At 53.3% G+C, this 129588-nt stretch overlaps 3 protein-coding genes and 2 long non-coding RNA genes across 9 annotated transcripts; 2 read left to right on the forward strand and 3 right to left on the reverse strand.

Moving 5' to 3' along the window:
• Positions 1 to 2086: 2086 nt before the first annotated feature.
• On the reverse strand, positions 2087 to 7140 carry LOC116576994. Of its 3 annotated transcripts, none has more exons than XR_004280359.1 (3): positions 6820 to 7140; positions 5886 to 6692; positions 2087 to 2811 (listed from the first exon to the last, which is right to left on the reverse strand). It is a non-coding gene; the product is annotated as an uncharacterized LOC116576994 (long non-coding RNA). The 3 variants fall into 3 exon arrangements; XR_004280361.1 differs by lacking the exon at positions 2087 to 2811 and adding an exon at positions 5083 to 5571; XR_004280360.1 differs by lacking the exon at positions 2087 to 2811 and having other exon boundaries at positions 5083 to 6039; positions 6249 to 6692; positions 6820 to 7138.
• On the forward strand, positions 4979 to 63562 carry SLC5A10 (solute carrier family 5 member 10). 2 transcript variants are annotated; one of them, XM_032319583.1, is made up of 16 exons: positions 4979 to 5215; positions 10002 to 10073; positions 10286 to 10390; positions 10759 to 10818; positions 11316 to 11420; positions 11532 to 11576; positions 17094 to 17199; positions 17416 to 17496; positions 18988 to 19193; positions 22880 to 23015; positions 56085 to 56192; positions 58554 to 58704; positions 62499 to 62667; positions 62844 to 63059; positions 63278 to 63335; positions 63456 to 63562. In XM_032319583.1, exons 1-16 carry the CDS (start codon positions 5102 to 5104, stop codon positions 63560 to 63562), a joined length of 1839 nt encoding a protein of 612 aa, XP_032175474.1. In that variant the 5' UTR covers positions 4979 to 5101. The 2 variants fall into 2 exon arrangements, with proteins under 2 accessions (XP_032175474.1, XP_032175475.1); XM_032319584.1 differs by lacking the exon at positions 11532 to 11576 and having other exon boundaries at positions 5102 to 5215.
• Positions 19188 to 47934, reverse strand: FAM83G (family with sequence similarity 83 member G). The gene is made up of 6 exons (XM_032319582.1): positions 47845 to 47934; positions 46747 to 47396; positions 33441 to 33608; positions 25614 to 25738; positions 23609 to 24851; positions 19188 to 19765 (listed from the first exon to the last, which is right to left on the reverse strand). Exons 2-6 carry the CDS (start codon positions 47266 to 47268, stop codon positions 19358 to 19360), a joined length of 2466 nt encoding a protein of 821 aa, XP_032175473.1. The 5' UTR covers positions 47269 to 47396; positions 47845 to 47934; the 3' UTR covers positions 19188 to 19357.
• A 248-nt stretch (positions 63563 to 63810) lies between the features above and the next one.
• On the reverse strand, positions 63811 to 90035 carry GRAP (GRB2 related adaptor protein). 2 transcript variants are annotated; one of them, XM_032319590.1, is made up of 6 exons: positions 89926 to 90035; positions 87889 to 88094; positions 80255 to 80352; positions 75730 to 75852; positions 66986 to 67154; positions 63811 to 65274 (listed from the first exon to the last, which is right to left on the reverse strand). In XM_032319590.1, exons 2-6 carry the CDS (start codon positions 87964 to 87966, stop codon positions 65089 to 65091), a joined length of 654 nt encoding a protein of 217 aa, XP_032175481.1. In that variant the 5' UTR covers positions 87967 to 88094; positions 89926 to 90035; the 3' UTR covers positions 63811 to 65088. The 2 variants fall into 2 exon arrangements, with proteins under 2 accessions (XP_032175481.1, XP_032175480.1); XM_032319589.1 differs by lacking the exon at positions 89926 to 90035 and having other exon boundaries at positions 87889 to 88641.
• Positions 88099 to 88812, forward strand: LOC116576995. The gene is made up of 2 exons (XR_004280362.1): positions 88099 to 88184; positions 88573 to 88812. It is a non-coding gene; the product is annotated as an uncharacterized LOC116576995 (long non-coding RNA).
• Positions 90036 to 129588: the final 39553 nt, after the last annotated feature.

A 129588-nucleotide genomic window follows, 5' to 3' on the forward strand; every position in this document is an offset into this window, starting at 1 on the left:
CAGCAAGAAGACATAATAATGATAAATATTTACATGCCTAATAACAGACTATCAAAATAAATGAAGCAAAAATGTACACAATTAAAAGAAATAGTTTTACAGTAATAATTAGATACTTCCATTCTCCACTTGTGGATATTAAACCAACACACTCTTAAACAGCCAATTAATCAAAGAAGAAATCACAAGGGGAGTTAGAAAATACTTAAAGCTGAATAGAAATGAAAACATAACATACCAAATGTTAGGGATACAGTAAAATCAGTGTTAATGGAGATATTTATAGCTATCAACTCTTACATGGAAAGGAAGGGAGGGAGGGAAAGAAGGAGGAAGGGGGAAAGATCTCAAATCAACAATCTCACTTTACAACTTCAGGTACCAGAAAAAGGACAAACTAAACCCAAAGCTAGCAGAAGGATAGAAATAATAAAGATTAGAGGAGAGATCGGCAAAACAGAAAATAAAAAATTATAGGGAAAAGTCAGTAAAACAAAAGCTGGCTCTTTGAAAAGATCAAAATTGACAAACCTTTAATAGACAAAGAAAAAAAAGAGAAGCCTCAAATTATTAAAAACAGAAAAGAAAGTGGGGACATTATTACTGATTTGAAGTAAATAGGAAGGATTATGAGTGTACTATGAGGAATTGTACACAATCAAATTGGATGATTTAGATGAAATTGACAAATTCCTAGAAACACAAAACCTACTAAGACTAAATCACAAATACAAAATCAGAATAGACCTATAACTAATAGAATTATATCAGTTATTGAAAAAAACAAAAAACAAACAAAAAAACAACTTCCAACAGAGAAGAGTCCAGGATCTGATGGTTTCACTGGTGAATTCTCCGCAACATTCAAAGAAGTAAGGCACCTGGCTGGCTCAGTCAGCGGAGCATGCAACTCTTGATCTTGGAGTTTTAAGTTCGAGCCCCATGTTGGGTGCAGAGATTACTCAAAAAATAATAAAAAAACGGTAACACCAGTATTTTTCCAACTTTCCCCAAAAAACGTAAGAGGAAAGAATAATTTCTAACTCATTCTATGAGGTGGACTTACCCTGATAACAAAGCCAAAGACACTATAAGAAAACTATAAATCGGGACGCCTGGGCGGCTCAGTGGGCTAAAGCCTCTGCCTTCGGCTCAGGTCATGATCTCAGGGTCCTGGGATCAAACCCCGCATCGGGCTCTCTGCTCAGCGGGGAGCCTGCTTCCCCCTCTCTCTCTGCCTGCCTCTCTGCTTACTTGTGATCTCTGTCTGTCAAATAAATAAAATCTTAAAAAAAAACTATAAATCAATATCCCTTATGAATATTGATACTAAAACATCAACAAAATGCTAGAAAACCATTTTCAGGAATATATTAAAAAGATTATAGGCTTTAACCAAGTCAGATTTATTTCTGGAATGCAAGACGATTAGACGTATGAAAACTGGTCAGTGTAATACACCATATTAACAGAATGAAGAGGAATAACTACATGATTGTCTCATCGCAGAAAATGTGTTTCAAGAAATTGTAACTTTTTATGATAAAAACACTCAGAAAATTAGGAATACTAGAAGGAAACTACCATAACATAATTGAAAGCCATGGATGAAAAATCCACAGTGACCATCATACTCAACGGTGAAAGAGAGAAAGCTTTTTTTCTGAGATTAATGCCAAGGCAAGGATGCCTTCCTTCATGACTTCTGTTCAATGTAGTGCTGGAAAGTCTAACCAGAGCAAGAAAATGAATGAATGAATGAATGAATGAATGAATGAATGAATGACATTGAAACTGGAAAGGAAGAAATAAAATTATCTGTTTACAGCTGATGTGATCTTAGAAAAACCCTGAAGATTACACACACACACACATACACAAACACACACACCATCTGTTAGAACTAAGAAATGAATTTAGGAAAACAGCAGGATACAAAGTCAACATGGAATCATCAGTTGCATTTCTAAGCACTAACAATGGACAACCTGAAGGGGAAATGGAAAAAATGATCCCATTTACAATAGCATCAAAAAGAATAAAATACTTAGGAATTAACCAAGGAGATGAAAGACTTTATCACTGATCCAAGTCCACTTTCAAATAAAAGTGCACTGTCACAAATACTGTGATTACCTTTTAAAAAAATAATCACACTTCTTTCCTGTCCTTATATCATTGCTATTATTCGTTTCATTTATACACAAGCATACACATACCAAATATGTTGTTGCTATTACTATTTTGAACACATTGTTATCAGATCAATGAAAAACTAAGTTTTTGTTTTACTTTCTTTTATTTCTTTTTTGATCCTCTGGCTGTTCATCTGTATCCTGTACAACAATCTGTATCATATACTGATACTGATCAGTTTCCCTGAGTTCTGGGAGCCATCTGGCAAATTATGAATCTGAGAAGGGGATCATGGGAACTTCCAGCACCTCTAGATGGTCAGTCCAAAGTACAAGGAGGCCTAAGATTGCACCTGCTGTGTAAAGGGGGGCAGTTTGGTCAGACTAAGTGTTTAAACTATGGGATCTGTGCTAACTCAGGTCGTTAGTGACAGAATTGAGTCAGATGGGAGGACACCCAGTTGGCCTCTAGAGAGATGGAGAGTTCATTGGTGTGTGTGGGAGAAACCCCACACATTTGGCGTCAGCAGTGGTGTTGGGAAACATGACATGGGGGCCTCCCTCTTGGGATAGATGCAGCTTGTGAGGTGTGATTTGGCTGGCTTCCTGGCTGGGCAGGTCCTGTCACTCCTGTCCTGGGTGCGCTGGGCCATCAGAGTTTGATCCGAGTATGGTCCTGTTGGATAGCAGAGGGTGGGAATATGGAAAGTGATTGGGCTTAAGTGTGGAATTTCTCACACCCTTCACTGCCACCCTCTCCCTGTCCCACCTGCCCACTCCTCCTGACTTCTTTTCCCCAGAATTTGTATCAGAAGTCGGGGTGGGGGCATTTATCCCTAATGGTTTGTTTTCTTCTGAGATGTGAGGGGACCACTTTATCCCTAGGAGACTGGATTAATAAACTCTGATCGTCTCCAGCTGGGTCTTTCCAACTTGTATAAAATGATTTTTTTTTAAGATTTTATTTGTTTATTTGACAGACAGAGATCACAAGTAGGCAGAGAGGCAGGCAGAGAGAGAGAGAGGGAAGCAGGCTCCCCGCCGAGCAGAAAGCCCAATTCGGGACTTGATCCCAGGACCCTGAGATCATGACCTGAGCCGAAGGCAGAGGCTTAACCCACTGAGCCACCCAGGCACCCTATTAAATGATTTTTTAAAGATTTTATTATTTATTAGAAAATTGGAGTGAGACCACAAGTAGGCAGAGCAGCAGGCAGAGGGAGAGGGAGAAGCAGGCTCTCTGCTGAGCAGGGAGCCTGATGTGGGGCTCGATCCCAGGACCCTGGGATCTTGACCTGAGCCGAAGGCAGTCGCTCAACCGACTGAGCCACCCAGGCACCCCTCAAATGATCTTTTGTTTCACGACATGCTTCTAGCAATGGCTTGGAAAGTGAGCACCTTCAGCGAGGCTAGTTGTCCGGAGATGAGTGTAGTTGGGGAGGGGGCGGTCTGAGCCTGCCTGAATTGACTAGAAACTGACTTAATTGTTCTTCTCTGTCTCGTTTTGCATGTAATCTTTAAACAGCCTACCTTGGGTTACCGAGTAACAGGCACAGTTGGGTTTTGCGGGTCAGTGTGTTCCCAGAGGTGCTGCTCACTCATTAACACCTTCTGGAAAAGCGGCGTGACCCGGTTAAACTCCAAACGCTGTGCAAAGCCACGGGCCACATGGGAGACATCCACCAGGCTCTGCAGAATGGTTTCCTTAGTGAGGACGCATCTAAGACTCTCTGGCTTCCATTGGAACCAGGGCCATCACTGTCACCAACGGGGACATCCGGGGTCAAATCTGGATCTGATTCCCAGCTCTGCCCCTCCCATGGCCAGACGACAGACAGCTGAGCCTCCTGGCCTCCATTCCTCGGCCATGATACGCTACCACCCACCCTGAGGGAGCCCCAAATGGGACAGCAGGCAGAAAGCCTAAGCATCGTCCTCGGTTCCTGGCAGGCACCTGCTAGACTTGTCCCTCTGCGGACGTCCTGAGGAGATCACGGGGACCTGAACAGAGGGTCAAATGAGGGGGTTGGGATAGTTTCAGCTGGGCTAGAAAAAGGAAGCAGAGGGGCGCCTGGGTGGCTCAGTGGATTAAAGCCTCTGCCTTCGGCTCGGGTCATGATCCCGGGATCCTGGGATCGAGCCCCGCAATGGGCTCTCTGCTGGGCAGGGAGCCTGCTTCCTCCTCTCTCTCTGCCTGCCTCTCTGCCTTCTTGTGATCTCTGTCTGTCAATTAAATAAATAAAATCTTAAAAAAAAAAAAAAAAGAAAAAGGAAGCAAAACATTTGGCAACATGTTCTGGGGCTGGACTGTTGTGGTGGGAAGTAAGCCACATGATTCAAGAGTCACCATTCCAAGTCCCCCTCGGTCCTCTCATGGCCCAGTGGCCATAGGATATGGTTCCGCACCACCATGGTGTCCCCAGAGGTGAGGCATCTGTCCCCAACCCTTCGTGCTTTTTATATAAGTGAAATACGGGGCGAGCCACACCTCAGGTAACAGCGCTTTCTGGGACTAATCTGGTTGCCTGTGGATGCACTGATCTCCCTTTATTTATGATTATTTATTTATTTATTTATTTATTTAAAGCAGGCTCTGCCCTCAACTTGGGGATCAAGCTCGTGACCCTGAGATCAGGAGTTGCATGCTTCAGCGACTGAACCCAGCCAGGCACCCCCTAAAGTCCCTTTACTTTTCCCAAACCTCCTCTGAGTTTGGGGAGGCTGCCCTCCTCCAAGCCCCTTCCAGCCCCTACACTCACGGTCGGACTTGGCTTCCCACTGGCGGGGGGGTTGGGGGACACCCACGCTGCACTTGGAAAGCCGTTTCCCGGCACGCAGTCATCTTGTGGGCTGGAGACGCCACCATCGCGCTCGGTTTAATGTTCAATTAATTGTCTGCCAGGAAGCCCTTTCTGACCTGGCTCGGCCCTCAGTTCCTCCTGCTCAGAGCCGGTGCTTGCCACAGGATGGTGGCGGACAACTCCACCGGCGACCCCCACGCTCCCGGGCCGCAGCTGAGCGTGACCGACATCATCATCATCACCTTGTATTTCGCCCTGAACGTGGCCGTGGGCATATGGGTGAGAAGCCTGGGGTGGGCGGCTGGCCAGGATGGCACTGGGGTGTGGGAGCCAGGCTGAGTTGAGGCACACCTGGAGTCCGCTGGGGTCCTCCTCCCAGCCCTGGGGTGGATTTGTCCAAGACCTTGACCAAGCCACTTTGCCTTTGGGCAGTGGCTGCTCAGGCTACAAGCGGTGGAAGAGGAAGTCCTCTCTAACGTGCAGGCCTAGGGAGAAGCTCCCTGGGCTTTCGTGCGGCTGACAAGCTGGGGGCCCAGCGTAGCATGTCCTCTTCCTGGCCGCCATCCCTCCTCCGTGTCAGACGGGCTTGAGGGGCGAACATCTGTCCAGTTGTTCCCCGCACCTGCTGGGTCAGGCTCCAAAGAAGGAGAGGCGCACACAGAGCCTGAGGATCTTTATTTGGAAAATCTTGTTGTCCGCCCTCCTCGCCTAGTTCCTAAGCCAGTTTCTTTCACTTTCAATGAGAAAGAGACATGATTTAGGCCCTCACAGACTGCAGCGGTAGTGAGACCCCTCCTAGGCGGGTCCTCTGCTTATCACCCAGCCCCCACAGCCGCAGGGCAAAGGCCAGCCCCATTTATGGATGAACCCCACTGCTTTGGGATCTGGGACTTACCCAGTGACCCCCATGTCCCTGCACATAGGGGAGGGGTTCCTCCCGTCTACTCACAATGCAGACCTTGGAGGCCTTCCTGGTGAGGGAGGTGAGCACCAAAGCCAGCTTTGGCTTTGCAGAGGTCAGACTCCTCCTCCTTGTCCCCAGAGGTCCCCAGAGGTCCCCAGGCCAGCATCCCTGAGCCGTGATACACGATGGCCTCCATCTACTGGGGGAGAATGAGAATCCCTTCTTATCTTCCCTGGCCCTGGTTTAAGACTGGGAATGTGACCAGGCAGAAGACTGGTCACATTCCCAGCTCTGACCTCCTAGGAAGTCGCTCAGTATTCTGGGCCTTGGGGGTCTCGATCTAAAAGACAGACACACCACCTACTTCATCCCAAGCCCCGAGTACCTGAGTCAGAGGCGTTCTCCCACCTGAGGTGCCTACAGGGGCACAGACCTTGCCACCGCTCTTGGTTGAATAGTAGGAAGGGTGTGAGTGGTCCTGGTGTTGCAGGGGTGCTGGGGGTGCTGATACTGGGGGGGGCAGTGCTAGGGGTGCTGGGGCGGGCAGCAGCAGTAATTGCAATTGATTCTTCAGTGGTGGAATCGTAGACCACAAGCCGCTCAGGGCTGGCCCCCCCTCTGCGTCCTTGGAGTCAGTCCCTTGCCCGCTCTGGGCACGCCTCCTCAAACACACCATGCGATGCAGGCAGCCCACTGCTCCTGGCGGTTCCAAGGAGCACAGGAGGCCTGTGGATGTAGAACTCTGCTGTCAGCCATCCTGTTTCTGGGAGAGTTGCTGGCTGGGAGTTCAGAGGAGGGGGCGCCTGCAATGGAGGCTTTCGGGATGAGCCAGGGGCTGGAGGTCAGCAGGATCTGAAGAGGGAAGAGGAGTGGGGTGGGGAATTTAGCTGGAAGCTGCATCTAAGGGACCGTTTGGGGCCCCTGATACTCTTTGCCATCTGGTGACTGGGGCCCATCTGCCTCGCTGCCTGGAACTCACCTCTCCCAGCTTCGCCTTCGCTTGCAGGCTGGTGCCGTGGCCATGGAGCTGTGGAAGTTCTGGCCTGGCCCTCAAGCAGGCCATGCGGGCCCAGCCTGGTGCTGCTGGCCAGACGGCTGTGAGTGTCGGCAGCAAAGAATAGAGCTAGACGAGGAGTGAGTGTGCTGGAGCTGGATCGCACAGTGATCAGATGCAGGCGCTCATCACCCAAATGCAGACAGGACAAGCTGGGTTGGACAGGTGCACCTGCAGAGGTGCTCTGACAGTGGGGTTAGGAGAGCCCGGGGAGGGCCTTTAAAGAAATGTTCCTGGACAAAGGACCTTGCGCTGAGCCTTTGCACCTATTAGGGTATCTGTTAACCAGTGACAGAAAACCTAGATCAGAAGAGCTTGAACAATGAAGGAAATGTAAGGATATCCGTCCTGGAAAGTCCGACGATAGATAAGGCTTCAGGCACAGTTGGATCCAGGGGCTCACAGTATCAACAAGGCTATGGTGCATTTCACGTTGACTTTCTCAGCTTCCACCCGCGTGTGGCATTGTCCTGAGCCCAGTGTCCCACATGGAGGAGAGATGCCCAGCCTCTGCTCAGCCTGGGTTCAAATCACTTACTAGCCACTTTTAGCTGTGGAAGCCTTGGTTTCCTCATTGGTAATATGGGGATGATCATAGTTCCTACTTCATGGGACTAAACACTTCATACAGGTTAAGCACTGGGAACCAACTCTATGGCTGTGGGGCCCTCGGTGAATATTAACTAGGTACACATGGCTGCCAGTGTCCCCAGAGCTCCAGCTTCCTCCTCCACCTCCTGGGAGGCCAGGAGCAGTCCACAGCTGCCCTGAATCAGGTGTGACAGCTGAAGAATGTGATAGGGTCTGTGGCTTTAGGTGAGTCAGGACTCCTGGAGTGGGAGACTGGGTTGGGACCACTCAAGCCAATTGCTTAGAAAAATGAGACCCCTTAAGGAAAGAGAAAGGCAAGAAGGAGGCAACTGAAATGCCCACCATATCCTTGAAAGATGAGAAAACATGTTAGGAAAAATCACAGGGCAAGAACAGAGCTGCTCTGGAAGTTGCACAGTGCACAGCCTACACTGCTGGATGTGGCCATCCTGGCCAAAGCCATGAGAGCCTTTAGATAGTACTGCATTCAATGGGGCCAGGTCACAGCTCAAAGAAATTAATGGGAGCTCAGGCAGGAGAGGCAAGCAGGACCCATATCAAAAGCTTTGGGTGACAGATCCAGACAATTCAGACAAATCATCTTAAATATGACGGTGTGTATGTTTGTGTGTGTATGAGGTTAAAATCAGGTAGAAGGAGGCCTGTGTATTGATTGAGATCATGTGATCCAGTCTTCCATTAGGATATGTATGTTGTGAAAAAGGAATGCAAAATAACAGATCTAAATACAGCTGCTGGGTCCTTCTTTTCACACTTCTCCTTTTCTCGAGTTCACATCTTTTCATTTTCTCCTGTCCAGACAGCACTAAGTGAGGCCTTGAAAAATCCATAAAACCACTCATCAGACACTTACTAGGTACCAGGCACCATCGTCAGAGTGTTACTCCTATTAATTCATTAAACCCCATAGAAGCCTGTGAGGGAAGAACTTTTATTAGGGCCCACATTGTGGGTGAGGAAACCGAGGCCCATCAGTGAAGTAACTTGCCCAAGGTCACACGGCCAGGAGGCAGAGGAGCCAGGATTCGTTCCCAAGCATTCTGATTTCAGGTTTTTTCAAAAAAAGATTTTATTTATTTATCTGACAGAGAGACACAGCGAGAGAGGGAACACAAGCAGGGGGAGTGGGAGAGGGAGAAGCAGGCTTCCTGCCTAGCAGGGAGCCTGATGCAGAGCTTGATCCCAGGACCCTGGAATCATGAGCTGAGCTGAAGGCAGACGCTTAACGACTGAGCCACTCAGCTGCCCTGATTTCAGATATTTAAAATTATATTACAGAGCACAAAATTCCATGCTCCAAACAAAAGGTATGCAAGAATCCTTGACTGATAATTCTTGGAAATGTATCAGAGATGAAAATACTAGAAGTAAGAGGGGTGCTTGGGTGGCTCAGTTGGTTAAGAGCCTGGCTCTTGATTTTGGCTCGGGTCGTGATCTCAGGGTCGTGGACTCAAACCCTGAGTCGGGCTGCATGCTCAGCAGGGAGTCTGCTTGGGATTCTCTCTCTCCCTCTGCCTCTGCCCCTCTCCCCACACCATTCTCGCAAATAAAAAAAAAAAATCTTGGGGCGCCTGGGTGGCTCAGTGGGTTAAAGCCTCTGCCTTTGGCTCAGGTCATGATCCCAGGGTCCTGGGGTCCAGAGTCTGCTTCCCCCTCTCTCTCTGCCTGCCTCTCTGCCTACTGGTGATCCTTCTCTGTCAAATAAATAAATAAAATCTTTAAAAGATTAGAAGAAATCAAGGGCCAAAGGGTTCTCAGAATCCTGGGCTCAAAGTCCTTACCAAGACGCAAAAATCTCTGCTTGGGGCGCCCGGCTGGCTCAGTCAGTAGAACATGCAACTCTCGATCTCAGGGTCATGAGTTCAAGCCCCACGTTGGATACAGAGGCGACGTAAACCATGTTAAAATATATAATTCGCTGGCATTTTGTACAATCACAGTGCTGTGTAGCCATTACCTTTATGTGGTTCCAAGACTTTTTCATCACCCCAAAAGAAACCCCATACCTATTAGTTATCATTCCGCAGCCCTGGAAACCCCTGCTGTGCCCTTTGCCTTTAAGGATTCACCTGTTCTGGACGTTTCCTACCTGTGGAATCCTACCGTGTGTGGCCTTTTGTGTCTGAATCCTTTTACTTAGCAGAAAGTTCCCGAGGGCCGTCCATGTCATAGCAGGTGTCAGAAGCTCATTCCACCTTGTGGCTGGGGAATATTTCATTGTGCGGCTAGACCCCATTTTGCGGGGGCATCTGGGCCTATCCCCCTTTGGGCTGTCGGCTACTCTGAACATCCAGGGACCAGTTTTGTGTGAACCCAGTTTCCAGTTCTCTCAGATGTCGGAGTGCAATGCTGGGTCATCGCGCTAAGGAGGTGAATGTTGAACGTGAACGTGGAAGTCCTTGGGAGGGCCCACAGGCTGTTTTCTGCCACGACGGCCCCATTTTACATCCTCTCCAGTGTGTGCCAGGCTCCAATGTCCGCCTCTGTTCTTACAGTCCTCATGCCGGGCCAGCAGGAACACGGTGAGAGGCTACTTCCTAGCGGGCCGGGACATGACCTGGTGGCCGGTGAGTGCACTCCGACGCCCCCAGCCCCTTTTTTCAGGGTGTGGGGGATGAGGGATGCCCCAGGCAGGCACTGAGGGGACAGGTTGAGGCTGGCAGGGAGACCCCAAGCTGGGAGTGTCGGGATGTGGTGCTGGGAATTGTGCAAAGTGTGGGGGTTTTGGAGGCTTGTAGAGAGGGCCCGAAGCTGATTCCTTTTCCTTTCTGTCCTCCAGATTGGAGCCTCTCTCTTCGCCAGCAGCGAGGGCTCAGGCCTCTTTATCGGACTGGCGGGCTCGGGGGCGGCTGGGGGCCTGGCTGTGGCGGGCTTCGAGTGGAATGTGAGCTGCCGATGGGCAGGGCTGGGGGGCGTGGGGAGAGGGATTGGCACCCTAAAATGCGGTGGATAGGCCTCCACTGGAGTTTGCCTTTGGCCCAGAGGGCAGCTCCCAGGAACTCCGGGCGGCCAATGTCTAGACGGGTGGAGTTCCAGGGAAAGGTTGGTCTTCAGAATGCCAACTGGATAGGAGGGGAGCTGTTAGTCTTGGCCTGGGGCCATCAGTGTACAGGCACACAGAGAGGGAACGAGGCCATATCAGGTTCTCCTGGCAAGCCAGGCCTCCAGACTGCTGGTCCTGGCTACGTCTCTAGAGCAGGACTCGGGGGAGAGTTGCACCTGCTGTCCTCACCCTGCCTCTGTCCCCCTCAGGCCACGTATGTGCTGCTGGCTCTGGCGTGGGTATTCGTGCCCATCTACATCTCCTCGGAGGTGAGTCCACTCTCCGCTCTCAGGGCTGGGCTGTTAGTTCAAATGACGTGCCTACCAACTCATGCAGACAGGTCCCTGAGGACCTCAGCCTGGGGGGCTTTGCCTGCCGGTTTCTACTCCCCAGCTTGCTGTATCTGGGCAAGGAAGCTCTGACTACTTGAGCACATGGGCGAGACACCGCTGGGCCGCACAGCTGGGCGACAGCGCTGGGCGACACCATCCCCGACTGCCCACTCCCGCAGCCCCAACTGGGTGGTCCCTGCCTCCGTGGCTACCACTTGCTGACTCTCTCTCCGTCCGTCACGGCCGCCTTCCCCACCCAGCTGTGCCAATAGTTCATTCAGATGCATCGCCACAGCCCCTCCAAGCTTGTCTCTCTGTCCCTAGTCCCAGTCCCAGGTGCTGGGGCGGTAATGAGTGGGCCTGGACTTGTCCTTGAGCAGCTCTGGGTGGGATCTCGGAGGAGTACCTAGCCCCTGCCCCCGTGTCTCCGCCAGATTGTCACCATGCCGGAATACATTCAGAAGCGCTACGGAGGCCAGCGGATTCGCATGTACCTGTCTGTCCTGTCCCTGATGCTCTCCGTCTTCACCAAGATATCGGTGAGCTGCACCCCCACTTCTGGCGTCCAGCCAGCACAGCCTGGAATCATCCCTGCTCCAGGGGCCCCTCAAACAGACCTGACATCCTCTCATCTGTCTCTTGTTCAACAGCTGGGGAAACTGAGGCCCAGAGAGGGACAAGGACTTGCCCACAAAGTAAGCCTGGAATAGCTGGACTAGGGCTTCCAGAATGTTGGTTGGGGGAGCTGGCAGTGATGGGGGCAAAGCAGGCCTCCTGATTCCTGCTCTGCTCCAGGCAGAGATAGGAGGGTGGTCACGGGTGGGGGCGGGGGTCAGCAAGGAGATGAGCCAGGACTGACCACTAGGGGGCGCTGAGAGCCCCTGTGGTCTCTGGTTCAGAAGCTGCAGGGAGCCCTCCTGCGGCTGGTCAGCTCCTCAGGTTGTGGAGCTGCCCTTGTGGGCACTCCTGGCCGCTTTCCCTTGGGAGCCTGGACTTGGTCCCCCCGGTAGGGTAAGAGCAGAACACACCCCTCAAATGTCCATCCAGGCTCACTTACTAGGGCTCCCCTTCTCTGAGCCCCTGATTTCACAGAAAGGGAAACTGAGGCCCAGGGCGGGGAACTAACTTGTCCCAAGCTTCCTGGTGACTTCATGGTAATGCCATGTCTTCTGGCTCTCACTCCTGAGTCCAGGGGCACTCTGCCCTTGACCCCCGTAGCCATACAGCCTCCTTCAGCCCGTTTCTGGAAGGACTGGGGAAGTGGGGACCAGGGCCCGAGTCCTACGTCAGTCTGCTTCTGGCTGGAGGCAACCAGACAAGAACACGAGCCTCCGTTTGCTTGTTCCTAAAGAGGGCTGGCTGTGCCTGCCTCTCACGGCGTCTGTGAGGGGGATGGGGCTGGCAGGTGGGGTAGAGGAAAGTGGTCAGGGAGGCCCCCCAGCTCCTGCTCCGTCCCAGCCGCCTCCTGGAAGCCAGAGCCACAGAAATCAGGCAGACCTGGCCTGGGCCCTCCAGGCTCTCGGTACGGCAGGAGGCAGGTGAATACACAGGGAATCACACACACACCCAAGCAGGGGCTGTTAGGTTGGGCTCTAACGGGGAAAGGGACACTGACGGGGGAGGGGAACAGAGGCCAAGGAGAGAGATGGGTGGACGGTGGAGGATGTGTCCAGGAGACAGTCCGGCTCCAGAGGCCTGCATTCTAGGTGTCTCTAAGTCAGACGCTTCTGGGACCAGAGAGGAGGCAGTGTGAAGACCCGGGGAGTGGTGGGGACTGGGCAAACCAGAGACGGTCATGCTCCCGGATTCACACAGAGCAGACCTGGTGCCGCATTTGGCTCTTGGGCTGCTAGCTTCCCAGTCCCGACCTCAAGGGCTGCAGTGGGAGATTGCCAGGAGCCAAAGGACCCAAGGACCCTGGGGGCTCGAAGCCGGGGACCGACAAAGTCAGCTTTGCACCACTGGCTCTGACGCCTACCAGTGGGTGGACTGGAGGGGGGAGGAGCGAGAAGGGGGAGTGCCTAGTGGGGCCCTGTGGGGCTAACCTGTGGACACGGGTGGTCTCTTACCGCACCCCCCCATCCAGCTTCGTGCTGTTACTGATCGGCAGTGAGGTCGCATGTCGCTCAGGGCAAGCTTCAAGGGGGTGGCCTGGGTGGGACTCCACAAGGGCTGAGTGTTAGGAGGGGACGTCCTAACAGAGATCTCACCCTGCAAGCCGAGTTTACAGATGAGACGATTGAGACCTAGAGAGTGACCTTGACTTGCTCAAGGTCATGGTGAATCAGGCGGAGAGCAGGGTTAGAACCCAGGCCTCTGCCTCCCAACCTGGGGCCCCAACCTCTGCTCTACAATGCTGAAGCCGGCCTGGACTGGACGCGTGATGGGGATCAACTGACCCTCCTATAAAATGGAAAGCAGTCCACCAACGTCAAGGCCAGGGCCTTAGCGCCAAGGCCAGGTGGCCAGATGAAGCCGAGAGGGGAAGCAGAAGGAATGCTAACTGCCTTGGCTTGGTTTGGGCGGGATGGGCCACCCTGGCTGATGACTTTGGGCTGAAACTGTTTGATGTGCACGTGCCCAGGTGGCTTCCAGAGGCCCTTATTGCGCCGGGCCGAGCCCTGGGAATGCCCCAGTTGTCTGCACGTTCAGCACCCGCCCCAGCTGCAGTCTGTCTGGACAGAGACCACAGGGCTCACTTGCTCCCATCCCTCAGACCACCACCCTGACTCTCAGATGGGGTCAGGGGCCACAGAACCCATCACTGTGTGGCTCTGGACTAGTCATTCAACCTCTGGCCAATAGAGAAACATGGCACAATACTCTAGGCCAGCGGGAGTGAAGGCCGGCAGTGGCCTCCAAGATCCCCCAAGATGGGGCCCCTGCTGCCTCATGCACCTGTCCTGTCCCTCTCCTGTCACACTACATCATTCCAACCACCCTGGCCTCCTTGCCCATCCATGAACACACCAGGCGTGATCCTGCCCCCGGGCCTTTGCATTTGCCGTGTTCTCTGCCTGGAACCTTCTTCCTCTGGATATCTACATGGCTCGCATCTTCATCTCTGTTGACTCTTTTCATTTCACCTTCTCAGTGATGCCTGCCCCTACCTGCTTTCCCTCTTTTTCATAGTCGGACTGTCTTCCGGTATGCTGAATAATTTACTTAGAATGTCTATTGTCTGTCTCCCCCGTTTCTTCTCTCTGCTCATTCCTGATTCTCTGGCGCTTCTAGGTGCCTGGCATACCTCATGGGACTGAAGGAAGGGATATGCCAGGGGCCAGCTAATTCTTTCCGTGAAGACCCAGAAAGTGAGTCTTTTGGGCTTTGCAGGACATATACCTGTCCCTCACCTTTGCTGCTGGAAACACAGTACCGAGGCCTGTGACTGGATTTGGTCTGGGGACTCTGCTGTGCCCACCACCCGTGCACATATGTAAATGTAGCTATTTGAGCCCCTACTGTGCGCTAGGCCCTGTGTGAGCCCTGGGTGATGGACACATTCCTTACAAGGGGCTTAATGTTCTCCACAGATCAGTACACAGGCCAATATACTCGTAACAGCGAAGTGTGGTTAAGACACAAAGGCGGGGCCAAATTCTAGAACAAGGAGAGCAGGAGCAGAGGTCAGGTTCCCTTTGGAGAGAGGGGTCTGCGTTGAAAATGCCAGGTCTGCAGCGGCAGAAGGAAGGGGTGAGGCTGGAGGGCAGGGAGCTGCTGAGCCCGGGGAGGGATGAGTGAGGAAGGGGACTGGACGGGGCTGCCTGACGGGTGGCACAGGGCCTCTGGGGCTGGCTGGCTGGATTTTTGGTACTATGTGCTGTGGAAATGCAGAGAACTTGATTTGTCTCTGGGCAAGCTGAGTGTGGGAGGGGCCCATGAGGGGCTTCCAGAGGGAGGGGGCAGAGGGTGGGGACAGTGCACGCGGGAGTAATTTGGAGAGAGCACTGGCCAGTGGGTCGGGTGCAGGGAATGTGGCAAAGGTGAGAACTTTCTGGAGCCCTGAAGGGACGATGATAGCCTAGAGGGAGATGGGCAAGGTTTGGGGCAGGGCATGCTCCCTTGGAGGTCCTGCCTGCCCTTCCCCTAACTTCCCTGAGGGCTCGTCTCTGCGGAGGGATGGAGGAAGCTGGGCCTGCAGCTGTGCCCTGTCTCCTGCTTCCCCATTTTCCAGATAAGGGCCACCGAGGCTCCGGAGGCTCCATGACCTGCTCAAAGCCACATGGCCAGGACCCAGACGAACAGGGAGGGACACAGACCCAGCCCATGCGGCTCTGGGTTTAGGGCTCTTAGCTTGTACCCGGGTGTGGCTCTCTTGGGCCCACAGAAGACGGAGCTCCGGCTGCAGGAGAGGTCAGACTGGGCTGGGTGCCATGGAAAGTTCCTCGCTGCGACTCCCCGGGAGCCTACAGACAATCTGATAGGCACTGCAGCAGCAAATCTTGACTTCTCGCTCTGTGGGGTCCCGGAGGGAGGACAGCAGCCAAGTCCCAGGTCCACACCTCTGCCTGTTGCTGCTCCGGACACTGGTCCAAGTAGGCCTTGGGGCCTACTGCCATGGAAGCAAGTCCCTGGGGAGAGGTTAGGGGAGCAGTACCCGGGAAGACAGTTCTGGAACATGGGGCATGTACATGGGGCTGCCCAGCGCACAGGGACCTGGTCAGCCAAGGCCCAGGGGCAGCAAAGTGTGTGGTATGATGTCCAGGCCGGGGTGACCAGAGTCACCTGGGCTGGGAGAGATAGATGCTTGGGGCCTGAAGGCCAGAGCTCGGGGCTCTTCTCTGACGACAGCCTGGGTCCAGAGAGGGGTCCTGAGTGCTGGCTGGAGGACTGAGCAGGCACAAGGAGGTGCTGCTGCTTTCTAGAGATTTCCTGTCCCTCTTCTCCTGAGAACTCCAATATCGGATACCTGTCAGGGCCTGGCCTCAGGAAGTCCCTCCCTTCCCCAGGCCTCAGTTTCTCCTCTGGTCTGATGGGGCAGAGGGCTTGAGGAGTCCTTCCTGCTCTGACGTTCACAACCCTGGGCTTCTCTGCCTGGGCTGGAAGTAGACACACTCTGCCCAACACGCACGCACGCACACACACACGCACACACTCACACTTTCACACCAACACCAGCAGCCAGAGTGGGGTCCACTGTTCTCCTGAAAGCACCGTGTCAGAGTCCGCACTGGCTGATCTCTCTAAGAGAGAGTAGAAGTGCAGGGAACCCAGGCTTTGGAGTAAGACCCAACTTCTGCAGGCTCTGTGTCCTTAGGGCTCAGGGTCTGGGGGAATAAGAGGGTTCACAAGCCAACTGGGCAGTGCTGGTCAGACCTATGGTGGGCCAGGCACTGCGGTAGTTTGAAGGGGCCTGTGCCCCCTGGGCCTCGTGCTGAGTGGTCCCCCCCACATACGGGCTCTGCTGACCCACTGCCTTGCCCAGCCTTAGTCAGGAGCCCGTTGGACCCAAAGACTGTATTTCAGGTCATGTGCTCTCTACTGATTAGGCCCAGAATGGCAGGTCGGGAAATTCAGCATGGTGGAGCCCCTTGTCAGGCCCCTGGGTCCCACAGGACGGAGTCCTGTCCCACAGGACAGGCGGGGCTGGGGGATGGAATGAGGGTTGTAAGGCTTACCCCAGGAAGAGGACTCTGGCCCCCCATGCCGCCTGGGGTCCGGGATAATAGCAGCTGGGTCCAGTCCAGCCCCTGGGGACCAGCCTCGGCCTGACACATGGCCCTGGCCTTGGGTCCAATCCCACCGGAGGGCAGTAAGCAAGACTGCCAGCCTGTTCCCCAGCCTGCCCCCCAGAACACATCTGGTCTTTTTCCAGGGCTCCCTGGCTAATGGGGAGCAGAGATTAGGGGCCACACACAGATGGATACTGGCCTGGAGACCCATTTCCTGAGGCCCATTCGTCTTCTTGCGCCTCCCTCAGGAAGCCCTCCTGGATTCCTCCTCCACATCCCATGGCAGGGGGGCCAGACTCAATGACAACACTGCTCCTCGGTGGACAGGGGCCACTTAGGACTTTATTAACATTAGCAACATTCCCTGCACACCGCTGGTCCACACCCAGGACCTCGCCCCACCTCATGGGGGTGCAGGAGTGGGGGTGGGGTGTCTCTCCCACCTTGTTCACGGGGCACCAGGGCCACACGTCACGCAAGCAGTGCCCAGGCTCCCGCGGTCCCCTCGAGCGTCCGCACAGTTCCTTTCCTATTCCCCAGATTGACCTGTATGCAGGGGCGCTCTTTGTGCACATCTGTCTGGGCTGGAACTTCTACCTCTCCACCATCCTCATGCTTGCCATCACGGCCCTGTACACCATCGCAGGTACGGCGCCCCGGCCGGGAGTGGGGGCGTGGGGAGGGCCTGGAGACAGGGGACTCAACCACCAGCCAGACCACCAGCCAGCCGGGGCACGAGCACGAGGCAGGGCCCCCCTCTCCACCAAGAGCTGGCTCTGCGGGCCCACCTGTGAAGGGCGGGGGACACATATCGTGGAGCAGCCATCCCTCCTCCCTTGAGCTCCCCCATTTCTACCCGCAGGAGGTCTGGCTGCTGTGATCTACACAGATGCCCTGCAAACACTCATCATGGTGGTGGGGGCTATCATCCTGACTGTCAAAGGTGAGAGGCTGCGGGCTGGGGGCTGAGTGGGGAGGGCTGTGGCAGCAGACGGTGCTCTGGGGCTGCCGTGCTGGGACCCAGGTGCCAGCGCTGGGGGGGCGGGGTGCTCATGAGCTCAAGCCCCCCGGGCAGTCGGCACCCTTCCCCCAACCTCCGCCCCTGCGGCAACCTCCCCTGGGTGACCCTGGCTGCCCGCCCCCTTCCCACCTCCACTGCCTAGCTCAGAGTGTCACCCACCCTGGGCTGGCTTGGGGCTTGATGGTGAGCAGGGGGCCGAGGGCAGCCATGCACACCATCAGGAAACCACAAAGCAGCCTGGGCCTCTGTGCCAAATGTTCATACCATCACGTGCGTAATCCCGAGAAGCGCAGCTACCGCCGCTGCCCGGGGCAGGGGAGGAAGGAAGAGGGTGCAGACAGGTCAGGGATCCTGTCTGAGAATGTGGACGAAGCTTGCAGGTCTGCCCTGTTAGGTAGTGACCTCCCTGTACCTCTGCAATCCAAGCCAGAAGGATTACCCACAGGGGCAAACAGAGGTCTTTCAAGCCTCGTCCAGACTTGGACTGGAGGATCCCGTGGCCCGGCAATTTCCGACGTTAGGATAGCGCTTGTGCATCTGCTCTGAGGACCCGCCCGTGCCTGGGCTCCAGGCGGCAGTGAGCCGGGGGCCAAGGTCCAGGCAGCAGGCTTCCAGCTTGGGAAAGGCAGGGGGAGAGGGACATAGAGCAGGTGGATGAGACAGTCTTGTGTTTAGACTTCTGTGTGTCTGCCTCCTTCCAGGCCAGGGGCCCACGTCCCTGGAACCCCTGCGGGAGAGGGAGCCTGGCGGCCAGGCCCAGGCTGAAAATGGGGGGAGTGACTGCAGACACAGCAGAAGCCACAGATGGGCTGGGGTGTGGCCACATGGGGCCCTTGACCCTGAGGTAGACGGGAACAGTGGGGGAGTGAAAGTGGTCTGGTCTCCAGGAAATGACTTGTGGCCCGAGACCCAGCTGGCTGGCCACAGGGCCCTGGTCAGTCCCCTGTCCCCTCTGGGACTCGTTCTGTTCTCAGTGCTACATGACTGCCGGGCCTCCTCAGCTCTGCAAAATCATATCCTTCAGAAGCCCCAGGTCAGGACTTTAACACTTCAGACTCCTTGGGAAGGTCCTCGAATGCCAAGAAAAAATACTTTCGTTCCCTTGAGTCCACAGTCTGAAGCTTGGCAGAGAACCCCTCGCCCGAGGCCAACGAGCATCCAGGGGCCAAGAGGACACTGGGGTGTCCACGTGCAAAATGCTTATTTAATAATCTTACATTAAATACAAATAAAACAGTCATTTGAATTCCCCTGTTTTTTGTTTTTGTTTTTTAAACCCTCTACCGTCCATAACTTTCCAGACACCGGGAAAGGTGAATGGGAAAAAGTCAAGTTTGATGCCTTGGGAAGTGGGGGCCTGGAGTCAGGGCCACCAGCCACCAACCCATCCCTGTCCTGCCCTGATCCCTCTAGCTTTTGACCAGATCGGCGGGTATGAGCAGCTGGAGGCAGCCTACGCCCAGGCCATCCCATCCCAGACCATCGCCAACACCACCTGCCACCTGCCACGGGCAGACGCCATGCACATGTTCCGAGACCCCTACACGGGGGACCTCCCATGGACGGGAATGACCTTTGGTCTGACCATCATGGCCACCTGGTACTGGTGCACAGATCAGGTGAGTGTCAATCCAGTCCACCCTCCTGCCTTCTGGGCTGGTCTCTGGAGGGTCCAGGCGGCCCAGCAGCCTGGCCCTGGCAAAGCCCCACGGATACCTGCTTGGTGAGTCTGGGCTGGGGCAGAGGCCTTGGACCGCACAGCTCCAGGCCCAGGGACCAGGTGCTAGGGGTCCTTGCGGTCCCGCGGGGCCTGAGCCCTCCGTTTGGAATCAGAGGAGCCCCACTGGCCACTGCCCGTCCTGGCCTTCAGGTGCTTGGACTGGGACAGTTTGGAGTACGAGATTCCAAAAGGGCTTGGCTGCTCCTCAGGGACCCTGCCATCAGCCTGGGAGCTGGCATTTCGGGCCGGCCTTGGGGTCCCGGGATCGGCCAGGGTGCGGGGCATGGGGCCCCCCTTGATCTGCCAGGAGTACGGGCTTGTTGTGGCCGGGCCCGCTTTCCTGGTAGAGCTCTGGGCGCCATCAGCAGCAGGGCGGTACCGCAGGGATCCCGAGGTCCTCATCGGCCGCAGGAAGCCATCTTTCTCTCTGGTCCCTGAGGCAGGGACCCTATAGTGGGGGATGGGTTGGCCCTAGGAGAAAAAGAGCAGAGATAGTGAGGAGACCCCTAGGGCTGGGGGCACGACGCAGACAGCACACCTGGGTTTGCCTCCTGGCCTTGCCACTCACCCACTGTGGCCTGAGACAAATCTGTTTCACTACTTTGTGCTTCAGTTTCCCCATATCCTATGGGAATATTCCCACCTTTTGTGGTTACAATAAGGCAAGTTCCTGCTGTGCCCGGCCCAGCTTCCTCCATCCACAAAGGGGGCTGGATGGGTTTGTTGGAAGGAGCACCTCAATCCTGGCCAGGAAAGTTCTGTTGAGCGCGGGGGGCTGGGTCTTCTTGAGTCTGACTCTTGCTCTCTCTGGGCTGTGAACACACCAAGGGCCCATGGGCAGTTCCAGGCAGCCCCTGGGGGCGAAATTCTTGTGGAGCAAGAGACAACCATCTCGCCTCTAGACCTGGAGTCCCAAAGGCCCCGCCATGGGACTGAGGCCAGCCGGCTACTACGGATGAGTGAGGGGAGGCTTCCCTACAAGGGAGGCCTGGCCAACCCCATCCCCAGGCCACAACCCCGAGGCCCAGATGGCAGACCTGGATCTGGACCCACAGTAGAGTGACCTCCCCTGTGGCCATGGCTCCCGTGGCCATGGCTCCCGCCCCAGCATGGGGAGTATTCAAGCGGGCTCAGCCCTGGCTCTCCCTCTCTGAGGGAGAGGTCGATAAAGGACCGTCTCTGGGCTGTGTCAGCGGGAAGTAATCCAGGACAGGAAGCTTCAGGAACCTTGGGAGGCTGGGCCTCAGTTTCCCCAGGTGTAACATATTCCCGTCTCACATGTGGGCCACCGGCACATGCACTGACCTGACAGCAGGTGTTTGCCCAGCATCTCAGGAGAGCGGAGGGCCCGCCTGTGCTCCTTTCCCCAGGACACCTGTCATCTCCCGACTCAGCACGGGCCTGGCCGGACACTGCCATTTCTGGGCACAACCTCAGTCAGATTTTGCCTTCCCCTGCCTGGCCTCATGGTCAGCGCTGGATGAGTCTTAATGCCTGGATAACAAGGTCACACCAGGGGGCTGAGGCATACGCTACTGACCCCAAGGCGGTCGCGAGTACCACTGACACTGGGGCCTCACAGCCCGGCCTTACTTCCCTGTCATCCTCCCACTCGGGCTGGGTCTGCTTGGGGGACGGCCAGGCCTTGGCCCAGAACCCTCACAACATAGGTACCTTTGCCCCAGACCCCATGTGTCTGGTCCTACTCTGCCATGACCCTCAGCAGCAAGCAAGGGCTTTGCAGGACGCCATCCCACCACCGGGCCAGGATAGCCCTCCGAGACGCCCAGTCTGGTCGGCACCAGGAGGTGGCTCTGTGTGCTGGGACCCCAGGGCTTGTCACTGGCTTTAGACTTTCTGCTACCTCCTTGTTCGTCCACAGTGTGTAGCTGACGCTCTCAAACTCAGGAACAAGCAAACCCAGGCCCAGGAGGCAAAAGGCCCCATGGGCACCGAGCTCAGCCGCACTCCTCCCTGACCTCGGTAGCCCTGTCTGAGCACCCTTTGTCAACAACCAGGCCGGCTTAAGACCTTCCCAGAGAGTGGTGCCAGGGTCCCAATGCTCCCCTGTGCTGCGGCTGACCTTGAAGTTGCCCCCCAAGGAAGTCTGAACTCAAGGAACCCGTGAGCAGCCAGGCACAGGCTCGTCCATCACTCAGTCCTGGCAGCAGCCCTGTGGGTCAGCGGTGGTGTCCCATCCTACAAACAAAGTCCCAGGGGCTCGGGGACTTCAGTGGCCAAGCGGGGGGGAGTGAGAGCTGGCTTTGGGCCGAGCCTGTGCTGAGACGTACTGGGGAGGCAGTAGCCCGCTGACCCCCCAGGAAAGGTCCTCCTGGTCTTGCTGCTCAATGCTCACTCTGCCGGAGTGGTGAGCCTCAGCTTTTCCAGCTGCAGAGTGGGGTTACGGCAGCTGCCCTCCCTGCCTCCCAGGGCTGGCCACCATGAGCACAGAACAAAATGATGGGATTTGATGTGCGGGGGTTTTAGGGAAATGCCTTCTCCCACGAGGAGTGCAGCCATAAGACATCAGAGGGGAAGAGTCTACAGAGAGCTGCATCTAACCCCCTCCTTGTCCAGAAAGGGAAACTGAGGCCCAAAGTGAGACAAGAACTTGACCCAAGTCAGAGGCAGCTGTTGGAGAAGCAGGACTGAAGTCAGCCTGACACACTCGGGGTCACCACTCCAGCGCCCCATAATGACTGTCCTACCAAGAACCGTGTCTTAGAGGGAAATGCGGGCAGCTCTGCATTCAGCCAGCATGTTTGGAAAATAAGTTCAAAACCACAGACCCTTATTTCTGAACTGCGGGTGGTGACTTCAGCTGCAAAACATACACACTTACAAGCTGCAGACTGTCCAACCCTGTGAACATACTAAAAAGCACTGAATTGTACCATGTATGTGGTGAGTTATATGTGAATTCTAGCTCTGTGAAGCGGTTTAAAGTTACACTTAAAAAAAAATACAAAAGAAAATCATGTCAGAGCTAGGAGAGATCTCAGCTGCCAGGGGTTCTGATGACCTGTCTCTCCTCCCGTTCTGCAGATCTGGAAACTGAGGCCCAGTTAGGCTATGTCTAGGGCTCCCTGAGGAGCCACACTGAGGCGGCATCTAGCATCCCTCCACTGCCTGACCGCAGGCTTCCCCGAAGCCCAGGGTTCGAAGCTCCAGCTCCTGGGCCAGTGGTGTCAAACTGTCATTGTCAGCATCTGCTCCCGGCACGTGCAAGACTGTGGCCGCTCTCGTGAGGGCGTGGGAGATGGGGTTGTGGGGAGGCGTCCCCCAGATACCATCCCACCCAGGGTGTCCTCCAGCCCTGACAGCTGCCACTGTGGCTGGCCAAGTGGGATTCAACCCTTCCCCACTTGATAGATGAGTGAGGAGACCAAGCAGGAGTCCCGGGAACAGGATGGGCTTGCTTCTGGTGGGAATGCCATCGGGGGTCAGGCTCAGTTGTCTCAGAAGCTCTAGGGCTAGAGGGACAGCATCCTATTTCCTACCGCTCCCTCAGACACAGCAAGAGGAAAGCCCCCCCACCAGGCTCCCCTGAGGGGAGCTGGACTCACCCCCTCCTCGTGCCCCCAGGTCATCGTGCAGCGGTCGCTGTCCGCCCGGGACCTGAACCATGCCAAGGCCGGCTCCATCCTGGCCAGCTACCTCAAGATGCTGCCCATGGGCCTGATGGTCATGCCAGGCATGATCAGCCGCGCACTGTTCCCAGGTAGGACAGGCACGGGGGGGCTGGGCCGGGGCTGCATAGGGCCCGCGCTTCTGGGTCCTGGACCTGCAGTGGTCACCAGGAGGGGAGGCAATGGACGAATGTGAGCTGTTTCTTGGCCTAGGGGAGAGTGGAGGGGAGCAGTCCCTGGGGCCATCACCAAAGGGACGGACATGGAGGTGGCTTGACATGAGCTTTAGACAGGAACCGCTTACTGCTGTGTGACCTTGGGGGTGTAAAGGACGTCTCTGTGCTGTCACCAAGTAAGGGAGTGGACGACCCACATGGCTGGGAAGAGTCAACTCCCTATAATTCGTGTCTGAAATCTCCGGGTACTTTAAGCACCTTCTGGCTCCCAGTAGCTGGCTTTGGTTGTCTTGATGGGGCACGGGGGCTCTGGGTCCCCAGTGTCGGAAAAACCAGCCACATGTGTAGTCCTGGGTTGTTGCTACCTACCCCCACCCACCCCGTTCATCAGTTTCCCCACTGTAGCAGGCAAAGCCATCTGATCTGGGGACCTGGTACCCCGGCAGACAACCACTCCGGCTGCTCAGACCTGGAGGAGGGATCCCTCCTGGGCAGGAACCCCGACTCACCTGTGTCTCCTTCTCCGTGGAATGCGGGGCCTGTGTCCTCCTTGGAGTACCCGCCTCTTCTCTCTCCTGACCTGGGGCCCACAGCGAGCCACCCAGGGGTCCACCAAAGGTCCCGTGGGTCACATGGGGGGCACTCAGCTGCCGGCGGGGGGGCTGGGCCGGCCCATTGGCTACCTGCTCTGAGTGGCGCCTCTGGAGAGGGGCCGAGCGCCCCCTCACCTCAAAATACTCATCTGACACAGAAGAGGAGGCCACGGAGGGCCGCCGGGGGCCAGGGCCGTGGCCAGAGCTGCCCGAGAGGCTGTCCTGGTCACTTAGGGTCACGTAGTCGTCGTCATCTTCCTCGTCCTCCCCATCTAGTCCATTGGGGATCACTGCTCCCTGGCTGTCAGGGTCGTCCTGGGTCACAGACAGCTGCCGCAGCAGTGGGGCGTGGCCAGGACCCGGGGTCCTGGGTGGTGTGCCGTCTGTCCCATTCTGGGGAGTCTCCTCTTCTGGGGTCCCCAGGGCCCAGACAACACCACCGCTGTCCTGGGCAATCACCTCTGCCACAGGGACCGTCCGGGGCTTGGGCACGGGGGGCTGTGGCTTGGGGTCCTCCTGGGGAAGACCATTCTCTGCTGGGCCCCCATCCTGGGGGGCACTGGGCCCGGGGGCGGGGTTGCAATCCTGGCTTTGCCTCCACAGCTGGGTGCCGGCTTGGGAGGTGTCTCGGATCTTGATGCGGTTCATCTGGCTGGGCTGGGGGTTCCAGATGTTGGGGTCGATGATGTTGATGTAGCCCAGGATGTCGCTGCCGGGCTCGGGGTCCGGCTCCACCCACGTGGGCAGGTACTCGAACATGTTGGCCCGCTCCAGGTTGAGCAGGCCGGGGTGGATGGGTGGGGGCGCCTCTAGGACGTCTCCAGGCCGTTCTGCCAGGGTGGCACCCCGCAGCCCTGGGGGCTTCTTGACCTCCTGCTTCTCTGAGGTCTTGGCGATCTCATCGGCGCTCTTGGCCTTGACCAGTGCGTACTTGGGGTTGACGAGCTTCTTGGCTACAGTGCCCGAGGGCACCAGTGGCACCACGGAAGGCAGCACGATGGGCTCAGGCTCGGGCTCCTTCTCCATGGTGATGCCCTTGAGGCTGACACCGTGGGACATGAGGTACAGCTCCTGGAACTGCCGGTCAAACATCTCCACCACCTGTCCCGACAGCACGGAGATCACGTTCCGGTCCGTCCTTGCGGCCGACCACGTGAAGCTGCAGTACAGGGAGACAAGGCAGCCGAGTCAAGCACTGGGGGGCCGGCCTCCTCCCTCCAGCCATGGGTCCCCAGTCTAGGGAGTCCTACCCAGCCCCCGCAGTGGGCGTCTGAGCAAGCCCTCGTGCACCCAGAGGCCGACGCTCCTCAGACTGGCCACGGGGGCCTGGATGGAACCGAGAAGTGAGCACAGGCCTCAGGCTCAGACCTGAGTCTGGGACAGGTCATGTGCACCAGGCTGCTCCCACCTGTGTAAGACAGCACAGTGGGGCACTCCTTGGGGTATTAGAGCGCCCCCGTGAGACTGCTCACGGGATGCACAGTACAGCCCGGGTGTGGTCCAGCACACGGGGGCAGGTGCTATCCTCGGGGGCTTGGCTGCATGGATGACGTGGCTGGGGACCCACCCCCCACTGTCCCCTGCACGGCAGGGTTTGCAGAGCTGCGCCAGGGCCATCCTTGTCCTGGCCCATCCTAAGGTGGCTCTCCAAGGGACCTCCCTGTGTGCTCGGCCCACACCCACCTCCAGGCGGGTAACAGCTCTGGCTGGCACAACAGACTTGAGGACAGGAGTCCTCCCCTGCCTGCTTCCGGAGACAGGTGGGCGGCGTGCGGGCGTGCCCCAGCCCCGCTCACACCTCAGCAGTTTGGGGACCCATGAACCGGAATAACCAGGGTGTCATAAGGCAGGATTAAGGGCAGAAACCAGCTGGGAACAGGAGCCACCTCTGTCCCCAGGCCCCAGAAAGCTGGAGAGTCACCTGTAGGAGCCACAGATGGCCCGGTCTCCATCCACGAACATGAACTTCTGGGCCAGGGCACCCTTGAACTTGGTGGCTGACCGTGTGAAGAACTCTGTTCCCCCGCTGCTCCGCACCCTGAGATTCTGTGTTGGGGGACAAGAGACAGAATTACATGACCATGGCACTGACCACGCTGGTGGGGGGCAGACTTTGTGCAGGGGGGTGGGTGTATGTGAGGACCACAAGGTCGGGGGTCCAAGGCAGGAAGTGATGGGAAGACAGAAAGGAGGGTGGGGCTAGTGAAAAGGGGCCTGGCATAGGATGGTCTGGGCGTGGCCTGAAGGGTGTCCGCAGTGCAGACGTGGGCAGGATGAGACCTGCGGGGCGAGGCCAGCATGGGACAAGCTGCTGCAGGGGTGGGAGGCTGTTGCAGGGTCTTGAGCAGGAGGGGCGTTAAGAAAAGTAACATGGGGGCTGTGCAGCTGGGGAGGAGGGAGGACTGCCTTCAGGGATGGGCGTATTGCTGTCAGGCAAACCTGTGGCCTTTCCCAGGAGAGTGACTGGCCAGGTCTCTCTCCCTGTCTTCCCCACTCGGCCGTCTCAGTGTCCCTGCTGAGCCCCGCTCACTGAGGACGGGGCTCAAAGCAGACTCTCCTACCTCCTCATGGGCCACCTCACGGCCTGCCTCCCAGCAGCCGATCAGTAAATGGCCGAACCCACAGGGCAAGCTGGAAAGCCCCTGGGAACTAAGACCCAGAGGGAGGACACGGGGTTTCCTTGGTGTCACGAGCAGACACTACTGCCTGTGTCTGAGCCAGGCTGCTCCTGCCTTTCTCTGGACTCTGGCCAAGGAAGGGCCCTTCCTCCCTCCCTGATGTGCCGTCTATGGGGCGCTGTGGGGCTCCAACTGCTGGCTGCCCTTCCCCCAGCAGGAGGTTCTTCCTCTGAGAGAGGGATGGGTGCGGGGGGAGGGGAGGGGAGGGCGTGGGGGGTGCATGGGAGGCGCCAGGAAGGGCAGAGAGCCTTGGCTGAGACCCAGGAGTGGAGGGGACCCCAAAGTAAAGCTTCAGGATAGGAAAGACCCTTGGGCTCACTGGCACGAGTGTGGCCCCAGCAGGGTGTTGGAAACCCCGGCTCCTGGAGTGGGGGGGCCTGCAGAGGTGCCCCTGGACAGGTCAGGCTGGGAGTTTCAGGTTTAACGTAAGCCCCACGGAATCTGACCCCTGCCCAGGGCAACAACTCCTTGGCAGCATTCTGACACGTCTGTCTGCCAGTCCGAGATGGGAGTCACTCCCTCCAGAGGGATCTGTGCCGATTTCACTCACTCCCTGACCAATGCCCAGGCCCCCAGCTGCAGACCAAGGGGAAGGTGACGAGCTCCCACACGGGAGGTGGGGGTGGAGGCAGAGGAGTCAGAACTCCAGCTCTGGGTTGGGGGGGTGGTGCTGGGGCCGGCTCCTGGGAGGCTGACATCCGGAAGTCAGGGATGAGTGGATCAGGTGGGAAGAAGGTGCAGCATTCCAAACGTGGGAACACAAAGACTGGGCAACGGGAGCAGCATCTAACCTGCGAGGACTTTGCGGGAGGAGGGTGGGCGATGGAGCCTGCACAGCGGGCTCAGCCACATGCCGATGAAAGACCCTAACCCCCGTTCCGGGGCCAGCTCTGCCCTGGGGGCAGTGGGGAGCCACTAAAGATTCAGAGCAGGGAGTGACAGGGTTGGAACTGCCCCTCCAAACCCAGTCCCGGCATCCAGTGGGAGGGTGCACGAAGTGAACGGGGCCAGGGGCAGGGGAGAGGGGGGAGGAGAGGGCTTCTGTTGGGCAGGGGATACACGGCCTGTCAAGGCAGGGGTGACGGGGAGAAAGGAATGGGTCTAAGAGAGCTGGAATCTGTCCTACCGTCGGACCCCCAGCCCAAGGGTGCTCCTGCGTCTGCTCCTTCTGTGACGGGAACCAGACCCCTCTCTGCTGGGCATTCCCAGGACAGTCCCAGGGCAGTCCCCAGATGGCAACCATATGGCATAGATGCCCACCTTTGTTGTTGGGCCCAGCCCCGTAGGCAGATAAGCCTCTCCTCCCAGGGCTGGCTCCCCTGCCCCCCAGTCTGAGTGTCTGTACACAGCCAGCTCAGCAGGAAGCTGGCCATAACCCAGGACAATTAGAGCTCGTGACTTTGTACCCAACACAGAGCATGCTTGGGGACCAGAAGCTGGAACAAAGATCCTGGAGGCGGTGTGAGGCCTTGCCCTGCCACTTGTGCCCGACCACAGCCCAGCTCTGCGGCTTCTGTGGTCTCCCAGCCCAGAGCTCTGCCTGCTGGGGCCACAGGCGGCTCCTTGGCCTGGAAGAACAGATACCAGCCTCAGTCCCCCTCTCAGCAGTGTCTTCCCCCACCCACCCCAAAGCCTGTCCCCATGAAGGGCTCAGAAGGTCACCACCTACTTCTCAGAGTGACTTAACTCCAAGTGAGAGGCAGCCTTGGCTCTGCCGGATGTGCTGTGTGACTCTAAGCAGGGTCCTGGCCCTCTCTGGGCCTCACTTTCCCACACTGCACAGATGGCCTCAGGATCTAAGGCCCATCTGACCCTGCGGCCAACAGCAGCGGGTGGGGGATTGCGGCAGCCCCCTGGCAGCACCCCCTTCCCATCATGGCAGCTCCCCTGTTTGTTCCTGGGGCGAGGGGGGGCCCGCCCCATGGGGCCTGGCCCGGATGAGGTAACGTCTCAGGGCTTGGGTGCACAAGGTAGAGGATTCCACAAAGCCGCATTGTCTCTGAGCCCCGGGGCACCCCCACCAGAGCACGTCGCAGGCAGGGTGGAGGACACCCAGACGGGCTCCGGTGGGGTGCCTGGGCAAGGCCTTGGACACTCAGGATTCTCAGCTTCCTCGGACATGGAAGGGGGCAGCAATCGGTCCCTGAGACAACCTCAGGGGAGGACTAGGCAGCGCTCCGTCTGCTCCAAGAGCAGCTGTGGCCCCAAGCATATATGTGGCAGACCTGCAGGTGCCCTGCCCGTACCCCCCACTGGGCCTCCTATGCTCACAAAGATGCAGCCTGACCCCATACCAAGCTGCCTGCCCCTGGGCCGGTGGCAGGCCAAGGGGACAAGCCCAGTCCCCCGCCGGAGCAGGTGGGTCACTCAGGCTCTGGCCAAGCATGGCTCCAGTCCCAGCTGGGCCCCCCTAGGCCTCGGTTTGCTTACCTGTGAAGGGGGCTCCCCAGCCTTCTGCTTTGGGACTACTATGAAAGCCTGAGGAAATACAGGGGTGGTGGGTGTGGGCCAGCAAGGTGCTTGGCACTCGACGGACGCTTTCCATCCGTGAGAGTGTGACAGCACGTTTAGTGCAGCAGGGACGTGACCCCTTCTGCTCGTGGGGGCAAGAGGGGACCAACATGGAGGACCAGAACATACCTAGAATGTCGTGGGTCAGCCCGGGGAGGCCAGGACTGGCAGCCAGTTTGTGATGGTGGGAAGGGAGCTCAGCGAGGGGTGTGACCGGCCCATGGTCTCTGGTTGGTGGGGTCCAGCCCCCAGTTGTCCCATGATGGCCTCTGCGGGGGCCTGCTGGCATTGCCCAAGGAGGAGCCCAGAGATGCACCCTGACCAGGCCTGGCTGGTGACAGTGAGATTAGCCTGCTGTGCCAACTGCAGGGGACAGAAAGCCCATGTCCTCATGTACTGGGCAGCCAGCCAGCCTCTACTCTCCTCTAAAGGGTCTGTTTCACTCTGTCACGGGGGTCCGATAGCCACGCTCACCCTGGCCTCCCGGGGCCATCACGAAGCTGGGATGAGGGGATGGGGCAGCGCTGAGCCAGCCCAGCTCCAGGACCTTGACTCAGAGGGGCTCCTGGCCCCTCCCACAGGCCGGGTGGATAGGGCCTGGCGCTGCTGACATTCTGGGCCAGGTGATGTCCAGATGGAGGAGCTGTGCACTGCACACGGCACATTTAATGGCGGCCCTGGCTTCTATCCATCCGACGCCAATAGTCCCCTCCCAGTCACAACCACTACAAGAGCCCCCCAATATTGACAAATAGGCCAAGCCAGGCAAACCCTGCGTGGTTGGGAAGTACTGCCTCACCCCCCGAGCCCATTAAAGAGACAGGCCGGGATCAGAGACAGCAGGACAGCAGTGGGGGGAAACCCCGGGTGCCAGAATGGGGCCGAGGCTGGCCTGGCTGGCGTGGAACTTGAGCCACAGACTGAATCCCTGCGTCCTCATCAGGGTGGGTGCTGGTTTTTCCAGTCTGGCGGCACAAAGCCGACTACCTTTTCCGATCAGCCAGGCATCTCGCTGCTCTGGTCCTGTCTCAGCTGCGAGGCTTGAGGCCCAGCCCAGCCTGCCTAGCTCCCCCTGCCTCTGGGGCATCCATTAGCCCTCAGTCTCACCCCAAATGTGACTGGGTCACCTGTTGAGGCACTGTGCCCTGTGGGAACCAGAGGGCTGGGTCCTCTTTTTCGGCCCTGTTCTCTGTCTGTAATATGAGATGCTCATTCCCACACTCCCTGCCTAAAGGAGTTAGGGGCCAGCCGAGCCAGCAGGCTGGAGGGCTTGGGGATGACTGGGACCCTCATACCTGGGAAGGTGCTAGTGCTTAGCCTTCCAACTCCGCTAGAAAGCACGAGTGGGCTTAGCCCAAACAATGCCGCAGCTGTTTGCAGAATATGCTGTGGGAGCTCAGAGCTCAGGAGGCACGAGGCTGGGGTGGGGGTGGCCCCCAGTCCGAACACAGCTGGAAGGGGGAGGGAAGCCCCTTGGCTCTTAGACCAGAGCTGGGATCTCACGAGAAGAGCTCCAGGACAGGGCAGGGAGAGCTCATGACTGAGCGCCCTGCCCCCACATGGCTTCCTTTGCTCTTCAGAGAAGCCCTGCCAAATAAATGGGGGAGACTCCCATTTTTCAGACAAGGAAATTGAGACTGAAAAAGATTCCGTATCTTTGTCCAGGGTCACGGTGCAGGTGGCAGAGCCAGGGCTCTGTCCTGGCTCCCGGCCCTGCCCAGACCGGTGCCCAACACTCCCATGGTCACAAGGATGACCCCAACAGGCACAACCGATCCCGGGCCCATAGGAGCTGAGGGCAGGTCACTGCAGAGCTGGGCAGGGGTGGCCAGTGGCTGAGGGCGGGCCCAGGGATTACTGGCAAAGGAAGTGCTTCTGAGACAGGTCCAGACCCAGCTGGCCTGCGGGCAGGGAGGTAGGCTGAGCAGGCAGGCCCTCGACAAGGTGACACCTGGCCAGGGCCGGGTGCACAGGAGCCCCTGGCCACCTGCCCAGGCTGTGGAGGGGGCGGGCTCAACAGCAAAAATGAGGGGGTCAGGGTCATCCGTTCTTTCCCATGAAGGGCCCGCCCCCTCTGTGGTGACATCTGGCTCCGTGGTATGCGCGTCACTGCAGACCGTCCCTGTAGACGGTCTGGACCGTGCTCTGTTCCCCAGAGCAGGGACCCCTGGTTTGAACTGCCCTGCCCATGCTTCAGGCTCTGGCCTCATTTCAAGCTAAAGTGCGGGGGGAGGCCGTACACCGTACCCTCCCCTGCCCCGGGCCTGGGATTTATAACATCTTGTTATTGCCAGCAGCTGCGTAACTCCCCTTAGCACATGGAGTGCTTTTATAACCACTGTCTCCTCTAATTTCATCCTCAAACAAGCCTATGAGGCATCATCATGGCCACGAGGCACTAGAGGCTCAGACAGGGGGAGCCACGTGCCTGAGTCTCACAGTGGGTCTGCACGGTGAGCCCCCGTGGGCAGTTCTGGGGCTGCCCCAATGGCAGGTGTGGCCTCAGCCGGGGGGGGGGGGGGGTGGTCAGGCACCGAGTCTCTCTCCCTCCTGGTCTGTGCCAACTTCTCATTACTGGTGGTCAGGTTCAGCCGCTGACTTGGCAGAATGCCTCTGGGCAAGTCACAACCTCCCTGCAGCCTCAGTTTCCGCATTTGCCCCACGGGGAGCCTAGTCTGGGTGGCCCTCGAGGCCCAGCTTGGGCATTTCAGGCCCCTATGAAGCTGTGGGGCTGCAACAGATTATGAGTTCCCCCCACCCCCGATCACATGGGGGAGCAGAGGCAGGGTGGTGGGCGGGCAGTGAGGGCAGGAGCCAACCTCCCAGGAGCGAGCTGAGCAGCCCTGGGACCGCATTCTCAGCCCAGTCCTGCCTGTCTCTCACTTCCTGGGAACTCCGAGCACTCTGAGCAGACTTACACTTGAGACTTCCCTACGGAGAAGACACACAGGACAGGAGCGAGGCCAGTCCCGGGTTCAGATCCTGCTCGGCATGGATCAGCCCATTCCCTGCGTCTTCATCCCACCCTAGGCACACGTGTGGGGGCGGAGCCACACAAGTGTGTAAACCATCCACTGGGCTCGTGGCAAGGGTGCAGGGGATGGGCCCAGAGGTTCTCTGATCTGCTGCCCACAGGGCAGAGGCTTCTGCAAGTCGCCTTTCAAAAGACGCCTTTTCTACACGCTGGACCTCTCCAGCGTGAGTTGTCTGCCCCAGGAGTTGATTCTCAGTGCTAATTACACGGTGAGCAGCACGCTGGGTGAGCGTGGCGCTTGGGGTCAACCCACCAGGGAGACCACATAAAAATGTCCCAACAGCCACAGACTCGCCGCCCAGAGAGCTCATACCCACTTGAAAGGGCTCGGCTGGGATGGGTGGGCATACCTGATGAACACCGACAAATTACAGGCACAGGAACCCAGCCTCTTGTTAACTAGTCTGGCGTCCCCCCTTCTCTGGGGATCGTGTTCAGATCACAGGCCGGAAGCCCAAGGAAACGTGACCCGTCAAAAACTGGGACTCAGCCAGGGAGCTCTAGTGCTAGCCCCCAATCCCCTTATGCTTAACTTACTGGCCGCGAGTGACACTAGCACAAGTGCCTCAACTTCCTCATCTGTAAAATGGGAACAACTGCCCTATCCCACTGGGTCGTCATGCGGAGTCAATTAATCAACCGTGTCAGGTGCCTAGGATGGGACCGACCCATGTGAAATTCTGTGAAAGCATTCGCTGTTGTCATGCACACTCATCCGTATTCTTCCTCGGGACCATGGTGCATATAGTAGGTGCCAAGCAATAACTCAGTGGAGGGAAGGGTCCTCCTGCCCCCAAACATGGGATCGAATGCAGGGTGTCGGAGTGGAAGAGCCCAGCCACAGTGGCCCATCTGGCCCTCTTCAGGACCATTGTGATCCCGGAGCCCAGAGACAGGAGGTGATGAACCCAAGGACACACGGCAAAGCAGTACTAAGAACCTGGGTTCATGCTGATCCCTCCACTTCTGCTCCATGCTGTCCTTCCCTAGGAAGCCCTTTCTATGCTGCTCTTCCTCCTCCAATTTATGTGAACTCTGCAGCCATCAAGGAAGCCTTCCCTGACCTCAGCCCAAGGAAACTTCTGCTGGAGTCAGATCCTAAAACCGGGGGATGGACACCATACAGACACAGATTCTGGTTTAAGCCCAAGAATCAGAGTCAGAGCCCTCCAGATCAGATGTGAGCTGTGGAAGCCTGGGTGGTGAGCACCCTGTCACTGGAGGCATGCAAGCAAAGACAGGTAATCAACGTGGCCTGGGCTGCTCAGAGATCACACGTGATACAGCACCTGGCACCAGCTCCGGCCCTTACCTACCGTTTATCTTATCTCTGACTGTCGGAGGAGGTAGAGAGCATCCTGTCCCCCTGGGCAGCCAGACAGAGGTCAGGTGACCACATGGCAGGAGGCTCCAGGATGCCTGCAATCTCTGCCCAGCATGGAGCTCCATCCCTAGGAGGCAGGTGCTGCAAGTGTTTGCTGACCCACTAAGTGACCGCTCGGTCATTCTGAACCGGCCAGCTCACCTTGAGGTGCCCTGGGTGCATGCGGGCCCGCTCACACATGTGCAGGAAGTACTTGACGTTACTCTCGTCCACAATGATATACACGGCCACCTTCCTCTTGAAGCCGGCGTCCAGCAGGTCCTTGAAGATGTCCACGTCGGTGAACATGTCCATGACCACAGCTATCACCTGCGAGTGGGAAGAGACCAGGGCTGTTGGGCAGCGCAGCAGCGGGGACAGGTGCCTTGGCAGGACACACAGCCCTCCCACCCCTAGCCCCCTCTCTGGGCACCCCTGCTAGCCCTGCCCCTCCCCCACCCCCCAGCCCCAGCACTGGGAATGGCAGCGATGGGCTGGGGGCCTCTCTGGTCCCAAAGTTATAGGGTTCAATGCTTAGGGTACGAGATTCTCAATCTGTAGCCCAGACTGGACTTTCTGGAGCCGCGGGACTGGAGAAGCATGTCTTGTATGTCCGGAATACAAAACAACAGAAAACAAAGCCCTGTATGCTGGTCAGTGAGGCCCGTGAGGGAGGAGAGAATGCCTGGGAGCCAGGCAGCGTCTGCATCCCAAGGTTGGGGACGTGCTGGGGCCAGCCCCCAGGGCAGCCGGCCCTCCTCATCAGGATCAGAGATCAGGGCTCAGCACGGGGGCACCCCCTTCTGGTCCCTTCCTGGCCTGCATTCCTGATCCAGAGCAGCCCACACCATCACCTGCCACCTCCCACCCTGGGATGCTGAGGTAGACCATATGTGTCAACAGCCAGGAAGACAGCAGCTGGCACAGGCATTCTTGAGGTCACCTGCGCGTCCCCGGGCTGGCGTGGGCTTGGGCAGGCTTTCCACTACCGCCTCTCCTGTCTGTCTGAACAGAGCCCAAAACCAGCACGTGCGCTCTATTATGTGACAACATCTGTCCCCGTAACAGCCGACCTCCAGCCTCCAGGCCCTGGCTCAGGGTGGGGCCCCAGAGGTCAGAGTGCATCTGGCCCAGGCCCTAGCCCCACGTAGGCAGTGACAGGCAAAGGGGAAGAACAGGGTGGTTGGGATGAGCTCATCTGGCTTGAGGGGTAGTCAGCAGATGCTTGGGACAGCTGGGGCTTGGTGACCATCTCTGGTCCTCCTTCTCATCCCTCCCTCCCCGTGCTACTGGGCAGCCAAGGGGAGCACAGGGGACTGGGGCCTGAGGCCGACAACCAACACAGATATCCGACCCCTCCAGCCCTTCGAGACCAGCACCACTGCCCTGTCCAGGGCCCGAGAACCTTCTAGAAAAGACTTAAGAGGCCAGGGACTCGGCCTTATAATGGGCTGGGAGTGGTCAGTCTAGAACCTATCTAGGCCTACTAGGGAGCCAAGTTCACCCCCACCGTGAGGGTGGCCTGACAGGCTCCCCTACACTGATCTGTAGGTGCAGGGTGAGGGACAGGCAGCCTGGGGCCTGCCAGGGATGAGTCCACACGCTCGGGTGAGCTCACCCAGCTAGCCCTTGCAGGCCCGTGTGGGCTCCTCCCTGCCCTGCCCTGTCCCAGACACGATCTGTGTGACCCAGAGAAGACACCTAGCTTCTCCAGGCCCAGCTTTCTCTGTGATCCAATAGGGGCAGGGAGCTGCAGGAGAAGCTGGGCTCTGTCATGGCTGAGGCCCAGGATTCACTCCATTCTCTGGGGAACATCTGCTCGCTGGCTTTGGGTCTCTGAAGGGCTGTTTCCGGTGGGGCAGAGGGCGCGGGTACAGTCTAGGCAGGGGCTGGGACAAGCAGGGGGAAACCAACAGAGACAGACATTGGGGTCAGTACAGAAGGCGCCTTCTGACCCAAAGTGAGGCAAGGGTCTTGACAGGGAGTGAGCTCCCCATCCCAGGACATATTTATGGAAAGGCCAGAGACTGCTTGGCAAGGAGATGGTTGAGGGGCAGATGAGACACAAGGACAGCTGGGTGGGCTCAGGACAGCTTTGGACTTCACCAGTTGAGCATGAGAGACCTTAAGGTGGACGGGATGGTAGCAGGAACTTTCTCGCCTAGGACTCCACAGCCCCAGAGTCAGCCCTGGGAACCCCCTGGATAAGGCACTCCTGGAGGCAAAGAGCATCTTGTGCCACCCTGGGAAGGGCGCAGCTGACACATGTCTCCTTGGAGGCAGACAACACATCAACCCTTGCTCCCTTGTCACTGCTATCCCCGACCAGATTGGTCAGGCCTGCTTCCAGACCCCATCTGCCCTGGGCCTGGGCTGGGGGACATGCCCCAGCAGGACCCACTCCTCGTGTATCCTTCCCCACATCACCCTCCGGCAGGTAGGGTACTGGATGCAGTGGGCCTGAATCTGTTGGGGCCTGTCCTCCCATGGTGGGTCCCTCCCATGGGGTCCCAGGGCTGAGTGCCGGCTCTCCTGAGACACTGGTTTCCGTGCCAAGATGCAGTCAGAAGAGGGCCTGTAACAGGTGCCAGCTGATGCCAGGAGTGGGGAGAGGTGCATGGCATTCTTGAAGCACTGGGATGATGCTGGGGGAAGGGGCCTGTTGCTCCCCAAGGAGGTCCCCCGGTCCCACATACTGTTCCCCATTCTGGACCTGGGAGAGCTGGAGCCAGACACTCGAGGCTAGAACCCGGGTCTTGCGCTGCGGGATGGTGTAACATTCAGTCCTCAAACAGGCGGTGTGGCAGTGGTCACTGTTCCCATTTTACAGATGAGGAAACTGAGGCATGGAGTGGTTCACTCCCTTGCCTAATTATCTGTTTAGGTGGCCCAGCTGGCACACAAAGCTGTGACTTCATCCAGGGGAGAGCCCCCATTCGGAGCCAGCATGCGGCCTGGTCTAAGGCAAGCCTCAGGGAGCTGCTGTCCACTAAGAATGTGACCCAGTGGTCTGGGTCACAGGAACGAGGGAAGCCCAGGACAAGCTGTGGCCCCTCTCCAGCCCTCAGTTTCAATATCTGCAAAATGCGGGTGTCAGCCTCGCTCACTGCTATGGTCCTCCAATCCACGCATCATGGCTGGAGCCCAAAGCTGCTGGCCCGGCGTTGAGGGGCACAGCAGCTGTCCCCTACTGCAGCTCAGTTCACACAGACGCCAGAAGGGTCCCAGGCAAGGCCAGGGCCAAAGCCACGAAGACACTGGACGGGAGGCTGGAACCTGGAGACCACCCTTGTGCTGCCGTATGTTAAGTGACTGCACTGGAAAAGTGACTGCACAGGTGGCCTGGGTCCCTGCTTTGAACCCTGTGCCTCAGGACCACAGGAACTGGTGTGTCCATGTAAGCAGCGGGAGCAAGTGCCCAGATGCCAGGGGGTCCCCCGGCAGGCATGCGCACATCCCACATCCCAGTCCTGGTGTCGCTGGGGAGCCGACAGGGCAGCAACAGCCCCACAACACAGAATACCCAGAAGACACAGACCAGCTCCCAAGGCAAGGAAGGTCTCCAGGGGTCCCTGTATCTCACGGATCAGAAAGTCCTTTTTTGAAGAAAGGCACAGAACCAGAAGGGACCAGATACCCATGACAACCATCCCCGTTTTCAGCCCCAAAGGGCAGCACACTGGGGTCTGGATGATACCCAGGGGGAGCAGGAGGACAGCCGTGCCCCAGAGGGGGGCCAGCCACGCAGTGGGTGAGGCTGGAGCAGAGGGGAACGTGGCAGGGATCGGTATAGGCACGGGGCTTGAGCACGCTTTAGACCCAAATAACCCATATATGCAAGCTCCCAAGACGTGTTCCTCCAAGGGTTCCCCACAGCCCCTTTTACCACGCCCTCCCCAATCCGATCTCGGGCACAGCCTCCCATGCCCCCACCACGGGCACTTCCATTGTCCAGGTGGTTACTGGGGGGACGTGAACAAGGGGGGCAGCGTCTGAGCCACAAAGGAGCAGCAGCCCCCCACCCATGGCTGCAGTCCCCAACACACACAGCCGGAAGCCTCGTGATACCTCCTGCTGGGGCCGGCGGTATGGGTGGGGGGTGCTAGTGTCCCACAGTCCCCCCTGGGGCCGCCACAGGAGTCTGACCCCCTGGGCAAGGACAGCACGGGCCCAGAGTTGGAGCTCAGGGCTCCAAGCCAGGGTCCAGCTCTACATGAGTCATGTTTCTCTCTGGGTCTGTGTCGTCATCTGTAAAACGGGGAAGGGGGATGTGAGGCCTGAGGTTAGACCTGCTGAGGGATCCCCGACTCCCTGGGCCCGGCCCTGCTCAGGTGCCCTGATGGCTTGTCTGAGACAGCTGGAACATCTTGCTGGGCTGACCACCACTCCGCCTCCCTCTGCCCCACTGGCATGGGACCTCCACCTGCCGTTGCAGGCAGACACCCGGCCCGCAGCTCCTGGCACCCCCACCCCGGCGCTGTTCCATGGACTTCCTGTGACCACAGAATCCACTTTTGGGGCAGAACTGTGCTCACGGGCCTGGGGGTCGGGCAGTTGTGTGGAAGTGCTGGGTGAGGAAGGGCAGGGGCGAGATGCCCCAGGGGTTCCACACACAGCTAGAAGACCACTGCCCAGGGGCCCAGCCTCGGCGCCATCTCCTCTTCCCCAGGGGGCCCTAACCCCACTAGCTGGCCCTTGAAACACCGGGCCTAGAGCCACACTCCCAGCAGCTCCTGCCACTGGGGCACGCACCATGTCTGTGTTTCTGGCAAGGCCACAGCAACCGACTGAGTGGCACACCGTCTCCTAAGGGTCTGGACTCTGAGAGCCGGTTCAGGGTCCAGCAGGTTCCCGCCTGGAGCTCCCTCTCCAACATCTGCCCTGCCCTCCCAGGCCATGCAGTTGTGTGGAAGAGACTCAGAGAGGGGCACTCCTGGTCTCTCCCTTCCAAGTGCTCCAGAACAGAAAAGGGGACATAGACATGCCCTGCCCACCCTGGAGCCCAGAAGCAGCCACACAAACAGAGCACGAGCACACAAGGCCCTGGCCCTCCGTGGCTCTCATGTCACCATCTGCAAAGTGTCAGAGCTCTGGAGCTGTCACACTAAGGCCCTGATGGACTCCTAGATGGTGGCGACACAGGCAGCAGACAGGGGAAGACAGGGGACCTCAGGCAAGAGCCTCCGTCTCCCCAGGGGGCAGTAACGAGGCCCACCTGCACAGCTGTTGGCGGGCAGAGTGCATTAAGGCAGGCACAGAGGCCACTCAGGGCCCCAGAGCCCGTGTTCAGCACCTCCTCCTCGCACAGACTGGAGTCCTGGCCCACCTGACCTATGGCACCCTCTGGGGTGCACCGGCCAGGAATCATCGCTCACCATCTCCACTCTTCTGTGCCGGCTAGAAGGCTGGCACCACCTGGTCACTCACAGAGACGACACAGAGAACGCTGTGGGCTGTTCTAAGGTTTCAAAAGATGGTCATCAGCATCCTGGATTCGACTTCCACTTCCGGCCACCACAGAATAACAGAACCTACACTAATCTTCTGGCCTTAACCAGCAAACAAAACAAAACAAAAAACCCACAAAAACCAGGCCAAATCTATGAAACCCTAGACAACAGGACTGCATCAAGCACAGTGCTCCTGGAGAGAAGGGGAACAATAAGATCAGCCTGAGATTGCCTCAGCTACCGCCTGAGCTGCAGCATCGGGGAGGGGGCCCTGATGGAGTCTAGCAGTCTCCCTGAATCAAGGAAGCAGAGTGTGCTCAGGGCATGGTTGCCAGAATGTTCTGGATGGAATACTGGAGGAGAGAGAGGGCTGTAGAGAGTGAACACCAGACCCCCATACAGGGTGTCCCCTTACCCTTCAGCTGGTGACTGAGCATCACATGCACGAAGGAGACCACCCACGCTGGGACCAGACTGCCGGAAAGAGGCAGCTGAAATGGTCACCGGTGTTCATGCAGGACGCAGGAGTCATTTACATTCCCCACAGCTAGAGTGCAGAGCTCCCTAGAACTCAGGGCCTGTGCAAAGAGTCCTCAGGAGGGTTTTAACTGAGTAGTGGGCAAATAAGCCCTAGACCAGAGCCCAACAAACTTCTTCTGTAAAGGCCACATGGGAAATACTTCAGGCTTTGCAAGCCAGCATGTGGTTCATGATCCAGCTCTTACCCTGGGCTAAATCAGCTCTGGTCCCACTAATAAAGCCTAAAAACACCAAAGTGAACCTCAAGATGTGAAACTAGTAACAATTTAGGTGAAAAATACACTGGATGGGATGAATACTAAATTAGACACCATAGAAGAAAAGATGAGTGAACTTGAAGACACATCAGTAGAAATGATCCCAAATGACCCATGGAAAGGGAATGACAAACCAGGATCGGCTCAGAGCATCAGTGCATGGGGGCGGGGCCCACTGAGAGGGTCTAGGATACAAAAAATTGTGAGTCTTAAAAGGTATGAAGGTGTGGAGAAGACAGAAGAATGTTTGAAAAAGTAATGCCCGTAATTTTTCCACATTTGAAGAAAATTATCCATCCACAGTCGGGGAAGCTCAGTGAGTTGCAAGCAGAAGAGACAGGAAGAAAACCTCATTGAAGCACATCAAAATCCCATCATTTAATGCCCAAGTGAGAAAGAGAAAATCTGAAAAGCAGCCAGAGGGAGAAAGATCATTATATAACGAGGGTGGAGATAAGCAGACTTCTTCGCAGAATAATCACAAACCGGAGAATAGGGGAGCAACAAATATCTTTAAGGCACTAAAGGCAAAAACAATTACCCTAGAATTCTCTACCCAGGGAAAATAGCTTCCCAAACCAAAAACGAAATAAGGACTTTTTCAGACCTAATGGTTTAAGGAGAATTAAGGAGACTGAAAGGCCTAAAAGGTTCTCCAAGCACTGGGAAGGACTCCTGGGAGCCCCTGGCCCCAGTGTGGTGGTGAGGGGCGGGGGGCGGGGGGGGCGTGGCATTCCTCCTCACTTCTGGCACTCTCCAAACCAGTCTGCCCATCCTCTGGGTCCCAAAGGCCTGTCCCCGAGGGAACAGCCTGGTGGTCCTGCCTCCCAAGGACAGAGTCTGTGTAGGTCAGTAACACCTGCTGACCCAAGCCAAGGGCAGGATAACCAGGCCAGCTTTCTGGCACTCTCAGGTGTCCCTTTTCCAAGGACTAAGCAGAGGCAGCAGTGACCACTACCACTGTCCAGAGAGGAAGTCCCTGTCCCAGAGCCACATGGTCATGGTCAGCTGGTGGCAGAGGCCTCCTGCTTAGAGCTCTTCCCCTGGCAGGGGATCCTGTGTATGTTCTAGCTGACTCCACCCACCGCCCCGCAAAGCCCACCCTGGCTCCTGAAACAAACTCCTGACCATCAGCTCTGCCCAAAGGTAAATGCTCCAGGGCCTCCTGGCTCTGCCACTCCTTCCCGGGGTGGCCCAGGGCATGGCCTCAGCTTCTCTTCTCAGTCGCATGGGGGCTTGCGATGGATAACCCGAGTCTCGCCCCTCTGACGGGCATCAACCTGGCGCCCTCCCCACCCTCTGCACTATTAAAACAGAAGCCTCATTAAGGCCAATTAAAGGAGGCTCAGGCCTCCTGAGCGCCAAACGGCTACAGCAGGATGGGGTCAAGAGGCACATACTGGTCACGCCCAGAGACCTCTGTCCGGGGACCCAGCCCAGTCCAGCAGCGTGGGCCCTGCCCTGCGTCTCTAGCCTTCCCCAGATACACATCGGCCTCCTGACCAAGGCTCAGGAATGCTGCAGGGGAAAGAGGCCCAGCAGAGGGTGGGGGAGGGCTGAGTGGTGACCTGGGCTGGGTGGTGAGCCGGGCTGTGTTTGTGGATGAGCGGGAGAGCACAGGCCCCGTCCCCTTCCCACCGGCCCCCAAGGGGCCTCCGAGTCCTGTGAACTTCCAGGCCTGCAGGCCTAACGTCTGGCCAACCAGACCCCCGCATGGGCATCCGTGAATGGCACCAGCTGAGGATTTTCAAATTGGAAAATCTCAGACTAATTAGAAAGCCTGTAAAACCTCAGGTTTCCCAGGGTCCGGGAGTGACAGACGCTGTGGTGTCACAGAGCTTCCCAACCCCCCAGGACTGGCCTAGAAAGAACTTGCCCAAGGTCCCACTGCAAGCCAGAGAAAACCCGAGGTCCCTGGGCCACCTGTTGCCCACTGATCTCTACTGTGTGCGGGCAAGCCCCTGCTTGAACTCCTCCAGGACGGGGAGCTCACTACTTCGCAACCCAGACTATTCCCAAAGTGACTGTCAGGAGAGAGGGAAAGACGAAGGAAGAGAGGAGAGAACTTGCACTGATGAAACACCGCACTCTCTCCACCACTCTGACGTGGCTGTTGGCATCACCGTAGCAACGAGGAGGCAGGAACAGAGGGCCAGAGGGGCGAAGTGACCATCCTGGGACAGCACGGCTAACTAAGTGGAACAGAGACTTGGCCATGGGTCTGTGTGGTCTGCAAGTCCCTCCTCCCACTGCCCTGCACTGCATTTAGCCTGGGAGGACACCTGGAGAGCTCTCAGAAGCCACGAAGGAGGCAGGCCAGAGCCTGGCAGGACAGAGGGCAGAGTCCTGGAGCGGAGGTGAGGCCCTGACCTGCACTCAGTGTCCTCGGATAGCTCAGGAGCTCGTGGGCGCTCACCACTGTTACTGTTCCAAGACAAGTGTCCAATCCCCGTTTTGTAGATGAAGAAACTGAGGCCCAAGGCCACGCAGCAAAGGGGATGGCAGCGCCGCACAGGAAAACCAGGGGACTGTGAGAGGACCGGCCCCTCTCTGCTGGCCTGGGGGGAGGTCCCTTGGCCTCAGGATGTTTGGCGATACTAGGAGACCAGGAGTGCCATGCAGACCCGCCAGACCAGACCCTCAGGTGAAGGCCAGCAGGCTCTGCCCCCACTCTCAGTGCCCTAACCTCAGTATCCTCATCTGGGACATGAATATGACAACAAGGTCGCGGGAGGGAGGGCCGTGACGGCAGCAGGAAGGCTGCCTGTCCCAGCACCAGGTGCAAGAGGCAGGCAGCGTGCGCCAGGCCCGAGCTGCGGGCCCTCCTTCCTGGCAGAGCTGCTCCTGGCTCTTCTCAAAGTCTCAATTAGGATGCAAACGCCATTGGGTAGGAAGCCTTGGAGAGGATGGAGCTGACACCTGGGATTATGTTATCAGATGGTTCCCCACCTGGCAGGCGAGGGCCCTGGGCCTGGGCTGGGAACTGTGGGAGCAGGCACGAGCCCCTCCCCAGCTCTGCGGCATGAGCCTGGCCCTGCTGCTGCTCACCGGGGTTCCAGCAAGCGCCGCATACGCCCTGGAAACAGCTCAACGGGCCTTCCTGCAGCCTCTAGGGGACAGCCTCAGTGCCAGCGAGCTCAGGGGAAATGAGAGCCCTCCCTCCTGCTCCTGGGGGACCTGCAGGGGTCTCAGCTTCGGGTGGCCTGTTCTCCCCAGTCCTGATGTGCTCATACTTCTACCAGCACCCCCCCCCACCCCGGGAGAGCCAGGTGGCTGGGAGCCTCATGGGGACAAGGAGCCTCATGGGGACAAGGAGCCTCATGAAAGGGCTTTTACTGTCCTGAGTCAAGCTGGGGGCAGCAGCAAGGCGCCAATGCTCCCACTGGGGGCAGGGCCCAGAGAGGGCAGCCAAGATGCCGCTCCCATCGGGGGACAAGGTTCTGAGCCTTGTTCTGGGCCCAGACCGAGGTTCTGGGCCCGGCTCCTCTAAGGCGCCTGCCCTCTCTGGGCTCCACCAAGCCTCGGGTCCCTCGTCCGCCCCAAGGAGGCAACACCTCCTCAGCACAGGTAAAGTGTCCGCTCAGCACCTGGCATACAGCTGGCATTTAACGAGCGCCTCATTAAGCTGCTTTTATTCTCTGGGAGCTGAGCCGTGAGCCAGGACGTCAGCGTGTGAAGGCAGGGGCTGACCGAAAACACTGTGGGGTTACCTGCTTCCAGTCTCCTCCTGCCTGAGGCAAGACACTGGACCTCTCTGGCTCTCTCTGTTCCCAAGCCCAGGCCTGGCAGGCCTGAGAAGTGGGTTCTAGTCGGCCGTGCTCACTCACTCGCCCTCATGCTCCCTCAGTGTCCTCACCTGTCCACGATTCACCCCCAGCTCTGGGACCTTCCCCGGACTGTCTGGGGTTGGCGCAGGGGTCCAGCTAGGAGCCTTTCCTCGAGGTTGTGGATGGGGTTGGGGGCACTCCCTCCCCAGCCCCCTCTGGGACCCAGCCCAGCCTCACCCCTCTCTCTCTCGGAGGCGGCAGGGGAGCGAGGCTGGGGCTTATCCCTCCTAGGCATGACGTTACAGGCCCGGCCTCTGGTATGCAGCTGCAACCCTGAAGGAGGTTTTTCCCCAGGTAGATCATGGGTCCTGGGTGGTGGGGGGGGCGGTTAACATCTCAGAGCCCTGTGGTGCTGGAAGACGGGTCCCAGAGCACAAGCTCCCTGCTCAGCACCATACAGCCAGTACGGTTAGACCCGGAACCCACTGGTCTCCTCCCCCAGAAGAGTCCAGAATCGCAGGGCAAAAGCGTGTCAGAGCTGAAGGGACCCTTACCAATCGTCAATGCCTGTACCCATTTTACAGACGAGATGATTGGGGCTCTGAAAACAGCTGGGGCTTGTTCTAGGTCTCCCAGCGGTGGAGGCAGAGCTGGGACCCTGGGCTCCCGGTGCTGGGGCCCACTAGTTTTGTTCTCATGTTTTGGCAAAGGGGGGAATTCAGCAGCCTTGATGGGAACACAGCCGCTCCCTGGCGGCCACGCTGGGGCGGGCTGAGTGTGTGCTGCGTCACTTCCCGGCCCCAGGGTCTGCCTGCCGTGCTGACAGGCCAGGGGGAGGAGGAGGTGGCGGGTTGGGCTGCCCTGAGTCAGCACCAGCAGCCCCAGCCCAGGTGCCCAGTTGGCAGGGGGTCAGTGTTTGCGCCAGGCAACCGAACAGCAGGCTCCCCATCCCAGGCCTGGGGATTGGGGAGTGTTCTCCCCGCACTACTGCTGGTGGGGTGCAGAAGAGGATGCAGGGTGAAGGGAAAGATGTGATTCACGGGGAGAGATAAAGCAGGGAGAGCTCCCAGTGCCAGCGGGCGGGCAGGCCAGGAAAGCACCTTGTCAGCATGGGCCGTCACATCCGTCAGCAGCACGGCCCCGTGCCGGAGCCTGGGAAGCAGCAGGCGCAGGGCAGATGGGAGGCTTGATGGCAGTGTGTCTGGGTTGCCCCTCCCTGCCCTGCCTGTCGTTGTGTTCTGTCCAGGCCAGGATGGGCAGGGGACCCATCTTAGAGTCTAAGGATGACAACAGGCCTGGTCCCCACCCCTCCACCCAATAACTTGCTAGGTGACATCAGCAGAGATGAACCAGTGGAGCCTCAGTTTCTACATCTGGAAAATGGGCAGATCCCACTATCTGAAATTACCAAGTGCCTCGCGTGCAAAAACCAGTAGCTGTTATCATTACTGCCCACCCACGCGCACACACTATGCTGGCCACGGGTCCCTGGATGGATGTGACAAGCAAGTATAAAGGATAGGAAGCAGAGGCATGGCTCACCATGGCGCCGTGGGGTTCAAACAAGTCCCTGTTCTCTCTGTGCTCTCAAATGGAAGACCCTAGACCCTCCTGCTGGGTCTGAGAGGCTCCCTGCCATCCAAGGGGGAAGGCTCAGAAGTAAGCCGCTTTTCTCAGAGGGGTCAGGCAGCTGCGCTGATTGAGGTACCACACCGACCAGGGTTCCAACCCGAGATGGACCTCTCCCCAGCCATGTCACCTTGGACAGGCAACACCAACAACCTGGTGGGGCTTTCGTGGGGAGCAAATGAAGTTACAAGAGGCCCAGGGGACTGCATGGCATGGCTGGGTCTCAGACCAGGCTGCAGACATGTGGGGAGGATGCCTCGTGCCCAGCCTGGCCCCAGGTGCCCCTATCTGGTCCCATCGCTGGGCCAGGCCATCAGTCTTCCTGTCTGGGGCAGATTAGACGCGCTGGCCTTTCCCAAGCCAAGCAGGGATCTGGTGTCGGTCTCCTTCCTACTCCTGGTGGGGAGGAGAGGGAACCCTGGCACAGCAGGTCAAAGCCCAGCCCCGGGGTCTCAGTTTCCCCATTTTTAAAAAAGGGGTCAAGGGACCCCAACAGACCCTCCCAAAGGACTAGGTTGCACAATTTCATCAGACATGACATCAGTCGCACCTGCCTACCCCCTGGCAGGTGTGGGGTAGGATAGCTGCCCAAGAGCCATGAAGGCCCCTTCCTCCTCCCACTTTCCCTCCTCTTCCTGAAACTCTTCCTCACTCTGGTCACCCGATTCCATCTCCTCAACAGCCAAAGACGCAGCCCCAGGCTCCCCTCCACTTTATACATCAGAAACCTGAACCCCAAAGCTGCCTGGGAATAGGATGCAGGCCAGGCTTCGAGACACAGGCTCTCCGACTCTGCCAGGGTCAGAGTGCCTGTCTGCGAGGGACAGGCACTCCACCTTTCTAGAAACCTAACCCATGGCCACCTTGTCAGCTCCTGACCCACTTCTGGTTTCTCTGCCTATGAGTCTCCCCAGGCTCTGTCAGCCAGGATGCTCGCCAAAACCAGCGTTCTGGGCTCGTACGATCCGCTGCCCTGCTTGGGGCCTGGCGAAGGGTTACAGTCTGCTAGAAACACCTGCACTGGCACAGATATTGCTAACCACTCACCACCCTCTACTGAGCTCAGGCCTGGCCTCAGGTCGGCTGAGAATGACTACCCAAACCAGGGATACTGCCCCTCGCGGCAAGGGAAGAAGCAACGCCGGAGGTCCCTTCACCATCCCAGCCTGGGAAGATTCTGTCCTCACAAAGCTCACAAAGAGGCTCAGAGAGGGCGAGGAAGTCACTCTCCGTTGCCCAGCACAGCTGGGAAATGGACTCATTTGAACTGGGACCTCCACGCCAGCCTCAAAGGGACCCAAGCTCGTGTTTGGTCTCCGTGCCTCCTGCACCACTCCTGACTCTGTCCACCACCCAAGAAAAGCCACACCAGTGTCTCATGGTGTGCGTGGGAGCGTCCTCCTTCCCAGGTGTGAATCAGAGCCATCTCAAGGGACAGTAAGTAAGAGAAAACCCCGAGATTCCTCCCCACCCCACCCCATCACAACACTTTCTTCTGGCGAAGCTGCTTGCCGGCTCTGGGGCAAATCATAACACGCCCCCCCCCCCCCCAGCAATGCACAAAGGTCCCTTGAGATGGGGCACCCATGGTCACCTGCCAGAGGACCCAAGTACCCTAATCCTGTGCAAAGACACTGAGGAGCCCCAGGAGGCCAGGGGAAGAGGCAGCCTGGGAGCAGCAAAGAGACCACAAGGGATGGTGTCGTGGTCTCCGCATTGGTGCTGTGAGTTCACGCGCACCGAAATGGCAGAGATGCTGGGGGCTGGCTCTGGTGCACAGGGCCAGCTTCCCCTCAGGGGACCCCCCACCCAGTAGCTGGCTCACCTTCTGGGCCTGACTGATCATCTTCCGCACCACCTCTTTGATGTGGGCCTGCCCATCAATGGGGGGCTGCATGTAGACGCTGGCCCGGGTCACACCACGGTAGGCAATGGTGTCGGGCCAACCCAGGTCAAGCTGCGGGATGGATCGGTCAGACTTCTGGGGCCAGTACTCCAGGGATGGCAGTGGCTCGGCCTCAGTGGGGTCCCCACCTGCCCTGCTGGCCTCCTCACTGTCACCAATGCCATCGTCCTCAGGTCCCCGGGGCCTGCTGGCAACCCTTGGGTCCTCAGAGCCTGGGTCATACACCTCAATGGTCTCCAGGATGCGCTTGAGCTCCAGCTCCGAGAGGAAGTCCCGAATGTTCTCCCGCTTCAGCACCTCATAGAAAGCCTCCCTGCCACGGGCCACCAGGGCCTCCAGAGCCAGCCGCTGCTCCTCGCTGTAGAAGAACTCGGGCTTGGACTCACTGGAGCGCCAGTTGACGTGGCTGTCGTCCAGACACTGTACCTGGGAGAAGGCCATGTTGCCACTGCCCAGACGACGCTTTTGCCGGGTGGGCGGGCGACAGAGAACTCCACAAGATCTGGCTCCCGAATTCCGGCGCGCTCTGGGGCTCCACCAGTGCCTCAGCGACTCTGCCCATAGGGAGCCTGCGGGAGAGCCCAAGTGAACGCAGAGGTCAGGTCAGGGTGCAGGCGGGACCGGGGAGGGGCGACACGGCGACAGGGCGGGGGTGGGGCGGCAGTGGGCGAGACGGTGGGGCGGGACCCACGCCTGGGTGCGGTGCGCCTCTATCAGTAGGGGCCGGGGTACCCACATCCCGGAGGAACTGTGGAGCTGCCTAAAGTCCTAGGCAACTTCTGGGAGGAACCAGGGCAGGCAGGGAACTTCCCAGAAGTTTCCAAGAGTGGGAGGCAGGGCACAACCCGGGTGGCCTCTGGCCCAGCTCGGCGGCGCCCTGCATTCTGACAGCTTCCGGGAAGGGCACGGGGTCTTAAAATCTACGGACCCGCAACCCGAGAGGCCTGCCCGGAGGAGGCTCGAGGAAGCGCCGCTGCCCGGCACAGGATCCGGGGCGGCGGGCCAGGACTCGCTTACCGGGCGGGCGCGGGCCAGAGCCGGCAAGGAGAGGCGCGCAGGCGGAGCGCAGCGCACCGGCGGCGGCAGACTGGTGACTAATGCAGCCCCGCCCACACCGCCGCCGCCACCTGCGGTCACGTGCCGCCCTAGGGGCGGGGCCGGAAGCTGATTCAGACACCACCCCCCCACCCCCACCCGCAACCCCGAAGGGATACCTGCGTGGGGTGGCTGTGGGTTGCTCCTCCTCCTCGGCTCCCCGCGCGGGGTGGCGGAATTCTGGAAAGCCCAGGGACCAAAGTCCAACAACGACTGGAACATTGGAGCCCAGAGAGGGACAGTATTCTTACTGAGAACACACAGCAACTCAACAGTCTCTGCGCTCCTCCCCCTGACTCCCAGTGTTGGTAACCTTGGTCCAGCCCTATCAGTGTCCAGTTTCCCAGGTGGGATGGGAAGTCTGTGCAGATACCCAGCTGTCCAGTTGTGGAAGCAGAGTTAAGGTACTGGACTGGGAGACCCCATGGCAAGGATAGGGCACCGTCTTACCCAAACTCAGGAAGGAGCCTTTACGGAACCTGGTGTGCATAGAGCAGGTAGATACCCAGTTCTTAGTCCCTATCTCTGCCCCTTACTGGGACGGGTTGCCCCCCAGGGACTGGTCCCAGATGATGAGCAGTGCCCACCTGAACCCTGGGATGGGGAGAGCCAGAGAGGGCTGCTGAGGGCTGGAGTCAGACCCAACTCTTGCGCATATACCCTGTGTTCCCCACCCCACTCAGCCACAGAGGAGAGGCAGCAGTCCCCAGGGGCAAGCACTGCCTTGGGAGCCCTGAAGGCTGATTTATATAGCCTCACTGCCACCCGAGACCCAGAACAAGAGTCTCTGGGCTTCAGCTTCTCCTTTGGCCCTTATGACTAACCCTGGGGCTCATGAAGGGAGTCCTGGCTCTCTGGGCTGAAAAGGAAGCCCTCCAACCTTGCAGTTACCTGTCCATATTTACAGATGCACAGGAAGTTGTTAGAAATAAAAGAACAACAGCACACCAACAGAGAGGTCATAGGCAGCCTTCTCCCAGTGGCATCATCTTGTAGAACACAATACAATACACACAGTAACAGTAACACAATAGCCAGAAAATTGACATTGGTGCAATCCAGAACCTGTTCGGATTTCACCAGTTTACAAGTGTTCCTGGGTGTGTGTGTGCACGCGCAATCTTGTGTGTAGATTTGTGTGGTCGCCACCACTGCCATTAGGATGCAGAACTGTTCCACCATCACCAAAACCTCCCTCTCTACCACCATACCCACATCTCCATCCCTGACCCTGTCAACCCCAAAATCTGTTCTCCATCTCTGCAATGTTGTTATTTCAGGAACGCTATATAAATGGAAAGTGTAGCATAGAACCTTTAGAGATTAGCTTTTTCTCCCACTCAGCATAATTCTCTGACAAGTCATCCAGATTGATGTGCATGTCCGTAGCTTAATGATCTGTGTCATTTCTGTTGCTGGCTAGTATTCATGGCATGGGTGGACCAGAGTTTGTTCAACTATCTCTCCTGATGAAGGACATGGGTTGTTTCCAGTTTGGGGGCTATTATGAACGTAGCTGCTACGAACCTTCATATGCATGTTTATATATTCATTCATATATATGTTGTATCATGTATTTTTACATTCCTACCAATTATATACGAGTGATCCAGTTTTTTCACATCCTTGCCAACATTTTATGTTGTCACAATTTTTTTATCTTAGCCGCACTGATACATGTGTAATAATCTCTTCCTATGGAGTTAATTTCTATTTTCCTAATGACTAATGACATAGAACATATTTTCATGCACTTATTTGCCAGCTGTTGGTCCTCTTCAGTGAAATGCCTGTTCATGTCTTTTGCCCATTTTCTAAGTGGATTGTTTGGTGTTTCCCCTTGAGTTTGAGAGCTTTTCTCCTTTTTTTTTTTTTTTAAAGAGAGAATGAGAGTGAGTAACAGTGTGAGCAGTGGTGGGGAGGGGCAGAGGGAGAGAGACAGAATCTCAAAGCAGGCTTCATGCCCAGCACAGAGCCTGACATGGGGCTTTATCCCGCAACCCCAGCCAAGACCCAGACCCGAGCCAAAACCCAGAGTTGAACGCTTAACCAACTGAGCCACCCAGGCCCGGGCTCCCTGCTCTTATATATTCTAAATACAAGGTCTTTGTCAGGTCTATGGCCTGCACAGTATTTTCTGCTGGTCTGTAACTTTTAAAAAAAATATAAAATACAGGGGCGCCTTGGTGGCTCAATTGGTTAAGCAACTGCCTTCAGCTCAGGTCATGATCCCAGGGTCCTGGGATCAAGCCCCGCATCAGGCTCCCTGCTTGGCATGAAGCCTGCTTCTCCCTCTCCCACTCCCCTGCTTATGTTCCCTCTCTCGCTGTGTCTCTCCCTGTCAAATAAATAAATAAAATCTTTATATATGTATATATATATATATAATACAATATTATTAATTATAATCACTATGCTGTACATTAGATCACCAGAATTAATTCATCTTATAATTGGAAGTTTGTACCCTTTGACTAAGATCACTCCTTTTCCTCCATCCCACAGCCCCATCATTTTACTCTCTTTTTCTGACTTCAACTTTCTTGGATTCCATTTGTAAGTGAGATCATTTAGTATTTGTTTTTCTCTCACTGACTTACTTCATCTAGTATAATGCCCATAATGGTCCACCAATGTTGTCACAAATGGTAGGATTTTCTCCTTTCTCAGGGCTGAATAATATTTGTGTGTGTGTGTGTGTGTATTCGTGTATGTCATATCTTTATCCATTCATCTGTTGATGGACCCTTGAGGTTATTTCCATGTCTACCTATTGTGACGAATGCTTCAATGAACATGGAGTACAGACATTTCTTCAAAGTAGTGATTTCATTTCCTTAAGATATATACTCAGATGTGGCATTGCTGGGTAAAATGGTAGTTCTATTTTTAGTTCTTTGAGAAAACTATGTACTGGTTTTCATAGTAGCTGCACTGATCTAGGTTCCTACCAGTAGCACACCTACATGCACAAAAGGAATTCCCTTTTCTCTAGATCCTGGCCAATACATGTGATCTCTCTCTCTTTCTCTCTTTATGATAGCCATTCTAACATGTGTGGGGCGATATTTCATTGTGGTTTTGGTTTGCATAGCCCTGATGACTAATGATTTTGAGCACTTTTTCATGTACCCATTGGCCATTTGTATGTTGCCTTTGGAAAAAATGTCTATTCAGATCTTCTGCCCACTTTTTAATTGGATTTTGTTTTGAGGTTCTTTTTTGGGGGGGTTGCTATTGAGTTGTATGAGTTCTTTATATATTTTGACTATTAATCTCTTATCAGTTTTTTGGCTTGCAAATATTTCTTCCCAATCTGTAGGTTGCTTTCTCATTTTGTTGATGATTTCCTTTGCTGTGCAGAAGCTTTTTAATCTGTTGTAGCCCCCCCTTTTTTTTCTTTTGGTGTCAAATTTTAAAAAAATCATTGCCAAGATAAATGTCAAGGAGCTTACCACCCCTCCCATGTTTTCTTCTAGGAATTTTACATTCAAATCCCTAGTCCATTTTGAGTTGGTTTTTAAGAATGGTTTGAGATGGTAGCCCAGTTTCATTCTTTTGCATGTAGCTGTCCTGTTTCCCAACACCATTTATAGAAGAGACCATCCTTTCCCCATTTTATATTCTTAAATCCTTTGTCCTAAATTAATTGACTATATATAGTTGTGGGTTTATTTCTGTGGTCTCTATTGTGTTCTATTGATCTATGTGTCCGTTTTTGTGCCAATACTGTATGGTTTTGATTACTATAGCTTTGTAATATAGTTTAAAATCAGGGGGTGTGATGTCTCCAGTTTTTCTCTTCTTTCTTAAGAGTGCTTTGGCTATCTGGGTTGTTTTGTGGTTCTATACAAATTTTTAGGAAATTTTTTCTATTTGTGTGAAAAATGCTATTGGAATTTTGATAGGGACTGCATTGAATCTACAGATGACTTTCAGTGGTATGGACATTTAACAACATGAATTTTTCTAATCCATGAACATGGTATATCTTTCTTTTTATTTGTGTCATCTTCAACTTCTTTAATCAGTGTTTTATAATTTTCATTGTACTGGTCTTTCACCTCCTTGGTTAAATTTATTCCTAGGTATTTTATTATTTTTGATGCCATCATGAGTGGTATTGTTTTCTTATTTATTCTTCCTGATGGTTCATTCTTAGTCTATAGAAACACAACTGATCTTTGTATAGTGATCGTGTATCCTGCAACTTTATTGATTTTGTCCTGTAGCTTTTCTTTTCATCCTTTTCACAGGTGTCTCACACTGAACTTCTAATTTTGTTGAGGTTTACTTAATCCATTTTTTTCTCTTATGCATAGTGCTTTTGCTGTCAAGTCTTTGAACTCTTTGCCTAGGCCTAGTCCTGAAGATTTTCTCTATTTCCCACCCAAATGTTTGATAGTTTTTACATCTTACATTTAAATCTGTGATCTATTGTGAATTAATTTTGTGTCAGGTGGAACATTTAGGTTGAGGTTGAGTTTTGGTCTCTGGATGTCCCCCAGAAGGATTTTATGGGGAAGAAACAGCCTCAGAGAACTTAAATAATCACCCAAGATCACACAGTATGGTGTTGGGATAGTGGGACTTAAACCCAGGTCTGTGTGTTTTTCTCCTACTCCTTACTGCAACATCTACATCTGGACTTTCTCCCTGGGATGGGCCGGGGCTGGTTAGGGAGTGGGGAGCAACTTGATTAGCACTCATGATCTTATGTCCAGTGGCCTCCTTGGGAAAGGGTCATTCAGTCTATCAAGAGACACTGGCAGAGGCTGTCACAGGTCACAGAGTTAATGGTGCCCCGAGGATATTGCCTAAAGCGTGCACAAACATCCACAGGTTGAGAGTCTGAACGCCTATGAATTCCCTGAGTTTATGAAGGAGGGAAGCGTATTCCCGAGAGAGGGAACAGCAAACATGGAGGCCCAGAGGTGTGGCTAAAACTGGCTAAGTGGGTAGGGGGCCATGAATGGCACATTTAGAGGCTTGTGGTCCTTCTTGCAGGGGATGGAGAGCCAAAGAAGTGTGTGAGCAGGAAGGAGGTGGGCAGATGGATGGTTTTAGAAGGTCCCTCTGCTGTGTGCAAGGAGGGTGGGTTAGAGGGGGCAAGGCGATGCAGTAAGGAGGTGATGCAATTCACCTGGTCCCCAAGCCCAGTGGCTGGACTTGGTATTGGCCACAGGGAGGGAGGACATGGGGGATGAGGAGAGGGCCAGCACCCAGGCTTCTGGTGTGGCCCTGGCTGGACAGAGGTGCCGATGCAAAAGTCGAGCCAGCTGGGGAGCCCCCAGGCCCCTTGATTCTTGTCCAGCTCAGAAGCAATCCCCCCTCCCTTCACTGTCCTGAGGCTGCTCACTGCTTGAAGGTAGCACATTCAGGGGACTTTAATGGCGACACTTCTGCTGCTGTCATAAAGGAGAGGTTGTTCTTTCTTGCTGTTCAGCACAAACTCAGGCAAACGAGCCAGTGGTGCCCAGAGGCAGAGGCCCATGCCCAGAGCCTGGAATGGGCTGAAAAAACTGGGCCAGAATCTCCTGACTCGGGCTTTCTGAGCCATTATGTGGCTGTGACTCCTCACCCGTCTTTCCCAGGAGGGCTGGGTCTGGGCATCAGAGCCGGCCAGTGCAGGCCCAGAACCTGTCAGGAGGGGCCCATCCCCTGCCCTCTGTATGCTGGACCCCAGTGCCCACCCCACCCCCCACCCCAAAGTCCCACCATGGGGCCTGGGGCTTGACCTGGGTCCCACTGTGTGTCCCAGCCAAGTTATGCCCTTTTGGTCCCAAGGGTTCCAGTCCACTGCTGGGCTGCCGCTGGATCAAGCAGTGCCTGGACCTTTTCATGACTGTTTTCTGGCATCCTTTCTCCTCCTCCTCCTCCTCCTGCTCTCCTCCAGTGCCTGCCTCCTTCTCTACCACCATTTACTCCATTACTCACTCATTCATTCACAAATGTTCCCAGCCCTGAACTGAGTGATACCTGGGACCTGGAGATGATTCAAACCCAGTGTCCGCCCTGGGGAAGCTCCCAGTCTGGTGGGGGGAGGTGAAATCCACAGACAAACTATCATGATTCAATCCTCCGCCATAGGAGCCTTTGAGAGGAAGCTGCTTTGCCTGCTTGGGGGGCGGGGAGGTGCAGAGGGAGTCAGAGAAAGCCTCAGAGGACAAGCCCTTTGCAATGGGCCGGGGAGCAGGAGGTAAACAAGGGTAGGACAGAGTCCTGGGAGGAGGGGACCTCGTCTGCAAAGGCCTGGAGGCGGCCAAGTGCTGGGTGTGTGTGAGAAAACAGCAGCCGGTTGGGTGGCTGACGCACACACGCTGGGTGGGAGGACCTGGGACCAGTTGACAGGGACCTGAAAGGCCCTGGGCTCTGGGCATGTGGGGGAGGGGGGCTTCTGAGAAGGAAGTAGTGTGAGCAGAGGTGTAATTTTGCAAGGATGGGGAGGATGGAAGGGGGCAGGGAGGGGCTGGTGCCCAGGAGCAGGGCAGGAGCCAAGTGAAGCAGGCAGGGGTGTGGCAGGAGAAACCAAGGGGCTGGGGGGCTAGGGGCTGGGTGAGGGGAGGAGAAAGGACAGTGAGCCATTACCGGGTGGAGGCGGTGGAAGGGGACAAGTCTGATTGGATACACTGATTGGGAGGTGCCCCGGGGATGACTGGCAGTGGATGCTGCAGGTACCTGGATGCAAGAGAGGGTCTGGGCTAGAGATCAGGGTGCCAGGTCCTTGAGGATGGCGGGGTGGGGGGGTGGTTCCCCAGCCCTGCTAGCCTGGAGGAAGGGGATCTGAGACTGCCGTGGGTTGGACATCCATGGAAGGACTTTTCAGTAGGGTCATTTGGAGGGGGCCGTGGTGAACTTGGGAGTGCCTGGTCTGCAGAGGGGAATGCTGCTGCCCCCTGCCTGACCGAAATATAAGCCCCCACACTGGCCTCCCTTCCCCCTAGAGCGCTGGTCCAGCTGTGTCTCTTTCTGAACTTCCCCCCGCCATCCCCCTCCTCTCTTTTGCTCCGAATCTGTGGGCCCCCTGCTGAAAATCCCGAGGGACAGGGGCCACAGGGGTGATGAGGAATATTTGGTGGGAGGAACACGTGAATGCGGGCTGCCCACTGTTCCCGCACTGTGCTCGGGAGGCCGGCTGCTGTGGGCAAGCTCTGGGAGTGGGGCTCACGCTTCCTGCCCCCCAACAGGGCTCTGCATGAGGGGGCTTGCTAGGGAGGCCTGGATGTAGGGCTCAGTCCTGGCACTCACCCACAGATGAGCGGTGTGCGCCCCTCCTGCCTCTGGGGAGATGGCCACGGTGATAGTCCCCTTCTTACCAGCTAGCCACCCACGCCCACCAAGAAGAGGAAGAAACAGATCAGCAGGCCCCAGTGGTCCCGAGCAAAGAGATGAGGAAAAATGTGGAGGGGCCGGGGGGTTCAGGGGATGGACCCAGGAGTCGCTTCTGAGCCGGTCCCCCCTGGAAGGCCTGGGCAGGGGGGCTGGTGGGGAAGGCCTCAGGTGACAGGGAGGCCCGTGTGGCTGGAGGAAGGTGCAGGGGGTAGGGGGCAAGGAAGGGGACAAGTCCGGAGGAGCCCAGCCTCTGTCTCTATGACGGGAGGGTCTTGCGGATGGCAGAACTATTAGAGAGTTCTGACCAGGGTGTGATCGGGCTCCCCTGTTTTTCGGGTCCTGCAGGAGCTGCTGGAGATAAATTTGGGGGGGTGGTGTTAGGGGGACAGGCCCCAGCCTAAATCTCTGAGCCCAGGGGTTGGAGAAGGTGCCCCTCTAGACTGCCTTTGCCCCTCCGGGGAGAAGGGCTGGGGGCAGGAGGGGGGTGAGGGAGACCAGCACCCCAGATGGCTTCTAACAGCAGACTGTTCACATGGGCAATGCTACACCGCAGGTGAGCTCCCTGACCTGGCCTGGGACAGGGAGAAGACATTATGACGGAGGACACCAAAAGGAACAGAGTCAAGAGTTTAGGGAACAGAACAGCTCTGAGGCCAACCCCATCTCATGACCCAACCTGGGAAACGGACCCAGGACCACATAGCTCCTGGTCAGAGATGGTGACATCGCAGGGCCCCGCCGGGCTGGGGTCTTGCTAGATCCAGGTGCTCACAGCTGTGGGAAGGGTGGGGTAGGCGAGCAGGGATATACTGGGCATCCCTCTGATGCAGATGACGTGGGCTGCGTGGTGCCGTCCGAGTGCCTGCGGGCCTGCGGGGCCGAGATTGGCTGCTCCAACATCGCCTACCCCAAGCTGGTCATGGAGCTGATGCCCATAGGTGAGACTCTGGGAGGGGTCAGGGCGGGGTGTGGGGTGGAAGGGTGGGGCAGCAAGGCTAAGGGGCGGGATGGGGGGAGGGGCGCTGTGGAGGCCATTCTGGATCCAGTGTGACATCCAAGTGGGATGTCACTCATCAGGCAGGAAAGGAATGTAATAATGTGGGAAAATACTCACATGGACCCCCGCCATGGGCTGCACAAGATTCTAAAGACGTTTCATGGGAATACCTTCCATCGCCTTGAGAACCCTAAGGGCTGCTACCATCATCCCCATGTTGGAGACAGGGGACTGAGACCCAGAGAAGTTGCTGGGGCTTGCCCAAGTTCACGTGGCCAATGAGCCCCAGAGCTGTGTTCTCAGCCCAGATAATCTGCCTCCAGTGCTTGTCCTCTTCCTCCCTGCTGTCCCATCCCCTGAGTGAGGTCAACCTGCTTCCCACTGCTGGCTGTGAGGTAGTCAGCTCCATTTTACAGATAGGGAAACTGAGGCACGGAGCGGGGAAAGCGACTCCTCCATGACGACAGAGTGGCTGAGACATGAACCCCAGTCTGTCTGGCCCCAAACCCACTGCTGACCTCTAGGATCAGGAGCTCAGGCTCCCTTAAGCCCCACACCTCCTGCCTCCACCTATAGGTAGAACTAGGGGGCGGGTTTTGGACTTTCCCACATTCCTTGTCCAGCAGAGCCAAAAGAGGAGATAGCCTTCTGAGACCTGGTTTCCTCTTCAGATTCCCAGACCCTGAGTCTCCCTCACTCCCGTGGCTTCCCCTCCAGGAGCTTTGTGGCCCTGCCCTGCTTTCCCTCCCTCCTGGGACGTGGAGGCCCAGGGGATGTGAGTTCACAGAGCTGGGATCGAATCACAGCTCGCTGGCTGAGATATTTGGGGCGTGTCACTTCTGCTTGAAGCTTCATTGTCCTCATTTGTAAATTCAAGATAATGACGCCTACCCACCCCTTAGCGTGTTGTTGCTGGGATTAAACATAATAATGCCAGGACACCGCCTGGCACAAGGCTTGGCCTCGCGGTGGGTTCCCACCTCTGGGCCTCACCTTCCTTTTCTGTTTTGGGGGTGGGGTTAGCTCGCTAAGCCCCCGAGTGCTGACACCCAGCCATTGCTGGGCCATAACCTCTCTCTAGGCCTTGAGCTCCCTGTCTGAAATGTGGGTTGAGAATAAGCCTCAAGTTAATCCACCTCCCTGAGCAAGAGAAACAAGATGGAGAAACGTTTTGGGGGAAAACCATGATCTAACTCACTTTTCTTTGGCCCCAACCCAGTCAGCACGCTAAGTGAACAGAGAGGGCCACAGGAGGCCTGGAAGTCACACAGCGGGTCAGACACAGAACCAAGGCTAGGCAAAAATAGTACCAGGGCGGCTGAGCCCTCAGGGGAGGGGACCCTTAGTCAGGTTTAAACTATGGCAAGGGGTGGAGGACAGACAGAGAATCTGCAGGGATGGAGGCGAGGTGCTTAGACACTTGAAGAAAAAGCACAAGAGGCCTTGGATATGCAATCAGACTGAGGCCCAGAGAAGGGAGCTGACCAGCCCGATGCCACACAGCACTGAGCTGGAAATTGAGCCTCCTTCTGTCTCTCAGGGCTCCCGACTCTCAGCCCCTCTCAAGCCCACGACTTCCAGAAGGCTTTGCAAAGCAGACCCTCATCCACCCCCGACGGGGACCCCTCCCTCATTTTCAGCCAATCCCTGTGTAGATTTTTCTCTCTCTCCTGGGGAACCAACCGCATCTCCTTTTCCAAAGAAAGGGGACCCCCTCTGCCTGCTGGGGCCTGCCACACACAGGCCACCAGGCCCTGCCCAGGTTGTGACCTCTCAGCAGAGGGTCCCGCCCCAGGCCTTCCTGTCCCCACCCCACTGCAGAGTTTTGCCTCTGGCCACTGTGAGTCCCTGGGCACCTCTCCTCCCGCTAGGAGCTTCCACTTCCTTGTCTGTCAACGGGTTAATAATGCTTCCGTCAAGTAAAGGCCTGGGTGTGAAAGTGCTTTGTCACCTGCAAAGCTCCGCAGAGACGGGAAGCTCCGAGTGCACCCAGAACAGTAGAAGCCATCCCCGTTGTGACAATGGGGCCCGCAAGCCGCAGGCTCCAGCCGCAAATCCAGAAGTACCCCACCCCCCGCCGCCCCCCCCACCTCCCCACCCCTGCCCCGCAATTGCTCTTGGCCTCCAGCCTCCTCTCATGTCTGGGCCTTTCTCCCGTGAACACCTCCAGCCTCCTTCCTCCCGGGGCTCTGCTCTCGAGGACCTGTGAATGGCCGCTCCTGACAGTGGGGCCTCAGAAAGGAGGATGCAGGCAGGAGGGGCTCCCGGGCAGGGTCACAGCAGTCCCTTCCCTGCCCTCCAGGTCTGCGGGGGCTGATGATCGCAGTGATGATGGCCGCGCTCATGTCGTCGCTGACCTCCATCTTCAACAGTAGCAGCACGCTCTTCACCATGGACATCTGGAGGCGGCTGAGACCCCGGGCTGGCGAGCGGGAGCTGTTGCTGGTGGGCCGGTATGGTGGCTGGGGGGGTCTTGGGGGGAGTGCCAGGCCCCAGGGACAGGCTGGGACATGGGCTCCCCAGCCACGTGAGGGATGGCCCAGGAGGCCTTCTCAGAGGGGGTCTTTGAGGGGTGAGTTGGGGTTTGCAGATTGGAGAAAAGTCCATCCCCCCTCCCATGTGACTCTGGTCACCCCTTCACGGTCACGGCCCTCATCTCTCTTTCTCTAAGCTTCATCTGAGGGCATCTCTGCTGGGGAGAGGCCCCCTTCCCCAGCCATCCCAGAGATCTCTCTGTCTTCCCCCAATCTGAGCCCTTAGCCCTCCTGACAGAGGGGGCCCAGAGCTGGTTCTCAGGGTGGGGTCCCACTCAGGCCATAGCTGTCCCTGGCCCCCCTGAGCTTCTGCCGTTTCCTCCTAGCCTTGCTTGTCCCCTCCTTTTCACCTCAGTGACTCACCCCATGATCTTTCTAGACTGCCCAAGTGACCCCTCCTCCACGTAGCCCTCTCTGATAACCCCCGACCAAGGAATGGGCCTCTCTCCCCTCTAAGCCTCCCACAGGGGATCATCATCAGAATCCTCCCACAGCACACGCGTATCCCATGTCCCCCTCCCCACCCCCTGCTCCCACAAGGACGGGCTGGAGCTGTGTTGGCAGAGTACCCGGGAGTCCTTTGGGGTGAACTCCGCAGTGGGTGACGGGAGGTTGGCATCTCAGTGTGCGCATGTGCTTGTCTGCTCAGGTCCTCTCCTAGGTCCCACCCACCCATCTCCCTCCAGGCCCTTGCAGCCCCCGACTCCGCAGGTCAAGGGGTCCAGCCTCCCGTTCCTAGCTCGACCAACAGGGCAGCCTCGGGCTCCTGGCCCTAGGCACCCATCCTCAGGGCGGGGTCTCTCCCGGAGTTCCCGGCACTTGTCCCAGGGATGCAAAACAGCCGAGCCTCTTCCAGAAGGGCCCTGTCGGGACACGCCACTCAGCAGGCAAGTGTGAGCTCATCTGTGGGCTCACTGCCTCCTCCAAAAACAAGGAGCCTCTCCCTCTTGCCTGGCGGGAGGCTTCTGTGTCAGCGGGTCCTGGCCCCTTGACCTCCTCTCCCTGCCGTGTGGTTCCCCTGCCCCTCCTCCATGGCTGTGTGGCCCTGGAAGCCCGTCCTTGTCCGACAGACTCCTCCACAGCCCTTCCGGGCTCACATCCTGGGACCTGACACCTGAAAGCCCCCTACCTCCCGCCTCCTCGGAAGCAGGCTTCTCTCTTGCTCCCACCTGAGACCGAAGTCCTAAACTGGTTTCCCCTCTACCCCCAGCCACAGGGCCCTTGACCCTCCTTCCCACCTCTCTGACCAAGTCAAGCCCCACCCAACCCAGGCCCTGCCAGCCTGCCTGTGGGCACGTGGCTGTGTGATGTGGGACGGCTTTCTCACCCTCTCTGGGTCCCGGTTCTCTCAGCTGCCAGTTTGGTGAAGTCGGAAAGGATCGAAGGCTAGGTGCCGGCCCAGGGTTCAGCTCTAATGTGTCTCCCTCTCAAAAAACCGGGACACCCCCCCTACCCAACACCTCCAGCCTCCTAAAACAACACTATTTAAGCTGTGTTTCCTGGATTGTGTGGGGTCCTGTGTCTCTGGAGTCTTGATCCAAGGGGATATGGGACTTAAAGAGAAAGGGGCCGCAGAGCATGTCCAGAGGCCTGGGGAGGAGGCCAGCACAGGACAGGGACAGGCAGGGGCATGCCAATGACCCTGACAGTCTCATTAGGTTGGTGTGAGGTGAGAGAAGCTGTCGCAGGCCTGGGGGAGGTGACAGTTCCACATCTGGGGCCCTGATCTTTGCCAGGCCCCTCTGCCTGGCCCTTCTCCTTTATGTCCCTCTGCTGCTACCCTCTTCTGTCTACCTTCTGTCTATTATTCGGTTCACAAATAGTGCCTGATGCCTGCCTGGTGTCCTGCATTGAGCTGAACAATATAGGGGGCCCAGGAGATCTCAAAGCCCCCACCTGGAGTCCTTGAGTGGCTCGCCTACAACCACAGCTGCGGCCCAGGGTTGGTGGTCTGATGGCAGTGTGCATGCGTGGGAAGGGATGGGTTGGAAGGCTTCTTGGAGGAGGAGGGCCTTGAGCTGAGTCTTGGAGGAAGAGGGGGTCAGCCAAGGGGAGGAGTTGGAGAAGGGTATCCTAGGCAGAAGGAACAGCCTCTGGGCTTGGGGTCCCTCTGGAAGGGGGAAGCCCTAGAGGGCAGCGGGAAGGCAAGGGCCCCAGTCTGGGCCACTCTGGAGAGACCAGGCCCCGCACAGAGATGCTGAGTCCAGTGTTGGACGCAGGAGCCCACGTGGGGAGGGCGGGGTGGGCTGGGTGTTAATGGAGCCCGCCTAGGCCTTTGAAGAGGGCAGTGCCCGCCTGCCTGCCAGGCTAAGGGTTAATTAAGCCTTAATCAAGGAGACACCTCCTCCCCCCCCACCCTCGCCCTCAGGCTTGGAAGGGAAGAAAGGGAGGTGGGAGGGTAAGCAGACAGGAAGGACCCATCCCAGCAGCACGCTTGGCCTCTCTCACCAATTGCCATCCTATCCAGGGTCCAGGGGGCCTTGCCCACCCCCCATCTTGGGGTGAGCGGTGTCCAGGTGAGCCAGGACACAGGGGTGAGGGGTACTCAGCTGAGGAGGAACAGATGGGACACCTCACCCCAGCTCTGTCTCCTTAGCTGGAGGAGGTCTGCAGCACCTGAGTGGCTCAGTCATTAGGCATCTGCGTTTGGCTCAGGTCATGGTCCCAGGGGGATCGAGCCCCTCATCGGGCTCCCTACTTGGCGGGAAGCCTGATTCTCCCTCTCCCTCTGCTTGTTCTCTGTCTCAAATAGATAAAATCTTAAAAAAAAAAAAAAAAAGACTGGAGGAGGTCCTCCTCTGCCTAGAAGCCCTCCTGGGTTAATGCTTCCTCTGGGTCTCCCTCAGCCCTGTCCTTACCACAGGGTAACGGGCTCATCTGCTTTCTTTGCTCCACTCAGGGACAAGGGCCCACTCGTCACTGAGTCTGGGCTTCTGGCCCAGTGCTCTGCACTCAGGGAGGGGGGACTCCAAATGGGTGGCTGCTGACTGTGGGCAGCGTGTCCCTGTGGCGGAGGGCTCATACCTAGAGGGGAGGCCGGCAAGAGCCAGAAGGAGTCCCCACAGGGTAGGGAGGCAAAGGAGCTCCTCTGGTCAGAGGTCTCAGGCTTCAGGGAAGAGGAGTCCACATCCCAACCAAACCCCGACTGAGATGCCTGGACCCAGCCCTTGCCCTCTTAGGACAGAGATCACCCTGCGATGGGCACAAGTCAGCAGGCCCGGGCTACGGGCATGATGAGGTGTGTGCCCCACAAAGGCCCTGCTCCTGTCAGATCCCAACAGTGTTAGAGAAACTGCCAGGGGGAGAGTCTCGCTGGTATATGGGGGCTGCAGGTCATTCTTGAAACTGCCAAATGTTTACTGAGCATCTACTATGTGCGAGGGGCTGGTGCATCCAGCCCACAAGGGGAGACAGACAGTAAGCAAGTGGGACGAGAGCTTGAGGACAAAGGGAAGAGCCTGGTGGGAACCTGGGGGGCCCTCCCCAGGGACAAGAAGGAGCAGAGAGGCTGAGTCGGGGGCTGTGCCTGCGGGCAGCAGGAAGACACAGAGGGTTTAGGTCAGGGTGGGGCTGGCCACCTCCCCAGAGGAGCCAGGCGGCGGGGGTGCGTGTGTGTGGTGGGCAGCTGGAGAGGAAGTCTTAGTGATCCCGGGAGATGGGGGAGAATTGAGGAAGGGGCTTGAGGGTCGAGAGCACACGCTGTTTGCCCACAGGTTGGTCATCGTGGTGCTCATCGGCGTGAGTGTGGCCTGGATCCCCGTCCTGCAGGACTCCAACAGTGGGCAGCTGTTCATCTACATGCAGTCGGTGACCAGCTCCCTGGCCCCCCCGGTGACCGCTCTCTTTGTTCTGGGCATCTTCTGGCCACGCGCCAACGAGCAGGTGGGTGGGGAATGGGGAGAGCTAGGATGGGAGGTCGGGGGCAGGCTCTGTTCTCTTCGCGCGGACAAGCTGTGCCTTCTTCCTGTCTCCCCCAACACCCCCCCCCAGCCTATGTGTGTTGGGGGAACCCTGGCCTCCCCCGTCACCATGCACCTGCCCTGCCTCCTCTTTCCCAGGGGGCCTTCTGGGGCCTCATGGTGGGGCTGGCAGTGGGCACCACAAGGCTGGTCTTGGAATTCCTGCACCCCGCGCCCCCCTGCGGAGACCCGGACACGCGGCCAGCCATCCTTGGCAGCATCCACTACCTGCACTTTGCCGTCGCACTCTTTTTGCTCAGTGGAGTCGTGGTGGTGGCTGGGAGCCTGCTGACGCCACCACCCCACAGGGCTCAGGTGAGCCTAACCCCAGCCCCTGACCGTGACCCCTGACCTTTAACAAACTTTGACTCCGGTTCCGTTTCTGACCCCTGACCCTCTGTGACTCTGGAATTTTCTAGCTCTTGACCCCTGTCCCTTTTAGAACTCAGCTGCTCACTTGCCATCCCTGACCCCTGCCCCTGTCTGGGCCCAGCCCTGTCCTGCCACACCCCCATTCTGATCATTCTCTCCAGATTGAGAACCTTACCTGGTGGACCCTGGCTCGGGATGTACTCAAGGGAGCCAAAACAGGTGTGTGTGTGGCCCTAGGCTCTGACCCTGGCCCCCACCCCAAAGAGTCCGGGAGGTGGGGGGCACTAGGTGTGGCCCTGGGACCTCCATCTGTCTCTCTCCTCTACCCCCCTCCTCCAGGCGATGGCCGAGTACCCCAGAAGCACGCCTTCTGGGCCCGCGTATGTGGCTTCAATGCCATCCTGCTCATCTGTGTAAATATCTTCTTCTACGCCTACTTTGCCTGATGCTCGCCCTGGGGGCAGGAAGCCCAAGCCCTTTGAGTTCTCAGGTCCCCCTCGCTTTTGCTAACAAGGACACCGAGGCCCGGAGAGGTGTGGTCTCTCCTCACGACTCCATGGCCGGTCAGCATCCAGGGACTGGCTGAGCCAGCAAAGCAGGAGCCCCAGAAAAGTAGGGGCGCAACGAACAGAAAACGTGATATTTCAAGAATCGCGCAAAGTAGTCCTAACAGCAATGAAAATTAGATCTGTGATGAATAGCCTGATACTCATTTTACTGTTTTTATTTTGAAAACATGGGCCTGGATCAGGAGCAGCTGAGGACTTGAAGGGTTGCTGGCCAGCCCGGGGCAGAGGATGAGCCTATGGGCCCCTCCCTGGGCTCTTGCCCCCATCCCCCCTGCTCCCTGCTGCCATGAGACCTACTTCTCCCTCCCTCCCCTCTCACTGCCCCTTCCACCACCTGGCATCCAAAGCGCTTTCTGAGTCCCCCTTACTCTTCCTGCTCCCAAAGGTGCCGAGGCACCAGGCAGGTGGCCCTCGCTCCTGTTGCTGGTTGCATGTTCTGTGTGGACATCCTGCCTTTCTATCCTGCCTTTCCTCAAGCCAGGGAACCACTCCAGATGTTGTGAGAACTCCCAGTCCAGCCACGGCCCTGACTTCCCACCTGTGGTTTCCCACCTGTGGCCTGTGGTTTCCCTAAGTTCCGGGGCCCCAGTCTGCAGAACTCTGACCCAGGCGAACAAGAGCCAGGGCAGGCGGGTCCTCCGAGGGTTCGCGCCCCAGGCCTGGCCCTCAGAGCTTGTCCGTCTTTTCGGGGCTGCAGGAGAGGAGCGGCTCCCTCCATATCCATCACTGCACACCTCCTGTGGGCCTGCAGCGCCTCTCCCAAGTGTCCATGGTGGGGCAGGGGTGTGGGACACCCAAGTGGAGCCCCAAGTTTCATGGGGCTGCTGAGAAGTCAGTCTCCACCTGTTGTCATTCCATCAGTCCAGATTAACAGGTGTGCAGCCCCTGTCCTATCCCTCCTCACTAAGCCAGCTTCCCAGTAGCCAGCACCCCTCAAGGGCCATTTTGGGGGCAGGCAGACCCAGCAGATGGTCAGCCCAAGATGAATCCATCCAGCATATGCATGGTTCCTTGGGCACAGCCCCCAAATTCCTGCAACATAGGAGTCCTCAGGTCTCCCTGAGTTTGGGGCCATTGATGGTGGGAGGTTGGGGGGCTTATGCGCCCCTGTCCCAGGGCACCCTGCAGCTGGTGGCCAATGGGAAGACGCCAGCGGGAAGCCCTGGGAGCTCACCTTGCCTGGTGGGCACCAAATATCACAGTGGCTCTTGGGACCCAGGGCCCGTCCCAGTTTGTACGAAGCAGCAGGCGCCCAGGCCCGGCAGGCCCACGTTCTGGTCCAAGACCCTCAGCTGAGCCCTGTGGGACCCAGGGATGGGGCGTCCACGTCTTCTCTCCAGAGCTCAGTGTCTGGTGGATGGATGGACTGCAGGCTCTGCCCCCGTCCCCAGGCCGCACCCCGGTCACAGCTGCACCGGCTGGACGTAGCTCCGAGGGAAGAACCCAATGCGTCCACATAACCGGCCCCGCCACCAGTGGGGGTCAAGGTGGTCCAGGACCTCGATGATGTCCCCACGATGGAAGCTGAGCTGTGAGGAGTCCTGGGCCGAGAAGTCAAACTGGGCCTGGGCAAAGCAGGCCTGGGGGGCCTGTGTGGGGAGGAGGTGGTTAGTGGGGAATTTTCAGGAGGCCCCAACAAGAGAAGTGATTGGCTTCGGGTGGGGGAGGGCAGAATTGAACTTGAATTCGCTTCTTGCTCCGGATCCAGATAGATGGCCCCCCAACACCATGAGCCCCCAGCTGCCTGTCCCTGAATGTCTGCAGTGCAGAGACTGTGTCTGCACGGAGCCCCAGGACTGTCTGGTCCCAGGAGCTGTTGCGCTTCACCGGGCTTTGGGAGAGCATGTCGCCCACAGCTGCTCCCAGCTCTCAGGCCTGGGTTCCTGCCCTATCTACACCCCCAAGGTGACCTGGGATAAGACTCTGCCCTTTTAGGACTCAGTATCCCCAAATTGCAAATAGCAGTGGGACAAAGCTCTCTGCAGGCACGTCGGCCTGGCGCCGTGAGGATTACACCCAGTGTCCCTGCCCTGCCTGTCCCACCAGGATCTCTGTCCTGAGCCTGTGGAATCTTATCCAGGATGGGTGATAGGATCAGCAGACGGGCTCTAATGAGCAGTTCTCTGCCCAGGAAGGAGGAGGCGGTAGCATGGGTCCTAGGGGACTGAGCCAGTTCTGGAGTGATCCCACAGGGTGGGTGACCCCAGAGCCTAGGCTGGAGGAAAGCAGTGGGCGTGGGGAGCCCTCAGGCAGAGCCGCCTCCCCGCCACCCTACCCCCCTACCCACCCCTGGCCAGCTCTGTCTGACTCTGTCACGTTCTCCAGAGGCAGATCTGGCCCAGGCAGTGGAGGGGAGAGGATGGAGATCTGGGCCAGAGGCCTAGCAGGGGAACAGTTTGCTAAGACTGCGAGCTCACAGCTAAACCAGCCCCCATGGGCAGGCTGAGGAGGCCAAACATGCTGGGGGCACAGAAAAGGCATTAATGGGGGGTCTCCCAAGGCATGCTTTGACTCTCCTGGCACATGAGATCCTCGTTATCTTGGACAGTGGGGAAACTGAGGCCCAGTGGAGGACTGAACTGACCCTGAGGTCACACGTGCTGGGGGTCTAGGAACAGGCAGGACTAAAGCCTCTCTGGGGCAGCCTTGCATACCCTCCCCAGGATTTGCACTCTGGATCCTCTGCAGAGCCCAAGCTCCTGTGGGCAGTCCTAGGGTCCTGACCTTTAGCCCCAGGCCTTGCCGACACCCCCCTCCCGAAGAAAACAGCACTTGTCGGGGCTAATAACCCCGTTGGCTGCTGTCATCATTCTAATCACACCCTGAGCCCAGCCAGCACATCGCCCACGAACTCTCCTCACACTGCCCCCACCCCACCCAAGGCCGGCTCCTGGGGGCGCAGAAACTGGGACAGAGTCAAACCCACAGGTGGTCCTGGGTGAGCCTCAGTTTCTTCACTCGTACAATGGCGACGATGAGGCCCCCAGCGGACTCAGGAGGGTCGGCAAGGTAACAGGACCCTCGTGCATTCAGAAGGCCTCCTGTGACCACGCACGGCGCCGGGAGCTGAACACAAGCCAGACACGGGGTGCCCCCTGCAATATCCACTCTGCTCCTTCCCTTTCTTTCCCTCTGCGTTTTCACCCTTGCTTGTCCTCCCGCGGCACCCCCAGGATAGGACTTCAGAGCCTGGGCTGGCCCCCTCCTCTCAGAACGCAGGGCTGCGGGGGGAAGGAAGGGAGGCCACGCCCACGCCCCGTCCCAGCAGGTGTCTCCGCCCCCGCGGAGCCGCCCGCCTACCTTGAGCGGGGTCTCCTCGTCCCGCAGGAAGACCTGGCGCTGCTTGGCGATGGTGGTGGTGCGGTAGAAATCCACCAGTTCGTTCAGGGAGTTGAACTTCTCTTCCCACAGGAAGTACTTCCCAGAGGCCTCGCGTAGCACCTTGAAATGCTGCACCTGGTCGCCATAGCTGGGGGAGAGGAGCTGCCTGAGCCGGGTCCCTGGGGCGGGGGGGGGGGGGGGGGGGGGAAGCTGTCCCTGCCCGCACAGCACCCCCCCCCCCCCGCCCCGGGCCTCCCTCCTCACCCTCACCGGGAAGCTGGCCGCTCTGGCTCCCGGTGACACCTGCGGTTGGGAGAAGGGGCAGGGCCCGGGCCCACTGACCTGGCCCCAGTGGGAAACCCGGTGACTCGCCTCGGCGGTGCGGTGTGGAATTACGGGTGTGGGCGCTGGAACAGGCCCCTTGGCCGCTGTGCGACCTTGGCCAAATCACTGAACTTCTCTAAACCTCAGCTTATTCATAATGGTAGTGACTCCCTTCCAGATAAGTGTTCAGAAAATGCTGCTTATGGTTGATTAAATGGGTTCCTCTAAGAAGGAGGCGGCCAGACAGTTCCTCCTCTCCCCTAGCAGTGACATTCTCCCCCATCCCTCTCCTGGGCCTCACAGTCCCCCCTGAGGAATGAGTCCTAAGGCCATCCTGACTCAGACAAAGCCTGCCCGTGTATTGGGTGCTTCATGTCTCTTCCTACCCCATACCTCAAGAACCATCTATGGCTCCCCATTGCTCTCTGGATAAAATCTTAACACCTCAGACTCAAGATCTGGCTCGGCTACTGTGCCCAGCCTCGTTTCCTTCATACATTTCATACACTCTCTTCCCACATGCCTCATGTCCTAGGCCAGGACAGGCCATGACAGATTGGGACCGGGGGTGGTGCTGGCATGGGTTCTGACAAAGGGCAACACAAACCACTATGATTTCCCTCACTGCTGCGGAAGTGGCGGGGGCCCACCACATAGCCCAGGAGGTGCAAATCGGGGCCTTTGTACAGTGGGGAAACTGACATTCAGAGTGCAAACCATGACCTTCCCAGGGTCACATGGCAGCAAAGCCAGAGCTGGGGCCTCATGTCAAGTGTCATTCTAGCACACTCCCCTATTCTCACCATATAACAATAGGAATAATAATTATTCCAATTGTGGTATTGATAATGTGCCAGACCTTGTCATCCCAAGTCCAGGACTACTCCCTGGGCTGTGGTCCCCAGGAGCCCTTCCCTCTCTTGGCCTCTGTGCCTGGTCAAATCACAACCATCCTTCCTGTCTCTGGTCAGCTCACCTGGGCCTCAGTGTCCTCATCTGCCCAAGGAGGGGGTGAGGGGGAGACTGCGGGCAGCTGCAGGGAGAACACAGTAGACCCTCAGCTCCCCAGCAGGAAGAAGCTTTAGGAAGGTTTAGGGAGCCCAGGAAGCCTGGGGCCAGTGAGCGTGGCCATACATGTGTGCTGGGGACACAGGCGGGCCACTGGGCATGCGCTGGCCCCTTGGCCACCTGAGCCACAGTCTGTACTCTCATTTTGTGAAAGTCTAAGTGAGAACCAAACAGTGGTGTGAAGACTTGATAGTAAAAAGGCAAAAGCACCTCCTGGGTTCTAAATTTAAATCTTGTTTTATAAGCCAGGGTTTGCCCGCAGCCCAGGTTCGTATGTTAAGGGGTCCAAACCACATAGAACCCCTCTCTCTCCACTCAAACATATCTCTTTTCCAGGGCTTTGCATACATGATTCTCTCTAAATTCTTCTCCAGTTAAACTCCTACTCATACTTCAAAGCCCAGGTAAAATGGCCCAACTCAGAGGCAGAGGTCTTCTTGGGTTCCTCAGACCCTCATACAGCCTTCTCCTTCCAACCCACTTCTCTTAATGGCTTGCACGGAAAAGATAGGGAGGCAGGACTAGGCCCTGATGGTCTAGCCCAGTTGGGAAAGGCTGGACTTGGGGAACGCAGAGTCATGGCCCGAGGCTTTAAGTGCTCATCAGGGTGGTTAGTTCCTGAAAACCCTCTCCTGTTTGCTCTGAACTGTGATCCAGCCCTCCAGGGGTCCTGAAATAGACCTGACCCTCTAAGACATGTCCAGATCTCAGGGCAGTGTAGCTCCAAAGGGAGCCAGTTCCCCCGCCCCAGGAGATTCTGGGACCAAGTGGAGAAAAGATCCCAAATCTGAGACAAAGCCACTCATGTGCTGTCAGCAAGCATTGTTCCCAGGTGACTAAGCTGCTGCCGCTGTGAACCAGGGGACATGCAGGTCTCTGTTCCTGGGACGGAGCTAGGGCAGGCAGGTGGAGGGTGCTTCCTGCCCTGTCTGGCCTGCCACAGCCTCCCAGAGGCCACTCACTTTCCTTGAGACACCTATGAGCCCAATGGCTCCCAGGTGCCCTGTCCCAGCAAGATCGGGGCGGCCCCAGCCCCTAGACTTTGGTGGGGGTGCACAGGGAGGAGTGTCTCTCAATCAAAGGCTGTGCAAGTGAGAAGCCAGGAAACCAGGGACCCCAAGGACTCCGCGTCTCGGCCACCCAGTGCAGAGGCAGAAGGCTCTGATTCCAGGTGGTCCCCAGGGAGGAGCCTGGGGCATGGGCAGCCCCTCCCCTTCGGGTAAAGGGGCAGAGAAATGCCTGGTAGGTTTGTGAAGGAGATCTCAACTCCCAAGTGACCACCTGGAAAGTGAGCCAGAATGAAGTATTCCCTGCTCGCACAGGAGGATCAGCGAGTAGAGAACCGGAGATGAGGCAGGGAAGGAGCAAGGGATCCAGGACTTCTAGAACCTTCCAATCTGAGAATTGGAGAATTCTCAAATTGGAGAAGCTTGTATTGTCCAGGCCCCTTGCCTGTGTATGGTACATATCAGTGCTTTAAATGGCAGGTCTTGTCCCTTCTCCCATCTGGTCCCAGCATCCTGTCCTACAGTGTGGAGAGCGGGGCCCGGAGAGGAGAGAGGCCTGCCCACAGCCAGGATCGGCCATGCTGGTGATGCTGCTCTGCGTGGAAACTGGGCAGGGCCCCTTCTGATCAGTGACCGCACCTGTCTGAGGCCAAGCAGGGCCATCTCCATGGACGACCCTAAGGACTCAGCATCTGAGGCAGCCACCCACCTCCAGCCAGCTGATCTGTGGCCTCATGGGACCCCTGCTTGTGATTTTCCCAGGAGCACTGTCCCTTCGCTCTGCCTGGTGTTGGCCTTAGCCATCCTTCAAGGCAGGTGGTCTGAGAGCCCCCTAGATCCTCTGCAGGCTCTCCAGACCTCAAACCCTCACCCCCACGCCCTGGGTAGCTACAGGGCACAGAGGGGGACCCATATCTGTGTCCAGATGACGCTTGACACCCTGCTGGATGAACCCTCCTGAGCTGGAGAAGGAAAGGGCAGCCAGGATAGGGGTCAAAGCCTGGGTGAGGCCAGGAGAGGAAAGCTAGTCCCTGACAGTGGACCAGTGCCTGGGAGGTTCATGTGTGTGTCCCGGCCTGTGTGCCCCATGTGTCTGTGTGTGTGTGTGTGTGTGTGTGTGTGTGTGTGTGTGTGTGTTGGGGGGTCCTCTCTCTGCTCTGCCACAATGACAACACCTGTGGGTCCCTTTCTTCACAGCCATGGGTGTGTTTGTCTCTGTGTGTGACCCCCGCAGCCACCTCCCAGGGGCAGAGGGGATGGGCCTGGCCTCTGTGCTGTCCCTCAAGGACCAAGTGAGGCCCGATGCTAGCAGCAGCCTGTCCTGCCCAGCAGGTTTTTCCGGCCTGGTGGCAACGGCCACGGCAGCTAAGGGGACAGTGACAGCACAGGGAGGATAAAGAAGACTGGGGTAAGGTCAGGAGGCCCAGGACTGCCCCAGCTAGGGCCTATGGTAGGCCCTCCTGGGCGGATGCCTGTGTGCTAACTATCCACGAGATGATCTCCACGAGGCATGAGCCTTCTAACCTCTGCTTTCCCAACTGTGACAAGGGCTGGAGTAGGGGGAAGGGATTCTTAGGAGTGCAGCAGGTGTGAAATAAGATCACAGTGACCTTGGCAGGGATCCATGGATCGTCAGGACTCAGGAAAGGAGGATAGAAGGTAGAAGGGGTCTGCCCAGGCACAGAAGGTCGATGGGCACTTGCTCTGTTCTTCCTTGCTGTGTGACCTTGGATAAATTACTGCACCTCTCTGAGCTATAGCTTCCTGCCACCCAGGCTTCTGGGGATGGCTTCCTCTCCCTCTGCCTGCCTAATGGAACGCCCTCCACCTTCTGCCACTTCCTCTGTCCTGCTTCATTTCCCCAAGAGCCTTTATCATCTCCCAAGATTTCCTATAATCTGTGAATTGTTTCTTGTCTGTCACCCCAGTGGAAACGAGTGCCTAAAGGACAGAGAGCTTGGTCCTATTTTGTTCACGGCTGCATCTGCAGCACCTTGGACAATGTCTGGTGCTCCGTAAGTACTCCGTGGCCAGAGCGAACACCTGTGCATTGACTTCAGGGCACCTCCGGCCTGAAAGGCACTGGGGAACCAGCCGCAATTCACAGCAGAAGAGCCTGGATGGGAGCATGGGGCAAAAGTCACACAGCCCAGGCACTGCGCCGCAGCCTTGGTCCCCGGTCTGCTGGCTGTGCGCTCAGATGTGCCCCTGCAGCTGGAGGGGAAAGAGCCCTCTGTAACCATGTAAAGGGCAGCCAGCGTGGCCACTATCCTCCATGAGGCAGGCCGAGGCCCATAAACCCCACCTCTGACAGCCTTATGGGGCTTGGCATGAGCATGCAGGAGATGCCACGTGTCGTGGGGTCAGAGTCCCCAAAAGCCAAGTCAGCGAGGGCAGAAATCTTCTCACACATGAATCTGCACAGCTGTCACTTTACTGGATGGCCACTGGGTCCCCGGACTTTGTGATACTTGGGTTTACTGCCTCCACATTGTGGATGAAAACATTACTACCAAAAGAAAGCCAGGATCTGCCTTGCAGCAAGTTCTGAGTAAAGTCAGGATGAGAGCCGGGTCCCCTGCCACTCTGGATTTGTGGGACAGGGGGCTGGGAGGCACCGTGTGGCCTTTACAGGGAAATATAATGATAACTACTATAACTTAGCATTTTCGGAGCACTTACCATGTTCTAGGCGGCATACTAAGCACTTGACATGGATGTCCATTTTATAGATGAGGAAACAGGCTCAGAAGGATAATTTGCCGAGGGTTAGGAGGTAGGAGGTATCAGAGCTGAGATTCTTGCTCAAAAGCCCACACTCATAGCCATATACGCCCTCTGAGTCTGTTTCCTACTCTAATCCCTGCCCAGTGAACTTCCAAGGACCACTGAAACACCCCCGTGAGAGACAATGGACCAAAAATGGGAGCCGGACCTAGGTACAGCCCTGGCTCGACTGGGACGAAACCCACGGTGGAGGCCGCCACCTGGTGGCGCTGTGCACAAACTACAGCTAGCAGAGGCCAGGAAGCTCTTGCCGGTTCTGACCTTGGCTGGGGGGCTTGGCCAGGCAGGATACCTTGGGGGAGGCACCAAGGGGCATGAACTAGCATTTCTCTGAAGGACACGCCCAGACCTACTCGCCCAGACCTCTTCCCAGGACATTGGTGCTGGCTCCCCTGCTCACCAACGCTCACTGAATCCTATGAAGGTCTGTCTCCCCTCCTGGTCAAACTTGTGCTATCCAAACCCACCCCCCACTGTCCCAACTCCGGACCTTTGCCCATGTTGGTCCCTGTGTCTGCATTCCGTCTCCAATCTTTGTGCACCAAACTCCTACTCAGGCTTCAGGGCCCAGCTCAGATGTCGCCTCCTTCGCCAGGTGTCGGTGTCCCCTGTCACTGAATTCCCCTTATTTATTCATTCATCGTGGAGACCCCTGGACCAGGCCGTGTCTACTCTTCCACCACACTTGGTTTGACTCCTTTCCCTGTTCTGCTCTGTGGCGCTTGCGCGCCCTCGCGCTCTCTCTCTCTCTCTCTCTCTCTCACACACACACACACACACACACACACACACACCCTCGCGCGCGCTCTCTCTCTCTCTCTCTCTCTCTCTCTCTCTCACACACACACACACACACACACACACACACACACACACACACACACACACACACACACACAGTAGGTTGAGATGTTTGGGTCAGAAGCTGTGCTTGTGCACGGGCGGGGCTGCATTTACCAAGAAGCGCCAGAAGAGGGCAGTGCACAGGGTCTTAATGCTGGAAGTTCAGGCAGCGGATCTGTTAGCAGAGGAGGGAGGGGGATGGGGGGGCTGTTGGGGGCTGGTTGGAAGGCCCACCACCTCCCCTCAGCTAGGGCTGCAGAAGCTATCCCAGTGACTCCCCTGTGTCCCTGCTTTGCTGGGTGATCTTGGACTTTGGATTCCTGGAAGCACCCAGAGCTGGCCCAGCCCACCTGGTGGGCTCCATTCCCAGACAACCAGGCTCTTGGACAGCCAGCACATGGAAAATTGCCATTTCCTGCTTTTGCAGGAACCCAAGAGGGAAGTGGGGGCTTGGCTGTGGAGGTGGGAAGGTGACGGGGAGAAGGGAGTGGGGAAGGGAGTTACTCCAGGTGTCCACAACCATGGGCAGGGGTGGGGTCAGGACTAAGAACTCACAGCATCTCCCACACACATGCACACTGACGTTGCTCCCATTTTTAAGATGGGAAAATACAGGCTAAAGTAGGGCCAGAGCCATTCCCATCCCCTAGGGTAACCAGCCTATTCGCCGAGGTGGGTGTTGGGGGAGGGAAGAGAAAAGAGCCCATAGCTGTCTGCAGAGTTTGGAGGGCATCAGGTAAGTGCTGTGGACTCTCATGACGTTGGATCATTTTTACAACCTCCCCCCCCCCCCCCGCCCACCAGCAGCTTTCCTGACCACAGCAGTCTTCTCCACATGGGTGCCCCAGGCCCAGACGGGGAGCTCACCACCACACGGCGCTCCGGTATGCAGATCGCGCTCCACCATCAGAAATAGAAAGGGACCAGCGTACATCGCACCAGTCACAGAGCTCACCCTAGGGTCCAGAAGAGCCTGGAAGGCTCATCACCCACCTCCTCACCCCCATTAACCATCAAAGGGGTCCTGTGTTCATTTATCCTTTGGACAATCAAGCCATTGGCTGCGGACCAACTCCATCCTAGAAAGGGGATTCTTAGCGGCCACACCGTCAAGCTCCTGTGCCTCCTTCCAGCTGCAAGCCTGCCACCCCAAGACCGCTGTCCGTGACAGTGAGTGCCTCCTCTGTGCAGGCTCTGTGCCCAGTGCCCACGGAGACCCTAACTGTTGGTATGAACGTCGGCCCTGACATCACAGATCCACGGCACTCCCTGATCTGGCTACTTTTCATGCCTTCAGCCCCCACCAGAGTCTGAGATACCATCACCTCCTGCCTGGCTCCTCACTGGCCAATCATCCCTCCTCTTCACAGCAGCCAGAGGGATCTGCTGAGAAATGGAAGCCAGTCACATCTACCCCTGCTCCAGACCGTCCGTGGATCCCTATTGCTCAGAGGGAAAACTCCACCTCCTTGTCAGGATCCCCCACCTCTCTCCACCCAGCTTCTCTGCTCCAATCACGGCACCTCCTGTGGATGCCAACACACCCCCAGTGCATCCTGCCCCAGAGCCTTTAATTTGCTGTTCTGTCTGCCTAGAAGTCTCTCCTTCCAGATCCTCATTCCCGGAGACCTGGGCAGCCTCTGCTTCCAGGTTCAGATCTTTGTTCAAAGGCCATCTCCTCAGAGCAACCGTCTCTGACCACCTTGACTCCTGCTGGATGCCTTGTTCACTGTCTGTCTCCCCCACTAGGGCAGAAATTCATAAGGGCAATTGTCACTGCATTTCCCCAGCCTCTAAAATAGGTTGGCCCATGATATGAAGCTTAGTAAATAATCCGTGAATTTCTGCCTCTATACCCTACTATTCCAGGCACTGAGAACAGGAAAGACAGAGACCAGACCCCTTCCCTTCTGACTCCCATTCCTGTTTTCCAATTTCCAGCCTGGGTTCCTCCATTTCCCTCCATTTCCCTAAAGGCCTTTAGGTTTGGGTTCCACACTGCCCAGAGGCTGCCACATCATGCCCGAGGGGCTGCCCGTCACAAAGCCACACCCTTCCAGCACGGCCACCCCGCTTCAACACCAGGCACTATTCTCTTCACTCTACATCTATTGACTCAAAAATATATACATTGACTCAAATATTCCTTGTCATGACTCATTTCACATCAGAGGAAACAGGCGCAGTGAGGTTAAGTGACTGGCCCAAGGTCACACAGCCAGGAAGTGGCAGAACGAGAATACAGTCCCAAGCAGCCTGGATGCCTAGTCCATCATCTTATTTACGGCACCACGTAGCGGGACCCTGTCCCTGACTGCAGCACATCCTGGACCCCTGCCCTGAGGGCCTGGTGCTCTCCTGCCCTCAGTTGCTCCTGTCACCTCAAACCCCGGCATCCTTCTTCCTCCCCTCAGGATGAGTACTCGAGGGCTCCTCACTGTTCATAGAATACCAGCCAGACCCTTCATGCTGGCACCTGAGACCTAGCAGTGGACCCAAGACTGCTTCCCCCGCCCCCCCTCCCTGGGGTGCATGTTATTCCCCGACCTGCTTCCAAGCTCCAGCTGCCCCTCCTCCAAGGACGCCACTCCCTCCAACACCCTCTGGGAGCCCATGTCCTGTGCTTCCATGCTCAGCTCCAATGCCACCTCCCTGCCCACCCTCCTCTGCACTCCCCCAGGGGTCAGAACTCACTTCACAGAGACTGAGAACTCCCCCGGGGAGCTCTCACTCTCCCGGATCAGAAAGGCTCCCAGGTGGTTCCGCTTCATCAGAATCTCTTCGGCCAGCTGCCGGGAAATCCTGCCCGAGTACCACCTGCAGAGAGAGGGGGCAGGTGAGGGCAGTGGGAAGGCCAGGCTGCCCGCTTCTCCGTGTGCCAGGCAACCGACAGGGCTGATCTTCACAGCAGTGCCGAGACACGAGAGGTATGACTGCACCCATTTCACAGATGAGGAAGCCGAGGCAAAGAGATGCAAAGTGACAAGGCCCAAGGCTGCATGCTGCAGCAGGCAGGACCTGGGACCCAATCCCAGCATTTTGGTCCCAAGCCCAAGCCTTTCCCACCATGCCAGGCAAACATTCCCTTAGGAAAAGAGAGAAATCAAACCTTAGTGAACCTCCACCCAGCCAACCCTAGCTGAGCTCTTCTGTTTTAGATGATAGATTCTTAAAAGTGGAAAAACAAACAAACAAACATAAAAATGGATGACAAAAGTAATAGCAGCTTTGGTCTGATGAGGAAGGATCTCACCCTGCACCCATTTCATGGCTGCACAAACGGAGGCCACCTGGATTTTTTTTCTCCCAGGTACAAGTCCGTTTTCTGGATGACCACACAGAACTGGGAATGCAGAAGTGCCTGGCAAATGCTTAGAGTCTTGTAAGACCCCACACTGTCCCCCCCCACCCTAGTGACAATCCTGCCCATCTTGCTGTGTAGCCCAGGCAAACCCCCAGCTTCTGTGGATCTTGCCGCCCCTCACAGAGTCCAGGTGGTCTCTGACTGGACCCTTTATTGTGCAGATGGGGAAACTGAGGCCCAGAGCAGTCAGTGTCACATGGGGGCACCATGGCCAAGCAGGGGCGGGGTCTAGAGACTCTGTTCCTTGTAAGGCTTCCTTTCCCTCTTTCAGCAAATGTTTCCTGCGTCTGAGCTTGGCACCGGGGGCGGATGTGAGGTGGGACTTTTTTCCTGTTGTCTCAGGATGTTGCTGAGCCCTTGAAGCCCAGGACAGGGGCGACAGGTGCAGGGAGCAACCCGTGGTGTCTTGCCCTGTCTCCACTCCCCACCATATCGCCTGCCAAATGAGGATGCTGGGATTCTGTCCTGGGGCTTTTTTCTGGCAACTAACAAAGGCCTGTGCTCAAAGGCCTGAGCCCCCAGAACACTGTCAAGCGATGACAGAGTGGGGCGGGGCGGAGGGGCGCAGGTGGGTAAACATTCAGCTCCCCTGTCTCCGATGGAACATTCTGGGGAGACTGCGCTCTCTCCCCCCGATCCCCGGTGCCTGTCGCAGCCAGCAGCAGCCATCCTGTTAACACACCCCTAATGGCCGGCTCCTTCCCGGGTCACTTCCCACTCCAAAATGAAGTCCTTGTCCTCGCACTGTGTCTCAAGCCCTGGTTCTGGGGAGCTGACACCCAGACGTGGGGACCCCGGAGCCTGTTTCATGATGGATTTCCTGGGAGGGGAGGCGGTAAAAAACGGTTGCTGAGTGTGGGGGTTCAAGGCCACCATCTGGAAAGCTCAGCCCAGGTCCCTGGAGTTCGGGAGGCTGGGATAGAGGCTTCTAGGACAGAGGCTGAGTTGGGGGCCGGGGGAAGGGAGCTCCTCCACCCGGGAGCCCCCAGCAGGACACAGGAACAGGGGCCCAGTGGGGCCCCAAGTGAGCGTTTCCTGAGGGCCTGGGTGTCTCCAAAGAACCCACAAAACCCCACAGGAGGCATCAGTGTGTGGGCGCCCGTCACCCTCAAAGGCTTCTGCAACCACACCCTCTGAGGCGGCCAGCCCTGCCCCCATCGGAACAAGGCAGGGTTGGTCCTCAGGTGGCTTGAAGGACAGACAGCAGGAGCAACACGTCCAGAAGCCCCCTGAACCCCAGATCTCTCTGCCATGCCTGTGCCAACTCTTCTTAGGGCCACCTCATATCTTCCCCCATTTCCCTGATGTGGAAACTGAGGCCCGGAGAAGGGCAGGGATTCCCCGAAAGGTTGCCCAGCCGGTCCCTAGCCTCAGGCCCTCCCCCAGGGCTACCCCCTCCCCATGTCTGGGGGGTACAACCTGGGGGGGCAGTGGGGACCCACAGCACAGGGCTGCAAATCCCATGCAGACTCTTGCCGTCTGTGTGTGCCTGCAAGAACCGTTCAACCTCTCTGTGCCTGTCTCCTTGTCCATGAGATGGTGATGGTGGCACCCAGCTTGCAGTGCCCCTGGGAGACTGGGGACCCTCATGAACTAGCTCACACCCCTTCTCCCGCAGCACTCCCTTAGGCCGTCCCTGGCAAACATCTACTCTAACACCCAGGCCCAGGTGTCAGCTCCCTGGGGCACCTGGTCCCCTGGCCAGGCAGGGGAGACAGTGAGTCCTTAGGGAAGGAGCGGGGCTGATGTAGGCCGAGTAAGGCCTTCTGGGACCCCAGCTCTCCCCTGCCCCACCCCACACCCTGGGGCCTGACGGGCTGAGTCAGATGCTAAGCTGGCGTTCTCCCCAGCTATTTCGGGGCCTCGGGCAGGTGCTGAGGTTAGCGGACAAGGCACCAGGCCTGGCCTCTGATGGGTTGGTCAGGGGCCTGAGCTCTGTCACTGCTCTGTCCCAGACACCAGTGACCAGAACTGATCCCAGGGACCCCCCGGAGATCAGACACCGGGACCCTCCATGGCTTCCTATGGGTGGAGTCTCGTCTCAACCCCCAGCAGCTCCCAAGTCCTGGCCTTGTGCTGACATCTGCTCAAGGCTTCCCAGCAGCTTTGGGACTTCTGGGCTTCCGGCCTTGGCCGGGACACTTCCTGCCCCTGAAAATATCAAGTCTTCCTGACCCCACCCCACCCCCAGCCTGCAGGGGGTCACTCTGTCTGTGGTTGCTCCCCGGGGCACCTGGCATCTCACCATGCCCCTCCGCTGGCACCCTCCCTTTATTGACAGAAAGGCTGTAAAAGGCCAAAGGGGCAGACCCCTGACCCTGTCACTTGGTGTAGCGGGCCGCTGCAGGGCCTGGATCTGGGGGGAGCTGCAGCTCAGCATACCGACTAGGGGCGGCGGCTTCCGTGTAAGAGGCCCGGGATGCCTGGAGCCCAGACGGGGGTATAGCGGGGACCTGGGTGGGATGGGGCTTCCCCAGCACAGGAAGCTGGAGGCGGGGCAGCTTCGGAAATAACTCGAAGACAGATGAAGAGGAAACACCCCCAGGCCTGCCCAGGCCCTGCACCTCTTGTATACTGCGGGCCCCCCCCCACCACCACCCTGCCCCCCCACATACATCTCGTGGTCTCTGGCCTGTCCGCTCGAGCCGTGTGGCCGGATCATGGTCCTCCACATCCAACTGACACCCTCCCCAGCTCAGCCATCTCTGCTCTCCCCACCATCCCAGGCCTGCCATTTGAGGCCCTCCTGGTGGTCTCACTGCCATGGGTTTGCCCTCATCATCCTCCCTGTCCCCTCTCCCAGGAATGACTTTCTCCTGTTCTACCTAGCTAATTCCTATGCACCCTTCAAAACCTCATTCGGTGCTACCTCTTCTGAGAACCCTTCCCCAGTGACCTCAGGGTTGACTATGTTCCTGTCTTGGACTTTCTTTATGTCCCATCTCTCCCCCGGGTTGGGGCTGTTCCAACTCCAGCTGCTTCTCCTGTGTCTCCAGCATCACCCAGGTGACCCCCACCCCTGGGGCCGTGGCTAGTGTTTGATTAATGATCGAGTGAGAGACTAACTCCATCAGCATCTCAAGAAGATCTAGTTGGTTTTTCCATAGGTTCTTGGCCACTGGGGCCTGTTTTGGGACTGGGCTATGCCCCAGCCATTCCCAGAGCAGCGGGCTGGGATGCCACCTGCTATGAGCCTGATGGGGGCTTCCCTATGCCCCACACATGACTTTCACTCTGCCTCAGTCCCAGGGCATTGGTCTGCTCGGCTAGTGTTCAGCTCCCCTCCAAACCCCAAAGGCAGGACCTACAGGATCTGCTTCCGACCCTTGCCTGCCCCCCTGTCACCCCTCCCTTGTCCCCCTCACTCATCCTCACACAGGCTGAGCTAGCCTCTTAAAGAGAGCTCTAGAATCCTCTGCAGTTTGAAACCTCGGCCCTCCTTGTGTTACAGATAGGGAAACTGAGGCCTCCTTGTGTTACAGATAGGGAAACTGAGGCCTGAGGTCTCCTAGAGGAGACCACACGGCAGCCAGTGGCCCAGCCAGCCCAGAGCTGGGGGCCCCGTCCCTCCAGTACCCTCCTGGATGTTCCCCGGTGTCACAGGTTGTGGCTTGGACCGGCCCTGACTCTGCCACCTTCTGGTACTCCCATCTCTGTCCCCTGCTCCTGCTCAGGATAGAGACAGGGGACCTCAGGCAGATGAGTGGAAGCGAGGCGAGGAATCCCCGTGCCTAAGGGGTGCACCAGGACTGAGCTTTTCAGGCAGCTCAGCTCAGCCTGGGCCAGGCCAGGTGGGGACACTGGCTGCAGGGGTTGGGGTAGGGGAGCCCCTAGGATAGATATATAGCCACTCACGGGTGAGGCTTGACACGGATGTAGTTCTTGGGAATAAAGCCCTCAGCGCCTCGGAGCTCAGCCTTGTACCAGTTCTGGTCGTCTTCCATATTCAGAATCTGTGGGCAGTAGAGACAAGGTCACTCGGGTAGCTGCCATGGGCTGAGGCCCTGTTGTTCAGGGACCCCAGGTAGGGGGTCCCAGGACCCATTTCACAGAGGAGGGCTGGGAACCTGCCCAGGCCCACAAGGGCTGAGTCTGATGTCACAGGCATGTCCCCAGGAGGGTCACAGACTCCCCAGGCTGGACAGTTGGGGACCCAGAATGTGGGTCAGTGGGTTGAACTTTGGGGGGGCTGGAGCTGGACTCTCAGGATCTGTCCCCCCAGAGCCCTGGCAGACCATGCAGTCTTGGGAGGCAGGCACCCCGGGGTGCCGCAGTTCCTGAGCTGTCCCCTGAGCATGGGGACTCCACAGCATCTGTATGCCACGCACTGAGCCGTGGGGTGGAGGTCTGAGGTCCCCCAGGAGGTCGGGGAGTCCCAGCCCCAGCTCGGCTCCTCCTGATGGTTCACCAGGGGTCACTTGCCTTTAAACCCCTATAATCTGAGTTCACGGGCGTCATTTCGGGAAAGTGGGGATTCAGGCACCAGTGAGCAGACAAGGGAGGCCTCTGGGCTATGATGAGGCTGCGGCCCAGCCTGTTCAAGCCACATGGGCCCCTTGTCCATGGCGTGAGGCCTCTGCAGACCCACAGGTGGGCCGAGAGGAACTGAAACAGTTGAGTGGGGGTGAGTGTCGCCGTGGCTGAGCAACCAAGCAGCCACAGGGATGAACGGGCTGGGCCTGGGGAGTGGGTACAGCATGAACCCTGGGGCGCCTTCCTCCTTCCCCTGGGCCAGCCTCCCACATGGGACAGCTCGTCACCAAAGGCTGCAGATAAGGCTCGTGATGCCCAGAGGAGGCAGAGCCTGTACAGCAAGCCAGCAGCCTGGGGTCTGGGAATTTTAACCCCACTCCACTCCCCACTTGTGTCCAGACCCAAGGCCAGGGGAGCATCTCTCCTGTCGGTCTTGGAGCAGGTGCCAATATTGGTACAATCCTAGTGGGTATTTGTTGAGGGAAAGAGAAAAAATCAGATATACAACAGCATCCCAAGGAGAGGGCATTTGGAGGAGCAAAGGCTCAGGGGCAGGCTGATGCAAAGCCATCAACTTAGTTTGATTTTGCTGGGAAGAGCTGAGAGTTGCTGCCTTGGGCCCAGGCCTTGCAGACAAGCACCTCCTTATCTGTCTGCCAGGCCCCGTTGAGCTCCTTCCTTCCTGACTCTGCAGCCTGGGCAAGGTCAACAGCCCCGAGGGGGTGGACGGAAACAGGTGGCTTACTCAGGACAACTTTTGCTGAAAACAAAACAAAACAATTCTCTGACTTAATAGGACGCTTAAAACCTGTCAGCTGCCTTCCATGGACATGAGTTCAAGGATGATGCCTGGGAGCCTGGGGCTGCCCTACTCTGTTGTCTTCTGACTCTCTCCACAGTCCTGCCCTCTGTTTCTTCATCTATGAAATGGGCACATTCATGGCCTATGCTGAATGCAGCAGTGTCGAACTACAAAGTCCCCTGTGGCCATGTGAATGTCCTATCTCAAATAGAATCTTTGTTTTATTTTATTTTGTTTTGTTTTCCTGCCATCCCAATCTGAGGACCCAGAAATGTTCTCATTGGTCACATGAACGGAATTCTTTTTTTTTTTTTAAGATGATATTAATTTGACAGAGAGAGAGAGAAAGAGAGAACAAGCGAAGGGAGTAGCAGGAAGAGGGAGAGGGAAAAGCAGACCTCCTGTGGAGCAAAGCCCAAAGTGAGGCTCGATCCCAGAACTCTGGGATTATGACCTGAGCCGAAGAGAGACGCTTAACCAACTGAGCCACCCAGGCGCCACAGGAGCTGAATTCTTAATAGTCACATGGTTCAAAGGTTATAAAACCCCCTGAGACATGAGAATCTGCACAAAGGAAAGGGACCAGCTCCTCCCTGGGCAAAATCCACAGCTTGGGCTGCCCCCAAGCCTTTTTTCCCACCGTGCCCTCCACCTGGGAGGCTGTCCTACCCCTGGCCAAGGCATTCACTTCTCAGCTATGACCTGAGCACCTACGGTGTGTCAGACACCATACAAAGTACTAGGGAGACAGCAGGGAACAAGGAGCTTCCACAGTGGTGGGCAGAGGAAGAAAATAAAGAAGGAAGGAAACCAGTTCACAGGTAATTCAATGTAGTGGTTAAGTGCTCTGAAATTGATTGAGGGCTGGGCATTGTCGACAGTGGGTAGATGGGGTGGTCGAGAGAGTCCTCTCTGAGGAGCTGATGTGTGAACTGAGGCCCAAGTTATAAGACGGAACGGGATGTGAGAAGATATGGGGAACAGTATCCAAGGCCGAGGCAACAATCAGTGCAAAGGTCCTGAGGTGGGAGCTGTTCTCAGAACAGAGAGGAGGCCAGTGTGCCTGGAGTAGAGGCGGGAGGCAGCACTGTAAGGTGAAGTGAGGAAGGCGGGCAGGGTCAGAGGATGTAGGTCTTGTAGGCCCCAGGAAGCAAGTGAGAGAGATCTTACTTCAAAAGCCAAGAGAGGCCATGGAGGGGCATCAGGAGAGGCTCGGGCTCTGAGTCATGGCTGTCGTGGGGGGATGGGGACTGCTGGGAGTGGGGGTGGTGGGAGCTTCTGCACTGGACTAGCTGGGAGCTGGGGAGACCCCCCGGGGGGGGAGGCGGGGGGTGTGTGGAGAAGTGGTGTCAGGGTCGGGAGAGGTGTCAGCAGAGTCGCTGACGGGACTCAACGACGGGCTGTGCACAAGACAGGTAGGGAGCAGCCAGGACAAGTCCAGGGCTTGGCATCTGCAATGGTGGCCATTAACCACTGTGGGAAGGGCTCCCGGGGAGCAGGTTAGGGTGCTCAGGGTTGACTGCCCTGGGTCAGAGGTGCCATTGACCTTCCCTCTGGAGATGCCAAGGAGGCTGTGGGCTCCCTCAGTCTGGGTCTTGGAGGCCAGGTCATTCACCCAGGGATGGGGGTGAAGCCACTAGCTACGTCCCTCCTCCAGCTGGGAGCAATGGGGTACTTTGTCCCCAGAGGTGCCTGCTCTGACAAGGAGGACGTTTTGTTCCAGAGCCATATGTCCATTGGGGGCCATTTGTCCAGAGTGGATGCACCTGCCACCTACACTTCCTCCAACATCAGAGCTCGGATTTATTGATCCACCGGGGCTCCCTTGGGCCGGGATCGACCTGAGGGCCCTGCTGTGACAGGGTCCGGCCTACAGGGGGCGGTCGAGAAACACTCGCCGGAAGAGTTCATGGGATGGCTCTAGGAGGAACCGCTCACCCGGCTCCAGCCAAGCCCAGCCCAGCTAGGTAAAGGGGGCCAGCAGACCAACACGCTGAAGCCTGGCCAGGGAGAAGAGGGGACACAACGTGACAACCCAGTCACGTTTTTACTGTTATACAGAGAGAGGGTTTCACAGGAGTGGGGCGGCTGAAGCATCTCGGGGACAAAATTTAAGGCGGCATCAAGAAACTCAGCCATGAAGATAAAGAATATTTTAAGACAAGATGTTTAAAAAAAATCAGATTAGGAGCACCTGAGTGGCTCAGTGGGTTAAGCCTCTGCCTTCAGCTCAAGTCATGATCTCAGGGTACTGGGATCAAGGCCCACATCTGGCTCTCTGCTCAGCAGGGAGCCTGCTTCCCCCTCTCTCTGCCTGCCTCTCTGCTGTCAAATAAATAAATAAAATCTTTAAAGAAAATCAAATCAATGCAAAAACTATTATGTTCATGAGCTAACAATAATCTATCAAGATCAATCCATTAACAAAACAACGGTAGGTAGGGTGCTCATCGTGTAAGCTGTTACCCACTGAGACAGATGGGTCCAAATCCCCTTGTGCTGTATCTCTTTAATTTTTCTTCAAATCTAAAACTGTTCTGAAAATTAAAGTCTGTTTAAAAGTTAATGCAAGGGGCGCCTGCATGGCTCAGTGGGTTAAGCCTCTGCCTTTGGCTCAGGTCATGATCCCGGGGTCCTGGGATCGAGCCCTGCAACAGGCTCGCTGCTCAGCAAGGAGCCTGCTTCTCCCGCTCCTCCCCACTCGTGTCCTCTCTCTCTGTCCAATAAGTAAAATCTTAAAAAAAAAAAGAAAAGAAAAGAAAAGAAAGTGGTAATATAATAGCTCATGGCTCATGTCCCCAAACCAAACACTGCTAGTTTTTCAGGTCATTTTTTCCTAGAAAGATCTTTTTTTGGGGGGGGGGGTTGCAAATCCAGTGCACGATGGGCAGTTTTCCTTCCACAAAATTCATCCCTCCACAAAATGAATACCTATTGATTATCTGTGTAGAGTTGATCCTCCATGTGGATATGTTTGCATTCTGCTTTTTGCTATCGCATCATGAGATTTTTTTATGCCATTAAGCGCCCTCCCCAAATAGCATTTTCAGGGCTGTACGATATTTGATACCATCCCTAGGTAGGCAGTCTAGGTTGATTTCACACTGCAAACTAGCACCAAATTCCCCACCCCTCACCTGCTTCATTCTTCCCCATGCACTGTCTCTGTCAGACAAATTCTGTATGTTATTAATCTGGTTTGTGGCCCTCGTCTGCCACCAGAATCTCAGCTTCCTGAGCGGTAAATGTGCCCGTTTTCTCCTTGCCGAGTCACCACTACCTAGCAGAAGACCGCGGACACACTGAGTCCTCCCTGAGTTCCCGTGAGAGAACACACATACATCTCTGACCATATCTCAATTTCCCAGAGGCAGAATTTCTGGGTTATAGGATATGGAGAGTCTCATGGCTTTTTATATGTTCCCCAAGTTCCCTGCAGAATGACTGTGTCACTTTACCTGTCCACCACTCCCCTGTAAAAGTGCACATTTTCCCACACCCTCAATAACCTGGGAGATTCTTTTTAAAATAAAATTTTGCTGATCTGGCAAATGGAAAACAATTACTTGCTTTGGTTGCATGGCTTTTGTTATTGGTGAAATTGGACACTTACTTGCTTACATTGCTTCCTTGGCAATTTCCCCGTTCATAGCTTTGCCCACTTTTCTAGTACACTGTTTGTGATTTTCTTATTGATTTATAAGAGCTCTTTACATATTAAGGACATTAATATTTTGTCATGACTTTTTTTCTTAGTTTAGCCATCTTCATTTCTTACCTAGTAGACTGCAAGAGTCCCTCTCTGCTTCCATTCCTGTCAATCTGTTATCTTTTGGAAATGTAAATCTGATCACATTTTTTCCTCCAGTAAAAACTTTCAGTGAGTACACATCAAATTTGAAATGAAATACAAATCTTTCACAGGCCCTGATGCCTGCCTCCTCCCAACATCATCCTTACCCTCTTGTTCTCACTCACTGCTCTTCAGCCACAGACCTTTCAACTCTTCAAACACACTAATATGGTCCTACCACAGGGCCTTTGCACCAGCTGTTTTCCACCCCGCACCTGGTGCTCTCTTCCCCCGGCTCTTTGCATGGCTGATTCCTGCTCAGCCTTCAGGGCTAGGCTAAGGTGTTATCTCTCTCTCTCTCTCTCTTTTTAAAGTAAGCTCTAGGCCCAGTGTAGGGCTCGAATTCATGACCCCAAGATCAAGAGTCTTATGCTCCTGATTGAGCCAGCCAGGGGCTCCTAGGTCTTAACTCTTTCAAAAGACTGTCCTAACCACCCCATCTGAACCTGTCCCCCTGCCCGGTCCCACTCACTTTCACTCTCATCCCATCTCCCTGTGTTGATTTCTTCAGTCCATTCATCACCGCCCTACATCACTCACTCTCTGGAATGTCAGCTCCCAGAGGGCAGAGACTTTACTTGGTTCCTTGTTATAGCCCCTGCACTTAGAACAACGCCTGGCACAGGGTACGTGCTCAACAGCTTGACAAATGTTTGTGGAGGGAAGGAAGAAAAAGGCAGGTCTTGGGGTGCCTGGGTGGCTCAGTGGGTTAAGCCTCTGCCTTTGGCTTGGGTCATGATCTCAGGGTCCTGGGATTGAGCCCCGCACCGGGCTCTCTGCTCAGCGGGGAGCCTGCTTCCTCCTCTCTCTGCCTGCCTTTCTGCTTACCTGTGATCTCTGACAAGTAAATAAATAAAATCTTTTAAAAAAAAAAAGGCAGGTCTTCCCACCGCCTGGCATTCCTCCAATATTCTTTGAGCCTGAAGGGTCCCCTCCCCAACCCTCCCTAGTCTCTGCGGACACAAGATGCAAATCCCACTTCAAGGGATGCTCCCATTTCAGCTAACACATTAATGATTCCGCCATTCCTTCTCTCCTGCAACATTCTCCACGTTTGTTTGTTTTATTTAAGATTTTATTTATTTATTTGTCAGAGAAAGAGATTGAGGGGAAGGGGCAGGCAGAGAGGGGGAAGCAGTCTTCCTGCTGAGCAAGAAGCCCAATGCAGGGCTTGATCCCAGAACCCTGGGATCATTACCTGAACCAAAGGCAGACGTTCAACCAACTGAGACACCCAGGCATCCCCATTCCCCATGTTTTATTAGGAGCCTACTGTGGGCCAGGCCCTGCTTTACGTCCTGGTGTTCCGGTGTGCTCCTGGCCTCGTGAACTCACTCTTTCCTTAGCGAGCACCTCTGTTAGAAGCAAACGCGCTGGGAGTTGCCTAATGCTTTACCAAAAGCTAGTGGGAAACATGACTCATCTTGGGGTGGGGGTCATGGGTGCAGGAATCTGGGAGGGAAGTGGAAATGTCATTTTCTTTACACAGTTGCCTTGGGGGATCCCTACTGACCCCCCCAACCCCCCACCACCACTCACCAGTCACTCTGAGCCCCAGCTGGAGCTAGCCCCCTACCCCGTTCTTATTTCTTCATTGTCCCACTTCCCACCGAGCCCCAAATCTGAGTCTGAAAACTGCTCTCAAAGTAGTCAGTGAGGTCTTTGAACTAGACCCAGCTCTCACAGGATGTCTCCTGTCCTGACCAGGTAGTGCTGGTGTTAAGCCTACCCATGTTCCCCGAAGGCCACATGTCCCCAGGGCCCCCAACCAGCCACTCACGTGGACATAGGTGCTGGCATCCTGGCAGAGAGAGGAAGGGGATTCCATAAGTGGACATGGTTCCACATTCCCAAACCCGTACCCAGGCTGTTCAGTCTCACGGGGACAGAACAAAGGTTCCAGAATCAACTGGTGTTATGACTTTCTTTGCCCTTTCCTTCATGCTGTTGGGAAGTTCCTTCTCTACCTTTTTACCTTCCCTCCCAACCCCCAGAGTGTGTACACTTCATCCTGAAAGCTTTTCTATCCCTCCCTCCCTCCCTCTTTGCAACTGTCTTTTCAAACTCTTCCCAGGAAAACCGGGAGGCCTGGGGTTGAACAGACTCCTGCCAGGCACCATGCTAATGTCTCCTTGAATCCTCACAACACACCCCCGCTTGTGAAGGACAGGTCATAGTTATCTCCCCATTTCCGAGATGGGGCCACTGAGGCTCAGCTGGAGGAGGTAGCTTGTCCAGAATCACACAGCCAGTACCTGGAGAAGCTGGACTCTGTCTGGGGTGTCCGGGGTAGGGGGGTGTCCTGGGCCTCTGATTCTTAACACCCTCCCAGCTCAGCCCAGCCCAGCCCAGCCCCCCTACCTTGAGCGTGTCCCCTTTGTTGAAGGCAAGCTCATCACTTTCCGTGGCCTGGAAACTGTACAGGGCCACGGACTCCATCCCGCTGTCCCCAGGCCCCAGCAGCTGGGCTCCAAGCAGGGTCAGCTCTTCCTGCTTCCTCTGCAGTCGAGGACCCGAGGACCCGTCTTCCTTTGTTTTGAGAGCGTGCTGGGCTTTTGAAGCTGCCCCTGAGGGAGGGGAAACAGGAAGCTGACATGTCACGGAGCACGGCGAGCCTATGAGCGGCTGGGCCTCTAACTTGGACCCCCAAAGGCCAGGTATGACTCTTGGGGATTCCCCGGGGAGCCCTGGGAGTGGGTCCCCTCTTCCACCCATGTCACAGATGAGATACGGAGGTTTCCAGAGAACAAGAGCTTTCCTGGCAGCTTAGGCAATATGTCTCATGGGCCCAGCCACCCCCACCGGCTTGCCCGCCACGTTTTCTGAACTCCGATGCCTCTCAGGACTCCCCAGGGCCTGCCTCCCCAACCCCAGCTCCTTGCCTGACATTCAAGGCTCTTCCAAGCCACTACCCCCACCCACCAGACTCCTCTCCAGATCCATCCTTTGTTATCCCCTTGCCCTGTGAACAAACACTGGGCTCCACCCTGCTCTTTCGTGCCCCTTCCCTCTGCACATATGTGACCTTCCCCTTTCTCTTCCCAGGAGACTCCTATGCATCCCTCAAAGCCCAATTCAAAAGGTGCCTCTTCCAGTTTAAACACTGGACGTCCTCTGTCCAATTGAGATCCTAAGGTCAAAAAGAACTGCCAATAAATCTTGACCTCTCATTAGTAGGTTTGTCACGGGATGTGGTATCAGGGTAACAATTCTGCAACAACTGTGTATTACGGGAAAGAGCATCAGTGGATAAATGCGGTGGCATTGCTCCAAACCCTGGTTCTTTCTGGGAAAGAAAGGAGACACAAACCGGGAAAGGCAAAGCAAGGAAGAGCCCCGTGGCGTTGGATGGGAACTGGATGGCTCAATGTGAAAGCATGCTGTTTTCGGTTTGTTTTTGGTTTTTTTTCTGTAAAGGAGTTTTTCCTTCTTTGTTTATATCAATGTGGTTACATTTGGCCTTCCTGTTTTCGTCAATGGGTTCGAATCCATTACTACGATGATTGATGTGGGATGCTCAAACCGTCCTGGATTTGGCCCATGGGACCCTTTTCAAGCTGCCTCCTTGTCCTTCTGCCAAGTGCCCATCATTCTCTGGGCACTTCCTTTGACCAGTATGTTCCAGGCCCGTTGAAGCCTTTTCCTGCGTCAGCCTAGAATCAGCTGCCTTGGAGAGGATCCTAACACCAGGATCGAGCTGGTGTTAGCTGAGAGTGTTAATGCTTCTAGACACACGAGAGAGAAACACAGAGCTAGGGGGGAGAAACACACACGCACACATGCACACACATACACACACACACACACATACACATACACACTCATGTATAAATATACTCCTGTATGAACTCATTACATACGTTGATATGAAAGAGCTCATTCTAGATGAGTCTCAAGAAATATATTTCCTTGTGGACAGAGTATGTCCATATTTCTACGTTCAGGTCTCTGTGTGTCTGTCTAGTTCCAGATAATAGATTAAAAACCATGAACTCGGGGCGCCTGGGTGGCTCAGTGGGTTAAGCCGCTGCCTTCGGCTCAGGTCATGATCCCAGGGTCCTGGGATCGAGCCCCGCATCGGGCTCTCTGCTCAGCAGGGAGCCTGCTTCCTCTTCTCTCTCTGCCTGCCTCTCTGCCTGCTTGTGATCTTTCTCTCTGTCAAATAAATAAATAAAATCTTTAAAAAAAAAAAAAAACCATGAACTCAAGCAGATATGGATCAATGAGCGCGGGGGAGCGTTGAAGCCTGTCCTTTGCCCTCCACAGCTTTGTGGAAGGCTGGAAATTTTCTATGTAGAAAGTGGATAGGCTCTATGTGAACTATGTGAGCAAACTATATTTAGCTCAAAATAAAAGGTTTATGTAAAAACAAACAAACAAAAAACAAACAAGGGGCACCTGGGTGGCTCAGTCGTCAAGGGTACTCCTTCGGCTCAGATCTTGGGGCCTGGGATTGAGCCCCGCATGGGGCTCCCTGATCGGCGGGAAGCCTGCTTCTCCCTCTCCCACTCCCCCTGCTTGTGTTCCCTCTCTCGCTGTGTCTCTCGCTGTCAAATAAATAAATAAAATCTTTAAAAACGAAACAAAACAAAACAAACAAAAGTCATGGGGCAAAAAGAGGAACACGGCAGAAGCTGTGACCTACCCCGGAGCCCCTAGGGCTTGGCCAGCTCCCCACAGCCCTTTGCCAGTCTCCCCTCCAGGCCCCTCCCCGTCTTCCGCTCAGACCCCAGCGTGACAGGATGTTACAAGGCTCTTTCCGGCTCAGTTTCAGCTGAGGTTTCAAAGCCTCAGAATGGGGCAGCCAGGGGTTGGGGGGCACCCCCTCCCCAAGCTTGAGATGCCTAGAGGCAGGCGTGGGCAGCATTCTTCTTAGGAAGCCAAGCATGCATCCCCTGGGGTTTGGGGGGCCAGCCGGCTGGCTTATTTGGTGTTTTTCAAAGTCTTTATTCTGTGCCAAGTCACACACACAAAAAGGTGAGTGGCTCTCCAAAGGGCCACGGAGAGTATGTGGCCGGGCTGAGGGCAGAGAGTCAAGCCTGGGCAGACCTGAGCCAGGCCGGGCCATGACCCCAGTGCTGCCCGTGACCTTGGCCTGGAGCCTGAGCAGCACACAGTGAGCAAAGAGAGCCAGGCTGGGGGTGAGGCACAGATTCAGGAGTTCAAATGGACCCAGTTCCCAGAGACCACACAGGACCCCCAAATGGGACTTGACTGAGAGGACCCTTGGGGACATCGGGCACCCCAGCTGACGGTAGCTAGTGGGGCCTAGAGTGAGGGGGGCATCAGATCCGGCACCTGGGACAGCATCAAGCCTCTCGTGGGAATTATAGCTGGGGTCCCCAGGGGGGAATCCCCCAAAAGCCACCCACCGGAGGAGAAAAATCAGCACCGGTCACTAGCCATGCCCGGCCACAGCAGAACCAGCCACATGTGACTCTCTGTCCTAAGAGAGGCCCTAATTCCCTGTGGCCGGCTGATTCGTGGAACCAGGACATCCAGGGCCTTATCCCTGGATGCTGTGAAGGTTCCCTCGTCTGGCAAAGGGACCTTGCAGATGTGGCTAAGGTAAGGACCTTGAGATGGGGAGAGGACCCTGGATTGTCCAGGGGGCGCCTTCAGTGTGACCTCGAGTGTCTTCTGAGAGGGAGAGGAACAGAGATCTGACACAGAAGCAGCAGACATATGACCGAAGCCCGATGCTTGGACTCCTGCCTTCGAAGAGGGAGGAAGGCGCCGCGAGCCAAGGGATGTGAGGGGAGCGGCTCTGGAAGCTGAGAGAGGCCACCATGGATTCTCCCTGGAGGTTCCAGAAGGACCCATTCTGCTCACGTCTTGACAGTGAGACTGATTTGGGACTTCTGGCTTCCACACCTGCAGAGAATAATCTCACGTTGTCAAAGCCACTGAATTGTGATGACGTGGTTCAGAAGCCAGAGGAGACAGATACACCCACCTCCCTCGGGGCTGGTCCTACGGGGAGGACAGTCTGAAATCGCAGCTTGAGACCGGGAGCGGAGGACAGAGAATTAATCACTCCAGGTCCGGAGCTGGGGTCGGGGCTCAGAGAACTGTAGTTTTCAATGCAAGCTGGAGTACTGTTGTCATTAGACGGGACCATATCCTTGACACTGCAAGGAGGCAGGACGGAGGACTGAGAGACATCTGAGGGACCTCTCTGAATTTTGGTTCTGGGCAGGGAGGGAAGCATCTGTCAGGGAAAGTTTAACAAGAGAGGGGAGAGAAAGGATCAAATTGTTTTCTGAAGCCCGTTCACTCAAGAACTCTTTCTTCGTGGAGTGCCTCACTAGTACAGTCAGTAAAGCATCCGGATCTTACTTTCCGCTCACATCCTGATCTCAGGGTCCTGCGATGGAGTCCCACTTCAGGTTCTCTGCTCAGCATGGAGCCTGCTTCCCCCGCCCCTCTCGCTCTGCCTGTCTCTCTGCCTCCTTGTGATCTCCCTCTCTCTGTCAAATAAATAAACAAAAAAATCTTAAAAAAAAAAAAAGGAACACTTATGAAAGTTTTGTTTAAAAAATAACAAATAGGTGAGAGTCTGTGGTAGTTGAACCAAGATCACTCCCTCCCTTTACCCTCCTTCTGGTTCACTGAGGTGAAGACTCCGCTCCAGACCGCCGTGGCCCAGGACAGAGGGCCTTTGCTCTCTAGACCGACAATACAGGGCCCCTCTCTCCCCGCAGACCCACAACGCAGGGCCTCCCTTTCCCCAGACCAACAACACAGAGCTCAGGCAGGACAGAAGGGAGAGGCTGTCCACAAGGAGGCAGTGGTGGGGGGCTGGAGTTAAGGGAGAAGGTGAGGAGGTATAGAAACATATGGGATTTTCCTTTTTTGGTACCTGTGTCCAAGTGTAAGGAGCCTGGGCTTATAGCTGTTTTGAGGCTGGTCTCCTAACAGACCTGTTTGCATACAGCCCGGTGGTCACGGTGGGCCCTCCCACCTCACTCAGGTTCCCAGTGCTCAAGCCTGTGGCCTAAAAGTAGTCTCTACATACCCCCAGACAGATCGACAAGGACAGGTGTTTGGCATTTGGGTGGAGGTCTGCAGTAGCTGCTTCCTGCTGAACAGTTGGGGGCAAGGACACAGCGTACCTCCCTAAACTTGCAGGTGGGTCAGGGGTTCTGTGCAATCATGGACTAGTGCCTGGTAGCAGATTAATGTACTGATAGGCGATTTGAGTGACATCTCTTGGTGGCCAGGGCCATGAGATTTAGGGGGAGGGGACCCTCTGATGGGATGGGGCTAGAATCCTTGTCAAACCATCATCTGTCTGTGGAACTGTTGGATTCTAGAAGAGACGAATTTAACCAAGACATTAAAGACAGGGGAACAAGTAATCAGGAGTATGAATATGGAGGCCAAGGCTAAGAAGGGAAGGAATCAGGAGAGTCAGGATTCCTTCCAGGGAAACCATCCTTGTGTTGCATGGTCCTGGAGGGAGTCCAGTTGAATCCAAGTACGGGCATTTTCTTGTATTTGCCCTCATTGATCCAAAACTATGTTGTTCCTTTTGATGAAGTATAGTTGGAAGGCAGGCAGGGAAAAGGGGTCCCCACCCAAAGAAGAAGTCACCCTCAAAGGGATTAAGGGATTAATCCACTGTAGAAAGAGCCCTCCACCCTTTCCCAAAGGATAGAGAAGTGACAAGAATCTGATTGGATGACAGGCAGGGAGAGGGGGAGAGGGGGGCTAATCAGATTAAAACAGCCCACCAACAAGCTCATAAAAACCCCTAGACTTAGAAATTCCGGTAACGACTGGAATTGGGTCCTTTCCCTCCTTGGTAGCTTTGGACTATCACTTTGCTACTACTCTATAAACCTTGCTTTGCTGCCCATCAGCAGAACATCTCTCTGGTCTACCAAGAACCATAGGCACCAATGGAGAAAATTCTTGAAACACTTTAGCACGGCACAGATAGCCCCTGGGTCTGCCCCTAGACCTGAGCCATGTCGACTTGGTTCAGGGGTGGCTAATTTGTATAGTTAGGACAGATTTAACTATTGTTTCTAGGCCTTTGCAACCTCTAGAGAGAGATTATGATAGATCCTAGATGAGTTTACAACACCTCCCACCCCAGTGCTGATTCCTGCAGTTATCTCTGGAGTTCTGTTGTCATTAGACGGGACCATACCCTTGACACTGCAAGGAGGCAGGATGGAGGACTGAGAGACATCTGAGGGACTTCTCTGAATTTTGGTTCTGGGCAGGGAGGGGAGCATCTGTCAGGGAAAGTTTAACAAGAGAGGGGAGAGAAAGGATCAAATTGTTTTCTGAAGCCCGTTCACTCAAGAATGTGAATAGCATACTTCATTTGGGGTGAAGTGTGTCCAATTAAGGGAAGGGGTCCATTAGAATGGCCCTTGGGGCTATAAGAATATCTGGGAGGAAAAACAAATAATAAAGATATTTAAAAATAAAAATATCCTGGAGGAGCACCTGGGAGGCACAGTCAGTTAAGCATGTTGATTTCAGCTCAGGTCATGATCTCAGGTTCATGAGACTGAACCCCTGCATCAGGCTCTTCACTGGGTGTGGAACCTGCTGAGGATTCTCTCTCCTCTCCTCTGCTAGGCCACATCCCCACTACTGCTCTCTCTCACTCAAAAAAAAAAAAAAAAAAAATCTAGAGAAAGCTTTACAATAGTGCAAGTTCCAGTCCAGTCAGCAGGGAGACAGATACGAACAGCATTTCTACAGAGGAAGAAGTATTCTGAAGGTGGAGAAGCAGGCCCACCTGTGGGGAAGGGAAGAGAAGAAGCCCCCAAGTCGGGGCCAAAGAAAGACCAATACCATCCTAGTGTCCCAGCTATTTGATAGTGGGCAGCTGGCATGGTTGCCAGTAGGGGAGCGACACAAGGGAATGAGGTTTGCATGGCTCCTGCAGAATGATTTTTCATAAAAACACATGTCCGGTGACATCTAGGAGTTCTGAATTTGAGGGAAATTGGGGAAAGGACTGGAAGGGTCCTCATTTTGTGGGTTGTAACCAAAGTGAAGGAGTTGGGTAGTTTTGAGGTCTGCCTTAGCAGAACTGTGATGTTTCTTGCATCCAAAAGGATTGAGGGGGAATGATTTAAACTAGGTGCACTAGAGAATTTAACTTGTCCCTGCGACCTTGGAGTAGAGGTAGCGTGTTGAGAATCTGTGATAGTGAGGGCGAGTGGGTGGTCACGTTCCTACCAGTATTCCCTGTGGTCCTGGGGTCACAATGCAAATGGGTGCAAATAAGGATAGCTGAATGGCTGAAAAAGAGGGGTCCAAGATGGATGGGGTTGGTGCCATGTAAGGCCTGAGACTGCCACATCATCTAAGGGTGCCTGGAGGAGATTAACTTTGGGAAATATGGTTACAGTGTAGGCTAAGGAAACCTTCATTGCTGTCCACTCTCTAGGGGTGGCTAGGTAAGGGGATCCAAGTCCTCCATTGGAGGCATCTATGCATAGCCAACAATTGGAGGAATAGGTTGTGTTGGCTGTTTGGAGGAGGCATTGAGACTCCTTGAGGACTGGGAAATAGGGAGCAGAAAACAACAGGCAATGATATAAGAACAGAACAGCGGCCATGTCTAACAATTGGAAAGTCTTTTTGCTCTTTGGACTTAGAGCTAATTATGTTAGCATGGAAATCTATGTTTAGGATCAGATATGAACCAAAAGAATGTTACAATAACAATGATTTTTTTAAAATTTTATTTATTTGACAGAGAGAGAGAGAGCGAGAGAGGGAACACAAGTAGGGGGAGTGAGAGAGGGAGAAGCAGACTCATTGATAAACAGGGACCCCAATGCAGAGCTCAATCCCAGGACCCTGGGATCATGACCTGAGCCAAAGGCAGAAGCTTAATCCACTGGGCGCCCCAGGTGCCCCAACAAAGATTAATCCAACCAGGGGTATTGACTGTGTTGTGAGAGCAGAACTTCAAGGGGGGACAGCTCCAGGTAACTTATGATTTCTAACCAAGTAAATTTGGAGAGGTCACACCAAAGGAAAATGTCAAGAATGAAGTCTTGAATTTAGGAAGGGGAAATCATGAGAGTTTTGGGAGGAAAGTATTCAGGGGGCTTTTCTAAGATAAATTCATAGAATGATTGAATGTGAGAGAATGGGGATTGGTAATGGACCAGATTCATGGGTCTCTGGGCCTCTGAGTATGTTTCACCTTTGTCTCGTTTGAACAAAGCTTTCCAATGGGCTTGCAGCCATACTCTGCAGAGGGTTCCTCACCTAAGGCCAGCTTGGTCTTGACTCTGGAAAGACAGACACACAGGGAGAAGGCATGAAGTCTTATCACTGTTGGGGTGGTCAAGAGAACTTGATAGGACCCTGTCCAGACAGGTTCAAGAGTTTTTTGTTGTTGTTGCTTTCCTGTGGAAGAGCCTTAAGGTATACCCAATCCCCGGATGTAAGTTTTGGGTATATGTTCCCTGAGAAAGAGGGGTCGGGTTTCGGACTGTATTGGTTTTGATGATCGTAAATGGCAGAGACAGTTTGCCCAAGGGATGTAACATACTGTGCAAGGTAGTGGCTTTCAGGGTCTAATAAAAGATCTTTCTAGAGGAAGGGTTTCCCAGAAAGAACCTTGAAGGGACTAAGATGGGTTGTAGATTTTGGGGTATTACAGTGACTTTCATCTTGGCCAAAGGAACCAAGTTTTGTTTCTATCTGAGACAGATCAGATATCAGAAAGGAAACATGGACCCCAATGGTCCCTGTATGCCCATTCACAGCCTCACCAAGGGCAGGACATTTCGTGAAGAAGCAGAAGTCAGGTCCTTGGGCTCATAGTGAGTGCCAGACCAGGTATGGGAAGGCGGAGAGGGGACCTTGTAGAGTGGAACAGTGGTGGCAATGGCAGGGGACCCTAGGGTGTTAGTAGGAACCAGGAGAGCCTCTGGGTCTTCAAGGGGGGGAAAACGACAACAGGATGGAATAAAAGAGGGTCATCTAGAATGTCCATGAGTCAGATGGGCCATAAAGCTGAGCAAGACACATTCTAGTTCTTGCAGAGGTCAGAGTTTTGGGACAATGCCATGACGGCTTGTACCTATGAGACCTCTGGCCATTTGGAGGAGTTCCAGCAACAAAGGTCAATCTGGAAAACAGTGTAAGATAGAGTTCCATGGAGGGGTCATACCTCTTGATCTGGGAGTTTGGTCCTGAGGCCACAAACATTATATGAAAAGATGAGACATTTTTTTCCTCAGGCCTTGGGGGTCAAATGTGTTCCAGTTTTTAAGAATACAGCCCAAGGGAGAGTCCAAAGGAATAGAGGGGGTTTGTTCCATAGTGGGAAGGACCAGCTGCCGGCTCCCAAAGGGGCATCCCTCCAAGGAGAATGGAGTTCCAACTCGTGGTCATGATCTCAGTCAGGGTGTCCCACAGGCCTGAAAAAGGACCAGACCTTATGAGGGGTGACTGACTCTACCTGAACATCCCACCAAGGAGAGGATCCTGGCAAATGGCAGCAGCAAACCAGGATGGTCTCCATGGGCCCTTCTAGCTTAGGTTTCCAGTGCTCTAGGCCCGGCCTAAAGTGGCCTCTGTACCCTCCCAGCTCAGACCAACAATGCAGGGCCCCTCCCCCCAGACCAACAACAAGCCTCCCTTCCCCTAGGCCAACAACAGGAATCCTCTCTCCCTAGCTCCCAGTAAGAGGGCTTTCTTTCTGGAGGAGCAGAAGGTCAGCATTTCTCCCCGCTTAAAGCAGGAGTATTATTCAGAGAGAAGCTTGCTCTTGTCCTCCTTCCTGGTTCCAGAACCCCGGCTCAGAAATTTGCCTGGGGGATAGAAACTGGCCATAAAAACAGTTCCTCCTCTCTTCCCGAGGGAACTGACCTCATCTACACCAGAGAGTGAAGAAATCCAAACCTAAAGGTGCTCCCAAGGATAGTGGAGATTCTGGGGGAAGACAATTGGGAGGAGACTCAAGGCACACGCTGAGCTTCTGGTTTGCAGCAGAGAAGAAGGGACCAATACAGGTAGGAGGAACCCTTCTGGGGTCAGAATGAATCATCAGTTATGGACCTTACACTATTGTTTCAAAGGAGCCAGGACTGACTGGATTTTTCTGTAGAGTAATGCATGCCCCAGGGTAATGAAAACAACAGAAAAATCAGTTGAAAATTAGTGGAGTTTAATGGCAGGGTGTGGTCAAGGAAAGAAAGAATGAGAGACTTGCCAAAACCACTGTCATCCCAGGGTGACTATGAACATTCGAAAGCAATGACTCCATGAAGAAAACATCAGAAGCTGAATACTGTGGGAGGTAGAGCCCTCCCCCCCCAAATTATCCAGCTGTCACTAAGCAAATAAGAATATAACATTAACAAGCCCCAGAGTAGGGAAACCCATACCCAGAGTTGCTACAATATATTATTTTAAAAAAATTTTTTTTTAAATATAGAGGGATGCCTGGGTGGCTCAGAGGGTTAGGTCTCTGCCTTTGGCTCTGGTTGTGATCTCAGTGTCCTGGGATCGAGTCCTGCATTGGGCTCTCTGCTCAGTGGGGAGCCTGCTTCCTTCTCTCTCTCTCTGTCTGCCTCTCTGACTGCTTGTAATCTCTGTCTGTCAAATAAATAAATAAAATCTTTATATATATATATATATATACACACACACACACCATATATATATATATATATATATATATACCCCACACACCATATATATATATATATATATATATATACACACACACACACCATATATATACACACACACACACCCCACACACACACAAGTGTGGGGGGGGGGTTGTGTGTGTACACATATTATGTATGGAAAAACAAAACAAAACAAGGAAGCATGACCATACAGAGGGAAAAAAAATCAGACGACATAAACTGCCTGTGAGGGAGACCAGCTGTCAGATTGACCAGAAAAACACTTTAATGTCATCATTTTAAACATGTTTACAGAACTAAAGGAAACCGTGATTAAAGAAATAAAGGAAGGCATGATGACATGTCTCCTCACATAGAGAATATCAATGAAAAGAGAGAAATTATGAAAAGAACCAAGGGGAAATTATAGAGTTGGAAAGTACAGTAATTAAAATGAAAAATTCACTAGAAGGTCTTGACAGTAGATTTGAACTGGCAGAAGAAAAAAAATAAGTGAACTTGAATATGGATTGATAGAGATTATATAGACTGAAGAATAGAAAGAAAAAAAGAATGAACAAAAATTAAGAGAGCCTCAGAGAATTTGGGACACCATTGAACACATCACATTCACATAACAGGATTATCAAAAGGAGACAAAAGAAGGAAATGTGCAGGAAAAAATATTCAAAAATATAATGGCAGAAATCTTTCCAAATTTATGGAAAATTAATAGCCTGTGCATCCAGGAAGTTCAACAAACTCCAAGTTAATACAGAGAGAACCACAAACAGACATTACATAGCAAATATGTTAAAAGTCAAAGACAAGGAGAAAAGTCTTGAAAGTGGAAAGAAACATCCCAAGTTCTTACTTACAAGAGAACCTGAAAAAGACTAACAGCTGACTTCTTAGTAAAAACCACAGAGTAGAGAAGAAGAGCTGTTAACCAAGAATCCTATACCCAGCAAAGCTGTCTTTCAAAAATGAAAGTGAAATATAGATTTTCCTAGATAAACAAAAAATGAGAAAATTTGGGTGCCTGGTTGGCTTAGTCAGTTAAGCATCTGCATTTGGCTCAGGTCATGATCCCAGGGTTCTGGGATCTAGCCCCACATCAGGCTCCCTGCTCAGCTGCCCAGCACAGCTCCCTGCACTGCTCCCCTCGCTTGTGTGATCTCTTTCTGTGTTAGATAAATAAATAAAATCTTCAATTAAAAAAAAAAAAAAACTAAGGAGGCCTGGGTGGCTCAGTTGGTTAAACATCAACCTTCAGCTCAGGGCATGATCCTTACTCTAAAAACTATAAAACATTGCTGAAAAAAATTAAAGTAGATCAAAATAACTAGAAAAACATCCTCAGGAATCATGGATTAGAAGATTTAACACTGTTAAGATGACAATAATGCCACCTGACTTCGTATAGAAATTGTCACGCTTATCCTAAAATTCATATGGAGAATAAAGCGAAAATCCTATGGAATTGCAAGTGGCCTGGAACAGTCAAAACAATCTAGAAAAAGAAGAATAGTTTAGAAGAAATATAAGGGAAGATGGTGGAGTAGGAGAACTTTAAGCACACATCAGCCAATGGATGTAACTAGATGACACTTGTGTCAGTGTTGCTGATCAGTGTCACAGAAAATGACCCAAAGACTGGCATAGCAAACTCCACAGCTAAAGGTAGAGAAGAGGCCACATCGAAGAGAGTAGGAAGGATGGAGACATGGTGGGGAGCTAAATGGAACTGCGGGATCATCTGCAGGTGGAGAGGAAAGAAACAGGCTGTCACACTGGGGAACCTACACAGGGTAGATAAATCCCCATAACATTTGACTTTGAAAACCAGAGGGGCCAAATTTCTTGAGTTCTTTACAACAAGCAGGACATAAAACCGGAATTTTATTTTTGTCTATTTATTGTTTAATTTTTGAGACAGAGCATGCATGAAGGGGAAGGGCTGATAGAGAGGGAGAATCTTAAACAGGTTCCATGCCCAGTGCGGAGCCCAACACCAGGCTTGATCTCACTACCCTGGGATCATGACCTGAGCCAAAATCAAGAGTTGGACGCTTAACCAACTGAACCACTCAGGTGCCCCTCCCTTATTTATTTATTTATTTGGGGGGGGGAACCTGGAATTTTAATATGCAGTGAACTGGGGCACCTGAGGAGCTCAGTCTATTAAGCATCTACCTACAGCTCAAGCTGAAGGATTGAGCCCCACTCTGGGATCTCTTCTCAGAGGGAATCTTCTTCTCCCTCTTACCCCCTCCAACCCTTGTGCTTTCGCACTCTGTCTCTCAAAAAAATAGATAAATAAAATCTTTAAAACTGAACAACAACAAAAATTCAGTGGGACCAGCTCTGGGAGAGCCCAGAGTATGGAGGGTATGAGAAACTGAGTCCCAGCCCTTAAAGAGACAGCACAACACAGAGGTCATGCAGATACAGCATGGGCACAACACCTGGGACGTACAGAAGGGAGAGTTGCTAATCTCAGAGCTGTCTGGAGTGACAGAGATCCCTGGGAGAGTCTTCCAGGAATAAAGGAGCTGGCAGGAGCCATTTCCCTCCCCCACATGCCCGTGTAAACACACAGACAGATGTGGGAACCAGTGTAGTGCCAACATTCCTACTTGAATTGCTAACATCGTGCCCTACCCACCCCCCGGCCCCGCCCCATTCAGTGATTCTGCCCTCTCCAGCTAGGCTTACCCCAGCCCCAGTGTTGCAGGTTGCAGGTCCCCTCCAACACTGGACTGACACAGAACTTGCTGGCACCGTATATCCTGACCCAGGCATTTTGTGGGTCCACCCCCTCTGGCCTGGCTGCCTTTGGTTCCAACAGTGGTAGTGGGTCCCCTCTTTTGGAAAACCAGCACGCAAAACTTGCAAACACCACGTCTTTGACCCAAGTGCTTTGCAGATCTGCCCTCTCCAATACACTCTTGGCCAGAGCCCATCCAAAGTGGTTTCACAAGCTTTGCAGTGTGCAAGCAACCCTGAAAAGGACCAGCACTGCCACAGAGTGACTCTTGCCCAGGAAAGGGGAAGATAAACACACACACCAGTCACACTGTGGCCCCAGTGGGAGGCTGAGGGCAGATATCTGGTTTATTTGCAGACTTCACCCACCAAGGAAAGCTGCTCAGGGGACAACACAGGGAAAGCAGCCTGTAAGTTGAGGGCTACCACACCCCTGTAAAATGCTTGGTCTGACTCAACTCAACCCCAGATTAGAACATAATGCCGCAGGGACCAAATGCTGCCCACAACAGGCATAGAGCCATTGCCGACAACTAGACAGGAGGAAAAAGAGGTTCAGCCACAACAGCAGTGTGTGCACAATACACATAGGAGACAACCCTGAAATGCTAGGTTGTGGTGAACAGGGGACACTGAACAGCAGTGTCATAAAGCTACTACTTCCAAGGGCAGGAGATACAGCTGACTTTCCTAGCAGAGAGAAACAGACAGAAAGTTAGACAAAATCAGGGGACAGAGGAGTATGTCCCAAATGAAAGGCAAGTTAAACAAACAAACAAACAAACAAACTACAGCAAAAGACCTAAATGAAATGGAGATAAGTAATATGCCTGATAGGGAATTTAAAGTAATGACCAAAAAGATACTTACTAGACTTGAGAAAAGAGTGGAGGACATCAGTGAGACCCTTAACAAAGAGATAAAAAAGAACCAACCAGAGATGAAAAACACAACAAATGAAATTTAAAATATACTAGATGGAATAAACAGAAGACTAGAGGAAGCAGAAGAACGGATCAGTGACCTTGAGAACAGAGTAATGGAAAGTCATCAAGCTGAACAGGTGAGAGAAAAAAAATATGCAAAATGAGAATAGACTTGGAGAACTCAGTGACACCATAATAACATTTGCAATACAGGGGATCTCAGAAGGAGAAGAGAGAGAAAAGTGGGCAGAAAATTTATTTGAAGAAATAATAGCTGAAATTTTCCTGACTCTGGGGAAGGAAACAGATATCCAGATCAAGGAGGCAAAGAGATCCCCCAACAAAATCAACCCAAGGAAGTCCACACTAAGAAACACAGTAATTAAATGGAAAAGAATAGTGATAGAAAAATTTTAAAGCAGCAAGAGAAAAGAACAGTTACATACAAGGGGAACCCCAGAAGGCTATCAGTGGATTTCTCAGCAGAAACTTTGATATATTCAAAGTGCTGCAAGGAAAAATTCTGCGGTCAAGAGTACTCTATCCAACAAGAGACTCATTCAGAATAGAAGGAGAGATATAAAGAGTTTCTGAGACGAACAAAAAATAAAGAAATTCATGACCATTAAACCAGCCCTACAAGAAACGTTAAAGGGAACTCTTTGAATGGGAAGGAAAGACCATAAGTAAGAGTAAGAAAATCTAGAAGCACAAAAGCAGTAAAAATAAGTATATGTGGAAAAAATCAGTCAAGGAACTCGCAAAATAAAAGGATGTATAAAGTACGACACCATATACCAAAAACGTGGTGTGGAGGCAACTTAATATAGATTGTTAAATGCAGAAGATGTTTTATATAAACCTAATGATAACCACAATCAATAATCAATAATAGATACACCAAAAAAGCAGAGAAGGGAATCCAAGTACCTCTGTAAAGAAAGCCAACTTATTGTGAGAGAAGAGAGCAAGGGAAGAAAGGAATAGAGAACTACAAATACAACCACAAAACAAGTAACAAAATGGCAATAAATACATACCTATTGACAATTAGTTTGAATGTCAATGGACTAAATGCTCCAATCAAAAGACACAAGGTGATAGAATGGATAAAAAACAAGATCCATCTATATGCTGCCTACAAGAGACTCAGTTCAGACTTAAAGATAATATGCAGATTGAAAGTAAAGAGATGGAGAAATATTTATCATGCAAATGAATATGAAAAGAAAGCCAGGGTACCAGTACTTATATTGAACAAAATAGACTTTAAAACAAAAGACCCTTGGGCTCAGGTCATGATCTCCAGGCCTGGGATTGAGCCCCATGTCTGGCTCCCAGCTCAGCAGGGAGTCTGCTTCTCCCTCTCCCTCTGCCTTTCCCCCTGCTTGTGTTCGGTCTCTCTCTGTCTCTCTGTCTCTCTGTCTCTCTTTCTCTCTTAAATGAATGACTGAAATCTTTTAAAAAAATTCTCTCTTTCTCTGACCCCCTGACTCATGCTCTCTCTCTTTTTCTCTCTTAAGAAAAAAAAAAGTGGGCAGAAAATATGAGCAGACATTTCTCCAAAGAAGACATCCAGATGGCCAACAGACACATGAAAAGATGCTCAACATCCCTGATCATCAGGGAAATGTAAATCAAAACCACATTGAGATCCCACCTCACACTTGTCAGAGGAGCTAAAATAAAAAACACAAGAAAAAAAAAAGTGTTGGTGAGCATGTGGTGAAAAAGGAAATCTGTGCACTATTGGTGGGAATGCAAACTGTGCAGCCCCATGGAAGACGGTATGGAGGTTTCTCAAAAAATTAAAAAATAGAACTACCCTAGGATCCATTAATCACACTACTGGGTATTTACCCAAAATATATGAGAACACTAATTTGAAAGGATACATTCACCCTTATGTTTATAGCAGCATTATTAATAATAGCCAAATTATGGAAGCAGCCCAAGTGTAAATGGGACTTACTGCTGCCCTTCTCAGAGCTCAAGAAAAACCTCTCCCTACCTCACAGTGCAGGGAGAGGCGATGTGACAGGAAGCCCCAGGGCAGATCAGATGGAAAGTTTTTAAAGAGAGGCCCAAGTCACCTACAAGAAAGATGAAATGAAATCATGTAGCCACACACCCAGGGAGCCTATGTACACTTAGGGCCCAATCCACAAATTAAAACAATAGAAACAAACACAACCTATTTGGTCTGAAAGAAAACATTACATGATGAAAAGCAGACTCTACACGAGTGCCTTGACTAAGAAAGAACTTTACAAGAATATGGACAAGGGAGGTGCCTGGGTGGTTCAGTTAAGTGTTTGCCTTTGGCTCAGGTCATGATCCTGGGGTCCTGGGATCAAGCCCTAACTCTGGCTCCATGCTTAGTGGAGAGTCTGCAGCTCCCTCTTCCTCTGCTCCTCTCCCCCATTCTCTCTCTCTCTCTCTCTCAAATAAATAAATAAATAAATAAAATCTTTAAAAAAAAAAAAAAAAGGACAAGGTGATCACATGACAGAAGGGACAGAAAGAGAGATGGAAGACAAGGAAATCAGTTTCGAGGACTCCATCACGGACATAACAAATGAATTACAAACAAAAAATGAAATAAACTTGGAATAAAACCAAGATCAGGGACGTGGAAGAAGTGTTGTGAAAGTCACAGTAGATTCAGTGGCAACAGATAAAGAGATTAATGCAATAAGCATGAAGTGATAAGTACGGGGGAACGTAGGGATGATCCAAAATAAGGATAATCAGCATCGCTGAAAAAGAGACACCAAATGGGTGTAAAAACCTATTTGGACATGCATAGCAGGAAAAAATTCCTAAAATAAAGAAAAAAAACCCCTGTATTATTGATAGTAAGGGCATACCGCTTACAAAAAAATTAGTACAGAAAATTTGTACATAATAATAGGAACATATCTCAATAATAATGCAAGAATTTTTAAAAAATTCTTTGCCTCTCCAAACTTAAAATTGAAGTCATGCAAACAGGAAAAAAATAGTCTGCTCTCAGCCTTCTCCCAAGCAACACTTCATGCCAGAAAATCCTGCAGCAAAGCCACGAGGTTTGGAGGGCAAGGGTGCCCCAAGAATATCGTTGTCAGGAGCTCAGCTGAGCTGGGAGAGAGAGAGCTGAGCTGTCAGGTGTCAGAGTGGCTGATTAAAGCACCAAGCCAAAAATGAAAGTGTTAATGTTTAATCACTTACTGTGATATAAGCAAGAATATAAAACCAGAGAAGTTCTCACTGTTCCTGTTCCATTTTCCCCCCTGGAATGGTGCCCCTGTGGAGGGTCACCTCCAGCTGTGCAACTGTCCAGGGAGTCCCAGTAGAAGGTCTTGGATGTTTTATGGACCTGAAGATGAGGGGTGGGTGTGAGGCAGAGGGCTCAGGGTGGAGAAGTACTGGGTACCAAGTTGGGGCAGGGAAAGTGCCTTGGAGGCATCTCCTCACCCATAAAGAGGCCTCACAGAGGTGCCTAGAGAAGACCACTGCCTCAGGTCTTAGTTAAAGAGACCTAGGAATGAAGATAGCAACGCTGGAAATGGAAAGTCGCAAAGAGCCTGGCTAGTCAGGGAGCCTGAGTCCCTGATTGCTACTCCCTGGGAGACCTCAGTGCCCCAAGTCTGGTGTGAAGAGGTAGATTCTCCTGTGAGATGTGACAGGGAAAGCCTTTGCAATCCCCTGTAGTCAGGCCTGGAAAGTCACCCAAAGGTTTTTAACCAGGAGCTGGACTCCTCGATCATAACCAGCCTGAATGTCAAGCCAGCACACAAGTGGCAGGCAGAGGGGCCCAAACGTGAAGGATCAGTGGGTCAGTTGTCAACTTTTGGCTCACGGCTGCAAAGCCACCTGTAAGATAGGCTCTATGACAAGTGAAGGGATTTCTTCAGACTCCTCCTAAAAAGGAAGACACCATGCTCGCCTGTTTCTGGCATAGGGGAGGCAGAGGGTCAGCCCTGCGGGCATGAGGACATTTGATGGAGCCTGGCCCAGCCTCGGATCCAGAATGTGATCCCTACTTGAACCTGTTTCAGTCCCAGTCTGGGGATAACCTTTCCGTGGCCCTCTCGAAAATGGAAACCAAAGACCTCTTGCTGTCTACACATGGCTGCCTGTGGCCTGGAGGGTCATGCACCAAGCAGTTACTCCCCTTGCAAGCCCCAGGAGGACACACGCTGTAAAAAAGAGTCATGCCCTCCACTTGCAGTTTTCTGAGCCCTTGGTCCCCTACCATTTTTGGAGACCACCCTCTTTTTAGCCCTGTAGCACCAGTCTGGCTAACCCAGAGAATTTCTCTGTCATCCGCTGGTTGAACTACACCTTTCTCACAGAGATCTGCACGCCTTCCAAAGTTGTCCATCCTTGGGTACTCTCCTTCAGCACTAGGGTACTGGACAGAGTTTCCCTATAGTTACTCTTTTATCATAGTGACCCCCCAGAGCAAGCTTTCCCTGCTTAGTCTATGGTGTCCAATCTCCTGATTAGACCCTACCTGCTACCTGTAGTAAATACTGCACCCTTTAGACCTTCTTTTAAAAATTACTCAATAATAAGGGGCGCCTGGGTGGCTCAGTGGATTAAAGTCTCTGCCTTCGGCTCAGGTCATGATCTCAGAATCCTGGGATCGAGCCCCACATCAGGCTCTCTGCTCAGTGGGGAGCCTGCTTCCCCCCACCTCTCTCTGCCTGCCTCTCTGCCTACTTGTGATCTCTCTCTGTCAAATAAATAAATACAATCTTTAAAAAAAATTATTCAATAATAAAATCTAGCCAACCCATGGATGAATCAAAAGAAAGAACTCCGATACAGAAAAGCCATGTTAAAAGGAGTGGAGGTGTGCATTGAATCCACTTCAACACAGAGATAAAGTTCAACTGGGAGACGTGTGATTACAGAACAGACTGTTTACAAAGTTAAAAGCAACTAAAGTTGTGAAGGCTCAGCAAAAAAAAAAAAAAAAGAAAACAACAAAAGACAGTCACCTTATCTTTCCTTGCCGAGAGCCGTTCAGATCATCTAAATTTTAAACATACAGTTAAAAAAGAAAAAGACACTAATTTGTTAATGACTTTCATGAACTCTATCTTAACCATAGACGATTCTTTTTAAGGAATTCACATTTCTTTCTTTCTTTTAAGATTTTATTTATTTATTTGTGATTTATTATTGTTATTTGTGATTTATTTATTTATTTTTATTTATTATTTATTGTTTATTTTATTTATTTATTTGACAGAGAGACAAGAGAAGGAATACAAGCAGGGGGAGTGGGAGAGGGAGAAGCAAACATCCCCCTGAGCAGGGAGCCCAATTCGGGGCTCGATCTCAGGACCCCAAGATCATGACAAGAGCTGAAGCCAGAGGCTTAACAACTGAGCCACCCGGGTGCCTCTTAGAACCCACATTTCTTGTGGCTATATATATATAGATATAGATACAGAGATATAGATATATATATCTCAAGTCCAGGACTTATTCAGTTTCACTTTTTTCTTCATCTTGCAAATTCCAACAAAATTAATTTTAAGGCTTTTATTTTAAGAACAAATAGACTGAGTTCTGGTTTGTGGTTGGGCATGTAAGGAGCTCAGGAGTTGTCACTGTCACATCTGATCTCAGAGTAAGAAGAAAGATAAACTCCCAGAACTCTCCCTAGACCTATTGGAGGATTGAGATCACAGATTGGAGATAAAGACGGGCAGATACAGAGAACCACAGCTCACCAAAGCAGAAGCCCAGGAACAAAAACCTCGGTGGACCCACCACCAAGTTCAGGAAGCCAGAACTATAGCTGATGAATTGCTGGAAGTCCACTGGGCAAGTTCAAGAGTCATAATCTCCAGGGGGACCTTGTCCTCAAGTTTTATCACCAGGATTCTTTTTTTTTTTTTTAATTCATTTGTTGGGGCCCTTGGATGGCTCAGTCATTTAAATATTTATTCATTTGTTTATTTGAGAGCAAGAGAAAGAGAGAGCAGGAGCAGACGGGGGACAGAAGGAAAGGGAGAAGCAGACTCTTCTGTTGAGCAGGGTGCCCGATGTGGGGCTTGATCCCAGGACCCTGAGATCATGACCTGAACTGAAGGCAGATGCTTAGCCAACTGAGCCACCCAGGCACTGCTCCAGGATCTTGAACAGGTTCTCACAGTGAATATTAGAGAAAAATCTGCTCATGTTTCTGGCAGGAGGAGGGCAAAAGTAACCATTTTGAAATATGTCAGAATGTTCTGCTCTTCCTAACAAGGGCTTATAACTACTTATTTTAACAAGGCCTATCATTTATAAATAGGGCTCCTGTATAATAACAGAGGAATACAACACATCTCAGACTTTATTTAAGAAGTCTATACTTTGGGGTGCCTGGGTGGCTCAGTGGGTTAAAGTCTCTGCCTTCAGCTCGGGTCAGGATCCCAGGGTCCTGGGATCAAGCCCTACGTTGGGCTCCTTGCTCAGTGGGAGAGTCTGCTTCTTTTCATCTTTTTTTTTTTTTTTTAAAGATTTTATTTATTTATTTGACAGAGAGAAATCACAAGTAGATGGAGAGGCAGGCAGAGAGAGAGAGAGGGAAGCAGGCTCCCTGCTGAGCAGAGAGCCCGATGCGGGGCTCGATCCCAGGACCCTGAGATCATGACCTGAGCCGAAGGCAGCGGCTTAACCCACTGAGCCACCCAGGCGCCCTGCTTCTTTTCATCTTACCCTCTCTCTCTCTCTCTCTCTCTCAAATAAATAAATAAGGTCTTAAAAAAGTTATTACTTCAATAAAAATTATTTAATAAAGGTCAATTAATTAGTTAGTCTCTAGGGAACCCCAAATACCACACAGAAGATAAAAGCAAGGACACTAGTGGTTATTTTAGCCTCTGACACCTACAACTACAACAAATAGTAATTACAACCTATCCTCTAGCCAGATAAATGTAAAATCTTTCACTGAAAGCCTAGTCACCTCAGTTCCTTTTACCCAGCATATTATGTCTCATTTTCAACAAAAAATTTGCAAAGTATACTAAAGACAAAAACACTGTTTGAAGAGACCAAACAGGCATAAGAACCACACTCGGATATAACAGGGATGTTGGAATTATCAGACCAGAAATTTGTTTTTTTTTTTTTAAGATTTTATTTATTTATTTGACACACATAGAGAGATCACAAGTAGGCAGACAGGCAGGCGGGGGTTGCGGGGGGAAGCAGGCTCCCCACTGAGCAGAGAGGCTGATGCAGGGCTCGACCCCAGGACCCTGAGATCATTACCTGAGTGGAAGGCAGAAGATTTAACACACTGAGCCACCCAGGCGCCCCTGACCAGAAATTTAAAACAACTATGATTAATATGCTAAGGGCTGGGATGAAAAAAGTATTTAGACAACATGCAGGAACAGGTGAGTAAGGCAAGCAGAGATGGATATTTTAAGAAAGAATCAAAAACATGAATAGAAAGGAAGAATGGGCTCATCAATAGACTGGACATGGTTGAGGGAAAAGATCAGTGTAGAAACTTCCAAAACTGAAATGCAAAGAGAAAAATGAAAAAAGACAGAACAGAGTATCCAAGGACTGTAAGAAACTTCCAAAAGGTGTAACATACACATAGCTGGAACTCCAGAAGGAGAAAAAGGAGAGAAAGAGAAGAAAATATTCGAAGCAATAATGAATTTCCAAATTCCAAAATTTCCAAAAATGAATGTCAAATATGAAACTACAGATCCAGAGAAACACAAAGCAGGATACAAAAAAATCTATATCTAACTGCATCATATTTAAATAGCATAAAAGTCAAAGACAATGAAAAAAATCCTAAAAGAAGTCAGAGGGGTGGGAATAAACCCATCTTTCCTATAGAGGAGCAAGAAAAATTACATCAGACTTATTTTCGGAAACCATGCAAGCAAGAAGAAAGTGGAGTGAGATATTTCAAGTGTTGATGAAATCCCACCAACCTAGAATTCTCTATCTAGCACAATTATCTTTCGAGAGTGAAGGAGACATAAAGACTTTCCTTGGAGAAACAAAATATAGAGGGAACTTGTCACCAGTAAACCATCCCTGCAAGAAATGTTAAAATAAATTTTTTTGTACTTGCTAGACATGTCTCCAAAAGCAAGAGAAACAAAAGCAAAAATGAACCACTGGGACTCATCAAGATAAAAAGCTTTTGCACAGCAAAGGAAACAGTCGACAAAACCAAAAGACAACCAACAGAATGGGAGAAGATATTTGCAAATGTCTTATCAGATAAAGGGCTAGTACCCAAAATCTATAAAGAATGTATCAAACTCAACACCTAAATGACAAATAATCTAATCAAGAAATGAGGGGAAGACATGAACAGACATTTCTCCAAAGAAGACATCCAAGTGGCCAACAGACACATGAAAAAGTTCTCAGCATCACTCGGCATCAGGGAAATACAAATCAAACCCATAATGAGATACCACCTCACACCAGTCAGAATGGCTACAATTAACAAGTCAGGAAGCAAAAAATGTTGGTCAGGATGTGGAGAAAGGGGAACCCTCTTAGACTGTTGGTGGGAATGCAAGTTGGTACAGCTGCTCTGGAAAACAGTATGGAGGTTCCTCAAAAGGTTGAAAATAGAGCTACCCTATGACCTAGCAATCACACTATTGGGTATTTATCCAAAGGATACAAACAGAGGCTCCTGGGTGGGTCAGTCAGTTAAGCATCTGCCTTCAGCTCAGGTCATGATCTCCAGGTCCTGGGATCAAGCCCTATGTTGAGCTTTTGCTCGGTGGAGAGTCTGCTTCCCTTTCCCTCTGCTCCCACCTTACTGCTCATTCTCTCTTTTAAATAAAGAAATAAAATAATTTTTTTTAAAAAATGATGCAAACATAGTGATTCAAAGGGGCACATGCAGTCCAGTGTTTATAGTCTCAATGTCCACAATAGTTAAAATATGGAAAGAGCCCAGATGCCCATCAACGGATGAATGGAAAAAGAAGATGTGGTTTATACATACAATGGAATATTACTCAGCCATAAAAAAGAACAAAATCTTGCCATGTGCAATGATATGAATGGAACTAGAGGATCTTGTGCTAAATGAAATAATAAATCAGTCAGAGAAATAAAAATACCGTATGATTTCACTCATATTTGGAATTTAAGAAACCAAACAGATGAACATAGGGGAAGGGAAAGAGAGGAAGATGAACCATAAGAGACTCAACTACAGGAAACAAACTGAGGGTTCCTGGAGGGGAAATGGGGGGATGGGGTAAGTGGGTGATGGGCATTAAGGAGGACATGTGAAATAATGAGCCCTGGGTGTTGTATGCAACTGATGAATCACTAAATTCTACCTCTGGAACTAATAATACACTATATGTTAATTTAAAAAATAAAAATTAAAAAACAAAATTCTTCAGAAAAAAGAAAAATTATATAGGTCAGAGACTCAAAGGAATCAATGAAAATAAAATAAAATACTTTCTTTTTATTATTCTTAATTAACAATTATAGCCATACTATATTTGGTAATTATAGTTTGTGAATAAGTGAAATGAATGGCAGCAGTGTTATAAGAAATGGGAGGGAGGGGATGCCTGGGTGGCTCAGTGGGTTAAGCAGCTGCCTTCAGCTCAGGTCATGATCCCAGCATCCTGGGACGGAGTCTTGCATCGGGCTCCTTGCTCATCGGGGAACCTGCTTCTCCCTCTGCCTCTGCTGCTACTCTGCCTGCCTGTGCTCTCTCTCTCTGTGACAAATAAATAAATAAATAAATAGATAAAATCTTTTAAAAAAATACTTTGGATTAAAGGAAAATGAGAATACAATTCATCAAAACTTGTGGGAAGCAGTGAAAGTTGTATTTAGAGGGAAATACATAGCATTGAAAGCATAGATTAGAAAAAAAAGAAAGTTCTAAAATCAATAATCTAAGCAAAATAAGAAATCTTAGCAAATGAGAGAAAGAAGAGCAATTTAAATAAGGAAGCCGAAGAAAGGAAATAATAAAAATTAGAGTGGAAATCAGTAAAACTTAAAACGAAATCAAGAGACAACTGATGAAACTAAGAGCTGATTCTTTGAAAGATGGATAAAATTGATAAACCTTTTTCAGGTCAATTAAGGAAAAAAGAGAGAAGACACAAATTGCTAATATTAGAAACGAAAGAGGGACCATCACTACTGATCGTATGGATGTTAAAAGGATAATAAAGGAATACTATGAACAACTCTATGTCCACAAATTTGATAGCCTAGATGAAATGGAACAATTCAATGAGAGACACAACCTTCCAAAACTCACACAAGAGGACATGGACAATCTGAATAGGTCTGTATCTATTAAAGAAATTGCACTAATGGGGCACCTGGGTGGCTCAGTGGGTTAAAGCCCGCCTTCAGCTCAGGTCATAATCCCAGGGTCCTGGGATCGAGCCCCACATCGGGCTGTCTGCTCAGCAGGGAGCCTACTTCCTCCTCTCTGCCTGCTTCTCTGCCTACTTGTAAACTCTGTCTGTCAAATAAATAAATAAAATCTTAGAAAAAAATAAATTGCACTAATAATTAATAACCTTCCAAAAAAAGAAAGCAGCAGCCCAGGTGGGTCTACTGGTGAATTCTGCCAACATTTAAGGAAGAAATTATACCAATTCTCTAGACTGTAGAAGAGAGAAGTTGAGGTAATACTTCCCAATTAATTCTATGAGGTCAGCATTACCCTCATCCCAAAACCAGACAAAGGCATTACAAAAAAAGAAAACTTCAGACTGATACCGCTCATGAACTTAGTTATACATCATGACAAAGTGGGATTTATCCCACTTGGTCAGTATGCAAGGCTGGTTCAACATTTGAAAATTAATTAGTGTAACTCATCATCATATCAATAGACTGAAACAGAAAAAACATATAATCATATCAACAGTTGTAGAAAAAGCATATGACAAAATCCAACACTTTTTTAAAATAATAAAAAAGTCTTAGCACACTAGGCATAGAGGAGAACTTCCTCAAGTTGATAAAGAACATTTACAAAAAACATACAGTTAACATCATTCTTAAGGGTCAAAAACTAGATGCTTTCCTTCTAAGATCAGGTACAATGCAAGTACAATCTCTTTGACTACTCTTATTCAGCATTGTATTGGAAATTCTAGATAATGCAGTAAGACAAGAAAAGGAAATATAAGATATAGATTGTGATATATAAGATATAGATTGTGAAAGAAGAAATAAAACTGTCATTGTTCACAGATGGCATGATTTTCTATATAGAAAATCCTAAAGAATGGGTCACCTACATGGCTCAGTTGGTTGAGTGACTGACTCTTGATTTTGGCGCAGGTCATGACCTTAGGGTCATGGGATCAAGCCCCACATTGGGCTCTGTGCTTAGCCTGAAGTCTGCTCAAGATTCTCTCCTTCTCCCTCTGCCTCTCCCCCTGCTCACATGCTCTCTCTCTCTTTCTCTCACTATCTCAAATAAATAAATAATATTTTTAAAGAGCAAAAAACCAAGAAATTCCCAAAGAATCAACAAGGAAAACTCCTGGAACTAGAAAACAATTAAAGCAAAGGTGCAAGATACAAGGTTAATATATAAAAATCAGTAAGTTTTTTTTTAAGATTTTGTTTATTTGACACAGAGAGAGATCACAAGTAGGCAGACAGACAGGCAGAGAGAGAGAGGGAAGCAGGCTCCCCGCTGAGGAGAGAGCCCAACACAGGGCTCGATCCCAGGACCCTGAGATCATGACCTGAGCCGAAGGCAGAGGCTTAACGCACTGAGCCACCCAGGTGCCCCCACAGTTTTTTTTTTTTTAATATACCAACAATAATCAATTGAAATTTGAAATTAGAAACAATATACCTTTTACAGTGGCACCAAAAAAGATACATACTCAGGTATAAATCTAACAAAATATGTATAAAATTTATATGAGGAAGTCTATACGACTTTTTTGCAAGAAATTATAGAAGATCTAAGTAAATGAAAAGATATTCCCTGATCATGAATATAAGACTCAATAACTTCAAAATGTCAGTTCTTGGGACGCCTGGGTGGCTCAGTTGATTAAGTGGCTGTCTTCGGCTCAGCTGATCCCGGCGTCCTGGAAACGAGTCCCACATGGGGCTCCTTACTCCGCAGGGAGCCTGCTTCTCCCTCTGCCTCTGCCTGCCATTCTGTCTGCCTGTGCTCACACTCTCTCTCTCTGACAAATAAATAAAATCTTAGAAAAAAAAATGTCAGTTCTTCCCAACTTTAGCTATAGATTCAATGCAATCCCAATCAAAATCCCAGCAAGTACCAAAGAAACTGACACTCAAGTTTATACGGAGAGGAAAAAGACCCAGAATATTCAACACCACACTGAAGGAGAAAAACAAAGTTGGGAAACTGAAATTACTTGACTCCAAGAGTTACTATAAATCTACAGGAATCAAGACAATGAGAGGCACCTGGCTGTCTCAGTCAGTGGAGCATGTGACTCCTAATCTTGGAGTTGTGAGTTTTAGCCCCATATTGGCTATAGAGATTACTTAAAAATATTAAAATCTTCTAAAAAAGAAAAGAAAAAGACAGTGTGTTATTGGTGAAGGACAGACAAACAAATCAATGGAAGGGAATAGAGAGCACAGAAACAGACCCACACAAACACAGCCTACCGATCTCTGACAAAGGAGCAAAAGTAATTCAATGGAGAAAGGATAGTCTTTTCAACAAGTCGTGCTCAGACAACTAGATATCAACACGCAAAATAAATAAATAAATAAATAAAAGAATCCAGATGCAGACTTCAAACCTTTCTGGAAAATAACCCAAAGTGGATCATAGATGTAAATGTAAAACACAAAATTATAAAACTTTAGAGGATAGCAGAGAAGAAATGAGCAGATGGCCATGTGGCTCCAGATCTAGGACATTCTGGGAGGTTCTAAACTATGACGTCAGTAAAAAAATCAATGCTTGACAAGGGTTCAGAGGGAAAGAGGGATGAATAGGTAGAACTCAGGGGTTTTAGGGCAGTGAGACTATTCTGTATGATACTTTAATGGTATGTAATATCATTATATTTTTTTCAAAAATCCACAGAATACGTAACATGAAGAGTGAACCCATTGTAAACTCTAGACTTTAATAATTATATATTGGGGTGCCTGCCTGGCTTGGTCTGTGGAGCATGGGACTCATGTGATCTCGGGGTTGTGAGCTGGAGCCCACGTTGGGCGTAGAGATTAATTAAAAATAAAATGCTTAGGGGTGCCTGGTTGGCTCAGTGGGTTAAAGCCTCTGCCTTCAGCTCAGGTGATGATCCCAAGGTCCTGGAATCGAGCCCCACATCGGGCTCTCTGCTCAGTGGGGAGTCTGCTTCTCCTCTCTCTCTGCCTGCCTCTCTGTCTACTTGCCTATTTACCTGTCAAATAAATAAATAAGTAAATAAATAAATAGATAAAATCTAAAAAAAATAATCTATATATCAAGGGGCACCAGGGTGGCTCAGTCGGTTAAGCATCTGCTCAGGTCATGATTCAGGGTCCTGGGATCGAGTGCTGCATTGGGCTCCCTGCTCAGTGGAGAGTCTGCTACTCCCTCTCCCTCTGCTCTTCCTCCTTGCCCCCTTCATATTATTTTTTCTTTCTCTCTCAAATAAATAATCTTTTAAAAAATTACATATGAATATTGTGTCATTGATTATAATAAATGTATCACAATATAATGCAAGATGTGGATAATAGGAAAATGGGGTGTGCAGGTGTGGGTGAATTCTCTGTATTTTTTTTGGAAAGATTTTATTTATTTTTAAATTCTCTGTACTTTTTTTTTTTTAAGATTTTATTTATTTATTTGAGGAGGTCCATGCGGGGCTCCATCCCAGGATTCCTGGATCATGACCTGAGCCAAAGGCAGGCGCTTAACCGACTGAGCCACCCAGGCACTCCAGGAATTCTCTGTGCTTTCTGCTCAATTTTTTTTGGAAAACTAAAGCTGGCATCTCAACATCTATCAGTTAATTTTATTTTATTTTTTTAAAGATTTTATTTATTTATTTGTCAGAGAGAGAGCGAGCGAGAGCGAGCACAGGCAGACAGAGTGGCAGGTGGAGTCAGAGGGAGAAGCAGGCTCCCTGCAGAGCAAGGAGCCCGATGTGGGACTCGATCCCAGGACGCTGGGATCATGACCTGAGCCGAAGGCAGCTGCTTAACCAACTGAGCCACCCAGGCATCCCTATCAATTAATTTTAAACTCACACACCCACACACACAAGCAAGCAAGTCACAGGCTGTACATAGGAAAAAGTAAATAGCATGGACTATGATCTCATAATCATATCTGCCCATCTAGGCTTTCATCCTGTAGAGACATGATGAGGCTATGTAGGGAGGATTCTATAATGATATTCATAAAATAGAAAACCCCACTTATGGGGGCACCTGGGTGGCTCCATGGCTTAAGTGTGGGTCTCCTGGTTTCAGCTCAGGTGCTGATCTCAGGGTCCTGAGATGAGCTCTACACTGAGCATGGAGCCTCCTTAAGAGTCTCTCTCTTTCCTTTTCCCTCTGCCCCTGCCCCCACCACCACCTAGCCCCACCTTGCACCTGGGCGCTCACTCTCTTTAAAAGAAAAAAAGAAATCCCACTTATGGTGATGATTTATTGCTTACTTTCTTTGTAGTTTCGAAATTGTTTGGATTGTTCTCTGTTGCGAATAGAGACAACCAACTGTCTCTTTTAATAAACCAACTGTCACCACTTAGGGAGAGCCGGGCTGGCTCAGTCTCCAGAGCATATGACTCTTGATCTCAGGGTCCTTGGTAGGACCCCATCTTGGGTGTGGACCCTTCTTCAATAAATAAATAAATAAATAAATAACTCCCTTAAAAAAAATCGCTATTTAAAGTAAAATAAGGGGCGCCTGGGTGGCTCAGTGGGTTAAGCCGCTGCCTTCGGCTCAGGTCATGATCTCAGGGTCCTGGGATCGAGTTCCACATCGGGCTCTCTGCTCAGCAGGGAGCCTGCTTCCCTCTCTCTCTCTCTCTCTCTCTCTCTGCCTGCCTCTCCATCTACTTGTGATTCTCTATGTCAAATAAATAAATAAAATCTTTTAAAAAAATAAAATAAAATAAAGTAAAATAAAGGGGCACCTGGGTGGCTCAGTGGGTTAAAGTCTCTGCCTTCCACTCAGGTTATGATCCCAGGGTCCTGGGATCGAGCCCTGCATCGGGCTCTCTGCTCAGCAGGGAGTCTGCCTCCTCCTCTCTGCCTCTCCGCCTACTTGTGATCTCTCTCTGTCAAATAAATAAATAAAATCTTAAAAAAAATAAAATAAAAATATTTTTTAAAAAGTAAAAAAAATTAATAAAGTAATGTGACATTTCTTGCACCTGTGAGTTCGTGGGCAGGTGTTCATATATCTATATTGGTATGTATGTGTTTGTAGTGGAAAAAATGACTGCAGGGGCGCCTGGGTGGTTCAGTGGGTTAAGCCTCTGCCTTCGGCCTAGATCATGATCTCAGGGTCCTGGGATCCAGCCCTGCATGGGGCTCTCTGCTCAGCAGGGAACCTGTTTCCCCGCCCCCACACCCGCCTGCCTCTCTGCCTACTTGTGATCTCTGTCTGTTAAATAAATAAATGAATCTTAAAAAAAAAAAAAAAAGATTGCAAAGCTTTAAACCAGGATGATAGGGTAATAGGTAGCTTTTTGTGTGTGTGTGATTTTTTTTCTTTCTTTTTTATTTTCCCCGCAATTTTTTTAAAAAAGATTTTATTTATTTATCTGACAGGCAGAGATCACAAGTAGGCAGAGAGACAGGCAGGGAAGCAAGCCCCTCGCTGAGCAGAGAGCCCGATGCGGGGCTCAATCCCAGGACCCTGAAATCATGACTCGAGCTGAAGACAAAGGCTTAACCCACTGAGCCACGCAGGCACCCCTGTTTTTCCCGCAATTTTTAATCACACCATTTCTCTGCTCACAAGCTTCCCATATCACGCACAGCTAAACAACGGTTCTTCTAGCTTATTAAATGGCCCGCAGGTGTTGCGGGAAGTCCACAGTCCCCATCTGGGATAAGTTAAGGAAAGACAGGTTCATATACTCGGTACTTTATTTAACCCTAACAGTGACCCATTTTACTGGGGGAGAGATGAAGAGACAGCCCCGGAATTGGAAGGACACGGATTTGAATTCAAGGTTCTTCCCAGGGTCTCCTGATTCATCGGCATCCAGAGGCCCGCGCCCTCAGGCAGCGCCTCAGTCCGTGGCCGCCCCTGCCCCCTTGCGGCAGCTCTCGGAACGACAGGTCCCCTTTCTGTCTAGAAATGAGGGGTCAGAGGTCTGGGCTGAGCTGGGGAAAAGGGACTCCTCAGTGCCCAGGCCACACAGACACAGACCCCAAGAGAAGGATGGTCCCTCCCATTCTCTGCTTCCCACAGATGCAGAGACGGAGGCAGAGGGAAGAAGGAATGACCTTGGGCGGGGCCGGGCGATTGCAAGCAGAGCCAAACCTGTAACCCGGTCTCTGAAACCCTGTCTCACTGCTGAGCCCCGGACCCCTAGCTCCCCTGCCACGTGGCTGAGCCAGTCCAGGCCTGCAACTGTGCCCTCCCTTCCTTCTCCTGACACTCTGCAGGCTTTCACCTCGCCTCCCTGAACTATTACTATGGTAAAACTTACAATTCTTCTGCAAGGACATCTTTGAAAAGGTCAATAAATGTATTTTTTAAAGATTTTATTGACTGATTTGAGAGTGAGACAGCACGAGTAGGGGGAGAGGCAGAGCGAGAAGCAGACTCCTGGGGAGTCCAGACACAGGGCTTCATCCCACGACCCTGAGCCCATGACCCCCAAGCAAAGATAGAGGCTTAACCCACTGAGGTGCCCCCATCAGTAAATGTATTTAAAGGGAGATCTTGCATGTTGCTATTTTTAAGTGGAAATTAGTGTCACTTTATACATAATAACAATGAAAGTAAGATAAAAACAAAACAATGTTATTGAATGCAACTGGATACTGTTTCTTGCAAAAGCTGTGTGAAGCCTGTTCTTTGTTCAACAGGGAGATTAGCCAAGTATCAGAGAAGGGATTTTCAAACACATTTTACATTCCAACCGGGGAGACAAATAAAAAGATAAAATAAAGATTTCACAAAATAATCCTTATTTTTCTGATATTTTCTATTCTCTTTTATTTAGTGTCTTTTGTTTTATTTTTTAAGCGCTCAAAGGCAGGTAGATAAAGAAATATAAAACATATGGGTGGGTGGGTGGGTGGGAGGTTGGGGTACCAGGTGGTGGTAGAGGGCACAGATTGCATAGAGCACTGGGTGTGGTGAAAAAATAATGAATACTGTTATGCTGAAAATAAATTAAAAAAGAAGAAAAAAGAAAAAAAGAAAAAATATGGGTGGGGATTGAAGCTGTTTGATGGTGCATGGGGGCTCATGCCTTCTGTTTTGGGGCATGATCAAAATTCCAAATTAGGGCATCTGTGGCTCAGTGGGTTAAGCGTCTGCTTTTGGCTCAGGTCCTGATCCCAGGGTCTTGGGATTGAGTCAGACACTGGCCTTCCTGCTCAGTGGGGAGCCTGGGGAGCCTGCTTCTTCCCCTGCCCCTCCCCCCTGCTTATGTACTAGTACACTCTGTCTCTCAAAGAAGTAAATAAAATCTTTTTAAAAATTGCAAGTTAAAACGATTAAAAATTTAAGAACTACTGGTTTGTATTCAGTACAGTGATTTTACAACTCACTAGGATCACGACCCATAAGTGGAAATCCTCTGAGAAGATTTAAAATCACCCTAACACCACGCAGAAATTTCACCTGGACATAATCAACAGATTGAAAGAAAACTAAGAAGGAAATGCTGTGGGGCAGCTGGGTGGCTCAGTTGGTTAAGCATCAGACTTGGGCTCAGATCATAATCTCTGGGTCGTGGGATCAAGCCCTGTATCAGGCTCTCTGCTTAGTGCAGAGTCTGTTTGAGATTCTTTCCCTCCCCTCTCTAAAATAAATATAAAAAATTTTTAAAGATTTTATTAATTTATTTGACAGAGAGAGAGATCACAAGTAGGCAGAGAGAGAGAGAGAGAGAGGAGGAATCAGGCTTCCCACCGAGCAGAGAGCCCGATGTGTGGCTCGATCCCAGGACCATGGGATCATGACCTGAGTCAAAGGCAGCCACTTAATGACTGAGCCACCCCAGCACCCCAAACAAATAAAATCTTAAAAAGAAGAAGAAGGAGAAGGAGGGGGAAAAGCTTTTCCACTATACTTGATTCTCACATCAAGAAGTGAAGACTAGGAGCGCCTGAGTGGCTCAGTGGGTTAAAGATCTGCCTTCAGCTCAGGTATGATCTCAGGGTCCTGGGATGGAGTCCCGTATTGGGCTCTCTGCTCAGGAGGGAGACTGCTCCCCCCCCTCTCTCTGCCTGCCTCTCTGCCTACTTGTGATCTCTCTCTGTCAAATAAATAAAATCTTAAAAAAAAAAAAAAAAAAAAAGAAGTGAAGACTATTTCCCCTCCCTTTAATCCGGGTTAACCCAGACCAATGAGATGCACTAGAAGTAATGTTGTTCTGGGTCTTTTTTATTTTTATTTTTATTTTTACTTTTAAGTAATCTCTACTCCCAACATGAGGTTCAAACTCACAACCCTGAGATCAAGAGTTGTGTGCTCCACCAACTAAGCCAGTCGGGTGCCCCAGTGGCACCTCTGAGTCAAGACCTCAATAGAACTAGAAGCTTCTGATTCCTTCCTCTTGGGATGTCCCCTTCTTGGCATGAGCCACCACATTGTGGGGAAAGCCAAGAAGAAATATCCATGTGGAGGGAAACTGCCTCTGTAAGCTAGCAGCCCCAGCCAGGACCAACTGCCAGCTCCATATTTCCCATATATGCTTCCCATGTGAACACATTGCCAGATAAGTCACAGGACACCCAGGTAATTTTGATTTTCAGAGAGACAATCGGTCATCTTTTAGTATATATATGGCTCAAATATTGCAAGGGATATACTTATGCTAAAAATTAGGGGCAACTGCTTGGCTCACTAGGTCGAACATCTGCTTTCAGTTCAGGTCATGATCCTGGAGTCCTGGGATCAAGCCGTGAACTGGGCTCCCTGCTCAGTGTGGGGGGCTTCTTCTCCCTCTCCCCTGCCCCTCCCCACTGCTCGTCTTCTCTCTGTCTCTTTCTCTCTCTCTCTCTGCTCTCTCTCAAATAAACAAATAAAATCTTTAAAAAAGATTATTCATTATTGGGATGCCTAGCTGGCTTGGTCAGTCGAACGTGTGACTCTCTTGATCTTGGGGTTTTAAGTTCAAGCTCCATGGTGAGTAGAAAGACTACTTCAAAATAAAATCTGTTTAAAAAGTTATTCATTATTAACCTGTGGATCAAATGGAAGTGGGAGTCCTGTATTTTATCTGCTACAGGCACAACCCTATTCCTCAAGGATCTGAGGGCTCTCTCTAGAGGCAAGAGAATGCCCTCCCCACCCCCTGCCACCACCACCACCCCCATGAAAGGCAAAGGGACAAACTTCAATCAATGAGGACAGATGGTACCCCTCCCAGCCCTTGATGGGACCATTTTGAAATATGCTCCACCCATTTCTTGAGGCCCCCAGGGGCACAGAGAAGCACCTGTGTGCAATAGAGACCCGCTTCTTCTATGCTCTCCTCTTGTCCCCACTGCCCTCTCCCCCCCGCGCCTGCTGGTGCTCCCGAGGGTCACTGCCCAAAGAAACTCCTTGGAACCCAGATTCTTGTCCTCAGGGTCAGTTTTAGGAGAACCGGAACTGAGACAGTATGAACTCAATAGAGGTTAACAATAATAATAATAATAATAATAATTAATAATAATAGAATTACTCAGACTTATTTTCTCTCACTGTGGAGGAATGTAACAGTCCCAGGTAACATTTCTTTTTTTTTTTTTTTTAAAGATTTTATTTATTTATTTTACAGAGAGAAATCACAAGTAGATGGAGAGGCAGGCAGAGAGAGAGAGAGAGAGAAGCAGGCTCCCTGCTGAGCAGAGAGCCCGATGCGGGGCTCGATCCCAGGACCCTGAGATCATGACCTGAGCCGAAGGCAGCGGCTTAACCCACTGAGCCACCCAGGCGCCCCTACCAGGTAACATTTCTTGAACAATTACTGAATACCTGCTCCAGGTGTGTTTTCTCACCAACACCCCTCTGAGGTGTCATTAAGTTGGTCTTACACCTGGGGGAAACTGAGGCACAGAATCGTCAAGTGATTTACTCCACTTCTCACTGCTGGGATGCAACAGAAGCAGGTTTCCAGCCCAGGAGGCCCACTGCTACCCACCCGACACCACAATGCCTCTCCAAGCCCTAGGATGAAACCCAAGCCCCTTGGCCTGGTCCTCCAGGACTTTCCTGACCTGGTCCGTGCCTGACCTCATCCCTGCGGCTTGCACGCTCCTCTCCAGCTAACTTGAACCACCCGGAGCAACTCGTGCCTTTTCACCTCTGTTCCTTCCATGCAGCTTCCTCTTTGCAGCTTCCCCTTCCGAGTCTCCCTTCTGTAATGCACCACCGCCTCCAGAAAGCTCTATCTGCACCCACCCCAGGCTTGGTCAGACTCCTCTGGGCTCCATGAGCTCCCAGTTGTCCCCATATGATCACACGGGCTGCTTCCGTCTCAGGGTGGGCGTCCCCATCGTTGAGTCCCCACACTGCCCAGCCCAGGGCTGGGATGAGGATGGGCAAACACCAGGGATACAGCAAACATTTGGACATGTGGGCGGAGGAGCAGACGGCTGAGGGAGAGGCACCATCCCGCCCCGGCCCGGGACTGGAGCAGGGTGAGAGAGAGAGGGTGGGAGGTAACAGGGAGGCAGGACAGGGCATATTCACTGAGAAGCCAGCAAAGCTTAAGCTGCAGTCCTTTTCCTCTGCCAGGTCATCTACGGCACTGGCAGGCGTCTTGCGATGGGATCCTGCTTTTTTTTTTTTTTTTAAAGTTTTCTTTATTTAAGTAATCTCTACACCCCCACTGGGGCTTGAACTCACGACTCCGAGTTCAAGAGTCGCAGTTCCTAGAACTGAGGCAGCCAGGTGCCCTGGTCACAGGCTTTTTGTAAAATCTGCCAAAGTAGGTTAAATGCCTCTTCTCACACTCCGTGTGTTAAAAACGCCAATTTAAACATTTTCTAAGAGACCTAGGTCATTTACTGTGATGCAATGTGTATCACTCTACTTCCTAACGTTCAGCTGATTTTCTGTATTTAATTCATTTTATCCTCTTGAGCAATGTTCCTGTTGAAATATAATATGCACATGGAAAGGGACTCGTGTCGTAAGCGTCCAGCTCAATGAATTTTCACCAGATCGAAAACCAAAGGGGTGACCAGCTCTTGACACCCCACAGGGGTGACCACTTAGCCCACGTTCTCACTGCACAGACTAATTTGTCTGGTCTTGAACTTCACATGAGTGGGCATCACTAGTTCCTGTGGTGGCATCATTGTCTATGGTATGAAAAAGCCACCGTTCACCTCCTGTCCTCCGCAGGTGGGCATTTAGGCTGTTTCCAGTGTGGAGCAGTGCAGAATAGTGTCAAGAACATTCTAGAACATGTTTCTCGGTACACACACTTGCTCATTTCTGTTGGTGCTGACACAGTGGAACAGCTGGCTCTGAGGGTGGCCATGGGTTCTCCCTCACGGGGCAGAAGGGTGCTGCTTCCCCAAAGTGCCCCCATCAGACAAGGAAGCAGTATTGATCACAGCTGCTGAAGACCACTTCCTTCCATTCTGACTCTGCCTTCATCCCGTAGTCTCTCATTTTGTGCTTGTAGGGTTATATTATTTTTCTTTTCTTTTTTTTTTTTTAAGATTTTATTTATTATTTATTTTTGAGAGAAAGAGAGAGCATGGAGGGGAGGCAGAGGGAGAGAGAGAAGCAGGCTCCCCACTGAGCAGGGAGCCCGATGTGGGGCTCCATCCCAGGACCCTGGGATCACCATCTGAGCTGAAGGCAGGCGCCTCACCGACTGAGCCCCTGAGGCACCTCTATACCCTTTCTCTTATAGACAGCTTCCTACCTTATGGAAACTTCAGGCCCCACAAAATCTTGCTCTCCCCCAAGTGATGGCTTTGTAGAAGATGGGAAGGTTCTGAGTGAGCTGAGAGCCCAGAGAGGGTCCTGAGCACAGGAGGGTCTGAGGTTTGGGGAACAGGTTGAGGGAAGGAGGCAGGTATGGGGGCACTGAGGATGGTATTTTAGGAATCATCAGGGCTTAGTTGGTGTCTCCAGATTGAGGCCACCCTGGGAGTTAGTGTAGACAGAAAAAAAGACTCAGGATGTGCCCAGGGGTGCCCCAACACTAACAAAGAAAGAAGGAGGAACAAGCCAAGGACCACCCCTCCCTCACCCCCAGGGAACTGGGAGGAGAGACCACTGTAAGGAGGGCCAGCGTGTCGCACACCCACGGCATCCCACCACTGACGCCCGCTGGCTGGCCACTGATGTCTTCCCCTCCCTGTGAAGCCACCCCTGCCTCATCCCACCCAAAGTATCACCTGCACCACACTGGGTCCCCCTCCCAGCTTACTTCTATAGAGCACTATAACTGCAATTACGCTCTGTGTTTGTTTATTGTCTGTCCCCTCCCTGTCTGCTTCCTGAGGCAGTAACTTTCTCCTTGCTGTCACTGCTATGTTCCCGGTATCCAGCCCGGGATCTGAACTATCACAGGAGACAGGAACTGGTTGGGGAGTACACTTGGCAGAAGGGAGAAATAGGTGGAGACAGAAGGCAATTTGCCACAGGTTACATGGAGAGGGCAGGGCAGGGATTTGGGTAAGGCCTGGGCTCCCAAGGTCGAGATCCCCCTAGCCCTCTTGCTCCGCTTCTGGACTTATTTGGTCCCTCTGGACTCCAGGGTCCAAACTCCAGCCCAGAGACGGGCTGGGTTCCAGGCGGGCGAAGACCACGGCGCGATCTGGGAGCCGCCGCTAGAGGGCGCTGCCGACGCGCGTCGGCGCCCCGGAGGAGCCCGGTGGTCTGAGCCCGCGGAGGAAAAGGGAGCAGAGGGGTACGGGTGCGGACGCCATGGGGACAAGGAGGCCAGAGTGACGTTATGGGCGCTCCTAGGAAGAGCTTTACGGGCTTGTGGAGGGAAGCAGGATGAGGACAGTCTTCCCACGAGATGAGTTTTTAACCCTATCCTGAAAAATATGTGGGAGGTGGAGTCTGAGAAGTTCAGGGGGTTCCTGGTGGGGAGGGGACAGTAAAGACCCCGGCAGATCTCTAGGAACGGTTAAGTACAACTTGGTCAGGGGCCATGATCTGGTCAGGAAGGCATGAGCGGCCTCGATGGGTCTTCGGGCAGATATACTAGAAAAATAGAGTAAGGGCTGGGCAGGCTACCCCAGCCCTGTTCACACCCAGGCCCCCTGGCACTTCCTGGGAGCATCAGCATTTAGACTTTTCTGGGTGCTCATGGTCTCTGTTGAGAGTGTGGGGACATTGGTGCCTCCCACAGAGCCTGGCAGGGGGGCAGACACCCTGGATGGCTTCACTGAGTGGCCAGGACCCAGGCGCTGCATCTACCCAGACCTCAGTCTCCTTACCTGTAGAATTGGACTCCAGTGGAGATCTGAGGTACCCTCCAGGCCCTGGGTCCAAGGTCAGCAGGAGGGACTGGCTCCTAGGGGCCCACTCCCAGCAAATAGTCCCTCTTGCTTCCTAATGCTAGAGTTTCTGGGGAAAATGTCAAGAATAATAAATAATAATAATGGCTTTGTTTGGTGTTTCTATATTCTGAACTTTTCTTTCTTATTTTTTAAGTTCATTTGTTTATTCATTGTTGAAGGATTTGCTTTATTACTTTTTAAAAATTTTTATTTAATTTTTAGATTTTATTTATTTGACAGAAAGAGATCACAAGTAGGCAGAGAGGCAGGCAGAGAGAGAGAGAGAGAGAAGGAAGCAGGCTCCCTGACGAGCACAGAGTCCAATGCAGGGTTTGATTCCAGGACCCTGAGATCATGACCTGAGCTGAAGGCAGAGGCTTAACCCATTGAGCCACCCAGGTGCTCCCCAGGAACTTTTCTAAGTGATGTATGTATTTCTTCAATCAGTTAATGCCTCACAATACCCTGAATAAGGAACGATTACCAATTTCTTTTAACAAATGAAACAGACTCAGAGGGGGACATGACTTATCCAAAGCCACACAGGTGGGAATGAGCAGTCTGGGTCCCTAAGGTCATTTGAGTGTCTCAGCCCCAAAGCAGGGATAAAGAGACCCCAAACTTCAGCCCTGCTCTGAGCATAGACACATATGCAGCTCTGGAGGTCTTCTCCCAGAGTGGGGCCCCCTTCATTCTGGGAACTGCTAAGCCCCAGAGCTCAGCTGGACATGTGTGGTCAGCCCTGGGTTGGGGGATGGTGGCTGTGTGGGCTAACATACCAACTGACCACTCTCTGCTGTGTGATTCCAGGCAAGTCTCTTAGCGGCTCTGTGACTCAGTTTCCCCTTCTGTATAATAAAGATAATGAGAGCATCTCCTTTAGAAGATTGTTGTGAGGCGGGACGCCTGGGTGGCTCAGTTGGTTGAGCAGCTGCCTTCGGCTTGGGTCATGATCCCAGCATCCTGGGATCGAGTCCCACATCGGGCTCCTTGCTCTGCAGGGAGCCTGCTTCTCCCTCTGATTCTGCCTGCCACTCTGTCTGCTTGTGCTTGCGCTCACTCTACCTCTCTCTCTGACAAATAAATAAATAAAAATAAAATCTTAAAAAAAAAAAAAAAGGAAGATTGTTGTGAGGGGGTGCCTGGGTGGCTCAGTCAGTGATGCCAGTGACTCCTGATCTTGAGGTCATGGGTTCAAGCCTAGAGTTTACTTAAAACAAAGGAGCGGGGTTGGGATGCCTGGGTGGCTCAGTTGGTTGGACGACTGCCTGCGGCTCAGGTCATGATCCCGGAGTCCTGGGATCGAGTCCCGCATCGGGCTCCCAGCTCCATGGGGAGTCTGCTTTTCCCTCTGATTTCTCCTCGCTCATGCTCTCTCTTACTACCTCTCTCTCAATAAATAAATAAAAATCTTTAATAAAAAAAAAAACAAAGGAGGGGGGTAATGGGAGGATAGAAAATATAGGGAGTGGGTGCCTGAGGGGCTCAGTAGGTTAAGCATCTGCCTTCATCTCAGGGATCATGAATAAAATAATAATAAAATAATTAAAAGGGATCTTCTGTGTGTTAACTCCCTAAATGAGGGCAGGAAGAGGGAAATACATACGTTAACATGGGGGCTCGAACTCTAACACCATCAAGGGCAAGGCAAGAAACATGAATGAGGGTGCCTGGGTGGCTCAGTGGGTTAAGACTCTGCCTTTGGCTCAGGTCATGATCTTAAGGTCCTAGGATCGAGTCCCGCATCAGGCTCTCTGCTTGGCAGGGAGCCTGCTTCCTCCTCTTTCTCTCTCTGCCTGCCTCTCTGCCTACTTGTGATCTCTCTCTGCCAAATAAAGAAATAAAATCTTAAAAAAAAAAATGAATGAGTGAAGCCATCAACTTTAGGAAGGGATAAGGGACTGTAACAAACAGAGTCCTATTCTACCTAAAAGGGCAGCCCTAATCAGAATCAACAGATTGTTGCCTTATGCAAGTGGGGGCCTTGAGCGGTCTGAGCTCCACTTTCCAAGGAGAAATGGGAATGTGGTGGCTGGTGGGAAAGGGGGGAGGTCAAGGCAACTGAGCCTGGCCTGGGAGTGATGGAACTAGGGAGAGGTTGGGGAGGAGTGGCAGACACACCAGCTAACCCACCTATCTGCCATTCCTAATCCCCCGCTCTGCTGTTGCATTCCACTTCACAGAATGGAAAAGACACATGACTCACTTTCCCACTGTCCTTTGCAGCCAAGAGTGGTCCTGTAACACAGCTCTGGCCAGTTAGTCTTGTTGGGGGTGGGTGTGAGTTCTTCAGGATAAAAAGGGACAAATGCTTTCAATTAACCCTAAACTTAATCATCCCTCTTCCTTCTCATCTTAAATGTGAATGCTGATGAAATGTCAGGAGCCTTGGCAGCTATCTTGTAAAGAAGAGGGAAAAGTCAAGGGAATTGCAGAGACACCAGCCCTGACACCATCCACCTGGTAAAACAATGCCAGCCAGAGCTTATCTCCAAGTTCACACTCTTAACTTTACCAAGGATAGTTATTTGATAGAATTCAGAAGAGGAGGGAAAATGAGAGGCTGGACAGAAGTCAGTGGAAAGCAAAGGTCAAGGCAGAGATGTTTTGTTTGAAAGTAGATGTCTGAGCATGTTTTCATTATAACTAATACTTATTGAGTGCTCAGGACGTGTGGGGCATAGGGATTCACACAGATAAACTTATTTCTCATCACAATCTTCTGAGCCAGGAGTGGCTTTATCTCCCATCATCCTCAGAGAATGTTGGCCCAGAGAGACAAAGCAAATTGTCCAAAGGTCCCAGAGCTACTAGGCAGGGGAGGTAGGATTGAACTCCAGTACACGGAGTCCAGCCAAAAATGGAATCTTGGACTCAATGGATCCAGTGAGGAAGGATCTGCCCCTCTTAGAGCCTCAGTCTCCCACTGTGTGAAATGGAGCTGATTGTCTCACCTTGCGTTGAGGCATCAGGAACCTGCCTTTCTGTGGGTGGCCCTGGTGAGGACCGAGGCAAGAGCGAATGGCATTAGGGTACGGGATGGGTGCTGAGCTGGGCCAGCAGGATGGACTGGCATCAGGCAGCCCCGCAGGCCAGGGGTGGCAGGCGGCTGTCTGGTGCTGGGGGGTCAGTGAGGTCAGCGCCTCCCCTTCCAGCTCTGTCTCTGCCTCCCTCTGCCCCACCAGGAACCCTGCCAGGAGCAGCGGCTACCCACTGGGGTAGGAGTGTGTAGGCAGGGACAGCTGGGGGCAGGGGACCTGGAGGGAGCAAGCTGGTCCTGCTCCAGGGTCAGCTGAAATGCTGGAGGCTCTGTGACCCCGTTGGCCTTATCTGGGCCTCAGTTTCCTCCTCTGTAAAATGGGACTGGAACTGCACCTTCACTACCTGTTGAAGATTCACAGATCATTGCAAGGCCGCAGGGCGGTGCAGGGAAGCGCGCGCAGGGAGCCCCAGAGCGGCGGGTGGGGAGGAGTGTGCGGGCTGTGCAGCGAAGGGGTCCCTCCCAGACTGATGTCACTCCGGGTCCGCCCCAGTTCCCGCCCCGAGCATTTCCGGGCGGCCTCAGGAAATACCAGACCCCCGCCTCCACGCGGTCCCTGTGGGACCTCGCGTCACCGCCCTCCCCCGCCCCTCCCCGCTGAGCCGCGGGCCAGGTCCTCGCCCGCCCCTCCTCCACCTCTTTCGCGCCGGCATTTGCTCACATCTCCGTCCCAGGGGAATGCCAGCTTTCTGGGGCCCGGCGGGCCTCGAGAGTGGAGATTTGCTCGCTGCTGCCATCCGAGCCTTCTAGATGGTCTGCATCTCCTTCGTCCTCCTCTAACTCTTTACTCCCGCGCTGGGAGAAGGCAGGTGGAGGGCCGGGGCCGGGTTGGGGCACCGGGACTGGGCTGCAACACCCTCGAGGCAAGGCTGCTGTGATGAAGGGCAGGCAGGGGGGAGTTGGGGACATTCTGGAAACCCAGAAGAGGAATCAGCGAAGTAATCGGGGAAAGCTACCTGGAGAAGGTGACCTTTAAGTCTGGACTGGAAGAGCAAAGCGTTAACCAAGGATAAGTATTTCAGACAATAATTCATTTATTCAATAAGGATTTATTGAGCAC

Source organism: Mustela erminea, chromosome 18 (genome assembly GCF_009829155.1).
Source record: "Mustela erminea isolate mMusErm1 chromosome 18, mMusErm1.Pri, whole genome shotgun sequence".
Classification (NCBI taxonomy): domain Eukaryota; kingdom Metazoa; phylum Chordata; class Mammalia; order Carnivora; family Mustelidae; genus Mustela; species Mustela erminea.

Bases quoted from the DNA above. Each gene is read 5' to 3' on its own strand.
- SLC5A10 (XM_032319583.1), top strand. From the start codon at position 5,102: ATGGTGGCGGACAACTCCACCGGCGACCCCCACGCTCCCGGGCCGCAG. The intron at 11,421-11,531 runs GTGAGCTGCACC...CTTGTTCAACAG, and splicing joins CCGTCTTCACCAAGATATCG to CTGGGGAAACTGAGGCCCAG. The intron at 63,336-63,455 runs GTGTGTGTGTGG...CCCCTCCTCCAG, and splicing joins ACTCAAGGGAGCCAAAACAG to GCGATGGCCGAGTACCCCAG.
- FAM83G (XM_032319582.1), bottom strand. From the start codon at position 47,268: ATGGCCTTCTCCCAGGTACAGTGTCTGGACGACAGCCACGTCAACTGG. The intron at 24,852-25,613 runs GTGACTCTCCAG...CCTGTACTGCAG, and splicing joins GCCATCTGTGGCTCCTACAG to CTTCACGTGGTCGGCCGCAA. The intron at 19,766-23,608 runs GTGAGTCGGGGT...TTTTTCTCCTAG, and splicing joins CCACGGAGAAGGAGACACAG to GGCCAACCCATCCCCCACTA.
- GRAP (XM_032319589.1), bottom strand. From the start codon at position 88,242: ATGGGTGGAAGAGGGGACCCACTCCCAGGGCTCCCCGGGGAATCCCCA. The intron at 80,353-87,888 runs GTAGGGGGGCTG...TACTGCCCACAG, and splicing joins ACAAAGGGGACACGCTCAAG to ATTCTGAATATGGAAGACGA. The intron at 67,155-75,729 runs GTGAGTTCTGAC...CCTCTCCCCCAG, and splicing joins GAGTTCTCAGTCTCTGTGAA to CTATGGCGACCAGGTGCAGC.